Source organism: Schistocerca piceifrons, chromosome 4 (genome assembly GCF_021461385.2).
Source record: "Schistocerca piceifrons isolate TAMUIC-IGC-003096 chromosome 4, iqSchPice1.1, whole genome shotgun sequence".
Classification (NCBI taxonomy): Eukaryota; Metazoa; Arthropoda; class Insecta; order Orthoptera; family Acrididae; genus Schistocerca; species Schistocerca piceifrons.
The window spans coordinates 694,681,990-694,826,168 of NC_060141.1; positions in this window are offsets into that span (position 1 = coordinate 694,681,990).

A 144,179-nucleotide genomic window follows, 5' to 3' on the forward strand; every position below is an offset into this window, starting at 1 on the left:
TGGGGTGGGTGGACTGCTGCGGCCTGTTGTGGGGTTGTGAACCACTGTGGCCTATGACGGGACGTATCCTCCCGTCGTTTCTAGGTTCCTGGTTTAAATACACAATATAAGTACCATTTACGAAGAACAAACATAGTACGCTGATTCTCCCTTTTAATAATAGCTGGTTTTTCTTTGCGGCTGTCGTTGGAGTCTTGTGGTGGCCAGCTTCGTCGTTGATGTTATCTTAGCCGCAAGCCGCAACTCTGCAATCGACGGTGTGTAGTAAACTCGATGACTTTTGACCGGATTCTGCTGCTCAGATGTCTTCAGGCGACAACATCTACAACATTTTACAAACATACAATAAGGACACTTTTCAGACAATTCATTATACCCTCGTTTCTTTTCATAACAGCACATTTTGATAATAAGATGAGGCGACACCTACTAGTAATGCCGATTTTACGTAACACAAATTTTGGCGCATTACATAGGGCCGCTAGGAGTGGCAGTGCGGTTTGAGGCGCCATGTCACGGATTGTGCGGCCCCTCCCGCCGGAGGTTCGAGTCTTCCCTCATGCATGGGCGTGTGTGTTGTTCTTAGCATAAGTTAGTTTAAGTATTGTCTAAGTCTAGGGACCGATGACCTCAGCAGTTTGGTCGCTTGGGAATTTAGACACATTTGAACATTTTTGCATTACATATGCCAAGCGACTTGTTTTGTTCTTAGGAAGATTACAGGTGGAGGTTGCTTGGAGGCGGTTTGTGATGTGTCAGCTGTGTATGTATTCGTCAGTGGTCGGATCCAGAAATCATTCTGAAAATAGGTGGATTGCTACAGGGATTTCAGTTGTTGACTTTGGTGTAGTCAAAACTTTAATCCTGTCTTTTAAGTCAAAGCGAGGTTGACTACCATTAGCCTGATTTTACAAGTGTAGTAGTGCAGAACATTGATTCGGATCCGCCAATAAAATTTTCCGTTTAGTCTGCTTTGCAGTACATCACGTAATTTGTCACACATTGCCAAGAATGAAGGGCCCTCGTGAGAATAAAACCATTCTACTACGAGGGTAACCCCCAAAAGTAAGGTCTCCTTTTTTTATAGGTACACAGACCTGTTTATTTCTACAATGGTTTACATCAGTTTACAGCTTGAACATTTAGCTATTTTTCGACATAATCACCATTTCCGTCGATGCATTTTTGTAGACGCTGTGGCAGTTTTTGTATGTCCATGTCATACCAGCTCGTCGCCATGCTGTTCAGAATGTTATGAACCTCTTCTTTCACCTCGTTGTCGGAGCTGAATCGCTGGGACCACAATTGACGCTGACAAGTACTGTGAGACTCTGAAAAAACTCAAACGGGTAATTCAGAACCGGAGAAGAGGAATTTTGAGCAAGGAGGTTCACATTCTCCATGACAAAGCTCCCCCACACGTCGCTCGGCAAACCGTTGCTCTCCTGCAATAGTTTCAGTGGAACATAATCACCCACCCATCCCACAGTCCTGACTTGGCGCCCAGTGACTATCACCTGTTCCGTAGGTTACAAGAATATTTGGCCGGAAAGCGATTCAGCTCCGACGACGAGGTAAAAGAAGAGGTTCATAATTTTCTGAACAGCATGGCGGTGAGCTGGTATGACATGGGCATACAAAAACTGCCACAGCGTCTACAAAAATGCATCGACAGAAATGGTGAGTAGGTCGAAAAATAGCTAAATGTTCAAGCTGTAAACTGATGTAAACCATTGTAGAAATAAACAGGTCTATGTACTTATAAAAAAAAGGAGACCTTACTTTTGGGATTACCCTTGTACCTTCATCCCGTATTTCACTTAAGTACTATAAACGACTGACGGTTGAATTAATGCATGGTTCGGCCAGTCACTTTACCCGGCCTCAATCTTCACATAGACTGGTTTCCGGGTTTTAAAGACGAAAGTTACTTTCGCATGATGTTAGCGGCCAAGTAACATAGCTCAATGATACTTGGACCGTAAACAGCAAGAAATGATACGCTATAGAACAAGAAGGTATCTGAAAGAAACACACAATGACACGAACACAAATGAGACTTTTATTCAAAGCAAATATTCACACAGAGGTCACTGCGATTCATGATGATCCCATGGACGTTTCAAAAGGCAAGACAGGGATCTGGGGGGCAATGTATGCTCTGCAACGCGCTCCCAAGTTGACCACAAGGGTGGTAAGGAGTTCTTGTGGATGAGTGTACCGTTTCTCCACCAGCGCGGTTGACCGTTGCTCCACGGTCGTTGCTATTTGTGGACGAGCGGCAATACGCCTCCCCAGAGCGTTCCAGACATCCTCGATGGGATTTAAATCGAGGAAACGGGCAAGTGAGTGAGTTGGCTGAATATCCTCTAGCTCCGAGAGCTCCCACCTGCGCTGTTCGATGCAATCACGCATTTTTATGCATAAAAATGAAGTCAGGGCCAAATCGACCGCTGAAAAGGCGCACATCGGGAGGGAGTATCGTGTTAGAATTGTGTGATTGTACCGTGTTCAAAGATTTCAGGGTCAATACGTCCGGGCAACAATATGCGTCCCCACATCATAACACCTGGGCTACCAAATCGATCACTCTCGTCAACGCCCGACGTATCCCCATTATAGCGAATGGTGGGACGACGTAATGCTCCCAGCAGCATCGCCGAACACTATCGTTGGAGATCACCAACGACTACCCAGCGATTGTCAAACTGTCACCCTCGCTGGTTGACGAATGGAAAGCCCAACCACAAGAACTCGTAACCAATCTTGGGGCAGCATGGAAGCACGTTGCGTAGCATGCACTGCCGTCCGTGGTGACACACCCTATTAAGATCCATGTTCCGCCTTCTGTAGCGTCCGGAGGACCATCATGAGCGCGGTGACTTCAGTGTAATTATTGTCTATGAATAAGTTATTTCTGTTCGCCTCACTACGTATTTCTGTGGGTTACTTTCTTAATATAGTGTAGCAGTCATTACTACACTGTAGGCCATTAATATTGCTACACCACGAAGATGACGTGCTACAGACGCGAAATTTAACCGATAGGAAGAAGATGCTGTGATATGCAAAAGATTAGCTTTTCAGAGCATTCACACAAGGTTGGCGCTGGTGGAGACACCTACAACGTGCTGACATGAGGAAAGTTTCTTAACCGATTTCTCATACACAAACAGTAGTTGACCGGCGTTGCCTGCTGAAATGTTGTTGTGATGCCTCGTGTAAGGAGGAGAAATGCGTACCATCACGTTTCCGATTTTGATAAAGGTCGGATTGTAGCCTATGGCGATTGCGGTTTATCGTATCGCGACATTGCTGCTCGCGTTGGTCGAGATCCAATGACTGTTAGTAGAATATGGAATCGATGGGTTCTGGAGGGTAATACGGAACGCCGTGCTGGATCCCAACGGCCTCATATCGCTAGCAGTCGAGATGACAGGCACCTAATCCGCATGGCTGTAACGGATCGTGCAGCCACGTCTCCATCCCTGAGTCAACAGATGGGGACGTTTGCAAGACAACAACCATCTGCACGAACAGTTCGACTACGTTATCAGCAGCATGGACTGTCAGCTCGGAGACCGTCGCTGCGGTTACCCGTGACGCTGCATCACAGACAGGAGGGCCTGCGATACTGTACTCACCGACGAACCTGGGTGCACGAATGGCGAAACGTCATTTTTTCGGATGGATCCACGTTCTGTTTACAGCATCATGATGGTCGCATCCGTGTTTGGCGACATCGCTGTGAACGCACATTGGAAGCGTGTATTCGTCATCGCCATACTGGCGTATCACCCGGCGTCATGGTATGGGGTGCCACTGGTTACACGTCTCGGTCACCTCTTGTTCGCATTGACGGCACTTTGAACAATGGACGTTACATTTCAGATGTATTACAACCCGTGGCTCTACCCTTCATTCGATCCCTACGAAACCCTACATTTCAGCAGGGTAATGCACGACCGCATGTTGCAGGTCCTGTACGGGCCTTTCTGGATACAGAAAATGTTCGACTGCTGCCCTGGCCAGCACATTCTCCAGATCTGTCACCAACTGAAAACGTCTAGTCAATGGTGGCGGAGCAACTGGCTCGTCACAATACGCCAGTCACTACTCTTGATGAACTGTGGTATCGTTTTGAAGTTGCATGGGAGCTGTACCTGTACACGCCATCCAAGCTCTGTTTGACTCAGTGCCCAGGCGTATCAAGGACGTTATTACGGCCAGAGGTGGTTGTTCTGGGTACTGATTTCTCAGGATCTATGCACCCAAATTGCGTGAAAATGTAATCCCATGTCAGTTCTAGTATATTTGTCCAACGAATACCCGTTTATCATCTGCATTTCATCTTGGTGTAGCAATTTTAATGGCCAGTAGTGTATATACGGTCCGAGTTTCTTCGAGCTATGTGTCCAGTCACTTTAATTCACGACCATCTGTTAAAGACCTCATGCAGCGTAAACCGCTGCGAGACGTGTAGGGATGTGAAGGCATGCCACCTCCAGTGCCACAGGAATCTGGGACAGGTCTCTTGATTGAGGCTACACGCTGCAGGTAGTTAGATCGAGGTGAACCCACAGGTTCTCGAGTGTGGTTAAATCTGGTGAGTTTGGTGTCAGGGGCAGTATGGTAAACTCATCCTGGTGCTCTTCGAAACACGCATGTACATTGTGTGACATGTGGCATTGTCATGCTGATAGATGCCATCGTGCTGAGGAACTAAAGACTGTTGTCATCCGGTGTGTCTTCCAAAATAAAATCTCCCAGGGAATGCCATGAAAACATTCCCAAGACCCTACCGCGCCTCCTTCAGTCGTTTCAGGGCATACACGCCAACGGCCATATGTCGGTGGAGTATAAAACGTGTTTAATCTGAAAAGTAAACGTCCATTTACGGTATTGGCGTGCAAATTCCAGCCTTCGTTGCCGATTAACAGCACTCAGAATGGGCACATGAACTTGGCGCCTACAGCCGGAGGCCCAGATGCAGCAACGTTCGCTGAAAAAGTCGTTGAGGAGATACAGTTGGTAGCCCCTTGCTTCATCTGAGCGGTCAGTTGCTCAGTTGTTGCACGTCTATTCCTCCGTACACATCTCCGCAGCCGTCGTTCATCCCTGTGTTCTATGGTTCGTGTTGCACTACAGGTACCCTAGCGCCGGATTTGGATAGCGCCATTTTGCCATGTACTGATGTACTGTATACTTTAACCATTCCGGCGCGCGAACAGTTTATAGACTTAGCCGTTTCGGAAAGCACCCACTGGGCCCGAAAGCCAATGAATGATCAAGCCCTTTTGGATGTCACATAAATCGCTCCGCTCCCGCATTATGACAACGACTGCACTGTTGTTCCGCATACCCCCCCCCCCCCCCCCGAGATGCCAACCATTGCTAATGCCGCCACCTGACGTCTGTCAATAGTAATTGCACATTGACGTCGAACATCGTTTCGTCCTTAAATTTTCCACACCAGTGTAGGAAGGGAAACGAAAAGACTGGTTCTGGTGTTAAGTACTTTCCGCCATTCGTAGTATAGCAAACTGCAAAATTACACAACTGGCCATTAAAATTGCTACACCAAGAAGAAATGCAGATGATAAACGGCTATTCATTGGACAAATATATTATAGTAGAACTGACATGGAATTACATTTTCACGCAATTTGGGTGGATAGATCCTGAGAAATCAATACTCAAAACAACCACCTCTGCCTGTAATAACGGCCTCGATACGTCAGAGCATTGAATCAAACAGAGCTAGGATGGCGTGTAGAGGTACAGTTGCCCATGCAGCTTCAACACGATACCACAGTTCATCAAGAGTAGTGACTGGCGTATTGTGACGAGCCAGTTGCTCGGCCACCATTGACCAGACGTTTGCAGTTGGTGAGAGATGTGCAGAATGGGCTGGACAGGGCAGCAGTCGAACATTTTCTGTATCCAGAAAGGCCCGTACAGGACCTGCAACATGCGGTCGTGCGTTATCCTGCTAAAATGCAGAGTTTCGCAGTGATCGAATGAAGGGTAGAGCCACGGGTCGTAACACATCTGAAATGTAACGTCCACTGTTCAAAGTGCCGTCATAGCGAACAAGAGGTGACCGAGACGTGTAACCGATGGCAGCCCATACCATGACGCCGGGTGATACGCCAGTATGGCGATGACGAATACACGCTTCCAATGTGCGTTCACCGTGATGTCGCCAAACACGGATGCGACCATCATGATGCTGTAAACAGAACCTTGATTCATCCGAAAAAATGGCGTTTTGCCATTCGTGCACCCAGGTTCGTTGTTGAGTACACCATCTCAGGCGCTCCTGTCTGTGATGCAGCGTCAAGGGTAACCGCAGCCACGGCCTCCGAGCTGATAGTCCATGCTGCTGCAAACGCCGTCGAACTGTTCGTGCAGATGGTTGTTGTTTTGCAAACGTCCGCATCTGTTGACTTAGGGATCGAGACGTGGCTGCACGATCTGCTACAGCTATGCGGATAAGATGCCTGTCATCTCGACTGCTAGTGATACGAGGCCGTTGGGATCCAGCACGGCGTTCTGTATTACTCTCCTGAACCCACCGATTCCATATTCTGCTAACAGTCATTGGATGTCGAGCAACGCGAGCAGCAATGTCGCGATACGATAAACCGCAATCGCGATAGGCTACAATCCGACCTTTATGAAAATCGGAAACGTGATGGTACGCATTTCTCCTCCTTACACGAGGCACCACAACAACGTTTCACTAGGCAACGCCGGTCAACTGCTGTTTGTGTATGAGAAATCGGTTCGAAACTTTCCTAATGTCAGCACGTTGTAGGTGTCACCACCGGCACCAACCTTGTGTAAATACTCTGCAAAGCTAATCATTTGCATATCACAGCATCTTCTTCCTGTCGGTTAAATTTCGCATCTGTAGCAGATCATCTTCGTGGTGTAGCAGTTTTAATGGCCAATAGAGTATTTGTGGATGCAATTCGTCTTCTCAGTAAAGTGTCAGCTAAAGAAATTCTTAGTCATATTCACACGTCCTGTAATGTAAATGCAAGTGAGATATGGAGAGTTCGTTTATAGTACACCAACAACTTAAGCTTTCTACTCTCCTTATTTGTGGAGCCTGCGATTGTGACGCTGCAGAATTTTGTCTTTTTTTTTTTTTTTGGTCCAGAGTTTGTTGTAAAACAAAGAGGCAGTATCCAGGTCCTATTTTTTCCCTTGAAGCGCTGTTTTATGTGAGAGTGGGAGCAACATAGAAAGTGCGGCCCAATTTTTCAAGAGTGCGCTGCCCGAGTGGGCACATCAGCAGGAAACTCGCCGCAGCATTACCTTAAGCGCCGACTGCAAGTAATTCACTCCTTCCGGCAAGTTGCACTGAAGTTGGGGGTGGAGCGCTCGGGGGATGCTAATTCGCGATTTTATTGCACACTCCATCACAAGTTAATCGCGGCGAAACAGAAACTTGGGCACGAGGGCGTCGGGCAAGGTCCGCGCCCCACTGGGCCACTGAACAAGCCAATCTGGCAGCCTGGCGGTCGACGCACTGATGTAGTCTGGCGCGTGCCGCGGCACGAATACAAGATCCGCCGCAAGTAATCACTCCTGTCTCACTTCCTGTGCTCTACTTGACGCTGACGTCGTACGTGCTCTACGGACAGTTCTATTTGTGCCATCTTATAAGCTAAACCCGTAATTTTTCTTTGCATGATGTAATACAACCAGTGAAATTACGGATAAATTTATTTATGGCTGTCAGATTGTGTAGACGTTATGTACAATGATAAGAGCTTCACCAGAAAATTAGAACGGCATATGTAGAAACTATAGTGGACAGTCTTTCGAACAAGCGTTTGATTTAGAAGGTGCGTACTATTCACTTGTAGAAATTTTTCTCGCTTTTTTGGCTTAGGCCTCCTCATAGTACACAGTATAAATAGTAGGAATAAGAACAATATACATAAAGATTTAAAATCACTTATTCTTACCCAGAAAGGAGTCCAGTATTCAGCAACGCGTATTTTCAATAAGTTACCAGCAACCATTAAGAGTTTAGTTTCAGACAAGGCACAATTTAAACAAAATTTAAAAGAATTTTTGGTGGCCAACTCCTTCACTTGTAGAAATTTATCAACAACGTGTTTACAACTGTTTTTCCATTCGTGGAGAGTCTACATTAATTTTTCGCGTCCGAAATGAAACAGCTCATTCGGAAAAGATTTTTTCTCGCTTTTTTGGCTTAGGCCTCCTCATAGTACACAGTATAAATAGTAGGAATAAGAACAATATACATAAAGATTTAAAATCACTTATTCTTACCCAGAAAGGAGTCCAGTATTCAGCAACGCGTATTTTCAATAAGTTACCAGCAACCATTAAGAGTTTAGTTTCAGACAAGGCACAATTTAAACAAAATTTAAAAGAATTTTTGGTGGCCAACTCCTTCTGTTCCATCCATGAGTTTCTCAACAAGTGCAGTAGACCATTTTAATGAAAGTTTATTATACCTAAATTTTTGACAATACTTGTTTGTAACAGCCATGTAACTACCTACTGAGTGAATGATGGATGTATGGAAAGCAGATGTAAGTCTTAAGTCTGTAAATAGTGGAAGTTTAATTTTAAATCTTGTGCATAATATGACTGTTCTTAACTGAGGTTCACTGAAATGAATAATTTACTTTAATTTTTGACAATACTTGGTTGTAATAGCCAAGAAACTAGCAAGTGTCTGAATGGTGGATTTAATGAAAGCAGATGTAAGCATTAAACCTGTAAATATTAGAAGTTTAAATTTAATTCATGTACATAATTTTACTGTTTATTGACTGAGGATCATTCAAATTAATGAAACTCAAGTTTTTCTAAATACATTTTTGTAATGTGTTTATCTGACATGTTCCACACCCAGGAGGATTCCCTCTTTTATGGGTCTATCGAATGAATAATTAATCTAATCGAATCATAATTGCAAAGTGTCCGCTGTGCAACACTGATGCGATAGTGACATCTGTGCTCAAACATGTACATAAATATGAACAGAATATTAGGTATAAAAATGCGGCGATTATGTATTTTTAGACGGAGACAATAGCATGTAACTAAAAGACACTGCATGCTACACACTGATAATAGGAGTCTAAGGGCATAACATACTGATGATATTCTGTTTGCAAGTATTTTTGTGTGTTCACACGACTTCAACTGAGAATCAATATTCATTCCTAGAACTTTGGTATTTGTTACGCAGTCTATGGAGGTGCCATCTACATTTACTTTAACATTGTCAATTTCTCTCTTCAAACTGAAATTCATGGCAAGTTTTCCTTATTTTCAGTGTCACTTCAACTGAGAATCAATACTCATTCCTAGTAGTTTTGCATTTGTTACACAGTCTATAGAAGTACATCTACATTTACTTTAACATTGTCAGTTTTCCTCTTCAAACTGAAAGGTCTGCAAATGACGTTCCAACGACGCTCATAACTGCTGGTATCAACGGCACTGTTGATCTGCACGTGAACAAAATACACCGATCACAACATGTACATGTACATATGGTCTGTCCGAACAGACCTCGGATGGCCCAATGGTACCGACCGATAGCCGTGTCATCCTCAGCAGATATACGTCACTGGATTCGGATATGGGGCGGCATGTGTTCAGCACGCCGCTCTCCCGGCCGTTGTCTTTTTTCGTGACTGGAGCCGCTAATTCTCATTCTAGTAGCATCTGAAATGGCCTACAAGGGCCAAGTGCACCCCGATATTTTACATATACACTCCAACGCCCGTACAGCGGAGAGCACTTCGTTCCGACGTTAGCGCTTTCCTGTCTCATTTCCGCACTGAGCGAGAGGTAAGCGTCTGCATTCCTCTTTACGTGCCCTAATACATCTACATTGTCATGATTGCTACACGGGATAATCGACGATGCCCGAATTATGGAGTGGGGCAGAAAGGATTTTGCTCTGATGGGAAAGAGTGTTCCTGCCGTGTTGTTCAGAGGCAAGAGTATAAACGTCGAGGAGGATACGAGGGATTTTATGTTGATAAGACAATATGGAAACCTGTCCGCTTGGCTGCCTGCATACGGGATATCTGTGCATATGATGGTGAAATATGAGTCGAATATCAAAGATATAACAAACACAGGCATTCATAATCTGAACCAGCAGCCGTGATCACACAGGATAACATCTCTGTAATCAATTCTTGGAAGTATAAGTGTTTGTACAACTTACTTTTTCAGGTCGAGTGGGAAGGGCTTTTTCCGTTTTTCGAGGGCGTGGAGGGATGCGAATGCCTTCCTCCACATTGCAATTACCTGCTCAATCTAATTTAAATTTACGTCTGTTATTACTCCTAGATCCTTCCTGAAGAAGATAAGTTGGTATTCTTTCCATTTAGGGTTAAATATGGTAGGATTCCCGATAATTCTGGCTAATAAACCTAGAATTATCAACCAGTAATGCTTGGGTTTCGAATGGGTTCAGCCTTAACCCTATATTCAGCAGCCATTTTGTTAGTGCACACAGCTCGCTATTGAGATTTTCGATAGCTGTTTTCAGTTTTGTTGGTTTTGCTCTTAGATAGATACAACTAGAGATCATAAGCGTACTTGCGGTATTTGCAGTAGGACACTTCTGATGACACATAATTGACATGTAATGAAAACAGTATCGGACCCACTACCGAATCCTGGTGGACGCCTGATACTACCTGTCTTATTGTGACTTTATGGTGCCCGACGTGCGCATTGCTGGCGAGGCGTCAGGTATGAGCGAAACCATTGCACTGCGCTTGGTAAGAAATTTGGGCTGCTAAGTTGGCAAATAAAATGTTGAAATCAGCAGTGTCAAATGCTTTGCAGAAGTCTAAGAAGCATGACAAGCTTCAGGTCATCTGTTATCTTTATTAAGGCAGGTGTAGTGTTATTTACGGAAACCTCATTGGTATTTGTCTCGCTATTTGTTTGTCGTTGCGCTTCTGGTTGCACTTGATGCATGATTTGAATTGTTCTTCCAAACAACGCCGTAACAAACAGCAAAATTTACAGGGTAACAAAAAAACCTGTTTTACGATTCTTGATGCAGGCTGTGTATGCGAGGTAAAACGCTGCTCTGCATATTTTTGTAACAGTTATTCCAAAATCGCTTACGTGTCTTTCAAAAATATCACTATTTTTTGTTTCGCTGGACGAACTATATTGTATGTACGCAAGTTGTGCTGCAGAAACGCACTGGTTTTTCCGTGTCTCTTACCGCGGAAATAGAAAGCTTATTTTGAGAAACTTCAAAAAGCCTGGTTCAAACAACAATGCATACTGTAATTCAAATCAACACTAGCAGCAGCAGAAGAAGAAGACACAAAAAATTTAAGATTATTCCTGTTGCAATTACACTAATTACAGTAATTCTAAAGAAAGTACATTTCTAGAATTCAATCTGCGCATACATATTATAGCATACAAAATAATGTCTGCATTACATTGGCCGTTTTGTATCGTTTCTCAGGATGGATGTTGCCCAATTTAAGATACCAAACAAGCATTATTTTATTTTCTGTTGTGTTGGAAATAAGGATGCAAATCAGAAATACAACAAGTCCTAACAAATATAGAGATCTGTTGCCTATCACTACTGTACGCGAGCAGACGATTGCGCGTCATATTATTTAAAGTCCTCTATCTCGCGTTAGAGATCTTCGACACAGCCAAGGTTTGAAACAGATCAAAATTTGATGTTTTCTTGACATTTCATTTGCATAATGGGTACACGTAACTTCAATAACAAGAAATTTTCTCGCATGTCGAAAATTTGATAACGTCGTCAGACAGTTATTTCTTAAAAACTGTCTTTTTATTGTTTACAAAACATTTAAAAAAATTAAAATTGAAACCATCACATAGTGAAACTATTCCACAGGAAACTACAGTCGGCTCCACATTTAAGGATCTAATAGTTAGCGTGTGTGAGCGAGTTGAATGAAACATGAGATTACGCGCGAGTTCCGTGCAGGACTTGGCACCTCTGTTATGCGCTCACCTGTGTACTTCTGAACTGTCAAACCTAAAGAAATTCTGAGTGCACTATAGTCGACACGAGAGGCAACCTGGTCTGCTGATACTGTCGCTATGAAAACGTCCATTCTGGTCGACACTGACTGTATTGGGTGCTTTTTGGGATGGACTGCGTAGCGAAGAAATTTGGTGGTCGTTAGCCGATACATGTTTTTTGGGGTCCTGACTCGTCACCTACCTTTCCAACTCTGTTGGACACGGACTTCAACTGACGTAATAAGGTGATACCACTGTATGTACGTCATTCGTTGGCCACACATTTTCTGCCCTCCGTGTTGCAAGTGTAATGAACCTGAGACAGATTACTGATTGTTTCTCAATCACGAAACTCTGTGTACAATTTATCTTGTGGGTCGCCGCTACTAAACTTGTTGTGCCATTTTGATTGAAGTAATTCGTATTGGCGTCTGATGGCGTTGATATTTTGGTTTATCTGTTACATCTTCGGGCTTACTCTGTTTAGTGTTTAGTCTGTTTCAGAAAGCTCTGTGTATCATTGAACAGACCGATGCACCAATGTATGGTCACTCCGCCAAATCTTTCTGCGGAATCTTGAATGTTCGGGACCATCAAGGGGGTGTAATTATTGTAACGATAATGTATTGTTTTATACCTTTCCTTAAGGTAATACTCTGTCAGCGTGATTTGAGCTGCTTGTTTTAAATGCCTAGGGTTTGAGTGTGATTCGGTGTTTAACGTGTTTTGGTGCTAATTTTATGTTGTTTTATCTAATATTGCTCTAAGTACTCTGCCTTGGATTCATTAGGATAGGATTATTTGTTTAAGGAGTTTAACTTGTAGCGCCTTCGTTATCGTATTCGGGTGCGCTATTTATTGGATCATAATTTATTACGAGTTGTTATCTCTGAGCCTGGGTTGTGGGTTTGACATACGCCTTCGGACCCTTGCGTGTGTTTCTTACTTAGTAGATTCTAACGTTCCGTTTATGCTCCAGACACGCTCTGTAACAGTTGCCCTGTTCTGAAGATAATACTGTTTGAGGGAGTAAATGTGAGACAAAGTCGGCCTGAGACTTCGTTACCTCGCAGCACTGGTTGAGCCGACTATTGGTGGTCGAGCGGAACAACTGCCGTTTTCCACGCTGCCTGTTGTGTACGGCGCTCGTGTCTATACCTTGAGCTCAGATGTATTTATAATGTAAGTGTTGTGTTGTCCAAGGTTCACAAATTTGAAAGGAATTTCTGCGTGTGTAATTACTGCCTGTCCTTTTGATTCGTTAGCTGAGTTGTCTTTCGAATGAAAGACTTGCATGTTTAAAGTTGCTTATTCTATTTATCAGTTATGAATGCATTTACCAAGCGTATCGTCTATTGTCTGTAAGTCAATTTTGTCTCATCTGAGTTTGTCTTCAGTCTAGTCCTCGAGATACTTACCATCGAAAGCGTTTTACTGTAATCGCATTTCTATAATCTCATGAAATTTGCATTAACGTAAATTGGCTTTTGCCACTTGATCTGAAACGATTGACCCCTATCATTCTACTGTTACTCATGGTACAATTACTGCACAAAAGTTGCATTACCGTAAATAGGCTGTGCAGTCTGACGTGTAACTAGTAATCACTGTAACGACAAGCTGTTCAGAGAATTGTTATTTAATCCTAGTTCGTTGCTTTACTGGTTGTATCTGTGCTAGAATTATTGTCTCAGCTTGTGCCTGTTTAAATACCTCGTAACCACTCATTTGCCAAAATTTTTCATTGTAACTGTTGCATGGGGGCTTAATTAAATATGATTGAAAATATTTTTAGTTTTTAGTAGCTGTAATGTCCGTTTACGCTGTTTCGTAAACGGTTGGCCCTGACTAGTATTATTACGCAATCTGACTGCTTAGAACAACAACAAAGAATGAAATGAAAATTTTCATTAACACAATTAATTAATTAAGTCCCCAGCAACTATAAAATCTACGAACCCAACAAAGCACAAGTGTAGCTGTTCTGTATGTGGTAGTATGACTCAACGCACATCTGGCACGGTTCTTCTTCAACAAGACAAGAATTTTAAATACCAATTATACTGACGTGATAAAAGAAAATTAGAAAAACTATAATTACGCAAGAAAACCAGAATTACACTCTAATACAAGAACACACGCCAGATGCTTTGTTGACTGAACCTGTAATGACACATTATTTAAAACATGCAATTAATGAAAAAACACGCAATATTTTACCTTCATATATATTGACGAAAAGCACTCTGATCGTTACAGTATTTCCATTAGAATAACATCTGCTATCTCTCCCATCAATAACTGCATAAAACATGGAACAACACTCTCCACTATTACATCTCACTCCGACTTCACGACAAGCAGTGCCCACTAGCACATCTCGGCACGAACTGTCTTCTACGAGCTCTCCCCACGCACTGACTACTACGAGCTCTCAACAGGCACTGACTTCTACGAGTTCTCTCCACGCACTGTGGAGGCGGCTTAATAGTACTCTTTGGCGCAATCTCTGGCGCAGTGGCTCAGTGTAGCCACCTTTCATATGCCCCTCCTCCACAGGCCAGAATTTGATGGTATTTTTGCCAGCATTGGTGGTGAAAATACCACCAAATTCGTCCAGAAAAATACAGACAAAAATAAAAGATAATATTAATACCTAAATACCACATAATTAGTTAAAATTTTGGCTTTGCACTGACCTTTCAATAACCTAATATATAAAATACAGTAGGCAATACAAATTCTTTTCATACATGTGGCTTTACATAATAGTTTACACAATACATTAAAAAATCAGTTTATACAAATGTTCACATAAAATGCTTTCAATGATTAGTTTATACAAAAAAAAAAAAAGACACCAACAGGTGACATCTTTTCAGTAGAAGCAGTCCATCAGTGGCACCCAGTAAAGTTTAGCAGGTACACCCAGCAACAAGTCACATTAGTTCAGTAGAAGCAATCCAGCAGAGGCACCCAGCAATGTTGAGCAGGTGCAGACAGCAACAAGTGACTTCATTTCAGTAGAAACAGTCCATCAGTTGCACCCAGCAATGTTGAGCAGGTGCAGACACCGACAAGTGACATCATTTCAGCAGAAGCAGTTCCATCTGTGGCAACCAGTAAAGTTGCAGAGGTACACACAGCAACAAGTCACATTAGTTCAGTAGAAGCAGTTCATCAGTGGCACCCAGCAATGTTGAGTAGGTGCAGACAGCAAGAAGTGACTTCATTTCCATACAAGTAGTCCATCAGTTGCACCTAGCAATGATGAGCAGGTCCAGAGAGCAGTCCAGGATATTCACTATCACTAATCACACTGTTCATCAGCAGAAACTAAACATGTCCTAGTGTCACACATTACGTTGAAAAGTGCAGGTAACAGTCCATAATATTCACCTTCACTAAACTGACAGTTCAGGCATGAACAATAGTTTGAAAACACACACAAATGCTTTTACAATGCTCTTACACTAAACATACAAATTCTAATAAACACACAAAAGATGTCAGATAATTGTCATATTAACTATTACAAATACTCAAATATCAGTAAACCTATAATATTTATGGGTGTCAGTGCAAGCCACTACAAACAAATAAAATAATATTTAGGAGATAGGTGGGTAGGATTAGGAAAGGAAAACACACAAAACACACTCATTCATCTTTCATCCACATTAAGTACTACTGTGTAATTGAATAGTGTTAACTGTGTAAATGTAATTCTGTCAAAATCTCATGTTCATCATGTGTATCAAGTAATAGTGGCAGCAATGTATAACAGTCAATAATAGTTAGGTCAATGTCATAGTCATCATGTCAAGACCAATGTTTGCCAAGCCAGATCAAATGTACTGTTGTTGAACAACTGTCAGTGAGCCAAGATATGCAAATACTTCCTCTCTTCAAAAAAAAGTATATACTGCTTAGTGATTTAACAAAGTGTGTGTATAGACTATCTTCCTTCTACTTTAGTGTTCTAGTCTGCTATCTTCATCCTCCTTGTTCCATAAGACCAAAAAAAAAATATGCATCTCACTTACTTTATCTCTTATACACCAAAACTCCAATAATCATCAGCATCACATAATCTCAATAATACCTCAATAATACCTCTTCAATACGTCTTATCACCAATATCATTTACCTTACCTCTTGTCCACAAAAACTCCAATAATCATCAACTTCATATAATCTCTATACCTCAATAATACCTCTTTAATACGTCGATAAATATGAACCTTATTGCCAATATCATTTCACTTCCAACACAACTCTTTCCTCTAGTCAGTCTCCTCGAACAAGTACAGATAATATCCTAATGCAAACCTCATCATCCCATACAATCCGAAGACACATTGTCAACACACAACCTCTGTGTAATCCATCTGAGCCCAATCTTCTACTCATTATGAATTATAAACAAAGAAATGCATACATGACCTCTAACAGACTTAGTTCGAATAACTCTCAGTAATTAAGTACGATTACGGAGTGTGAATAATCATAATATTTCACAGTGTGTACACCACTTCAAGAATTATGGCAGAAGCAAACATGTGGAGTATTTCTTGTATCAAGTGTCACTTCCTATTTCAATTGCTCACGAAAAATGCAGTGTAATAACTGTTAATGGTCTAAACCTAGTAATGGTATGTCATGTCGTTAGCTTCCTTCCTATTAGCATAAATTTATACAGCTTCCATAAAACCTCAGCTCATGTGACTTCAACGAAGTTCTTGTACCAATGTCGTTCGTCGAATTATAGCAGTTCATTTTCTTATCTTAAAAATATAAGGCACTGAGCGTAAGCAAAACAAGCAATAGCGAGTAAATATACCAGTAGAGAACACAATGTCAACAAGTGGATGCAGCACAATCCTTACAACGAGGCTCTGCCAAGCGAACAATCTATAATTAATACAATAATGTGACCTAAACTCTATGTTCATACACAGTATACCAGCATTTCTATATACCAAATTAAAGAGTAGTTATGACAACAAAACAGAAATGTGTAAATATGCAATCCATAAGCAAGGCAGCAAATATGTTATCTAACATAATAAACAGGTCATTAGCATCATATCAGCATAAGCAAATAAATGTTCATATGTAATCTTAATAAGTAAACATGAAGGCGCAAGCAGATAAATCACAAAGTATAACTTACATACCTAAACACATCAGCACAATAAATCAGGTTACAATTATAATTTAAATAAATAAGCACAGCAGGCACATAATTAAAAAATATGACATCAGTGAAAAGCAGTGCAGCCAAGCGATGCATAATATATACAAATAACAATCCTGTTCATTAATAAACATTGACAAAAATCAATAAATGTACGCAAGCACGTCGCTTCACAAGTAAATTCATAGAACGTGAAATTAGCACAAAGTATGAATCACGTAATCGCGAGCAGCAATTTACGTCTAAAGTACGTACCTAAGTGGAAATATGTTACCTGAAAAATGAACTCAATTAATAGTTACCCTTGTTAGTTTATTAGTTTCTTCTTCGAAATTACATTCTTCCTGGAAATTTCTCGATGGCAAGTCCTCTTAACGTCGGAGACACACAGAATTTACCTGAAGTTCTTAAATATTTTATAGAACCGTATCCTGAAAAATACTGAATGTTAATAACATAATTCATCAAGTCACTATAGCTTTATACTGAATTTAATCGGAGAAATTAAACTGTGTATTTGTTTACGGTTGTCAGTGCATCCGCACTGAGCGCTCGATCAGCTGTAGGCGCGTGACGTAGGAAGCAATTGTTCGCGGTCAACGACTGCCTTGTGCGGCGCGCAGACTTGACTGTTGCTTTGAGTATGTGCCGCCGCCAAAACACAGCGCGGTATCCTTGTACTCTCCGCATGTTTACATCTAGCTGTTGGTTTCTCAGAAGTATGTCATTCCACAAAAATTTTTCAAAAGTATATCATTCCACAAAAATTTTAGAAACTACGAACCTCACGTTTTGTGGTAGGAACAACATAATTACGAACAGCGACTAATTTTTTTTTTTTGGATCAGGAAGAATACCTTCTGTAGAAATAATGTGACCAAGAAATTTCATCTGAGAACGACCAAATTCAGATTTTTCCAAACTCACTGTAGTGCCAACTCGTGCAAAAATACGTAATAATGAATCCAAAATTTTGTTGTGCTCACTCCAAGAATGTTTAGCAATAAGAATGTCGTCAACATACGAAGTAATATTGTCACGAAGATAAACAGGTAAAATTTCATTTAAACTACGAATGAATGCTGCTGAAGATACAGTAAGTCCAAACGGTAATTTCCGAAGTCACTTTTGGGTAAAATCGTCATATCCGGTTATTGTTCATCTACTGTCTAGATAGATTGATAGTCGAAGAGTTGTTTTGACAGATGCAAAGAATAGTAAAAGAGTAGGCAGCGGTACAGAAAACTAAAAGAGAAATAGCACCACTACAGCTCGGGGCCCTATGCTCGCTACGGCACATATTCACTTAGAGTAGTGAATCCCCTGAGGACTTTAATAGCTGCACATAATTTCCAGTTTGTGACTTAGTGGCCAATTTGGTGGAAGTGCATACATAAATTGATCTAGCCATGAACATGGATGTATGTCATTCTTAGAATTGCGGAAGATCTTAAATTTCCGAACAGTCAAAAAGTGTTTATAGTCAAAACTTTCGCCTCGTGGTGACAAAGACCTACCGCGTCTGTCCCAGTCCCAATGACGATTATTGCCAAGTTCGCGCGCCTGGCGCTCTCTTGTCGCATCCCGTAAATGAAACAAATTATTTTCTTCAAACCCCTCTGCTATCTGTGATTCCAAATTTCTTTTGCTGTCTTTTCCTACAATTTCGCCTTCGATTTGCTTGACTTGCTTTCTTAAAGCCTCAAATTCCCTTTTCACGCGTTCATTAAATTTTCCCTGATTTTCAACATGTTTATTTATGTTCTGATACTCTTCGGTTTCTGCGAATGGTAATGGAGCTGTATCATCCGAATCTCTGTCCCCATGTAAACTAAGATTTGTCAATTTATCTGAAATTTCCTCAACTCTTTCCGATAAGTCACCTAATTGTTCTTTCTGTTTATTTACGTCTTCCGTAAGTGTCGTGACTCGGGTTTCAGTATTGACACATTTGGTAGTTAACTGTTCATACTGTTGTGTTAGGTTATTTAATCTGTCATTTGGCACGGATTCCTCGATTCTCTCAAATATTTCTTTCTTATCGTGTGCACGTTGTAAATTTAACTCTGAAAATTTTTGAACTATCACGCGATCTCTTTCTTCCTGTTCTTTATCCTGTTCCCTTTGTCTAATCTCTACTGCAATTAATCTATTATTGTGAGAATTCAAAATCGGTTGTACTTCTTCTCTGATTTCTTTCTTTAATTCATCTTTCATATTTTTGAAACATGTCCCTATTCGTGAATCTATCCGTGTTTCCAAAGTTCCCATCTCTGTTTTAAATTCAGATCCTAACCGGGTTTCCATTGTTCCCATCCGTGTTTCCATTGTTCCTATATCAGTTTTTAATTCAGATCGTAAAGTTCCCATCTCTGTTTTAAATTCAGATCCTAAAGTTCCCATCCGTGTTTCCAAAGTTCCCATCTCTGTTTTAATTGTTCCCATTTGTGAGTCTAACCGTGTTTTTAATTCTGATCCCAAATTTAATATTACACCCATCAACTGCTCCATATCGCCGGTTCGAAATTCTTTTCGCCCCTAACATTTCCCACAAAACTAACTTCCTTCTGCATAGCCATAAAGCTATCTGTGTTCGATACTATTTCAGAATCTTCTATCGTTGATCTCGTATTCTGTGAATTTTCTGATTGAGAAAAATTTTGAAAAGGTTCCGGACTATTTTCCCGACTTATTACATTGTTTTCCACTTCATTATCCACCATACTGTTTTCCTCTGTTGGCGAGTTCGCCATGTCAACAATTTCGTTATTCTCACTATTCATCATTTTTGCCTTTTTCATTGATCGCGTAATCATTTACAAAATATACAAAAGATTCGTCACTGTACGAAAATTACACACAATGACTCCTTATCTCCAACAATACTATTCACATGAAATGTCTCCCTCAGACACGATCAATCGAACAATTGAAATAATTGCACTAATTTGTCAAACGCGTATACAAGGCAATAGAAATTAAATTTTGAAAAATACCATTAGAAGAATGCCAATTACCAAATCTACACATGCAAAATAGACTACAATTATTAACTACAAATTACTACAACAATACTACAGTCTACTATTTTTACAATCAGAAGATTCCAAGGGACGATCCGAAGCAGCGGTCGCCACGTGCATGGGGGCTTAATTAAATATGATTGAAAATATTTTTAGTTTTTAGTAGCTGTAATGTCCGTTTACGCTGTTTCGTAAACGGTTGGCCCTGACTAGTATTATTACGCAATCTGACTGCTTAGAACAACAACAAAGAATGAAATGAAAATTTTCATTAACACAATTAATTAATTAAGTCCCCAGCAACTATAAAATCTACGAACCCAACAAAGCACAAGTGTAGCTGTTCTGTATGTGGTAGTATGACTCAACGCACATCTGGCACGGTTCTTCTTCAACAAGACAAGAATTTTAAATACCAATTATACTGACGTGATAAAAGAAAATTAGAAAAACTATAATTACGCAAGAAAACCAGAATTACACTCTAATACAAGAACACACGCCAGATGCTTTGTTGACTGAACCTGTAATGACACATTATTTAAAACATGCAATTAATGAAAAAACACGCAATATTTTACCTTCATATATATTGACGAAAAGCACTCTGATCGTTACAGTATTTCCATTAGAATAACATCTGCTATCTCTCCCATCAATAACTGCATAAAACATGGAACAACACTCTCCACTATTACATCTCACTCCGACTTCACGACAAGCAGTGCCCACTAGCACATCTCGGCACGAACTGTCTTCTACGAGCTCTCAACAGGCACTGACTTCTACGAGTTCTCTCCACGCACTGTGGAGGCGGCTTAATAGTACTCTTTGGCGCAATCTCTGGCGCAGTGGCTCAGTGTAGCCACCTTTCACTGTTATTAGAATTAATTTTGTACACGAATAAAACGTTGAGTGCATTAAAAGGTGAACAGAGTTCTCCCTCCCCAAGGTCCAGTCCTTCCATTTAATCCTTTATAAGCGTTTTATTGTGGTGTCACCGCCAGACACCACACTTGCTAGGTGGTAGCCTTTAAATCGGCCGCGGTCCGTTAGTATACGTCGGACCCGCGTGTCGCCACTATCAGTGATTGCAGACCGAGCGCCGCCACACGGCAGGTCTAGAGAGACTTCCTAGCACTCGCCCCAGTTGTACAACCGACTTTGCTAGCGATGGTTCACTGACAAAATACGCTCTCATTTGCCGAGACGATAGTTAGCATAGCCTTCAGCTACGTCATTTGCTACGACCTAGCAAGGCGCCATCATCAGTTGCTATTGATATTGTAAAGAATGTACAGACAAGAGCTACGTTCAACATTAATGGATTAAAGTTAAGTATTCCACCAGTTACATCCTTTTTTTCTAGTCTAACTACCTTGTCCTGTTCCAGACCTCACGCCAGCCTGCGTGAGCTTAAACGCGTGCCTTTCGGCTTCCTCCAAACTCCGTGGGTTGGCTCCTGCCAATCCACAACATTTATGATGCGCCGAAGCATCCCCTCGTCAGTCAGCATTGCATTTTCTGTTCTCTATCAAAAGGTTTTGCCAGACAGACGCGAAGACTTGGCAGTTCTTGACAGAAATTTCGCTTTTCAGCTGGGATACACTGGCAACGTCACCTCTTGCTTCTTTTGATTGGCAAAAGTTTACCAAACAAGATAGAGGAAACTGAAATATTATTTGGTGGCAGATTTCTTTTACCAGTACCTCTCGGCTTCTTCGAATACTTTGAAAAACACACTCTTGCAGGATGTTATGCCTTTTTCCTCCCACTGATGTAATAATGTCGTCAGATGAAATCTGAGTGAATCTATGCGTAGCCCTTGGTCTAGTGCGCTAAGATCCAACAAATCGTCTGATTCCATGTCGCAGACAGCTAATCAGTTGTAGTTGGCATTGGAAACCACTGGAATCCAGTCGTTTGGTTGATATACATGAAAGGATGCTTAGTTCTTCTGTATAATCGCAAAATCACTATTTAAATTGTAGAAACTAGGCGTTGTGACGAATTTCTGGTCTGTAACGGTGAAATATTTACAGACGATCGGATTTTTGAAAAGTGTCCTGATATTTTGAACATTTTTCACAAAATCTACGATATTTAGCATTACTTCCAAATGGAAATCATATGTTACAACAGAAACCATGGTCATCAGTACAAGCCAGGTTTGGCTAGATGTAACACTGCTGCATAAGAACCCTGCAAATATTTAACACATAGCTAACAATTTTTGGCTATATGAATCATGAGAAACGTTTTTTTCACTGCACATTGCAGTTACGATGTTGTTCTAGTTACGCCATCAGGTGGCAATTTTCCGAGAACTTCACCATATCTCTGCTAAATGCAGAGTGCACCAGAAGGAATGGTCAATATTCAGGGACATGACAGGAGTGATCACCCAAAGTAAAAATAGTCTACAGTCTGATTATAATTACTTGATTGTTGACGTTCGCCGCTTGCTGCGAAATGCTGTGTGCCCCAGAAGGAGTGGTCAGTATTCAGGGACAAGACAGGAGTGATCAGGCAAAGTAAAAATAGTCTACAGTTTGATTATAATTACTTGACAGCTGACGTTCGCCGCTTGCTTCTGCATTGTTGCAGCATGCGCTGCCGACTACAGCTCGGTTATAGGTGACACACAAACAAGGCGGGTCTCTCCAAAAATGCTGTTAGTGTGTCGCGGAGCAATGCTGGAAGCGGCCGCTGCGAGGTATGACGGAAATGAGAGATGCTCTATAGACGGCTCATTTTAAGTGACTGAAGACTAAAATACGACAGATGACGCGTTTTGTAGCCCTGAATTTAAAGTATGTCCTAACCTGACCACAACCATGTGATGTGCAATGTATCCGAGAAAACGGCGGTCAACAATAATCCTAAACTGTTCAAATGGTTCAAATGGCTTTAAGCACTAGGGGACTCAATATCTGAGGTCATCAGTCCCTTAGACTTAGAACTACTTAAACCTGACTAACCAAGGACATCACACACATCCATATCCGAGGCAGGGTTCGAAACTGCGACCGTAGCAGCAGCGCGCTTCCGGACTGAGGCGCCCAGAATCGCTCGGTCACAGCTGTCGGCTCGCAAACTGTAACTGCTGGCTATCATTCACTGATTACTTGAAAATATCCTGACAATGGCTACACCAGCTGCCGATTTACCAACCAATGAGCAGTCCTGGCTGGCACTTGGCTGTAGATTATGGACGATGCTGGCAGATTTGAAATGGAAAAAGAATGATAAGAGGAAAAACGAGGACAAATAAAAAAATTAATACGGTACTAAAAATAATGTGGCAAAGTCGTCAAAAAAATTTAAATCAATTAATTCAATAAAAATAATAATGAAAATCTTTTAATTAAATTAAGAACTGGAACAAAAATCTTTGTTTTTCACGGGTTTAGAAACTACGACCTTCTGCTCAATGCGCTAACCCCTGCACTACGTCATTACAGATGTTAACGTTGTTATGAGTCTGATATTCCAATAACAACATGAACTGCAGCATTCAACAATTTGGCTTCACATAATGTCGTGCGAAAGTTTTCTAATGGAAGCCGATGTCTGTGATTAAAGTAACTGCACATGTGACGCTGAATCGCGTCTAGCGAGGAAGCATCCAGTAGTGTTTTGTTAGCGCTGTGAAGGAAACGCGAGTGTTTCATTATCGTCGTTTTGCGTGCGTGCGTGTGTGTGTGTGTGTGTGTGTGTGTTGTTTTATGATTATCATGTGCGATTAAATACGAAATTAAAGGGCCAGATCCACGACTTGGGATCCAAATACAACATGAAAGAAAGCCGGATGGTGACGTTGAGTGCTCTGATTGGAGGAACCCAACTCCAGCCCGTGAAATGTCAACAACTTCCAAGTAATTTTAGTAGAACAATAGTAAATATAGGTTCTAAAATGCATACCTTAAGAACTACAGCACTTGTCCATCTGCGCTATTCTGAAAACTACCTCTTCTGCAGAATAAGTACTCATAGCTCTTAAGGTACGCGTTTTAGAACTCATGTTTACTAGACAATATTTTATTATTTTGGTCCATTCCGTCTCCTCTCAAAGTATGGAAAGTGAAGAACTTGCAGTAGAAGAGATTTGTTTCACAATATCAAAGAGAACTGCTCATAGCTCTTGATATATGCACTTTAGAGGCCATGTTTACTTCACTGTTTGGCTTTGAATGATCGTTCCTGTCGTATTACTCAGTACTGACAATTCGTCCAGAGACACCGTGTATAACAGCATCCATTATCCCTTAGCGCCTTGCATTTATAGTTCTTCCACACACAAATGTTAACTTTACCTTCCTTACTTCGTTCAAGCCGCGTGAAATTCGACAATGGTGACGCGACTGCCCCTGTTCTCTCTGGCCGCGCCACTCTGATGTTCCGCCATCGCCACGTTCTTTCCAGGCGTCCACGCCACGTCACTTCTGTGTGAATTGGGCCTGAGGAGAGATTTCCTTCGACACATTTGCAGCTGGTGACTAGCCACTCGACATAGCTCGTTGTTCAGAGGCGTCATGCATTTTCACGTATTTCTGTAGCTTCAAATAAAACATATGTCTACATTAATATGTAATAAACCGAATTAAAATGCGTAGCATATACATTTGGTGGGCTCCAGTGGAAAAACGAGTGCCGCGAATGAGTTTCTATATCACTTTGCTGGGCATCGAGTCAAACTGAGTTCTGATGATAAATACATGTTTATCACTCCTCGCTGTTTCAGCCCTGTGCAGAATTCCTGTATCGTAATTTTTGGCGAGTGATTCTGTGCCAGTCTCGGACACCCAATATGAAATATTTCCAGTCGTTGAGAGAATCTGAAGACACTGGCCAGAGCAACAGTCGAAGACTCTTGTGTACCGAAGTAGAGCAGAAGAGCACGGGAAACATGCGATATTGTGTTATTTTGTTAAAAGATAACGTCATAGAGGCTTCGAAGATAGGGTGCAGCCACCAGCCTTACCACGTGAGAACTATAATGGCTTTGCCCAACTTATCCGCCTATATGAGCCAGGAGTAATTGAGTTGTTTTCCAGTGGCACCCCATACCATCACGGGGGTTACTGGGTCTACGTGACAATAATGATCCAATATAGCAATCTTTGTTCTCCTAGGAATCCCCACATATCGATACATTCATCGTGATGCTGTATGCAGAAGCCTCTCCCCTGTTGAATGCTATAGTTGGGTACATCGCTGTCAGCGTGCTCCTTTGCAGCTGTGTCAAGGGAAACCACAACAATGAGCGGCTCGCTGACATTGTAGTGCTCCAGATTTCGTCACAATAGCTATGTGGTAACTTGTCTTTCTGCAAAAAAGCCCATATGTTGAATGAAGGTGCATTACATGGCTGTACTATCCAGCACGGTCGAGTGCCTGTCATCTCAGGCACTAGTCGAATGGAGCCGTTGAGACCCTGCATGCATTAGTAGTGTATCAATCGTGAAATCCCTTCCAACGCGACCAATGATATTGCTCCACAGTCTCGATACGCCATGGTCCTGACGCAGTCGAACAGACTCATGCTCATAGTAGTTTCTCGTTAGTAGAAGATGCATAGTATGATCTTCTCACAGACAACCAATATTCAAGTACGATTAATTAATTAAAAACCAGCTGCATAATCTTTCTTCGTATACAGAATATAGATGGCGATGTTCCCACCTACTTTGTGTGGTAGTGTTTAAATACTAATCATTTGCAAATGTTAGTAAGCAGTACGTTGTGCCAATCTGACGTTTGTTGCATATTGCCTTCATTACATCACAATTTAGTTGATAGTAGTGTATGTTCAGAATGTTAAAGGGACTATTAAATTTCATAAGATGCTGCTCATAAGCCTCGATGTAACTTGTCGATCTAATGCCTGATACTAACTAGATGATTCTACTGCCACCAAAATACATTTTGCTTTTGGACCACAAAGATAAGATACGAGAAATTAGGGCACATACGGAAGCATATAAAGAGTCGCTTTTCCCTTGCTCTGTTTGCGAGTGGAATAAGAAAGGAAATAACTAGTAGTGGTATAGGGTACACTCCGCCATGCAGTGTACGGTAGCTTGTGGAGTATATATGGAGATGACGATAGAGAGATTCCGTCAGAAAGAGTTCAGTCTTCACCCTTTTGACTGACACTAAGGGCCACACACATAATAAACTGAATATAAATAGTATTTATGTATGAAAAAACGACCCATATAGATACAAACATATTATGTTATATCTTCATCATCCATTATAGTGTATTGCTGGAACACAGCTGCATACAGTAACAGCAATATTAAAATAGCCTCAAGCTGCAGTTTGCGAGTCCGGCGCGCACTCAGCCTCATGATTCCAACTGAGGAGCAGCTTCACTGAGAAGTAATGGAGCCACGATCCGCAAAGTCGTCAAGACAGCCAGGAGAACAGTGTGCTGACTCTGTGCCCTTAATACAACATCTGAATGATGCTGTGTGGCAGAGAATGACATGGCAGCTGCTCTGCATTCCTTGGACCCTCAGGACCTCGTGAACGAGCTTATTATACGCTGTAACTAGTAAGAGAGAGATTTAGCGTGTATCTCTTTGCAAAAAATACGATGGCTATTCGAAAAGTAAGTTCCGATTGGTCACGGATTGGAAACCACTGTGAAATCAGATGAAGCGTTGCGCATATGTGTTGGACAGTGGCTCTAGTATGCCTGTCGATGGCGTCACATCCCTATTTCCAGTTCTGAACTCACGGTGAGCACGTATAGACACATAGAAAATACTGTCTGTCGCCAAGTCGCAGGCCTAGTGAAAGATTCCGCCTGTTATTATGCAACCCACGTAACATAACTGTCAGACGCTTCCTTCTTCGTGACCATTCTCGGCCGCACTCTGCAGGGTCAATGAAGATGCTCCTGCAGCGTTTTCGATGGGGAGTGTTTGATCACCCACAATACAACCCGTAATTGGCGCCCTCTGCTCGCATGAACTGGTGGCTTTGAAGATAACGCTTTGGCACAGACAAAGAGCTGTAGATCAGCGCAGAGAATTGGCGGACAGCACAGGCAGCTCCCTGCTGTGACGAAGATATTGGAAAGTTGGTACAACGGTTTGGAAAATGTGTTAACTCGGAGCAGTGACTATGTGGAGAAGTGGCTGGAAGGTGAAGCTAACTGCTGCAAATAAAACATTTTTGATTTTAACAATGGTTTCCATTTCACAACGATCGGAATTTACTTTCCGAATAGCTCTCGTATATTATATTGTTTTCTTAATAACATAGTATATCCCTCCAGATGTTAGTGTTCGTGAAATTGTACACTGTACTTGAATTATTTATTCAGATGGTAAATTTATCTTTTGCACTCATCACAACAGTTAAACCTTAAGTTATGCACAAAAAGTGTAAAAGAGTAAAGCTTACAAGCTGATGATGTTTGGCTTTGTTGTGAATTCCTAATATAGTTGGTTACATCTGAGATTTGAAAAAAAAATGGTTACGTGGCCATGGTTATTACTGACGTATGTCAAATAGTTTAACAGAAGTGGTTATTAAGTAACAAAAAACTGCAAGAAAATAATTCCCAGGTAATAAGTAAAGAATTGTATGTAAATTATGTGTGGTAAGACAAGTAGTCAACAGTATCGTCAAAGAGGCGTAATAGGTGATCTGTAATTAGTTAACACCTCTGACCAGTCCACCTAAAACGAATATCTTTTATTTCAAATGTTTACCTATCAGGTGTACGATGGGGATAAACCAGACTTACACTCACGAACAAGTTCAGCCTGAGCGTGTAACGTCTATAATCACAATTAAACATCATAGACTTATTCCGGTAAAAGTAAAGTACTGGAGATGGTTCAAATGGCTCTGAGCACTTTGGGACTTAACATATAAGGTCATCAGTCCCCTAGAACTTAGAACTACGTAAACCTTACTAACATAAGGACTTCACACAGATCCATGCCCAAGACAGGATTCGAACCTGCGACCGTAGCAGTCGCGCGGTTTCAGACTGAAGCGCCTAGAACCGCTCGACCACACCGGCCGGCAAAGTACTGGAGACTATGATAATTTTATTAGAAGGTATAAACTAATGAGACAGTAATGCAATATTTTGAGTGAGGTGGCACAGACGCCTAGCTGTGTGCTGTATGTTAGATTATCGTGAATATCTGTTATGGATTCAGTTAAGATGAACTGTTTATGTTATATACTGTGTGTAAAAGAATTAAGGTATTAAGATGTAAAAAGATAGTTAATTAATGTTTGAAAAAAGAAATTACATTAAAACATGTATAGTTTAACTGTAGTCCATTACTCATGGAAATCTGTAATTCGGAAACATGCATACGCAAATAGTTAAAGATATAGGTATGTAGTGACGATATTGTCACTACTGTCACCTGTGTCGCTAGGATGGCGAGAGGGAAATGTGTAACAGAACATCAGAAGCTGTCAACCGCTGTTATTACTGCCTTTGCGAGTACAGGTGGGAAGGCAATGTAATTAAAAAGTGTGCATCCCAAGACAACTGAGATAAATTTAAACACTTTAGTTGGATCATATTACAACTATGGTTGCAAGAATGTGTTTTCTTTTGTTTCATCTCCATACAAAGAAGACGCAATATGGCGACGGTTCAGCCTTTGTTGCTGCGGCCAGAGATGCTGTACTGCTCACTGACATGACTGAAGCAACGGACAATGAGAGTGAAAAGATCCTACTGGTGACTGTTGCGAAACTCTGGTTTTCAATTCGAATTAATCGATGCCATTGTAATTTAAAGAAAAAAATATGTGCAAAATGTATCTGTAATGACATTCTAATGATGTAAGAGTCAGTCCGCTGTTGTCTGGTACTAAGGTAGTACGTATTGTCTACATAAGTGCTCTGAGCTGAAAGTTACTTTTACGTTATGTTTAATTGAAGGGAAGAAATCATTTATATTCAGAAGAAGCTTTTACAATGCCTCGTATGCTGTATATATAAATGTGTATATGTATTCCTATTCAGCCAACAGAAGAAAAATTGCAGCTTTTCATATAATTGCAGTTCGCTGTCATGGTCAGAGATTATTGGATGCAGGACTAATTTCACCAACATACAGTCTTTGACTGATTATCTTCGGCTTTGAAATTTTCGAGAGAACAACTGAATGAATTTTTCTCCAGACAAATCTCTTTCTGATGCAAGGACTTGCACTTTATCAAAGAAATAATTCACTACTACATTACAATAATTTGATGTGGCTAAAGCCATAGTTACATGAAATCCGAGCACGGTTAAAGAGATTAATTAAAAGTCAATTCCCTTAAATTCACTTCTTCGGACTAGAAGAGTAGTGCCACAATATCTCTGTCGAGAAGACAAAGTACATGACAAATGGGCTACAATAGGAGGGAAAATTCAGATGGTAGAGAGGTTTTAATAGCTAGGATAATGGATAGAAACTGATCTGACAGAAAAGGCAGTAGTGAGAAAAAACAAACTAACTATGACCGTCTGCAATAAGAAGAATATTTATATGAACGGAAAAGTGAGATTTTGTTAGACATCGATGCATCCTGAAGCCTTATCCGCAGAAAGCAGTAAGGCTGAATCTCGTAAGAGACAGAGAACTTAGGAGAGTAAAACTTCTGGAACGAAGGAACTCAGGAGGATATTGGGACCTCGAAGAACAAGAGACGGTCAAAGGATATACGCAAACAGAGAGAATCTCGTACATCATCTGGAAAAGAGAGTTTGTTCTTAAGACACATCCAGGGATGTTAGCGCATCACATAACAGTTTCTTGTGAACAAGAGAACCAAAGTGCGCTGGATCAAGAAGATACAAACTGATCTCAACAAATTAGAATACGGGAAACCCAGATTTACAACGGGGTGATTTTCAGATAAAAAAATTCAGGCTGTCAGAGGTTTCCAGGACAGAAATAGACACAGGATAAATCATCCTGGGCAGAAGAACGAATAAAACTGCAAGGTATGAGAATAAAGAGTGATGGACAAGGATAAAGGCCAGAAGAAACGAAGCTGACCCGAATTAACATGGTCCTCAGATGGCCAAAACGAAAAGAAGGAAAAGGAGCTGACTGTAGTGTGTTCAGTTGTTTGAAGTACACCCATGTTGTGTTGCTCTAAAACACATTGGCTTAGCTGGCTCTCTTTTGTCTTAATGAACTGCACTACCATGTTAATAATTAAAAGCATTGGTCAACATTATTTATATGATTGCACATGTCTACGAATGTGCTGTGCAATTTCTGATATGAACGAGTGCGTGAATGTGTATGTAATCAAATTAATGCTTTCAAGTAACGAACTTCAGCTGCATTATGACATCCAATTTTGATTTATTATAACGTCGATAGTGCTGTGTTATTTGTTTTGTACTTGTTCTTTCCGTGTATCTAATACTTCCTTGGCACATTTTACTGTTAGACACAATTAATCTAGGACGTGTAAAAATTATTAGCGCTAAATAAATGAGATAAGGGTACTACGTCTAAAACATCGAAGTGTTGTGCATTAATAACATCTGATGTACGACCATAACGCTTGTTAAATACATAAAGAAATGAAGCTATTAAAATGAAAGTACTGCTGAACACACAATTAAAATATAACAGTTACTATTCATTCTTACACAGTAGCAAGTAATACAACGACAGACCTAAGCACATTGTACATATTAAATTTGGCAGCTGCTGATTTCCGCTAATTTCTCGAGAGCAACTGCACTGCTGGTCAATACTGCAGTGGTTCAATTGCAGGCAGACAAACAGCGTGAATCGAAAACTCTGAAGACATGTTTAAACTACGTGTGTAGCCACAAATTCCTGCAACAAAACGGAAGATAACTTTCAAACTAATAGAAGCCGCCGCTCTTAACTCAAGTAATCGCTCTTTAGATTAGTTCCATGTCATCCTCTGTTACGTGATAATAATTTCATCTCCTCATATCTTTTACATTTAACATTCTCTCTATTTTCATCTTCGTCTGTCTCTGAAAAAGTTCCTTTTTATTATTCCTTGCAGATCCAAGTTAAGAATAGACTGCGTTAACAAGTGTCCAACTTATCTGTTACTTCCTCTGATATTAATTTTCCATATAATTCTTGTTTGTGTTTGTTATGAGTAGTTTATATTAGTGTACTAAATAGATTTCTTCATTTTTCTGTGACCCGAAAATGTCTTGTTCATACAGCAGGATTAATAAAGCATTATTGTAGTTTTTTCTTTTACAGTAATAGGGACGCGCTGCTATTAACAGGTAATGACACTGACTTTGCTATAAAGCCTCCGTGAAAATCAATACATAAGCTACACGAACATGGTTTTTGTACTGCATTGAGCGTATATTAATTTAGAAAAAGATGAGCCACCAAGATAACACTGAAAAGTTACCGAGGGAGATTTACGTCCGGAAAGAAAAATTCTGACATTTCTCAAATTATTTAGCCAGTTCTTGAAAGATGAGGTCGGTTATAGGTGGTTTTCGTGCTTTGATACAGACTGGAATGTAAATGTGTCAGCAGATAACGATTTATCATCTTCTTCTGTGCAATCTACTTGAGCAGCACTGCATCGCATGGAAGATGAGACTGTTGAATAATACATTCGCATACCGGCATTACAGATTGATCACCATATAACTGACACAAGACTGCGATGTTCTGATTTTATGTCACGCAATATTTGCACTGCTGAGGATCATCTATTCTCCCAGGGAAAAAGCAACAGAATTATGCGAACATGTCGTACATTTGAAATGGAACAAAACGAGAGAGAGACAGGAACACAATGATCAATACTTTACAATATAATGATCACATGTCAGCTCTACGTTTAAATGGACATTAAAAATCTGCAATGGCAACTTACATTTACGACATGAAACACGCCTTGCAGATACTAACAAAGGTTTCACAATCTGCCATATACAATTCTCAGGCACTGAACCTAACGTACAAGGGGCACTAGAAATACACAGACAGCAGATTTTCCAACCCATTGACATCCTAGAGGAGGAGGAGATTAGAGTTTAACGTCCCATCGACTGCGACTTCATTAGAGACGGAGCACAAGCTCGGATTATGGAAGGACGAAGAAGGAAATCGGGTGTGCTCTTTTCAACGGAACCATCCCGGCATTTGCCTGGAGTGATTTAGAGAAATAGGGAAATCGTAAAACTGGATGGCCGTACGAGGATATAACCGTCGTCCTCCCGAATGCAAGTCAGTGTGCTAACCACAGCGCCACCTCGCTCAGTCATTGACATGCTGAACGAACAGTCAGATATGGAATACAACAGATTTCTTTCTGTGCTCAGTTATAACCGTCTCTTAATATAACAGTCTCAGAGGAAGTAATGAACACAATTACCTTACCACTGTCCTATACATAATTACTTCTTCGCAACTCCATCTCATTCCACAAAACGTGGTCGGTCTCTCTCTCTCTGTCTGTCTGCCTTCCTCTCACTCACGAACCCCAGATTGTACTTACTGTCACTTTCCACCAGGCTGTTCCATTTCATTTATGTGCCTAACTAAAATAATTTGCTACATTTTCAACAAGTAAAAATTACGCCGTGACGGATTCCTAGTGCGTCCGTCAACATCGACTCTAAATCCTCTGAAATATTATAAGCACAGGAGTTTTGGCAACCACCACTGCTCAGCGGAAAAGCTTGCTTTGAGCGAGGAAATTTATTTCTGCTAATTTATGGATGACTATTTTACAGAAGTTACAAATAGAAAAAGTCTCACTGTATCCCGATGTACTGGTCTACAGTACCTGGTAACGAGATGGGCGAACAATGACGGTAGGGCACAAGCCCGACCGTAAAGGAGTTCCACAACGGTATACCTGAAGAATGAACAAAAATCAGAAAACATATGTTAATATGTTCAGTTCCTTGTTGAACTGCATGCTGGAAAGATCTATGCACCAAGCCAGTACTGTAACTGAATGAACATTGTATTTACCTATACTGAAAATACACGACGTTGCCAGGGGCTAAAGACCTGCAATATTTCTGTGGAATTACGAAGAATTCGTGATTCTGTCAATTGTAGACTGGTGTTTGTTTAATTGGTATTATTTGGCGGTGACTGTTTATTCGAATTTAATTTTGAACAGTTTATTCAGCTTTTATTGAGATTAATTACTTGACTTTTGCAGTGCCGTAATTATTCTTAGGAATTTATAAAATTTTAAAAGTTGATAAACGCAAAAAAGTAAATTTTATGAGGAAACGCATTTTTTAAACATCTTATCGAAACAGTAACTATATAAACGAGATAATTTAACATTTTACTGCCTTTGTAGGTACCATTCCGACTGTGTGTTTGACTTTTCTAAAATTTTCATTTTTTGTGTCAGGGAATGGTAAAGATTCCGTATTTTTTCAATAGTCGATAAATGCAAAGATGGAAGTTAAAGAGTTTTGTTAATATACGCGTTCAAAGTTATTTTTTTCTGTTTTCGTATCTTTAACGTTAGTTTCAAAGAAAACAACTTTATTTTTCATTACCATAGAAATAGAATCATATTCTTCAATGTAACACAGTATCTTTCAGTTCCATAAACGTTTGACAAGTAGAGGAGTTAAATAACAAGCGTTATTGAATTAACAACACCAAATACTGGCTAAAACAGTATTAAACCGGAAATCTATTGATCACTTTAACAATGTCCTTATAAAATTCTTTCGCTTCTTCTGGTACGTTAAAATGCCTCATAGGTTTTAAGGAATCGTTTTCCTTTTCCTAGCTGACGATGCCGTTCATTTCCAAGGTGACCATTTCCTCATTTTCTGGCTGCAGTTTTTGAATTTCCGTACCTAGACCTCTACGAGTCTTCCATTATAAGTGTCCGATACCGACAATATCTTCGTCTTACACTTTTCATAAGCCAGCACTCGCCGGGCAGTTATTTTGAAAGGTTTCTTACACTGAATTTGAGATCCTTCGCTTCTCAGTCTTTATTTAATATCTTAACGATGCCCTGATGTTCCAGCACTTGATTAGTATTCGGTCAGTGAAAGAGTATCTTCCTTTTTTCCTGTAGTCTGTTTCCACTCTGGATGGCATGTATTTGCGATTGTGAGTAGGGAAGTAATGTTTCTGCTCACTGAATTTTCTGCTTCCTTCCACTAATGACAGTAGTGGGCACATGATCACTGTATCCTTATTTGGACTGTTACAGTAATCAGAAAATAAATTAATTTCATTTGAATCATTTTCTGGCTGGGATGCCTCGGAGTTTCTGAGAAAATCCAGTAGAGCACAGGCCCCTTGGCTGCATACTTTCGGCCCTTCTGTTTCAAGCTAAGTATTAAAGAGAATGCTTCCCTTCGTCTCTGTTCGGGAATGAACCATAATGTACAAACTGTATATCCAGCCTGTCTTGAACAAAATACTTCACCTATGGAGGGCTTTGGAACTAGATGATGCTCTCCTATATCAGAATATAGTTCAACTACATTCGGATTTGCCTCCGTTATTGCACAGAATATTTTTGAATGAGGTTTATGCAACCTGTGTTTCGTTATTAATTACCTCTTTTTCTACTGATTTTGTTCCTTTTTGATTGTAGTCAGGTCGAATAGTGAATTTTGGACGTTTTCCCTGAATAGTGGCTCTTTCTGCACCATCTTTTTTCCCTATCCTTTGCTTTATTCAAATAGTATATTTCCTTTTTTTTCTTTCTTGATATTCCTGCGTTTTGGCGACGTGATTATCATACATTTTAGTAATAATTCATCTTGTTCCGTTTTGTTTAAACTATTCACATGGCAAGCTTCCTGTTAGCTTCTATGTCCGATTCTTCAGCCGACATTTGTTTGATAATTTTTCGGACGTTTCGCAAGCACGATCGGCTGGTATTGTCAAAGCTACACCGTCAAATTTATTGTTCTTGCTGGACTTCTTGGATGCTTCCACTGAGCAACAATCAGGAGTTAATGTTGTTGCGGAAACCAACAATTTATTTCTATTGTTGGTTCTGGCGGAAAGTGCTTGCCTACAGTTTATGCTAATATATATGCAGAAAATTCTCTTCCATTATCGTTGACAGTGAGGTCCTAAGTTGTTATTGACGTTCTACCTTCTTCCCTTAATTCTCTCAGAAGCGAAGCACAGTCTGCGTTTTAGACTTTTGCCTTAACCAGTTTAGAGCAAATATCGAGTTTTGGAAAAACTCATGTTTCCAATACCCTATGACAGCAGTAAAATTTCTTTTCAACGGGTCATGCATGGCAACAAGCTTGATTTGTAGCTACAAAAATCTGAATTTCGAAAGAGTGCATATTTTAGAATTTTGAAAAAACCCTCCTGTTGTGAGTAGTTACGAATTTTAACTTGGAGTACATGCAGTTAGACGAATATTTTGTCAGGGCTACACTAACTATTAGTCCGTGCGCACTCTCAGGGGATTGATCGTAGACCCAATCCACAAAGATAGCGTGGCGCGGACTCATCGCTTCGTGGTCCGCACCAGTTCCCGCTTACCGAGCGAGGTGGCGCAGTGGTTAGCACACTGGACTCGGATTCGGGAGGACGACGGTTCAATTCGGCGTCCGGTCATTCTGATTTAGGTTTTCCAAGTGTTCCCTAAATCGCTGCAGGCAAATGCCGGGATGTTTCCTTTGAAAGGGAAGGCCGACTTCCTTCCCCATCATTCCCTAATCCGATGTGCCCGATGACCTCGCAGTTTAGTCTCCTCCCCCCAAATCAACCCAACCCAACGTCCGTTTATCGTCACGAGTGGCGCACTGAAGGGTCGCATGGCGGAGACGGCGAAGTGGCGCGCTGCTGTTCTTATTAATTTAAAGTCATCCCTTGTGCGTCAAAAAACGTAAACATGAATGATCAGAACTACATTTTCTGTTCTCAGTCAATGGGTTTTGCCAGGCAAACACGCTAATAAACTATGCAATTGGGGATTGCTCATAGGAGTCCCGTTTATCAGCTGGGTTACGCTGTCATATGTCAAGTAAGGCTTTCTTGTTAGCACTTGTTTTTAAGTGTCAGAATTTTATTACACTAGGTAGGGAAAACTGTAATGTGTCCAACGGCAGATTTCTTTTTCCAGCACCTCTTGGCCTCTTCGCAACGCTTTCAAAAATCCACGGTTGCTGGATGTTATGGCTTTTCCTTTCTCTTAGTGTAGTAGGGTTGTCAGAGGACCTGTGCAGCCACACACAGCTAGTTTGGATGAGCCTCTGTGCAACCCGTGGTCTAATGCACTAAGATCCCTGAAATCCTCAGCTTCTTTCTTCCCAGAAGGAATCCATTGTTCTTTGCACTGGCAGTGACTGGAATCCAGTGTTCTGAGCGAAAGGATGCTTCGTTACTCTCCTTGAGGACAAAATCACTATAATACGGTAGGAAAGTAAGCCCTGCAGCGAGGGATTTCTGGTCTACAGGAGCGAAATATTTACGGAATGTCTTAATTTTGTTAAAAGGAGAATCATATGAACAATAGTAATAATGATCTAAACATTCTAGTTTAGTTGTTTTTCTGCGATTGCTGTCCATTACTTTGTCTAGCTCAACATAGAAACACGTTTGAGATATTCTGTAAAAATGCTGTAAAAGTTGGAGGATATGTTCAGTTCCTTCATTATGTCGAATATGCCATATGTCTTTCCCTTCTTCAACAATTACAGATGCACCCAATAGATTCTTCGCTGCTCAACATTTACGAGGTACAAAAGATCCAATGGATCGAATGCATCGCTATCTTTGCTGGTGAAGGCATACTCTGCTCCATTCGTAGCGCGACCTTGCCCCGTCTCCCTGACAGCGCCACTACAGTATGAATTGCTCGCGTCACGTCTGCCACACGTCACTGACTCGCACCCCGGTAGGCGTCAGCGCCACGCCATTTCTGCGTGAATTGGGCCTTAGGTCCATTTAGTTGGCGCTACATCTGGATAGTCTTAGAATCGTTGTATTTCCAGGTGCGAGGGGACGGAAAACGAACAGGCTGCTAACACCGATAGGCAGACCTCCACAACTTAGAATAGAAGCACTAAGTGTAACATCCATTTTGAATCAATCTTTATGTTACTAAGCATATCAGCTCTCGCACTGAACAGGATGTACGAACGTAAAACAAAACTTGTTAACTGTCACTCCTACAAGTATATTCTTTATTCCGTCAACATACGTAAACAGAAATAATACGAAACTTTATGCTGCATCACATCACTGTAACAGACGTTAAATGGGCGTCATTTGCGTCTTGTATAAAGGGCGTTAAAAAAGAAACGAGCCGGAGGCATAATTACAGAATCCAGTACCTGTAGGTCAGAAGTATTGAACCTGGCTGTTGAAACACTTGTCCCATTGTGATGGTTCAAATGGCTCTGAGCACTATGGGACTTAACATCTGTGGTCATCAGTCCCCTAGAACTTAGAACTACTTAAACCTAACTAACATAAGGACATCACACACATCCATGCCCGAGGCAGGATTCGAACCTGCGACCGTAGCAGTCCCGCGGTTCCGGACTGAGCGCCTGAACCGCTAGACCACCGCGACCGGCGTTCCATTGTGACATAAGGCTGTGAATGGCTGCGGTGTTAACCAGTTCCGCACGAATAGAAAAGCAACTGGAATCACTCAATAGAGGAAAGTCCACTGGACCTGACGGGATACCAATTCGATTCTACACAGAGTACGCGAAAGAACTTGCCCCCCTTCTAACAGCCGTGTACCGCAAGTATCTAGAGGAACGGAGGGTTCCTAATGATTGGAAAAGAGCACAGATAGTCCCAGTCTTCAAGAAGGGTTGTCGAGCAGATGCGCAAAACTATAGACCTATATCTCTTACGTCGATCTCTTGTAGAATTTTAGAACATGGTTTTTGCTCGCGTATTATGTCATTTCTGGAAACCCAGAATCTACTATGTAGGAATCAACATGGATTCCGGAAACAGCGATCGTGTGAGACCCAACTCGCCTTATTTGTTCATGAGACCCAGAAAATATTAGATACAGGCTCCCAGGTAGATGCTATTTTTCTTGACTTCCGGAAGGCGTTCGATACAGTTCCGCACTGTCGCCTGATAAACAAAGTAAGAGCATACGGAATATCAGACCAGCTGTGTGGCTGGATAGAAGAGTTTTTAGCAAACAGAACACAGCATGTTGTTATCAATGGAGAGACGTCTACAGACGTTAAAGTAACCTCTGGCGTGCCACAGGGGAGTGTTATGGGACCATTGCTTTTCACAATATATATAAATGACCTAGTAGATAGTGTCGGAAGTTCCATGCGGCTTTTCGCGGATGATGCTGTAGTATACAGAGAAGTTGCAGCATTTGAAAATTGTAGCGAAATGCAGGAAGATCTGCAGCGGATAGGCACTTGGTGCAGGGAGTGGCAACTGACCCTTAACATAGACAAATGTAATGTATTGCGAATACATAGAAAGAAGGATCCTTTATTGTATGATTATATGATAGCGGAACAAACACTGGTAGCAGTTACGTCTGTAAAATATCTGGGAGTATGCGTGCGGAACGATTTGAAGTGGAATGATCATATAAAATTAATTGTTGGTAAGGCGGGTACCAGGTTGAGATTCATTGGGAGAGTGCTTAGAAAATGTAGTCCATCAACAAAGGAGGTGGCTTACAAAACACTCGTTCGACCTATAATTGAGTATTGCTCATCAGTGTGGGATCCGTACCAGGTCGGGTTGACGGAAGAGATAGAGAAGATCCAAAGAAGAGCGGCGCGTTTCGTTACCGGGTTATTTGGTAACCGTGATAGCGTTACGGAGATGTTTAATAAACTCAAGTGGCAGACTCTGCAAGAGAGGCGCTCTGCATCGCGGTGTAACTTGCTCGCCAGGTTTCGAGAGGGTGCGTTTCTGGATGAGGTATCGAATATATTGCTTCCCCCTACTTACACCTCCCGAGGAGATCACGAATGTAAAATTAGAGAGATTAGAGCGCGCACGGAGGCTTTCAGACAGTCGTTCTTCCCGCGAACCATACGCGACTGGAACAGGAAAGGGAGGTAATGACAGTGGCACGTAAAGTGCCCTCCGCCACACACCGTTGGGTGGCTTGCGGAGTATCAATGTAGATGTAGATGTAGATGTACAGCTGGACGTCGTCGTCCGAGGTGAATCGTTTGCCCCTCACAGCCTTTTTAAGGGAACCAAAAATGGCGTAATCACAGGGAGAGAGGTCCGGACTGTAATGAGCGTAGCCGAGAACCTCCAGAGGGCCGGTGTGGCCGAGCGGTTCTAGGCGCTTCAGTCCTGAACCGCGCTGGTGCTACAGTCGCAGGTTGGAATCCTGCCTCGGACATGGATGTGTGTGATGTCCTTAGGTTAGTTAGGTTTAAGTAGTGCTAAGTCTAGGGGACTGATGACCTCAGATGTTAAGTTCCATAGTGCTTAGAGCCATTTGAACCATTCGAGAACCTCCCACTTGAATTTCTGCAGGAGTGCCGCGACTGTGTTGGCCGCATGAGGCTTTGCATTGTCTTGGAGCAGAATGACCCCACAGGTGAGATTGCCTGGTCGTTTTGATTTGTTCGCTCGACGAAGGGTGGTAAAGGTTTGCGAGTAACGGTGGACATTCACTGTTGTTCCGTGCTGCAGGCAATGAATCAGAAGGGGGGCCATCTTGATCAAAGACGAACGTCAGCAGAACCTTTTCGGTTCACTCGGACGAGAAGCGCGGGATTGCCCGATCGGTCTAAGGACGCTGCAGTCGTGGACTGAATGGATGGTCCCGACGGAGGTTGGAGTCCTCCCTCGGGCACGGGTGTGTGTGCTTGTCCTTAGGATAATTTAGGTTAAGTAGTGTATAATCTTAAGGGCTGATGACCTTAGCAGTGAAGTCCCATAGGATTTCACACACGTTTGAACATTTGAACATGACTCGGACGACGACTTCCAGCTTTACGTGCGGGACTGGTTAACATCGCTGCCCCGAGAATTTTGTGAGACAGCCATTCACCGCCGTGTGTCACAGTGGGACAAGTGTCTCAACAGCCAGGGTCAATACTTCTAACATAAAGGTACTGGTTTCTGTAATTATGCCTCCGGCTCGTTTCTCATTTAAACGCTCCTTATAATACTGTAATAACATGAGAAATTTTTCAAAATGTAAGTGAAAATATGGAGGTGTTTCACCAACACAGAAGACAGATGTTGAGTGGTCAGACGCAGGTGACATGTTACAATACTTTATTTCTCTCACTTCACTAGCAGTTCTCTCAATAATCCCGCCTAGGTCTGTCGTTTTTGACCTCAAAGTGTGAATAAATGCCTAATGAAGTAATTCATTTTGTGGATTTCAGGTCCACTTTAAGTTACTTACCGTTACCTGGGAAACGTTACACGTTTGACTATAAAATGTGCAAAGTATGTGCAAGTCGATCTTTGAGGAGAAAAGTACGGCTTCATATGCACTACGAAGGTGTTAATGAGTCTCAAACACAATGTGTATGGGACTGCACGCAGTAACGCTACGTCATTTTCTGCGAGAAATTGCACAGTAACACATCACCAGATTGTTTCGTGTATGACTCACATAATGTTTTGCACAACTCGTTGCAGATTTAATTGAAAATAATTAACAGCAAGTCTGATATAATTTCAAAAATTGGTTTTCACTAGATTTAATTTTTTTCATATATGTTAAGGTGGCTGCGAATTTGCAATTTGTAGAGCACCTGTGTTGTAATATGGAAACATTGTTCTGTATGTTATTTATTAAGACATTTTTCCGGAGTTGTAGTAGTAATTAATTTTTTACAATAAAATCTGAAAGTGTGGCTGATTAATTCTCCTTTAGTATTGGAATACAATTCAGAAATTTAAGCACCATTTTGGCTTCAGGAATTCCTAAAGGTCCACCGATTTTTGTAACTGATCTGTAATATTTTGTAGTACGCTGAACTTTAATCGTGTTCTGTTGAAGGGGAAGTACTATGATTCAGCAGCTGTTTTATGTTATTAAGATTTGTTGAAGGAGAACGATCGTATTTCTCCTACTTCGTTGGCAAATATTCCTGTATAAAATACCTCTTTAACGAAATACCATCTGGGAAAGTTACAAATTGTCAAATGAAGAAAAAATGAAGGACTAGCGGCATTTCCTATCTACTTGTTGGGTTCTTAACACGTTCCTCTCGTCATAGTGCCATACATGCCGTGATATGTCTAAAGGGACCCTGCAAAGGGTCGACACAGTCTCTACTGTAACGCCACGACAATTATTTAACTTTTTTATTATCTTATGAATTAGCACAGAAAATTCAACACTTTAGATTGAAAACGATTTAACATTTGGCACAATAGTAAAAAAATGAAAAAATAACTTCGAGCTTTCTTTCAGTTTTCCATATACATCATCCTTGTCGGTTCGTGTACTTCGCAGCAGGACGTTCATTGTAGCTGGTTGTTCCTGGCAGCCGATTTTGCTTAGAGCAGAGATGACCAAAATTTCACCTCGCATGCCACACACGAGCCCGAGTGCCAAATCTCTGAACGTTCCTTCACATTTCCCGCATCGCCACGCTACGTTATCTGAGAGGGGGAGAATGGGAAGAGGGAAAACAGCGTGCGCGACACATTTAAATGGCAGTGCATTCGAACTGCATGTGACTTGGTTTAATACAGGGTGGCCATTGAACGTGACCGGGCCAAATATCTCACGAAATAAGTGTCAAACGAAAAAACTACAAAGACCGAAACTCATCTAGCTTGAAGGGGGAAACCAGATAGCGCTATGGTTGGCCCGCTAGATGGCGCTACCATAGGTCAAACGGATATCAACTGCGTTTTTTAAAATAGGAACCCCCATTTTTATAGAAATCCGGGGACGTCAGATCCGGTGAACGTGCGGGCCATGGTACGGCGCTTCGACGATCAATCCACCTGTCATGAAATATGCTATTCAATACCGCTTCAACCGCACGCGAGCTATTGGCCGGACATCCATCATGTTGGAAGTACATCGTCATTCTGTCATGCAGTGAAACATCTTGTAGTAACATCGGTAGAACATTACGTAGGAAATCAGCATACATTGCACCATTTAGATTGCCAACGATAAAATGGGGGCCAGTTATCCTTCCTCCCATAATGCCGCACCACACATCAACCCGCCAGGTCGCTGATGTTCCACTTGTCGCAGCCATCGTGAATTTTCCGTTGCCCAGTAGTGCATATTATGCCGGTTTACGTTACCGCTGTTGGTGAATGACGCTTCGTTGCTAAATAGGACGTGTGCAAAAAATCTGTCATCGTCCCGTAATTTCTCTTGTGCCGAGTGGCAGAACTGTACACGACGTTAAAAGTCGTCGCCATGCAATGCCTGGTGCATATAAATATGGTACGGGTGCAATTGATGTTAGTGTAGCATTCTCAACATCTCGATTCTCGCGCAATTTGTCTGCTACTGATGTGCGGATTAACCGCGACAGCAAGTGAAACACTTACTTGAGCATCAACATTTGTTTCAAGTCGTGGTTGACGTTGCACATGTGGCTGAAAACTTCCTGTTTCCTTAAATAACGTAACTGTGCGGCGAACGGTCCGGACACTTGGATGATGTCGTCCAGGATACCGAGCAGCATACATAGCACACGCCCGTTGGGCATTTTGATCACAATAGCCATACATCAACACGATATCGACCTTTTCCGCAGTTGGTAAACAGTCCATTTTAACACGGGTAATGTATCACGAAGCAAATATCGCGCGCATTGGCGGAATGATACGTGATACCACGTATTTATACGTTTGTGACTATTACAGCGCCATCTATCACAAGGCGAAAAAAGTGGTCCAACTAAAACATTCATATTTATTTACGCACTACACGAATATGTAATAAAAAATGGGGGTTCCTACTTTAAAAAACGCAGTTGCTATCAGTTTGTCCTATGGCAGCGCCATCTAGCGGGCCAACCATAGCGCCATCTGGTTTCCCCCTTCAAGCTAGACAAGTATCGTTCTTTGTAGTTTCTTCGTTTGATGCTCATTTCGTGAGTTATTAGGCCCGGTCACTATCAGTGGACCACCCTGTATATCACGTTTCTCAACGACATAGATCAAAAACGAAACAAGCCTTCTGTGGGGTCTTGCCCTCTTGCCTCATCTAGGGTGCCTAAAGAATGCTGCGTTCTCAGAGAAAATGATATTAATAGTTTAATTTCAATAATGCAGATTGACAATACCTAACTTTGTGAGTTACAAGGGTGTTGCAAGCGATGCGCGACATTCAATATAAATCAGAGTCCTTTGCTATATACAATATTCATGCAAGTTGTCACACAGTTTGTGGACTGATATCGTAGCACTCTCTGCTAGGTCCTGCTAATACTCTGCGTATGCTGTCCACTGATGTTTGGGGGAGGGTGGCAGGAGCGCCGCTTATATTCGGTTCTCGTAGAGGTCGCTCGCTGACCTTGTCAGCGGACTACTAGCTAACGTCGCCTCACTACCTTCTCTGATCTTGCGTTCTTCCTCTTCGTTCCGGCGCTTGTGGTTACGCCAGACCACCTTCAGTACTAATTAACTATCTTTGTCGCGATTAATACATAATATAATTTTTATCTGGTACAAACTGTCAGCATACAGACAGACGCAGACAATTTCAAAGGGTTTTGTACTCAAGTTGGCATGTTATCGTGACTTATTTAGTTCCATAACCGGAAAAAGGTCTTTCACACAAATTTGTAGATCGAAATATTGTAACATTTCTGCAACCTCATTATGGAGACTTAGAAAATCTGCCTGAGGAAAGTAGTTCAGTTGTTCTGGTCAGTTTTAACGTATTTGTGACTGAAACTGGAATTACCTTGCAGGTCAATTAGTCACGCCTACATATGCACTGGGCGCTTTCAACTCAAACAGGAAGCAGTCTCGAAAACAGCTCGAGAAGAGATGTGAGACTGACAGTGTCCTCAAAACCTTTATAAAACTATTTTTTTAATTCTTGCAAAGCCTCAATGAATTATTCAAACTCGCGCTTTCTTTAACGCCAGTGAGCTTAGGGAACTAGACTGTTTTTGTCAGAATGTGTTTCTAATATAACGTGATTTTCCTTTCAAATGCATCCCCGTCATATAAGAAATAAGTTGTTTTTCACCTTGTAGTGCCTTACAGTGTGCAGTAAAGTCCACTTAATATGCGAAGTCTGCAATCCATTCCACATGTTCTAAATTTCGTTCCTGCATCCCCTTTTCCTTCATCAATTCAACAATAGCGGGTTTTAAAACGAAACATCTTTCCAGGAATGCCACTAGACCTAACCAACGAACTTCGCAATAATACATAATCTCCATACTCTTCGTTCATTTCGATTGAAAACTGTCGCAGCTGGCATTGGAATAATAGGTGCAACTTCAGGAGTTTTACTATTAATACTACCCGTTGATTCAAGTGTTGAATGGCTGCAAATTTAGCACAAAGTACTTCTTGATGTACAGGACAGTGAATCCCGTCTGCCGATCGTTGTAATAATTCCAGCTCAAACAATCGTTACTTTATGCACCGGTATCGCAGGATCGCCGATTCTTGTAACGTGGCTAATCATACAATCCTGGCAGAGTTGGCACTTCTTGTATGTTTTACAAGAGGTGTAGCCTGGTAGCGAACGATGCTTCACAACCTGAGTCAGAAAACGACATTTACGACGTGCATACGCATGTGAAGTACAAGATTAATTGTTATTTAATTTAAATTTCGCACAAGCAATTACGAGTAGTACCGCATCTGAAGTGCCTATTGAACACTGAAGTGCGCGTCATATATCTTGGCGGCCGAGTTTAGGTTCGTTCTGCGCATCTGACGTCACAAAACACAGTCAGCCAATGAACAGAGAACGATGTTGCCAGATCTCGACAGCAGTGCAGAGCACGGACAATTGACTACAGTTTTAGAAACGTTCAGTCATAAATAAACTAATAGAACAAAAGCAATGTCTTGATAGCAGACTTTCTTTTACAGAAAGTTTGGAAAAAGCATTCTTTATACCAATTGCTTCATATTCTATTAATTAATTAAACCAAACAAGCAATAAGACTCCTAATTCAGGCGATAGCAAGGAAAGGTGTTTGTTTCAATCTCACGAACTGCTTTTTCGCAATAAAGAACAGCGGTAATTGTTTATTTCCTATTGTACTTCGACGAAGCGTGAGTAATTCAGTCATACCAACAGTGTTTATAAGTAGTTGCGTGTGGTGTTAGAGACCTTATGGAGGTAGACTGTTCGAGGCGCTGAGGTAGTGTAACGGTTAAGGTGTTGGACCACCAAGCGAAAGGGTATGAGTTCAAACTTTTTGCGGTGCTTAATATTTTCTTTATTTAAAAACAATATTGGAGTGCCTTACTTCACGAATTTTATTCGTTTGAATGAAATTTCTAGTGCTTTGCCTCTTCATTAACTTTTTCGCTGCTGCTGACACGTGCTCCCCACATTCCGCGCTGCGCGCGATTTTGTCATCACTGCACTTCTCGCCTGTGCAGACACATGGTGTTCCCACTGCTTTGACACACTTATCATTCGATTTCACAAAAACTATTTGGCCAAAAAATTTGATTTTTACACTTCTTCTTGCCTGGTACCTTCCCCCCATAAATGACTTAATTTTGTTTTGATGTGCAGCATTAAATGTAGTAAACCATTGCACGAAATTCTGAAGAGTTTGCGGAGGTAAAAGTCCATAGCGTATACTTTCCGTATGGTCGATTTTAGTTGCCACAATGTTGAGAATGAAATGTGGACAAGATACCTAAATTTCATATAATATTTACTGTATAACAATATCTCATTTAATTTAAGTACCACATAGGTGTCGTATGTAATATTGAGAAATATTCCGTCTTTCGCGACTGTAATAAAAGTTTTATATACACACGGCACGTTTGGCTTTATTTTAAAGCACTTCCATCGGTGAAAGGTATGGCACATACACAACGGTATTCATGTACTATTTCTTGTTTTTGTTCCACAGTCGCAGTTTTACCAATGGTATTGAAATATATCCCTCTTCTGCAACTGTAATAAGCGACTTATTTAGACCAGACGCGTTTCTCTCTTTTGAAGCATCATAAGAGGACTCTATTTTGTGTCCTCCATTGCCAAGTCACCTTTCGTAGTTTTGTGCTGCGGTAGCACAATATTCAACGTTTGTGTTGGCTCATCAGTGTTAGCAAATAAATGCTGTTTGTGTGTGCCACACACAAAATTATATTTGACATAGCTCTGAGCACTTCACTGACAGACGGTATTTTCAAGTCCTAATGTTTTTCTAAGTCCACAATTTTGTTTAATGTATTTTGTCTACTTCCTTTTGATTGATTGAAGTGCTTTAAAATAAAGCCAAACGTGCCCAATGTAAGTAAAACTTTTGTTACAGTCGCGAAAGACGGAATATTTCTCAATATTACATACGACACTTATGTGGTACTTAAATTAAATGAAATATATAGGTATATTGTCCACATTTCATTCTCAACATTGTGGCAACTAAAATCGACCATACGGAAAGTATACTCAATGGACTTTTACCTCTGCAAACTCTTCAAAATTTCGTGCAAAGGTTTACTATATTTAATGCTGCATAATAACTGCGTTGAACATCGAAACAAAAGTAAGTCATTTATGGGGGGAAGGTATCAGTCAAGAAGATAGGTAAAAATCTAATTTTTGAGCCAAATAGTTTTTGTGGAATCGAATGATAAAGAGTGTCAAAGCAGTCGGAACACAATGTGTCTGCACAGGCGAGCAGTGCAGTGACAAAATCGCCCACAGCGCGGAATGCAGGGAGCACGTCTTTGTAGCAGCAAAAGGGTTAATGCGGCCCGTGGTGGCTTTACTTCATGAACTGCGCGCTCCCTCCTACACGTAAGCTTGCGAACTATGCTATACTATGGCGCTGCTTCTATTGGCGCGTGCGTCGTGTGCAACTGGCAATGCAGCAATCTCCAGCGTCTGGGCGGGCATGCGCGAGCCGCCAAGATAAAAGAATTGAAATATAGTGCCAGATGTCGTTAGTGAACTGAATGCTCCTAGCTGTAGATAACTTTCGCTACAGTTATACGTTTTTTACAGAATGATATAATACTGCCAAACCTTTGCTTTCGTGTTCTACAAAGCAACACGCAGTGGCAAGCAGTCTGTATAGATATAATACAACATAAAATACTGACTACGTATTATCAACTAGTTCTAATCAACAAAATTATTCATGAGTGATCTCAACTCTGTTTTATCAAGACGTATCCTTACGTGATTTATTTAGAATGATAACAGATTAAAATTTATCATAATTGCTATTTACATTTTATTCGAATAAAATTATACGGAGCAGCTTAATGCACAGTTCAACAGTTGTTATATCTTTGCATTCCATGAACCTCACGTTACGTAATTATACATCTCCATAATTAAATATAAAATCCAATTTATTTAGACTGATAACAGGTTAAATTTATCGTCATTGCTGTTGATATTTTCTTTGAATGAAACTGTATAAGAAGGTACATCTCAATGAGCAGCTCAATAGTCGTTATATCCTTGCATCCGTGAAGCTCACGCTACGTAATTGTATCTCTCTCTAATTAAATATAACTCCAATAACCACCTACCATTCAAAATTAGTTCATCCTGAGCAGACCTACCGCTTAAGGAATTTCCTTTAGTTATAATACATTGTAATACATAACGGCCCAGCATCTTTTAGACTGTGAATTAACGCCGACCCAACACCGACCATTTTAAACCAATGAGATATTTGAATACTAAGTCAGCGATGCAACTTTTTGACATCCTTTATCTCTGTTTTGTTTCGGCATAAAAGAAATCTCTGGCTTTACTTCCTACATTTGCGTTTCACGAGTATTGTACTATGAAGTTCTTTAGATATTAACAACCTGTAAGGATAATGTTTCCTTCTTTAGTTATTTTAATTTTGCATGAAATTCTGCTCAAATAATATCATCAGGTAAGACATAATGCTAAATCACTATGTCTCTGAACTTGGTTTCTTTCGTTCCAGTAGCTAGTAGCAAACCAATAATATCTTTGTATTAAAACTTCTCTTACACACTTCTGATAGTTTCGTCTCTATAAATTAATTTTATTACTATTTTCCTTTCGGAACTCAGGTTACTTTGAGGGAAATTTTTCATTAATTTTCAAGTAATATTAGAGAACTGTCGTTTTTAATCGACGTACCATGGCTTTATTTCGACTTTAACTAACACATCGAAAAATCGACGGCAGTGGACGAGTGCCAGCAGTTCTCTGTACCCCAGAATAGCTACTTAAAATTCACAAAAAACACAAGCAAAAAAACTGCGTGCCACCACCACTTTGGCCCTGAAGTTATACAATTCCAACAAAATTTACGCCTATTCAAGTATTGACAAATCGTCTCCACTATCTTTACCTAATTTAATGGTCACTCGATACTTCAGAGCTGTAAGCAATGGTAATACTATGAAGTGGCTGCGTAATTGGATACAATGAGTAACTACTTAACGTTACCGGAAAGATCTTGTAGGCTAACGGGTGATCAACACCCTACGACCAATATGTAGTTTTATTCAGAAATTAGCTAGAGCCTGTTTAATCAGACACGTTGCTTAGATCCATTATCTACACAAACGACGCAGTACACTGTCCTCTCACTGAGAACATACCCTCCAAATAACACAGCTAACATTTGATTCCCTCAGAATGCGCTAAACACATATAAGGAATTATAGCGTACTCAGTTGCCTCTGAGTTTGCTAAACAGGAGCACTTGCTAGGAAATACGGGACAACCATATCAGCATTTGACCTTAAAACAAATCACGTATCAAATATCAACAGTAGGTGTTTGGTCTGAGTACAGAATTCACTATGAAATATTTCTAGTACTCTACAAACTAGTAAAGCCCGTTCTTTATCAGATCTCGCTAACTAGCCAGTGAACGATTTACAGTGGGAACCAGTAGACAGTATTTCATTGGTAGAAACTCGCATAGTTCAGCCAGTCAGCTACCTCGACCCAGTAATTACTCTTACCTTAAAGTAGTCAGACAATACTACCACTGCAAGTTCCACTACTGCAGTGCTAACATCCCTACTACAGCTTACTGTAACTGTAAGCACCTTGTAAGGGTACGTGGGTTCAAAACGATTCTGTTAGTTGACGCTCCAGGTTTGTGAATTGAATCCTGGCAGACGACGATAAAATCGTGCTAGAGTGCAGGTGTTAACAAGGTATCGTTTTTTGGCAGGTGTCGACAAGGTCATCCTCCAAAATAATCAATGGTAAAACGTATAATTATTAAATGAGAAACGAATTACAGTTACTTTGATTTATTCTTGTAAAGCGATTGACAAATAAATGCAAAATAATGACAAAATTAATATTGTATGGCCTTGGCATATCTGACAAAGATATTGGGGGGAAAGATATTAATAGTCGCGCAGCGGACTAATTGAACTGACGAAGCGCCCAGTGACTGTAGTAATGTTAATGGAAACAGAAATCATTACAGAAGAAAACGTCACACCTGTGGGCGAAGTTGAAGGCCAGCTGTGGATTGGTTTTAAAAGGCTAGTCAAGAGTGGGGCTTAGCGTAACCGAATTTGTAGAAAATGCTTTAATATTCCTGTACCTCATCTCACAGTTGCAGCTTGATAACGCGATCGTATTCCAGGCAGTGGTTGAAGTGGCTGCAGAAGCAGTCAATGGTGAACTAACGGCCTCGACAACGGCAAGTGCAGATCTGCCAGAAATATTCCTAAGTCCTCAGAACATCGTCTCAGCCGGTTCTTAGTGTGAAATCTGGTGCGGCTCAAGATCGAGACGGATGCTGAAACTGGAGATGGAGTTAGGGATGGAGACGAAGTGAAGTGATTTCTGATCGAGTGTTTTCCACAGCGAAACGTCGCAATGTAGCGTTTTGCGCCTCTTAGTGCTTTCATATTTTCATATCTTCCGAGCGTCGACCGATCACAATACTCCTTATAATACATTACTCCCTGTTCTTTACCCTTCCCTTATCGTGACAACTAAAATAAAATATCTTTCCTTTGCGCTTCACGCCTGCTACATACGATAGATCTACACCGTCAGATCCCTGTATAACAGCGTCTTTAAAGCGAATGTCTCACTGATGTTAGTCTCACATTGTACCAACTTACCAGTTAAGACGCATGGCCGGTTTTGATTATTGTACAATAGTGCCTGTTTTTAATTTATTTTTTTTACCTTTTGTTCTCAGGGCCTGTAGCGTTAACTACATCGAAATACAACATTGTATAAGAAATCATAGACTGGCAATGGCAAGGAAAGCGTTTCTCAAGAAGAGAAATTTGTTAACATCGAGTATAGATTTAAGTGTCAGGAAGTCGTTTGTGAAAGTATTTGTATGGAGTGTAGCCATGTATGGAAGTGAAACATGGACGATAACTAGTTTGGACAAGAAGAGAATAGAAGCTTTCGAAATGTGGTGCTACAGAAGAATGCTGAAGATAAGGTGGGTAGATCACGTAACTAATGAGGAGGTATTGAATAGGATTGGGGAGAAGAGAAGTTTGTGGCACAACTTGACTAGAAGAAGGGATCGGTTGGTAGGACATGTTTTGAGGCATCAAGGGATCACAAATTTAGCATTGGAGGGCACCGTGGAGGGTAAAAATCGTAGAGGGAGACCAAGAGATGAATACACTATGCAGATTCAGAAGGATGTAGGTTCCAGTAGGTACTGGGAGATGAAGAAGCTTGCACAGGATAGAGTAGCATGGAGAGCTGCATCAAACCAGTCTCAGGACTGCAGACCACAACAACAACAACAAGTAAGAAATCAGTTCCAGTAGCTGCAAAGTAATCTTTATCTGCTTGTATTTAGCGATTTCTGCACACCAAGCTTGTCTGTTTTGTCTTACAATATCATTTACAAATACACATGTGGATGCTGTGAATAGTCAGTCTTACTTGTTGTCAATAACGACGTTTTTATAAATTACATTTTACTTATTTCTTGGTGGAGTTGACGATCATACGGCATCCAGGGGCCAACTGTGAGCTTTCTGTTATGAAATAATTTATGTTTACAATCATGTACTTTTTATAAGATAAAATTTTTCGTGTAAACTATTTGACAGCAATTTGACGAGATCATTAGATGCCGTAAGTTTACTGTGTTTTTTTTTTACCCCTAGGAGTTAGGGATGATGTGTTTTTGCACAGATATTATTTGGTTAATTTTTTATATCTGTTCTCTGTGATTTCGTGTACACTGACAGAAAGAAAAACGCCACACCAAAAAATGATTAACATAGAGTAATGAAATTTCTGGAATACATTTGTATAGGTAACATAATATTTAAGTGATTAACATTGCAAGATCGCAAGTTAGTGTAAGAGCGAGAAAAGCCATTAGGAATGTGAAATGCTGGCACATTAGTAACGGGTGTAATCGCCACAATGTTGAATGCAAGCATGCAAACGTGCATGCGTTGTGTTGTTCAGGTGTGTCATGTCAGTTTGTGGGATAGCGTTATATGTCTGTTGCACTTGGTCGGTCAAGACAAGGACAGTTGATGCTGTTTGTGGATGTCGCTGGAGTTATTGTCCGATGATGTTTCGTATGTGCTCGACTGGAGACGGATCTGGTAGTGGAGCAGACCAAGGCAACATGTCGGCACACTGTTGAGCATGTTGGGTTACAATAGCGGTATGTAGGCGAGAATTATCCTATTGGGAAGCACCCCTTGGAATGCTGTTCATGAACTGCAGTACAACTGCTCGAATCACCAGACTGACTCACAGATTTGCAGGGAGGGTGCGTGGGATAACCATGAAGTCGGGATAACCATAGTGTCGGAAGTTCCATGCGGCTTTTCGCGGATGATGCTGTAGTGTACAGAGAAGTTGCAGCATTAGAAAATTGCAGCGAAGTGCAGGAAGATCTGCAGCGGATAGGCACTTGGTGCAGGGAGTGGCAACTGACCCTTAACATAGACAAATGTAATGTATTGCGAATACATAGAAAGAAGGATCCTTTATTGTATGATTATATGATAGCGGAGCAAACACTGGTAGCAGTTACTTCTGTAAAATATCTGGGAATATGCGTGCGGAACGATTTGAAGTGGAATGATCATATAAAATTAATTGTTGGTAAGGCGGGTACCAGGTTGAGATTCATTAGGAGAGTGCTTAGAAAATGTAGTCCATCAACAAAGGAGGTGGCTTACAAAACACTCGTTCGACCTATACTTGAGTATTGCTCATCAGTGTGGGATCCGTACCAGATCGGTCTGACGGAGGAGATAGAGAAGATCCAAAGAAGAGCGGCGCGTTTCGTCACAGGGTTATTTGGTAACCGTGATAGCGTTACGGAGATGTTTAATAAACTCAAGTGGCAGACTCTGCAAGAGAGGCGCTCTGCATCGCGGTGTAGCTTGCTCGCCAGGTTTCGAGAGGGTGCGTTTCTGGATGAGGTATCGAATATATTGCTTCCCCCTACTTATACCTCCCGAGGAGATCACGAATGTAAAATTAGAGAGATTAGAGCGCGCACGGAGGCTTTCAGACAGTCGTTCTTCCCGCGAACCATACGCGACTGGATCAGGAAAGGGAGGTAATGACAGTGGCACGTAAAGTGCCCTCCGCCACACACCGTTGGGTGGCTTGCGGAGTATCAATGTAGATGTAGATGTAGATATTGCTTCCCCCTACTTATACCTCCCGAGGAGCTCACGAATGTAAAATTAGAGATTCGAGCGCGCACGGAGGCTTTCCGGCAGTCGTTCTTCCCGCGAACCATACGCGACTGCAACAGGAAAGGGAGGTAATGAGAGTGGCACGTAAAGTGCCCTCCGTCAGACACCGCTGGGTGGCTTGCCGAGTATAAATGTAGATGTAGAATGGGCCTCTGCTGTCATACAAAATCGCACATCAGACCATAAGTCCAGTGCAGGCGTCTAGCACGCAGACAGTTTGGTTGCAGCCCCTCAGCTTGATTCACCTTCTAACCAAAGCAGGGCTATGACTGGCACCGAGGCAGAACCAATTTTCATCAAAAAACGCTACAGACCTCCTCACTGCCCTCCAATGAACTCTCGTTTGACACCACCGAAGTCACAAATGGCAGTGGTTTGGGGTCGGTGGAATGCTTTCTGGCTCGCTAGAGGGCTTCTGCCTCGGAGTTTTACTTGAATTAAGCGATTTGTAACAGTTCGTTGCGTCACTGCGGTGTCAGCTACTGCTCAAATGTTTGCTTCAGACACAGTAGGATGTGCCAGAGCCACACGCCGAACATGATGGTCTTCCCTCTCGATAATGCCGCATAACCGTTCGCGGCTCGGTCTTCTTGGGAATGAATATTTTCGTGAACGTCGCTGCCAGTGACTACAGTGACTACACATGACTGCCAGTATCGTTGAAGGAACATCCAGCTTAGCGTGTCGTATTACTCGACCTCGTTCAAATTCACTGAGGTGTTGGTAATGGCGTCTTCGTCGTCTTAAAGGCATTACTAACTAACATCAACTCACCACGTCCAATCTCAACGGTAGCTAATGTTCACGACCGTTACAGCGTGCATTTAAAGCAAACCTGATTTGCATACTTATAGTGGCAATACTAGCGCCACTCCTATGCGACTGGTGCTAAACTGGAATAGACATACTTTTCAATACAGAAACACGGAGATACGCCTTCGTTTATGTCGCACGAATCCTTCTTGATGTTGCTATTTTTTTCGAAGAGTGTGTTTATCCTTTGTCGTTTTAGAAAATTTCTATAAAATTTTCTTAGCGTGGCTTGTGTTTCAGGTCACTGATAAAGTACGTAGTTTGGGAAATTTCTTGTATATGTGTATATCTCTAATTCTTCCAAAGTATTCATAGTATGCCTTTAGATATTTAGCGTAAAATTTGTACCGGTTTTCAGTGTGTTCTGTTTCGTGGTTTTCATTTCTAAGATTTTGGTAGAAAGTTGTGTTACTCGACCATTTTCACGGAAACAGTTACGTAATATATGCAAATCCATAATGAAAGACCCACTTGATCTTAACATCTACGAAAATGATAAACATCAGTACTAGTGATTGTCGGTAACTTACTAATGCAGCCTTGCTCTTATTTACTGTTGATTTGAATTTGCATGTCTTGTAGAAGTGAGAAAACATTGGAAGCGTTCCGAGCACTGAGGAATACCGTGCGGCTTGTCTGTACCGGTACAGCCGGACCTGCCACCCTCAGCGGCAGAACCAGTTCACCGAAGGCCCGACGTGGGGCCGCTGGAGCAATTGTCTGATGGGCCTCTGCCATTCCTTTGTAGTAGAGCCGTATCGCGTCCAGTCTTGTTCAGAACGAACACAGATAACATTGCCTTGGCGCTTGCTCCTGGCGAAAACGTTTTACAGCAAGGAAGTGGAGTAAAGACGCTCGCCCTTCTTTGGCAGAAGGCGCTCTTGAGCTCAGTTGTAGAAAGTCGCCTGTTTTCCAGAAAGCACCTGGACACTGAAGATAAACATCTGGAAGAGGTATTGTGGTCCCTCAGTTTTGGGCCTCTGAAAACGTGAGACACTACTGAACGAAGTGATCAGAAAAAAAGTATGTAATTTTAGAGATTCCCTCATTGGCTCAGAAAAATAAACTTTTGACAGAGGCACAGGACGGTGACATTCAGAGCTGCTGATTGGTCACAGACCCACACACACACGCACACACACACACACACACACAAACACACACACACACACACACACACACACAGGGAGAGAGAGAGAGAGAGAGAGAGAGAGGGGGGGGTGGGGGGGGGGGGAAGAGAAGCGATTTCTTTCTGTGGCAGATGATCGGACATATATCATTGGTTAACCAGCTAAAGGAAGAGGACTAATGTTTTATTGGGAATATTCTGATCGGTCGATGCTCGGAAGATCTGGAACCCAGCCAGTCTAAATGTAGTTTTTTTTTTAGTCATAAGTCTTCTGACTGGTTTGATGTTGCCTGCCATGAATTTTTCACCTGTGCCAATCTCTTCGTCTCAGAGTAGCACTTGTGACCTACGTCCACAATTATTTGCTTGATGCGTTCCAGTCTGTGTCATCTTCCACAGTTTTTACCCTTACAGCTCCCTCTAGTGTCATGGAACTTTCGCTGTGGTTTCTCAAGCGATGTCTTACCATGCTGTCCTTCTTCTTGTCTGGGTTTTCCATACATTCCCTTCCTCGCCGATTCTGAGGAGAAACTCCCTCATCGTATATCTTATCAGTCCATCTAATTTTCAACATTTTTCTGTAGCACCACATCTCAACTACTTCGAGTCTCTTCTGTACGGTTTTCCCACAGTTCGTGTTTCACTGTCATACAAAATGGCTCTGAGCACTATGGGACTTAACAGAAGTTGTCATCAGTCCCCTAGAACTTAGAACTACTTAAACCTAACTAACCTAAGGACATCACACACATCCAAGCAGGAGGCAGGATACGAACCTGCGACCGTAGCAGTCGCTCTGTTCCGGACTGAAGCTCCTAGAACCGCTCGGCCACCGCGGCCGGCCACTGACATACAATGCTGTGCTCCAAACGTACATTCTCAGAAATTTCTTCCTGAAATTAAGGCCTATGTTTGACACTAGTAGCCGTCTCTTGGCCAGGAACGCCAACTTTACCTGTGCTAGTCTGCTTTTTATGTCGTTTCCTCGGTATTCTCATATCTGCTGCTACTCAACACTTTTGTCTTTCTTAAGTTTACTCTCAGTCCAGATTCTGTACTCATTAGACCATTCTATTCAGCATATCCTGTAATTCTTCTTCACCTCAACTGAGGATAGCAGTGTCATCAGCGAATCTTATCACTGAAATCCTTCCAATTTGAATACTGATTCCACTTGAAACTATCTTTTATTTCCGTCATGCTTCTTCGATGTATAGATTGAACACTAGAGGCTGAAACGTCCCCTTTGAACAATTGTACAAGACTGTGCTTAAACTGACATACAATATTTTTAGCGCAACGCAATCTGACTTTCAAAAATCCCTGCAAAAGAATGGCCCTGAGTAACATTAAACTATACCTTTCAGAAATCACTTACCTCACAAAAATCTTCATTACTCGGACTACTGCAGTACAGCGAGCGCCACTACTGCCAGCTAAATAAAAGATTCAAACTACGGAAGGCACTAACTACTGATAGGGATAGTTAGCAAATGAAAGATATTAATAGAGAACAAACAATGTATTTACCTTGATAGTCATAATATATATAGCAGTTCATGACAAATTACAAAACTCCGCCATCTCTCTCCCCACGTCCACCAGTGCTGGAGGCTCACCTCCAACTGCACAACGCTACGCGCTGTTCACATCCAGCTGCCGCTGCCCAACACTACAATGGCAGACAACAATGCAAATTATTTTTATACAGAGGTGGCGTTACCAATAAAAAAACCTAAACAGCCTACTTACATAGCCCCCATGCTCCCCACAAAAAATTTTACAAATTGTTTTGGGCAGTGGCCAATAATGATTTGATAAAATTTTTCATAATTACAATAACAAAGATATCAAATGCACACACTTATTGATACAATGTTGGTCAACAGCTAAAATTTTCTCACAGTCCATAAAAACAGTCCTGATCATTCATCACAGTAAAACTGCCCTTTCTTTTCTCAAAGTCTGAGCAGTAAAAGAAAATGCACACGGAAGTAGTGGATTTCCATGCAGTCTTGAAGAAGTAGTGTTGTCCTTCCAACGGAAAGACAGTGCTGACTCTTGACATGCAGACAGGTAATGGTCCACAACAGAGCAAACCCCAGAGTCAGTCGAAGTTTTGAAGAAGGTCATCACAGAGCAGACCCACTGTAGTCCTGGTAGAGATTGTGGTATTGGTGGGCCATCAAAGATGCAGACCCATTATAGTCCTGGTAGAGATGGCCAGCAGCCATCTGTTGTGACTGTGCAGGTGCACAATCACCATCAAAGAGTCTTGCGGAGAATATAGCAAGTCCATAAACCACCACTTGTCCACCCACAAAAAATTTGTTTGAAATGTCCTTAGAATCAGCAATGCTGTTATCCAGTCCCTTGCTGAATTATTAACACACGTGCAAACACTATCAGTCCCTACTTCTCACATATTGTCCATATACTATGACCAACAGAAACGTGTGCAGTGAAATGGAACTTACAAGTTACTTAATTTGAAGAACTGGTGTCTATACAATTTTATAACATAAGAATACAATTACAAAGATACAGAAAACATCATTAAAAACATAATAATACAGATAACATTTGCAGTAACACAGGCTTTACAAAAGAATCGAACTAACATATACATCAGTGTTACAGGAATTATGACATAAGTAAATACAAAAAAGATCAGAATAACTTTTGAAACATCAACTTTACACAGGAGCATTAAAACAAAACAGAACAAATAATGTTTAAACATCTTTACAAAGTAAATAACATATTATTAATGCCAATTATATTTGAGGATAACAGAATTCCTCATCATAGTGAATGTAGCTTAGTATTAGAAGAGAAAAAAATTCTTTGAAACAGTAGACAGAGACAGGAAGAAAACAAATACACAAGGGTACACAAACACATAGCATAATAATACAAAAGGAAAGGACAGGGTTTGTTTTACTGCAGTATTTTGCAAACAAAACCTTCCTTACTTCTTGGAGATCTCCCTTCATTCATCATTATTCCCAAAAAGGCCCTATCTATACCTGCTTTCTGTATTCTATTCATATTTCTTTCAAAATAATTATTTCTGATTGTTCAATACTCATTTTGACCGAAATCTTTTTCATATAACTTCGCAATGCATTCTTTACCTATTCTCCACAGTCAGTTTCTTATATAGTCTACCCCTCTTAAGCTAACTTAAATCTACTGAGCTCAGATGCTAAACTAAGGGACGAGGCAATGCAGCAGCACAAAACAAGTAACACAAACATCAATGACAAAAAATGCAAAAGGCAAAGCAAGCAGCATAAATTACAACTAATGTAAGGCAATGAGCAGCAAACAAGAAAAATAAATCAGTAGTAAAACTGGCTTAACAGCGTAATACAAAGTCAAATTCTGTAACATTATGCCTGGCAAACAGCAGAAGCAAAAGCATCCTCAGGGGGGTACACGCCTACTTTGTGTACCATGTGTTTGGCAAGCACAAGGAGCCCTAGCTAATATGGTATTTGCTTATACAACTTTACACATCGTTACCATATTTCTCTAACAGAGAATTACACAGCTATCTGATTATTTGACAGAGAAACAAACATTCTTTTTACTATGTCAGTGACAGATGTTTACGTAATTACACAGTTGGTTAATTTCATACTTATGAAATTGTATTTTGTCTGTACTTTGTGAACTGTTCATATTTTTTCAGAACCATTGTGATACTACGAGAGCTTTGAATGATGTATTTGGTATGAGATCATGATTTTTGAAGTACGTTTGAGGTAGATGACACTATTGCAATGAGCAGAGAATTTTTTTTTAGGTTTTGACATTATTGCAGAAAGCTACGACGTTTTCTAGATTTGACTGAGGTGTTATGATGTTATTTTTACGACGACGATGTGTATTATGCTGCTGAGGTATGTTTATGATCAATAAGGTGATGCTATATGAAGAATTTGATTATACTATGTATTTATTAAGATGAAATATTGAAAAAGTGTCGACGAATATGTATATGTGTAATAAGGTAAGGAGTAATGAAGATTTTTGTGAGGTAAGTGATTTGTGAAAGGTATAGTTTAATGTTAGTCAGGGCCCATTCTTTTGTAGGGATTATTGAAAGTCAGATTGCGTTGCGCTAAAAATATTGTATGTCAGTTTAAGCACAGTCATGTATAATTGTTCAAAGGGGACGTTTCATGGCTAAAGACTACATCGCTATCTTACACACTAGGAGGCCTAAAAACCGGAACAAGAGGGTTCCTTGTGGAAACCACTCGATCAGAAATAACTTCACGTCGTCTTTATCTCCATCTCCAGCTCCAACCTCAGCATCCGTTTCCATATTAAGCCGCCGCCAGACTTCCATAGTGAGGGTTGCCTGAGAGAATGTATTAAGGACTTAGCAACATTTCGGGCTGATCTGGACTTAACTCTTGACGAGGGTCATTGGTACCGGCAATGATTGCTTCTGCAGCCATTTCAGCCTCTGTCTGCAATACGGCGGTGAGGTCAAGCCGCAACTGCGAGGTGAGATGCAGGAACATTAAAGTTGTTTTCTAGTACTTCAGTTACGCCAAGCTTTTCTCTGAAGACATCTATTTTAAACTCAAAGCGTAGTTTGCTGTCAACTTCTCCCACAGGTGTGACGCATCGTCTCCTGTAATGTTTTCTGTTTCCATTATCATTAGGACAATCACTGGGCACTTCGTGCGTTCGATTAACCTGTTACGTAACTGTTGGTGTCTTGCCACCCAACTTCCATGTCAGATACGCCAAGGCTATATAATATTTTGTATTTATTTGTCAATCACTTAATAAGAATAAATTAATGTAATTGTGATTAATTGTGATTCGTGTCTCATTTAATAATCATAAGTTTTCCCAGTCATTATTTTGAAGAGTAACTTTACATGTTGGTCGATGCCTTCCAAGAAACGACGTCTTTTTAATCCCAATACCCCAGCACAATTTCATCAACGCCTGCCAGAATTCAGTTCACTAACCTGAAGCGTAAACAAATAGAATTTTACAATTTTAGTGAACCTGTTAGGATTCAGTTCACTGATCTGGAGTGTCAGAACCCTTTACAACCCATGTGGCCACAGATAAAAGATTGCTTTCACATGCTCATATATCTTCTTTGAATAAAGTGTTGATGTTTCTTGTTTGTCTGATTTAGAATTACTTACAGTTTTCACGAGAGATCTTGTAGACTACTGCATTAGAAAATTCTGAGATTTTGGTTTTTCCTGATCGAATTCGTTTTTCAGATTATTCCTCAAGCAAAATGCTAATTTTATGTTTTTATCATGTAAAAGTTAGTTCTTGTGTGGATCAGGCAATTTGTTTGCACTTACGTTATTTTTGTTTTAGTTGTAGGTTCTTCTTCAGTGTTATATCCTTATGTATAGTTTGCATTTTAGGTCTTGTTTGTTGGTTGTACATTCAGATCACTGTGTGTCTGCGTGGAAATTATTTTTCTGCGCTATGTATCGTAGTATTGTGATTTATTTTTGTGGTGCACGTTGCTCCTGGAGCACATTCACTGTCGATCAGTAATTTGAAAAATGCATGTTTATGTGTATTCAGATGACAAGAATTTTGCTAATAATGTTGTCTGTAGTAGTAGTATACAGGATACATCGAAAAGAATTATCTGATTTGGCATATCTGTATTTCTGAAATTAATAAGCATATAAAATGAATTATGATTTTTGATGAATGGGAAACTCAAAAAGCTTTTTTTCATACCTTTTCATAGGTGTTCAATATGTCCTCCCTTGAGATGCACGGCATATGTCCATGCGGTATTCAGATTGTTCCCACACTGCAGCGAGAATGTCTTTTACAACTTCCACAGCTGCTGTTATGCGATGTCTGAGTTCTTTCATTGTTGTTGGTAACGGAGGCACATAAACAGAGTCTTTTATAAACCCCCACAAGAGAGTCATGCTGAACAGTTATCACTGATCCTCAATGCGCAAAACGTAAAACACAAAATGCTCTGTGTTGTGCCGAGACCATTTTTACTAGAACTGAAATGGGTGTACACTGCTGCTACCTAGCGAGAACCATGTAAAACTCGAGAGTTTGCTCTTTCCAACAGTATTTTGTTACCACACATATCTCGAATAACATAATAGTTATGATTTTTTTTTTAAAATCGGTTGATCCTTTCTGATACACCCTGTATTTCGAATCATGTTTGTTGTTTATTTTACTTATTTTCTGGCCAAGAAAATTTATGGTGTTGTAGATTTCAATGTCTGTGGTGAAGTTTATTTTGGTATGTAATTTGTTAAATTCTTGACATATTTCTTGAATGACAGCATTATTACCATTTATTAGCATTAGTATTATGTACATATCTGTAGTAATATGTATTTTAAGTTAACTGACCTTTTGGAACTAAAAAAAATTTCTTCTAATATATTTATGAATATGTCCGCAATAATTTCTGCTTTACAGGTGCCCATTACAGCCCCATCTCCTTGTGTCTAAAATTTCGTATTAAATTCAAAATAAACGTGAGAGTGTGTAAGATTTAGGACAGGCATGGCCAAGATTTTTGCTCGAGGGCCATGCCCTGGCACAAGTGCCATAGTGCTCAGCTTCGCTGCACATTCACCCCCTCCTCCCCCCTCCCGTCACGCCACGCTGTCTGAATGGGAGGACAGCGGAGAGGGGGGAAACAGCGAAAGCGCCGCATTTAAATGGCAGTGCAGTCGCACTGCATAGGAATTGGTTTTCTCTTTCACATTTCTCAACAACACTGTTCACCAAAATACAAATTTCCAGTTTTATTTAGTTATTTTTGGAGTGCTCAATACATGATTTTTTATCTGGTACAAAATGTCGGAATACAGATAAACGCAGACAATTTCATAGATTTTCGCACTCAGTCTGCCACGTAATAGTGACTTATTTAGTTTCATGATGGAAGAAAGGTCTGTCACACAAGTATGTCAAAAAAATGGCTCTGAGCACTATGGGACTCAACTGCTGAGGTTATTAGTCCCCTAGAACTTAGAACTAGTTAAACCTAACTAACCTAAGGACATCACAAACATCCATGCCCGAGGCAGGATTCGAACCTGCGACCGTAGCGGTCTTACGGTTCCAGACTGCAGCGCCTTTAACCGCACGGCCACTTCGGCCGGCCAAGTATGTCAATCGAAATATTGTAATACCTGTGTAACCTCATTATGGAGACGTGGAAATTCTATTTAGGGGTAGCAAGGTAGACGTTCTGGATAACTTTAACATAAAAGGATTTGTCATTAAAACGGGAATTACCTTGTGGATGAATCAGTTACATTTGCACATGTGCAGGAGTGTTTTCAGCTGAAATGGTAAACGGTTTAGAAAACATCTCGAAAGCAGATGTATGATTGGCAATGTCCTCAAAATGTTTAGGAAAGTGTCGTTGTAATTCTTTCAAGGCCAAAATGAATTCCTTAGACCTTGTACTTGCTGTAACGGCAGTGAGCTTCGGAAAGTGGACTGTTTGTCAAAATGCCTCCCTCCTGTAACACAGTTTTCTTTTTAAATGCATCCACATCAAATCAGAATGAAGAAGTTCCTCAACTTTCAGTGTGTTGCTGTGGGCAGCATGCAATCAAGTTCACTTAAAATGCGAGGTCCCCAATCCATTCCGTATGTTCCAATTTGCGTTGCTGCACTCCTTTTTCCTTCATAAATTCAAAATTTACCATTCGTACCACGATTATCTTCACCGGCTGCATCCTGCAAAGTTAGCACAAAGTGCTTCTTGATGCACTCAACAATAGATCTTATCCGTCGATTGTTGTAATTATTTGTTCTTTCATTGTGAACTAAATATTTAAAATCTTTCTACATGGTATTGTTATGTCGTTTCATAGAAAATTTGCGGTAACCGTCGCTTATGTGATTGTGTAATATAAGTTGAGAATTCGCATCCCTCACTTCTGTCTTTCCCATTCTTTTTTAAAGGTTTGCGATGATACATTGCTAGAGTACTTCTTTCTGTGCACACAGCCACGAACAAATACTTCGTTTTGTGCAAACAGACACAGGACCTGTGAGTGTCCTTCACGCCACAAACAAATAGCGAACGGCAAACAGCGCTGACACCGCGATTCTGCCGAAGTGAAGACAGATGCGCCGACGGAAAAATGCCGCACGGCAGTACTAAATGTCGCCGGCCGCTGTGACCGAGTGGTTGTAGGCGCTTCAGGGTGTAACCGCGCGACCGCTACGGTCGCAGGTTCGAATCCTGCCTCAGGCATGGATGTGTGTGATGTCCTTAGGTTAGTTAGGTTTAAGTAGTTCTAAGTTCTAGGGGACTGATGACCTCAGATGTTAAGTCCCATAGTGCTCAGAGCCATTTGAACCATTTAGTACTAAATGTTGTGGCTCGCTGTACTGAGTACTTTCGGGAAGAAACGAGCGAAGGTGATACAGGCAGAGCTTTGCCTTGCCAGTGACCTTACACCTGGCCAGCCTGAAATTTGACGCCTGGCTTTAGGAAATTTGTGAATTTATGGGTTATTGTGACAGATGTTTTCGTATATTGAAGAATATTTTTTATTCTGGCTATTGTTTCTACGAATGGCATATTGGAGTACAGATTCATTATACTGAATGAGATTAATTTCGCTGTTTGTATTTGATGGTATTGAATAAGGTTCATGAGTTTTTTCACAGCATATTTTTATTGTATGCGCGTAAGCTGATAACAATTTATTCTTTTTCTTACTTGACTCTTAACTCACGAGGCGTGGTCTCTCAGACCGCGCGAAAATTTTCGAACTCGCTCTCCAAAGCCAGTTGTGAAATGCTTCTATACTCTCCCTACCCTCATTAAATTGCCAAGCCTACGCTGTTTCGATGTCGGTTGCGTTATCGCCTTCTGTGTTTATTGTTGACACGTGTTACTGATAGGTGTTGGAGTCTCCTAGACCGCGCCTTGTGAATCACAGACCTGTTTTCTTCAGTACGGTGCCGTATAGCCCAAAATGTGTCGGTACGAATGTGTCATTTCTAACTTTCCCGAGCTTAATGAAATTGTTAGTCGGTCTATTGAGGAAGGTGTCAGTGATATAGACCAAGAAATAAACGTAAAAGACGACGATTTTACATTAGCTAGTGATCACAGTTCTGTTATCGAACAAGACTATAATTCAGAGGAAGAACTTCAGGAAAGTTGTGATGGGGAACTTTCTATTTCTTAAATGAAATACTTAAAGTGTCTGTTAAAATCGAATTTGTTCTGAGTGGTGATAAGAAAAATGTAGTTCCCAGCAATAAATGTAAATTTCACAGACTTTCTTTTTGTACCTTTCGGGTGGAATTTTTATACGCAAATTTAAACCCTGGAATTTAGTTTTATTTGGAAATTTATTTGCTACAGAGATTGTATAATTGTTCAGAATGTAAAATTCAGCACTCAAACAGTCTATTTATGTGTACTGTTTGAAAGAACCACACAAAATTATGTGCCTTTGTTTGATAAATAATAAAATACTGTAGGCTTTGTTTAGTGCAATAAAATAAACTGGAAGCATTTAAACAACACTTAAATAGATGTGAAAATAAATGTTATATAGCATAAATTAAAAATTTCAAACAATTTTTGCCTTAAATCTCTGTTTAAACATACACTATGTGATCAAAAGTATCCGAACACCTACAAAAACATACGATTTTCATATTAGGTGAATCGTGCTTCCACCTACTTCCAGGTACTCCATATCAGCGACCTCAGTAGTCATTAGACATCGTGAGAGAGCAGAATGGGGCCCCCCGCGGAACTCACGGACTTCGAGCGTGGTCAGGTGTTTGGGTGTCGCTTGTGTCATACGTCAGTACGCGAGATTTCCACACTCCTAGACATCCCTAGGTCCACTGTTTCAGATATGACAGTGAAGTGCAAACGTAAAGGGACACGTACAGCACAAAAGCGTACAGGCCAGCCTCGTCTGTTGACTGACAGAGACCGCCGACAGTTGAAGAGGATCGTAATGTGTAATAAGCGGACATCTATCCAGACCATCACATAGGAATTCCAAACTGCACCAGGATCCACTGTAAGTACTATGGCCGTTAGGCGGGCGGTGAGAAAACTTGGATTTTATAGTCGAGCGGCTGCTCATAAGCCACACATCACGCCGGTAGATGCTCAACGACGCATCGCTTGGTATATGGAGCGTAGACATTGAATGATTGAACAGTGGAAAAACGTTATGTGAAGTGACGAATCACGGTACGCAATGTGGCGATCCGATGGCCGGGTGAGGGTATGGCGAATGCCCGGTGAACGTCATCTGCCAGCGTATGTAGCACCAACAGTAAAATTCGGAGGCAGTGGTGTTATGGCGTGATCGTGTTTTTGATGGAGGGGGCTTGCACCCCTTGTGTTGCGTGGCACTATCACAGCACAGGCCAACATTGATGTTTTAAGCCCATTCTTGTTTCGCACTGTTGAAGAGCAATTCGGGGATGGCGATTGCATCTTTCAACACTATCGAGCACCTGTTCATAATGCACGACCTGTGGTGGAATTACCTGAATCCTATACAACACCTTTGGGAAGTTTCGGACGCCGACTTCGTGCCAGACCTCACCGACCGACATCGATGCCAGTGCAGCACTCCGTGAAGAATGGGCTAATCGATGGAGGGCGCCACAAACTTGTATGTCATTTTCAACCAGGTGTCCGGATACTTTTGATCACATAGACGAGGGATCCCAGAGACTTCACCTCGTGGTTAAAGTTACAGAAAAGTCACCTCAGTAGTTAAGGGTTAAAACGAAGGTTGGACTATCTACGCAGTTTATAACTGAATGGATAACGATTTGTGATTTATATATCTTTGGCTGCGCATGTAATGTGGGGTGACGTGAATTCATGACACTCTCTGTCTTCTTCTCTTGGTGTTTGAATGTGGCAGCAAATTTGTTTTTAAGGTTATGTTGGACTTCCGTAATGTTTTTGTCTTGGAAAAAAATCATTATGTTATTTACATAGTGAATCTGATTGACAGTAACTAAACTATTTCGTTTGAAGGAGTTGACTGCTATTTCATCTTGAGTGGTTAATTTTATTTAATGCTGTTCAGAGCATATCTGTCCGTGCGTCTGTCTGTTATGAGTATTTCTGTAATGCAATTCTGTTTCTATAATTTTCGTCACTTACTGTTAGTTAATTTCCTTTTCTTACAGGGAGGTTAGCCATATCCATGGCAACTTTCGTTGTTATTGGATGTGTTTGATGTACTATGTAACTGAGGTCACAGGTTATATTTTAGGCCTTCACTGAGTAGGTCAATTTCTTCTTTCGTAAATTCTATATTTGTTAAATTTTTATGCGTGTATACAATTGGAAAGGTGATTTAATTTGTTGGTCAAGTAGTGGTCTACGGTTTTTGATGTCCATTAACTTTCCAGATTTTTTTCTCGTGTGTTTTATGTGTTTGCTGATTGGTTTGCATTACATATCTGTCTATAAATCTTATTGCACACTCAAATAACTGGACGAAGAATGGACTATACAAACAAGAGTAAGGACGAGCGTGCGCGTAGGAAGCGTAATAGCACCGCTAGAAAGTTCTCAACAGTCATTAACGATTTATGGGCTAGGGTCAGCAGTACTATAAAACTGAGAATGCTGCTATCTACGGCCTCACACCGTCGTTAGACCATCGTAAACCCGGCTTTTCCTAGGAGCAGGAATTTTGGACAGCGAGATCATTACAAGGCGTTTTGCTTCGGCGGGAACGCAAAACTTGAATGCGTAGCGCACTTGTTTTCCCAGAAAATGAAACTGTGCACGCGCTGTCTGCGAAGTACATGTACGAAAGCAGTTTTCTTACAGCTGATATGAGTAATTTTTTGTTAGTTTCAAGATATTCGGTTCAAAAATAAACGTTTTACAAGACTGTAATACACAAGAAAAAAACTCATCTATATAATACCACCACAAAATAATGACCACAGACTGCAGTGAATTTTATACGATGCACTGCAATATAACCGTCTCTCTTCATCTGCAGCATGTACGCTTTAATGGCGTTCTTACAATACTTTATTTGCCTAATGATGTTGTCTGTAACATCACATTTAATGGCGTGACATGTGTAATAAAACACTTTTTACTCACGTCTGTCTGTGTTGTACGGTTGTTTTCTGCTTCACATTCGTATTGGTAGGAATGTTTTGTAAATTAGGCTACCTCTACGTACTTACATTTTCTAGGTCTGAAGATGGTCGTTACAGACCGAAACCTGCTCACCCGTGAACATTGTGATGCAAAAGTGGAATTATAATAAATTTCATACGAATCAGTGTCTTGTTCTGTGTTATTAGTTGTGTTAGCACTGCTCATAGGTGAGATCATTTAATGAAAAATTGTATCAGTACTGCTCATGAGTAAGGTCGTTTAACGAAAAACCGAATGGTTGAGTGACGATGTCACTTGTTTAACTTCTGTGAGAGACGTTACAGGTGTGTTAGTGACTGATCTGATGCTGACGAGTGCTGCGAGGGTGAATGACTTTCTCTATAATCAACCTTCAGTGAACTGAAACCGCATTGTCACAGTTCGGTAAACTCCCATTTCTGTGACGATTGGGAACATTCCAGTCTTGGTCTGCGTGATAGGATCTGGCGGACATTTCTTCACGGTCATAGCTAGAGTTTCGAATAACATGTAGGTGATAGGCAGAATAATGTGAACACCCGTACTCAATTGGGAATGGTTTATTACACTACTGGTCATTAAAATTGCTACACCAAGAAGAAATACAGATGATAAACGGGTATTCATTGGACAAATATATTATACTACAACTGACATGTGATTACATTGTCACACAATTGGGGTGCATAGAACAACCTCCTCCGGCCGCCTGGACATTGAATCAAACAGAGCTTGGATGGCTTGTACAGGTACAGCGGATTGAAGATGTGCAGAGTAGAGAAGGTAATTGCCGCTACAATTGTTTGTTATATTTTGGTTACTCAAAGAGTACCCAGAAGATACTGGATAAAGCCGTCGCTACGAGCAAGAGCTAAGTATAGGGGCAGTAGACTATTAGAAGACTAAACAAGGATGATGTGGATACACTGTCAGGAGAATTGAGGACAGATGGGAGTTTTAAGAACTTTTTGAGAATGGCAAGCAGTAACTTCGAACATTTGATGCTTCAAATAGGACCGAAAATTGCTAAGGCTGATACCAACTGGTGATTTACCCTACCCGTGAAACAGAAACTGGCATTGACTCTACAGTTTCTAGCCAGTGGTGATTCTTATGGAAGTATTAGTTATTTATTTAAAATCTTAAAAAGTGCCATTTGTCACAGAAGTGTGTGAAGCGTTGCTAGATGTGCTCAAGGACAACATAAAAATAACTACACTAGTTTGCTTATCATGTATTTAGCTTGTAAATATTAAAGAACAACTTTGTTTTGTTAAATGACAAGATTATATAGCTGCAACATTGTATATTGTGCGTCTTGTTCCGTATTATCAATACTTTCTTGAAGTAAACTGTCCAGGACAGATACTTAATCATTCATCTAGTGCCCTTGAAGGAGTATGACTGCTTGAGATATCAGTCGGAGTTGTCTGGAACGAGGGAAAATTTGACATTTCCAGGTCAAACAGTGCCGCATTAATCTTTTGTTTTGCTAGAGCCACTTGCTGTGCATTTGTACTTTCGCGTAGCTCAGTGGCTATGAATTCACCAAAGACATCAAATGCGTCTTTTGGTTTGATGTTCTCCCCTAAGTTCCTGATGACAGTAAGAACTTCTTGGGCAACTAGGTTATGCTTATAAATTCTTTTATTTGTTTGCTGTTTGGATTGACTCGGACCAAGTCGCTTTGCTGATGTGCTTGGACGACTCACAGTTTCCATATTAATATCGCTTTTGTCAGCTGAGACATTTTGATTTACATTGCCATCTATATTCAGGTTTAGTAGCGAGCCTTCGGTTTCATTTATCGAGCCTTCAACTTCAATATCCTGTAACCAAGACGATTCAGTTAAAAACCATAGGTTAACAAAGCGTAGTTGGTAAATTAGAAAAAAAATGGCTCTGAGCACTATGCGACTTAACTTTTGAGGTCATCAGTCGCCTAGAACTTAGAACTAATTAAACCTAACTGACCTAAGGACATCACACACATTCATGCCCGAGGCAGGATTCGAACCTGCGACCGTAGCGGTCGCTCGGTTCCAGACTGTAGTGCCTAGAACCGAACGGCCACTCCAACCGACAATTAGAAAAAAGTTTTATTTTATTACCAACAGTTAAACGCATTGTAAACAGTTGTAAACAGATTTTAGAGCTAGAAATAAATAGGATTTCAATGCGTAGATTTAAAGCTATTGATGGAGTTCAAAGATACAAATGTTTTTTCCAGATACCATCATTAGATGGAGAATGGTTACACATATCAAATCCGTACAGCCAACAATGGAACTTCCCGAATTGCATTTGTAGCATAGACGGAAAACACGTCATCACACAAACTCCAATAGATTCAGGAAGTGATTATTTTAATTACAAGGGACGTTTTAGCACTGTTTCATTTGCTGTTGTGGACTCACAGTACGGTACTGTTTTACGTATGTGCCTGTTGGGTGCCAAGGACGTTTGTCTAATGGTGGAGTGTTTGAACATACCAAACACAATACACTTCTTACTGTATCGAAGTAGGGCATTCCACATCCTACTCCATTGCCTGGTAAATCAATGCCCGTTCTGTACATGCTATTAGCGGATGGCGCGTTTCCTTTGAGACCAAACATAATGAAACCATTTCCAGGGTTACACAACAAGGGCAGCCCCTAAAGAGTTGCCGTGGGCGGAGGATAGTAGAAAATGTGTTCGGTATAATATCGTTAGTGTTCAGGATACTAAGAAAGCCACGTTTGTTACAGCTAGAAAATGCCGAGAAAGCTGTGATATCATGCTCACAATTACATAATTTTTCACGAAATAGTGAGACATTTCAGAAATTCTATACTCCAGCTGGATCATTTGACCGTGAAGACACAGCGACAGGAACATTAGTACCGGAGCAATGCAGGGTTGATGGAATGCGCACTGGTACACTGCTGCGATTAAAGCAGATTCCAAAGAAGTCGTCTGACCTATCGAAAGGAATTCGTGAACAATTCACGGCTTCCTTCAACAGTGCAGAAGGTGCAGTCACATGGCAGTGATCAATGAGAAGGCCTACGCTAAAGTAATAACAAAGCCATAATATTGTGAGCCTTTTTTAATAATTTCGGTAAGTTAATGTGAAACATAATAAAAATAATCATTTTGTATATTATTTTACCTCTGGAATATTACCACAAGTAATTGGGCCTGCTCTTCCACGACAATGATGAGGAGTTGTAGTATTCTTCAAAAACATAAAAGGATAGAGAGCAAACCATTTCTTTCTATACGGATCAGCTCCAGAGCTACTCTTTGGCTTCATCACTCGCGTAAATTGAATTGTCAAATTATAAATCTTGTTCGTAACTTCAAGTTCACCAGCTATCTCTTGCGGAGCATAATGTTTTTTATTCTTATCATTATACAAAAAACTAGTGGCGTCCTAGAGAGCTGGCCTTTCCCTGTACAAATCTATTAGTTCCACTAAGCTGTCCTTCGATCAGACAACTTCATCACTTCCGCCTTCCATCACACCACAACACTACACACACAACGCACACACGTGGAGACGACAACGCGTAGACACAACACTAACACGTCGATGCTGCAGACAGACTGAGAGACTAGATGATGCGTGAGTAGTTCAAACAGCTGACTACAACACCAGCTTGAATGCTGAGCGCGAACGCGCAGCGATGGAGCAAGCTTGCAACTTTATTTTGCATAATTTTGGTTTCAAACAAAGGTCAAAAGAAGTTTCAGTAATATACTGACAACTAGTGGAAACATGAAACATGGTTTGAAACATGAGCATTTTGTTTGAAATTCTTTATGTTTGCAACGAATGTACAAGTCATGTTTTTAAAAATTTCAAACTTTCTTCAATAGTTGCCAAATTTCTGGTTGCAAACTGCAGTGTAAACACGCCTTAACCTGCGTTGTTGACCGTCAAACACAACCATCCCGATACCATCTATCGCCTGTATCTGTCTGATACTCTTGTGGTGGTGGTTTCGACAGCTCTCCCCGACAATTTTTAATGTGGAGTCTGTCTTCTTCGCCTCATTTTAATATTTGAGAAGCACATCTCTTCATTCCTCGTTTTGGCGGAAGAACGTTTGGCAAGTGGCTGAAGGAGGTGGATCCGACGATGGCTGAGACTCAGGGGAAAGTGGTTCACACTCAATTGTTTCTAGACATCATCAGTGTTGGTGCAGACGTCATTATTGGGTTTCGCCAACATGTCTGGGCAATTTTCCATGTTCTCAGCATTTAGTATAACGTATGAAAAAATGTTCCTTTCATTTTCCACACATTCTAGAAGTTCAGCGTGTCCCAGTTGCTGATTATCTTCTCTTTTTCAGCAGAGCCTGTGATACCTCTTTCTTCTTATCTCTGTGTTCTATAATGATGGTGGATACTCTTGCACCACCTTTGGCACTCTTATGCTAGAACGCAGGGTGCAACTCATTAGACTAGTCCAGAAGTACAGTAGTTGACCTGAGAGGCCTGACATACAGCGCTGGTGCATAACGCGTTGCGCTCAGTTGGAAAACACATTCACTCTGGATCGGGCACATTGCGTACTGAGCGGTGCAAAATTCTTGCTGCTAGAAAAGTCCGGTTTAAAGCAGCGTCCACACTGGACACGCCGCGCCGCGCCGCGCCAAGCACAAACGCGTACAGCGCAGAGCGCCGTAGACCAGGACAGGACTGCGCAGGATGAGTAGAGTGTTCGACGTGCGCAGCAATGTTCCAAAGGCCGCGCGTGCTCGCCAATAAAAACGAAAAACGAGAAACACCGCCTAAACAGACCGCGCACAAACGAACCATGTCGACTGACGTACCGAAACTGCATGGAACTTTGTTCGTTGTTGCACAGCGCGGTGCAGAGAAGGCGCCTACAGCTAACAGAAATGGAGACGCTCAAGTACCGATCAGTCCGACAGATGTCTCTACAGTCACGCTACCGTGATCCCTTGCGAGTCCAGGGAGACCATTTCTGCTGCTTAGCTCGGGAGAAGCCAATTACAGGCCACGGGGGTGAAAGCTATATGGGTGAAGAGGCAACAAGCCACGTAGTTCCATTCCAGACCACTAGAGGCGCTAGGTGTCAAACGAAGCTGGAATTGACCAATGAGAGCTGTCTAACTCCAATGGTGGTTGTTTTTATATATTCTATCGTCTTGCTCTGCACTGAAGTCTGTCGTCCCTTGTTACAATCATATTTGTATTTGTTTCATATTTATATACTACTCATTTTCATTATAAACAGATTTTTTACTTTAAATTCATAAAGCTCACCGTGGAACTGAAGAAATTTCCTGCTGAAAAATGTCCACAATTAATTGTAAGGTAAGACATTTAATTTTTCATTAAATAATCTTGTAGCTTATAAATGAAATGTATTCTCTTCTATCGTGAATTAAGCAGTGTGGTTTCCGTTTGGTTATTTAAATAACTTTGATATGTCTGTAGTAGTTTTATTTAATGAAGATGTTTATGTTTTTTTCATAATATTCTACACAAAAGATTTACGTTGAAATACTCCTGCAAGTTCCCCGGCTGTTCATCTGGCTATTACGTGGGCTCAACAGAAGAAATATGCAACAAGCATTTTTACAGGATTCCAAAACAACCTCAAGAGTTGCTTCTAAAGTGGAAGAGTGTTTGTAAACTGTCACCAGATGTGAACTGTACTTATTATTTTGTTTGTGAAGATCATTTTTTCAAAGAAGATTTTATGAATAAAAGTAGGCATAGGCTAAACGGGGGTGTGTTTCCAAAACATGTGACAGGTGTTCCTTGTGAAATTGCCAAAATCGGTAGTGAATCACGTGACACTGTTGTTAATAGTGAATTGGGCCTACCAAGCACTAGTGGTGCTATGGCAACTGTTCATTTTACGGCTGCTAATACCAGAAGTGAAACTGGTGTTAATGAACTACAAAGCCTTAGTTGTGCTGTGGCAAGTAGTTCTCATGTAGGTGTTTGTACAAGACGTGGTGTTAATGTGAATTAGACTTACCAAGCACTAGTGGTACCATGGAAAATCTTCATTATACAGGTGCGAATACTAGAGGTGAAACTGGTGTTAGAGAATTTCTAGCACTAGTTGTGCTGAGCAAGTAATTCATTGAGTGATGCATCTCTTAAATTTTTTACCTCCCTTCAAAATGGACCTGCAGATAGTGAGTACACATTCTTATCAGAAACATTTTGTAGTGAGGAAAGTGGGGTTTTAGGTATAGGGGTTTCAAAAGCAGACTTAACTCCAACAAAGTCAAAAATGTACAAGATTCATGGGACTACTCTAACAAGGCTATCAAAACTAAAAGCAAAACTACATCATGAAAAATCAGAATTGAAAACACTTAAAGATTTATATGACAGCAATACTTTCTCTGTCATAGAATCTAATTTAAACTCTGTTGCCAAAGATTTCATAAACAGCCAATTACGAAACGCTCATCGATCAGCAAATGCAAGGCAATGGACACCCGAGAACAAAGTATTTGCTTTCTCCTTTTACAAACGAAGTCCCCGCCTATACAAATAATCGTCAGTTCATTTTTATCTTCCTTCTGTGAGGTATCTCAACTGTCTGTTGTCTTCTATACCTTTTGAACCAGGATTGAATACTTCAGTCATGAATGTGATGAAAGCAGAAGTTGAAGTAATGAACAACAGTGACAAATATTGTGCTTTGTTGTTCAATGAAATGTCTTTAGAAAGAGGGTTGTATTATAATGCAAGCAAACAAGAAATTTCAGGGTTTCAAGATTTAGGGCATTTAGGGAGGACAAATGTTCATGCAAATCATGCATTAGTTTTCATGGTTAGAGACATACATAAAAGCTGGAAGCAGGTTGTTGCTTATTATTTCACTCATAACTCAGTTTCAAGTATCACTTTAAAAAGTCTTATTACCTATGTCATAAGGCAATTGCAAGAAATAGGGCTAAAGTAGTTTGTACAGTTTGTGACCAGGGTGCAACCAACCAGAGAGCACTGAAGGAACTCTGCTGTGAGAAATCTACTGAGTCCAGTCCATTTCATTTTGTAGTCAGAGATGAACCTATTGCAGTCATTTATGATGTCCCACATCTATAAAAAATACTAGAAATGCTCAGCTAGGAAATAAAATTCAGTTTGGGTTTAAAAAAGAGGCCAGTTTTGAATATATTCACAGGCTTTTCTTTTGGATCAGCAGAAGATGTTTAAGACATTGCCAAAACTACATAGGAATCATTTTTGAATTAAAGGATTCTTTTACTAAAATGAAAGCCAAGGTAGCTGCGGCCCAGCTTAGTCATACAGTTGCTGCAGTTACTGAAACTTATGTGGCATTTAATATCTTACCTGCTGAGGCAACATACACTGCAGAATTTGTTGAAAAGATGGATTGTTTATTTGATTCATGAACAGTTCCTATTGTTATCCTCAAGATGGGAAGTTTTATAAGTGTGCCCTCTCTGCAGAGTCCTCACATATTGAAATGTGGTACAGTCTGTTAAAGGAAATGGAAAATTGGAAAGTGTTGGAGCTAGGCACAGGGAGAGATAAGACAAATATGTTCAGTTTCATTAATGGGTGGCAAACTACAATAAGATCACTGATGTCCATTTAGAACAGATTAAAAAAAATGGATTTAATTTTTTAAGCCTGAGGGCTTTCAATCAAGACTGAGTGGAGAATGTATTTTGTTGTGTGACGCAGCATGGTGTTGCAAACACCAACCCAACTTGCTTTTAGTTCAAAGCAGCATTGAAAACAGTTATAGTCAATAACATGTCCTTACCTACAAAGTCACTAGGTACTTGTGAGGATGATAGATGCATGCCATTAAGCAATTTAAGGCAATTTTTGGGAGCTAGTGATGAAAACTTTCTTGACTCCACAACAGACAATTCCATTATAGATCAAAGTGCTTTATATTGTTCCCTTGCTGATAATGAAGCTGCTGCTAGTAGTGGTGGGGCTGATGTAAGAAATGACAGACAAGCACTAGCATTTGTAGCTGTTTACGTTCTACAAAAGATGGGTGTAACGCCTGAAACCAACTGTAGTGACTGTAAAACAACTCCGTTCTCACCAACACCCACAGAGCATCATTTATTTACAAGTTTCAAAGAATATGATGCTTTAAGCCCAAAATTATTGTATGCTAGTGACAGCTTAATGTCCTTTGTAGCGTATGTTCATAGTCAGTTGTATGCATTCTTAGATAAATCTGGACACCAGGAACAATTGGAGAATACATTCTATTCACTGTTTAAGTTTTCAGAGGAAATAACATTTTGCAAGGCCCATTTTTCTGAACAGTATATTTTAAGACAATGTGTGCCTCTATTGATTTACAAGTATGTGCAAGATTGGGAACACACCATCAGTAATAAAAGACTTGATATTGTTAAAGACAACTTCAGTAAACGGTTTAAAGCTTTATAACAGTCAAAAGAAAATTTTTCTTGTATGCTTGAGAAATAAAAAGTAAATTTTGTTTTCATTTCACTGTTTTCATTTCACTGTTTTTATCCACCTTTCCTGCTTTTGGTACTTGGTATTGATGTTTTCTTTTTTGTGTTGAAGCATTTACAGTAGTAAGATGTAGGAACCTTTTTAAGAAATTAATGGTCAGTAGTGCAAGTTTGCTGGGCAGTTACTCAGAACTTATAGTCCTGTAACATATTTGTAACAAATTTTAGAATTCTTCATTAATTAATATTGTGATAAATATTTCTTAATTGAACCTCTTTAAATGCTGCTTATTCTCTTAATAATAGGCTTTTTTTCTCCATTGATCCAGCAGTTTGTATGACGTAAAAATTATCACCTTATTCAGGAATATTTGTAGTCCAGTTTAGCTGCTACAATATTATTTTTCTTTTGCTTCAATTATTTACACTACAAGCTTGCTTCGACTTACTCTCAGTTTCAAGTGTTGCATCTAGTTCTTATGAACCATAAAACATGCTGGAGCTTTTACATGTTAATAGATAACAATATAAGCATGCCAGTTTAAAAGTCTATTTTTGACGTTTGCACCTGACAGTCGCTGCTCCTATCATGTTTTCTTGTCTGTCAGACGCAAAAGTCAAAAATAGACTGAAAATATTAGTGAATAAGTCTCTCTCTGCTGTAGTACAGTGTGCTATAGCTGTGTTTCAGTTATTTTATTATGATGCCAGCCAAAATAATAACATAGCATTCCCAGAAAAATACGGTAATCGAATTAAAATAAAAATAAAAACCTACAACGAAAGTAAACTAGGGGGTGATGCAACCCGCAATGTTTTCATATTTTAGTTCATCTCCATACCACTTGAGGCACTGCTGTCAGTCTGTGTTTCCCACTTTTAACATGGGAGTTGCGTTTCTCTTTTTTCTTGTTCTGTGTTCCAGGCAATGGCGTTCTGTGAGGAGTGGCTTTGTTACTATTGTGATGTCAGTGTGAACAAAAAACCAAAGATTTCATGTTGTGAAGGAGACGAGCAGCAGTGAGACTTATTTTCTTCCTTGTCACAAATATTGACTATTTATTTCCGGATACGCCACGATTAAATTCAGAGAACCTATATTACGTAATGGGCAAGTCCAAGGCGAGAGCTCAGATGCATATTGTGTACATATACACACGCGTAAGTCGCAACATATTCAGCAAGTATTTGTGGCAAGGAAGAATTTAAGTATCTTTGCTGCTCAATCACTCACAACAATGGAATCTTTCAGTCAGTCTGATGTCACAGAAATTATCAAAGCCACTCTTGTATGTAAACAACATCGAATACTGCGGGACACATCTATATTAAATTAATACAAAAGTCCGAAAACGTGACGTTGAAGAAAAATAGCACATTGTCGAGCGCAATCATCTGAGTTGCCTGTCTCTTTGCACTACACTATGTTCCAGTTACACGTCATTAGACTTTAATCTTAACAATTGTCTGAGGGCATTTTAACACAAGTATGTTATTAACTGACGTTTAATTAAAACAAATCGTAAGAATGAATGAAGTGTTCGTAATAAATGTTCAATGCACCGTTGCCTTGAATTGTTTTCTTCCGGGCTAAACAGCAGAAAAGAGCAGCCTGCACGCGCAAAGGATCATGGTTGCATGACTGTAGAGACATCTATCGGATTGTTCGGAAGTCGAGTGTCCCCGTTTCGATTAGCTATATCAGTAGACGCCTGTGGCACAGATCAGCGTGGTTTGGCGTGGACGAAGGTCGAAAGGCCTCCCCCTTCTGTGCCGAACCTTGCGCGACTTGGTACGGCGCGGCCGGTATGGACACGGCTTAAGGAAATGCAGAAAAACTTGGATAAAATTTCCAGTTGGTTCAAATTAATTCTTTAAATGTGGATAACTGCAAGATAAAGCCTCTAACAAAAGAGAAAGAAATCTATAGTGTCTGATTACACTATTAGTGGCAAACATGGTATATGTATTCAAGGGCTAACACTAACAAAGGAAACTCTCCATCACACCCCCCTCAGATTTTTTTGGTAGGCTGGCTCAGTGGATAGTAAAAACCGAATAGAGATCAAGCATGAAAAGAGGAAGAAGGTGTATCTGAGCTGTGAAAAAATAAGTAAAATAGAAACCAAGATGGTTCAAATGGCTCTGAGCACTATGGCACTTAACATCTAAGGTCATCAGTCCCATAGACTTAGAACTACTTAAGCCAACTAAGGACATCACACACATCCATGCCCGAGGCAGGATTCGAACCTGCGACCGTAGCAGTCGCGCGGTTCCAGACTGAAGCGCCTAGAACCGTTCGGCCACAACGGCCGGCAAGACCAAGAAATGCATCGAAGAGCAGCTCGGCACGGCATGGGGTTGTGTGTGAGTGGTCGTGGCGTTGGACTTCCAAGCGGCAGAGCCATATTCAAAACTTCCACGTTTCATTTATTTCTTTTTTCACAACATTATGAACTGTCCATCCGGTCATTGAAATGTTTGTTCTCTTTCTGTAGTCCTGGCAGTTACCGTCGCAGGTAAATGTGACGAATAGTGAGAGCAGGCGAGATACGACATAGAAGTCTCGCAGAAACCAAAACAAAAAATAAGCAGGTGTGAACTTTGTTACAACAAAGGAATTCAAGAGTCAGGACTTCCAACACAGAACGGAACTTGAAAAACGTTAAAAACGTATGTTTTGACAGAGAAGAGAGAAACTGTGATAGTGAAACTGTTGCGTTCATTTATTGCAGCTTATGTGACTTATGTTTTCATCATTTCCCTGAGAGTAATCACATTCACGTTCATACGAGCATCTTAATTGGGCGAAGAGTCATATCTCATGCTGTGTTGGCAGAAGAGCCAACACCGTGTTGCTAGAGGAGGCCGAAATGCACGCGTTTAAACTCACGCGGACTGACGTGAGGTCTGGAACAAGGTAAAGTAATTATAGTAGCCAAAAATAGTGCATAGCTTCTGGAATACTTAACTTTAATCCACAAATGGAGAACATCGCTCTTGTTGATACATGAATTATAATCTCAATATAAACTGGTAATGGCGCCTTGCTAGGTCGTAGCAAATGACGTAGCTGAAGGCTATGCTAACTATCGTCTCGGCAAATGAGAGCGTATTTGTCAGTGTAGCATCGCTAGCAAACTCGTCTGTACAACTGGGGCGAGTGCTAGGACGTCTCTCTAGACCTGCCGTGTGGCGGCGCTCTGTCTGCAATCACTGACAGTGGCGACACGCGGGTACGACGTATACTACCGGACCGCGGCCGATTTAAAGGCTACCACCTACCAAGTGTGGTGTCTGGCGGTGACACCACATCTCACTCACTTACCATACGAACAAATTAGGTGCGTCGGTATGAGTTTCGTATCATATGACATGCACTGTCAGTAATGGCGCGTACGGCGCACCAGACGTGTTTTCCGTGGAGAATTCGGTTCACTTGTCACCTTGTCGTCAAAAGTTTGCAATTCCCGTTCGAAAGCGACTTTCTTTCGGCTGCTAATAGAGTAATTGTGCAGTCAACTGTTATTATAGGTTCCTGCATTACACCTCGCCGTTGCAAACGGACGTTACACCACGACACAGGCACAGATCTGAATAAAGCGAAAAGCGAAAAAAAAAAAAGTTGCTACGAGAGAAGTCTGAACATGGCTCACCTTCGCAGGGCTACACTGTGATCACTCATCCTCGACGCCATTTCTCTGCGCGACTGCTCTATATTGCACTTCTTGTTCCTGGACAGTTCACTCTATTTTTCTTTTTTGTCACAGTCCAGTACACGTTCTTCCTGTGTTAGTGCTTGATCTGTGTTCAGTTTTTAGTGGGCTGTCCATTGGGCCCTCTTATCACTTAGTCTGGGGGGGGGGGGGGGGGATGGAGGGTGCAATGGTAGGGAGTTCCCCTTGTAAGAAGCGTACCAAATAGGACTGGCTCTTAAAATCACTGTTAGGAAAGGTGAATGGAAGACTCAGACTAGTTACGAGGGTTCTGGAACATGTAATAATCCGTAATGGATATTACATACAAGACACTAGGACGACCAGCGCTAATGTGACACTACCTGGTGTATTTCCAAGTAGGTATGACAACAGATATCGCAGCTAGGATCGTTACTGGTTTGCATAACGCTTAGGAACATGTAACACAAATGCTAGGAGAATGTAATTGAAATCTTTGGAAGAAAGACGAAATGGTTGTCGCGAACAGTGTCGGGTAAATTTAGAGAATGTGAATCAGGAATTATTCAGGCACAAACCACGAGAATAAGATGAGAGCGCGTAGGCACGCACACAGATTTCCTCTCGCGCAATGCGTGAACTGAATAGGGCAGACAGTCGGTAACATGTGTACGAACTATAGTCCCGCTGCACACTCACACAGTGGCTTGCGGAGTATATGAGTCACTGTGTGTACGCAGATAAGTTTATTTGCATAAATCCTGTATGCCCTGTTACTTTTTTTTTTGGCCCATGTCGAACATATGGCCGGTTTCTATTGTCATATATCCTCGAATGCTTCTCCCAAGGGAAATGTTTCAGACACAGACAGCCGATTCGGCTTATATTGGGCAGGTCGCCTGTGTACTCGTACTGCCTGAAATGAAAGACTGTAAGACATTTTGCCTCAACAACCCCCTCTCCCTTTGTTGAGGAAACCACCCTTACCGTTAAAGACGCATAATCGACGCAAAGTTGACGGCATCCATAGATAGCTGAAAACTGAACATCTTTCGTCGTCGGGTATGCAAACGCATATTTTCTTAAGTCAGAAACTTTCTGATAAGCACGCAACTTCTGTTCGATTCAAAGATGAATTCTGCCTTTACTTCCATTTGTATATGTTTCGCATCGAAACTGGTAAGAACTGAGGACATATAAGGTAAGTGTGGTGTCACCGCCAGACACCAGACTTGCTAGGTGGTAGCTTTAAATCAGCCGCGGTCCATTAGTACATGTCGGACCCTTGTGTCGCCACTGTCAGTGATCGCAGACCGAGCGCCACCACACGGCAGGTCTCGAGAGACTTACTAGCACACGCCCCAGTTGTACTAACGACTTAGCTAGCGATGCAACACTGACGAAGCCTCGTTTACTTGTAGAGAAGATAGTTAGAATAGCCTTCAGCTAAGTCAATGGCTACGACCTAGCAAGGCGCCATAGCAAGTGATAGTTATCGTATGAAGCATGTTTCATCAAGAACGGTGTATACAAATGATGGATTAAAGTTAAGTATTCCAGCAGCTACGTACTTTTCTTTATAGCATTCATTCCGATTCCTGTTTCAGACCTCACGCCATCCTGCGTGAGCTTATAGCGTGCATTTCGGCCTCCGCTAGCAATATAACAGTAAGTAAATCAACAGAGAATAATAACAAGAGAGGCAAATAATTTTTTCCGGTTACTTATCCTAGTGAGGAACTAAAATTTTAAGCTTCGTTGTATGAACACAATTCCGGGTAAGATTGCTGCGAAGATGAACATTTTATGCACGTTATCGCATAAAGGAGAAAAACGGATCCTTGACGCAGTTGGTACTTTACATAAAGCTACGCATTCTAACACGGCGCAGTAGTCCACCACAGCGTCTGCAAAACTGTTGCCTAAAGATTTTCTGTGCTTTTGAGAAACAAATGATTAATTTAGGTCCTCGGCGTATAGAAAAGGTCAATCATATAACCGACTCGTTAAAAAATGTTTACGTCAATTGCTCCAATTCGCCGGCCGAAGTCGCCGTGCGGTTGAAGGCGCTGCAGTCTGGAACCGCAAGACCGCTACGGTCGCAGGTTCGAATCCTGCCTCGGGCATGGATGTTTGTGATGTCCTTAGGTTAGTTAGGTTTAACTAGTTCTAAGTTCTAGGGGACTAATGACCTCAGCAGTTAAGTCCCATAGTGCTCAGAGCCATTTGAACCATTTTTTGCTCCAATTCAGGAAAATGGCAAATTCAATTTAAAAAACTTATTCTGAGACCATTGTAAAAATTACACTTTGCTAGTAACAAGTTTTGTCTGATGATGGATGCTTGGAAAGAAAAGCAAATACTGTTATACGGGGTGATTTTTTTCCACCTTGTAGAAACTCTGCAGATTCATCGATGAGAGGATACGCAACAAAAAAGGTCTAGTGAACTTATGTCTGGAAATGCATCGTTTCCATGCTAGAGACAATTTATTCAGTCATACATTGTTACAGAGACAGCAGTCTGATACGCGTTGTACCATGCAGCCACTGTTACAGTATCTGCGAAAATCATTTCCATGTGCCTCAACGCATGTGTGTACGCGCCGTAGCATGTTCTGTCTCACACACGCTCACATCGGCCAGGCTGCATCTGAACAGCACGAATACGCTGCTTCATTGTCTCCACATATGGAATGGGTTCTGCGTACACGATACGTTTGAGGTGGGCGTATAACCAGAAATTGCACAGGCTGAGATTTCGTGAACGAGCAGGCCATGCAACTGGACCTCCTCGATCCATTGACCAGGGAAGACACGATTGAGATGCGTCCGGACGTTAACGGCGAAGTGGGCAGAAGCACCGTCATGTAGCAGACACATAACCCTTCGAATCATAAATGGCACTTCTACTAGCAGGAGAGGCAAAGTCAACTTCAAGAAACGAAGATAGCTGCGGGCTGTTAGGTGATCTGGAAGGAGGTCTGGTCCAAAATACGGTCGCCAATTATCCCGGCCCACTCAATCAGGGTGCACCGATGCTGATTGGCTGTCCCCATACCATGGGAGTTCTGCGTGCTATCCCATATATGAATGTTGTGAAAGCTGAAGATACCACTTACGAAAGTTGAAGATACCACTCCACGTAAAGTTGGCCTCTTCTGTGAATAGGATGGATGACACGAATCCCGGAATCGCGGCTGCTTGGTGAAGAAACCAGTGACAAGACGGCTCCCGATGTGGAAAGTCTGTCGCCTATAAGCCCTGCACACGCTGTAAGTGATAAGGCTAGTAACAACTGTCATGGAGAATGTTCCACACGGACATCTATCTGGCTTACCCTGTACTGGCGGGATAACTGCCTGTTTCTAACACGGCGGTCGCCTTTCCCGGCGTTAGTCACATTTTCCTCCAAATCTGATGTCCGAACATTTCGGGTACATCCTTTATGATTTCCTGCTTCCTGAAATGACCCTGTCTTAGATAAACGGTAAAACGCTGTTTCGAAATTGATTGCTGTGGTTGTTGTCGACGGGAATATGTCTCCTGATACAACCTTGCTGCCCTCCGCCCGTAGACATTTGCCTTTCCGTAAGTAAACACCATGTTGGCAAGCTCTCGATTTAAGTACGGAACCATTGAGTACATCAATATATCACGTCCATTACAAGTTGAGCCAGCAAGAGAAGAGAATCGGACACAACATTACCTATTACTATGGCAGGAGAGGGCGCTAGGGCATGACGTACGAGGAGCAGTAGCGCCCTCTAAGAGGAAATCATGCGCACTGTAACTATAGCTGCATGGTACAGCGCATATTAGACCGCAGCCTCTGTAACTGAGCATGATGGAATAAATGGTCTCTAGCATGGAAATCATGCATTTCCGGATATAAGTTCATTAGACCTCTTTCGTTCTGTATCCTCTCATCGATGAATCCCTACACGGTGGAAAAAATCTCTCTGTATATGACAATGACGAGGGTCAACCTGAAGAGGGCCTACCGACTTGCACAGTGGAGGTAATACCTCCAAACTGTACAACTGTTTGTCAGTCATTATAGCATAGCCTCCGGTAAAAAAAGGACTATAAATAGGTTATCGACACGCAACAATAAAGAAGTGTGATGTGCGCTCTCCGAATCGAAATAATTATGATGTTTGTCCATTTGCATAAAAAGAATGAGCGTTTTTTGTTTCATTGTCTTCTCGATTCTGATGTTCTAGCTGACGGACGCTTATTGTTCACGGTCTGTAATTCATCCAATTATCTGTAGCAATATTAGAATTTGTTTGAATACATACGAAACTACTGGTTATAAAATGTGTTTTTGTCAGTAGCGAGTACCTTTCCTGAATATGATTTAGTTACGTACTAATTAAATGTTGCCCTGGCCATTTTTGTGTAGGCTCATTGTTGTAGCGACGCCATTAATGATAAAAATGATATAAGCTCTTTTAATAGTCATTTCGTGCTAAAAGTATTAAAAAGATTAATCTCAATAAATGGAAAACGGCGTCTTGTAGTATTTTCCATTTCATATTAGGCCAGAGGTACAGATTTTTTATTAACAGGAATTTCTATAAATGCGTACGCTGCCATTCCACATAGGCAGCTATCTTGGAGCATCAAGCCTCACACAGAAAAAAAATTAAGCATTGTGTTTAATGGATTATCGCGTAATGTTAAAGAAAGATTTTTAATCCATCGTGAGTAAGACGGATGTCTTCACGTTGGGATACGTATATTTCTGGCGATAGAGCCTTGAGAAAATTTAGTCGTGGCTTTTAACACACATTAAAGAGTCTTTTCAAAACCGTTTCATAGAATAGGAATAACGGCACGGTTATCGTTGTATGAATTAACAGCATTTTCAAAAAGCTACGCGATACCATGTGATGTTTATTTTTATAAGCAAATTAAAAACTTTATTTCGAAGCTTCAGAATTTCAGTCTGCTTCTGGAACTCTAACAACTGCCCAGATGCAATAACGATTAACAACATAATCCATGATAAACTTTCAGAAGCGACTTTTCAATTAATGCTATCCTACGTGTCTTATGGATCAAGATTACTTCTCGGAAAATAAATATTTTTGAACCAAGTCTGCTTCTCGCCAAATTTTTGGAAGGAACAATGTAACTGCGCGAATGTGACATTCATTAGATGTTATTGGTACCCTGTGCACATTTGCTTCCAATGTTTGTATGACAAGTACCATCTTTCTGGTCTTCGAAGGTAGTTGAGGACATGTAATAGAGCGAGTGAAACAGCCATTGTAAACCGATTAGGATCAAATTATAATTCTATATTAATCCAAGGCGTTTGAGAAATTTATTTGCCCACCTTTCTTTTATTCTTTATTGATTTACTCATCTTCTTAATACTCCTATACCTACCGATTTCGAAACAGAAAACAAATACAAGTGAAAAGAAAACCTCCAGAATGCATTTGGGAATCGAATAGATATTCTCTGCTCCGCTGCAAGATATCTTAGTCGTTACGCCACAGGTGCTTTCGCCAAACAGCTTTTATTTTACGCGTACGTAAGGGACATTCGTAAAAGTTTCTTTTCCCGATTTCTGGCGCAGAAAGTGTTTGCGGACCCTTATATGATGTTGAAAAAAGCTTCAGTTTTCAATAATCTATCGATCTCAACAATTCTGAGTCGATTACAGATCATGAATTTTAAGGTTGGTTTTCTCAAGGAACGGTAGAGAGGGAAGGAGGAGTATTGAACCAAAATATCTTAAGGTTTTAAGGATGTCAAATCAGTCACCTTTCAGCCGTCTAATTCCCAAACTTATTTTATTTGGCTGCCAGTTTCGGCAATTTACTACGTCATCTTGAGGTACCTGACCGACATATAGGGAGATTCCACCTCGGTTCCGGTCAAAACAGGGGCCAGCATTCAAATATTGGTACCTGTAGATTTCTGCTGGCTATAGCGATCACTTCAACCGTCATCTGCCGACAGCTAGCTCAGCTCTGACTTTTCCGCTAAGCATGCAGCGCTACTGAGTCGCTGCTAGAGTGCTGTTCATTCTTCGAGTTTTACTGTCCCTGTTAATACGTACCCATAAAACGAATATCGGACTAGACCAGTTTGTGAGAGCTGTATCCAAAGGGCACCTAAAATACTACTACTACTACGTAATCAGGCCCCGTGGGCCGCACGCTTCTACAAGTTTCCCCCTCCACTGTATTCTGTCCACTGCTGCTATCCGCCATCTGTCCACATCTACTGACACTTGGTTTAAATCTTCATGGAGGCCATTCCTCCAACGCTTCTTGGGTCTCCCTGGGGGTCTCTTTCCTGTAGGTATGAAATCCAGGAGCTTCCGAGGCCATCTGTGATCCTCCACCCGGGCCACATGGCCGGCCCACTGCATTCGTTTGGCTTTGACATTTCCTGCTATGTTAGGCTGCTGGTATAGTTCCTCAAGCTCTTGGTTGAATCGGATCCTCCATTCCCCTGTATCCGCATCCAGAACCGGACCGAAGATCTTCCGAAGCACTTTTCTCTCAAAACCGAGGAGCTCGTGGAAGTCCTGTTTCCGGATACTCCATGTCTCACAGCCATATAGAACAATAGGCTGATTCAGGGTTTTGTACAGTCGAATCTTGAACTGTCTGGAGAGATATATGGACTGAAGCAGTTGTGCTAGGCTGTGGTAAGATCGGTTTCCTGCTTGTAGTCTGGCATTGATCTCTGCTTCACATGAATTCTCAGTGAAAAGTGCCCCTAGGTATTTGAATTCATGCACTCTCTTGTAGGACTGGTCCCCAACCTGCAATGATTGTAGATGACCAGCAGTCTGACAATGACCACGCGTCATAAGGAGGTACTCTGTATTGGGTTCGTTTATGTTTAGCCCAATTTTGCTGGTAGCCTTCTTTAGTGCTTTGGTCATTTGCTCCAACTCCTCTTCCGACCTATAGAGTAAACAGATGTCGTCTGCATAGGCTAAGTACGCCAGTCTCTTTCCTTCGATCTCAATCCCTTCGTTCTCTTGGAAGGTCTCGCGTACGATCTTCTCGAGGGCAAAGTTGAACAGGACAGGGGACAACCCATCTCCTTGCCTGAGTCCTGTCACAATTTCAAATTCCTCGGTTACGTGATTTCCCATCTTCATCTTTGCGCGTGTTTCGCTCAGACAGTTCTTTATCAGATTGATGAGTTTCTCTGCCATGCCAATCTCCCTTGTTAGCAGGCTCTTGCAATATATGGAATCATAGGCCTTCTTAAAATCAACCGATTTAAAAATAATTTTGTACGTAATGGTAAACAAACCATCGCTTTCTGTTGACACTAGGCGTTGCATGAAAGGCTTGATGAACAGTATTTGCTTGGGCTGACGCCAGCCATACAGTGCAAAAACGAAATTGCTAATATCTGCCGAAACAACGGAGAAAATGCGCCCGACGGCTCTTAGGAGAGAGACCCAGTTTTTGTGTGGGGCAATTGACAATTCTGTCGCAGAGATAAATTAAACCGGCCGAGGTTTGTGGGGGATTTTCCTTGGTCATCAGCCGTTAAAACTGGTTAAACAGATGCTGCTTGGTCATTGGTTCAGGCGTGTGCTAGCGACCCTCGGAAGCTAGGCAGAAGTGACATTAATTATACACGACTGTTCGACTTGTCTGAGGTAGAAGTAGTAAATTATACACACAAGCTTTCATAGTGAATCAGTCTATATTTTAGTGACAACCGTGTCGAAATTTCTATGGTAATTCGTGAGATTAGCCTTCTGATGCGTTCAGAAAAATCCAGCGAGGGACTGCAATTCATGTAGATGAACCAATTTGCACTTAATATTTTATAAATTACTGGTCACCCGCTTCGGCTTCGCACGGTTGGCAGTAAGCGTATGGGACGGAGGATTTATCTGGAACAGTGACAGCAGATTATGTTCACAAACCTAGCTCGTGAATTGGTCTGTCTACTATAGTCCGATCCGCGAACGATGGCAGTTCGCGCAGGTCTAGAAACGGACGGAGATTGCATTGTTTCCGGTTTCAAGTGACAGTTGCGGTACACGCACACCCGTGTTTTGCACTTGGTGAAAGCATGTATCGTGGAAACTAAGTCTCTCACTCGCTTGTTTAGAATTTGTCGCTTACCACCACCATCAGCCATGACAACTCGCAATATACAGAATAAAATTTCACTAAGTAACTTGCTACGATCACGTTTAACGCTCACATTGGCTGCCACCTTCAGAACAGACCGCTCAGAACACTACTGAAAGCTCATTGGCTGTCGCAGAATGCGTGACGTAGATGCGCAGACGCAGCCTAAAATCTGCCGCCATCGTTGGTGACTCCAGCTATAGTGAAAACAGTTTCAAAATTTCCATGGCAGCTCCAGAGGTTAGCCTTCACATACGAGGTTTGTTCCGAAAATTCCAAAACATTCGTTAATTTCGCGCCACTAGTGTACTGGAGCGAAATGCGGTTGGCATCCCTGCATACGCCTGTGTTTATTGTGTAACTGCCGAATATTTCAATATTGTGCGTCTGTTACTTATTGTTTAGTGCTGTATTGAATAGAACGTTGTGTACCACGTATTGCGAATTACGAGACAGCAGAGTTAGAGGAGCAACGCATCTGCATTAAACTTTCCGTGAAACTCAAGAACACCTTTACAGATACACATAAAATTATGCAGGAAACCTACGGTGATGACTGCTTAAATCGTACTCGCTGTTGGTTCACACTGTTTAAAAATGGCCTGACGGAAGTAAAAGATGATCCTCAATCAGGACGCCCATCGAAATCTACCAACGACGCTCATGTCAGCAACGTCAACGAAATTATGCGCTCCATTCGGAGACCGACTGTCCGAGAGATTGCAGAAGAATGTAATATTTCAGTTGGATCATGTGAGAAGGTAACGGTCTGAAATGTGGCGAGACAGTGCATGGCTCTTGTATAACGATAACGCACCCGCACTTTTATCCTTTTTGGTGTGTGACTACTGCCCAAAAAACGAAATCACTGTGCTGCCCCATCCTCCGTACTCTCCAGACCTGGCCCCTGCGGACTTTTTTTCTTAATTTTTTTAAATTTTTCTTATTTTTTAAAATTTTTCTTAATTTCCAAATTTGAAAGCCCCGATGAAAGAACAAACTTTGCAACAACATCCGAGAGAAACGAAAATTCGCAGACGGCGCGATCTATCAGGAGGTGTTCCAAGACAGCTTCCGGAAGTGGAAACGGCGTTAGAAGTGGTGTATCAATCGTGGAGGAGAGTATTTCGAAGGAGCGAAGAAAATTTTTGTGGACGAAGTTCCCTAATTTTCTGAATAGACGTCGTACAGACAGAAACACGTGTTGGGGACTTTAAGTCATAGTATTTGAGCCACTTTGGACGAAATATTTATAAATTATAAACACAAACCTTCTTCGTAAATTAGTCTTTTGATCAGTGAAAGCCGTATCAAAATCTTTACAGTAGTTCCTGAGAGGCACGCAAGAAAAACGTGGCAAAGGACTTTAATTTATAGTATGTACTGATTCTACAAAGAAAATAAATTTAATTATTTCCTGGGTAAATCGTTCGTCTTGTTGATGATAGGCGGATATCTGGATCCTTATATGTGCCCCAGTCAGGAAGTATTCAGTTTTTGTTTATCAAACGTAATATGCTACTAATGTGCTACCGTCTTGGACACGCTCTTCCTACCAGAAATTCGCGCGATGGCCTCTGATTGGCTAGGACTTTAATTTCGACCAGAACACGCCGGAACAGCATTCCTCCACCTCCCAGATATTTTTTTAACTCACTGGAACAAGTCGGCACCAGAGATTTAATATAGTACACGTGTATTAAATCGCAACGTAACTATAATTTGCAGCTCCGTCGGTACCAGTGAACATCACAGTGGGTGAATAACATGTTGCAATGAGCAAGGGCGTTGGAAGAGGTAGTGTGGTGTGTGTGTGTGTGTGTGTGTGTGTGTGTGTGTGTGTGTGTATTTTGTGTTCATATACAGTGAACCAAAATTTTTATGGTACACTGCGGCGGTGGCCGAGGAGGCGGGAGAGAGATAGGGGAGGTGATGGTTGAAGAGGTGCATTCTGACTGTGGTGTCACCGCCAGACACCACACTTGCTAGGTGGTAGCCTTTAAATCGACCGCGGTCCGTTAGTGTACGTCGGACCCGCGTGTCGCCACTATCGGTGACTGCAGACCGAGCGCCACCACACGGCAGGTCTAGAGAGCCTTCCTAGCACTCGCCCCAGTTGTACAGCCGACTTTGCTAGCGATGGTTCACTGTCTACATACGCTCTTATTTGCAGAGACGACAGTTCAGCACAGCCTTCAACTACGTCATTTGCTACGACCTAGCAAGGCGCCATATTCAGTTACTATAATCTGAAGAGATAAAATTGTGAATCATGTACCTTCAAGAGCGACGTTCATCATTAATGGATTAAAGTTAAGTATCACACTAATTACGTCCGCTTTCTGAATTCCTTGTCATGTTCCAGACCTCACGTCAGTATAGTCCTCCCTTCCTCACGCCAGCCTGCGTTAGCTAAAACGCGTGCATTTCGGTCTCCTCTAGTAACACGGTGTTGGCTCTCCTGTCAACGCAACACTGACACCTAAAATTTTAGAAATTAAGTACTATATTGGTTCACGAAAGGGTAAGTTCAAAAATGTTCAAATGTGTGTGAAATCTTATGGGGCTTAACTGCTAAGGTCATCAGTCCCTAAGCTTACACAATACTTAACCTAAATTATCCTAAGGACAAACACACACACCCATGCCCGAGGGAGGACTCGAACCTCCGCCGGGACCAGCCGCGCAGTCCCTGACTGCAGCGCCCTAGACCTCTCGGCTAATCCCACGTGGCCAAGGTTAAGTGGCTTGGTTCAAATGGCTCTGAGCACTATGTGATTTAACTTCTGAGGTCATCAGTCACCTAGAACTTAGAACTAATTAAACCTAACTAACCTAAGGACATCACACACATCCATGTCCGAGGCAGGATTCGAACCTGCGACCGTAGCGGTTTCTCGGCTCCAGACTGTAGCGCCTAGAACTGCACGGCCACTCCGGCTGGGCCAAGGTTAAGTCCTTGATCTCCACGAGACATAGCACATGTGGCTACGCAGCAGTCCTGTTGCAGGCATCCGATCTCTTGATTTAACATGCTTGTCTTCCAAGAAGTACTGTTACTCAACTCAAGTCTCACATGGGGTAATTTCTCGTGTCGTGTGCTGCTTTAAATTATAATGGAACACAGCATTCCTCACAATTTTTAATGTTACTTTGGCTCTAAGTAACAAAAAAAGAAAAAAAGGTATGCAAGGCGCTCTACTGCTGCTTATGCTACTAGTCACAGCAGAGTTCCCGTTATGCCTCTCCACAGGTCGACACCATAAAAGTCGGCCGCGCCACGCACGACGATGAACCGCGGAAACTACGCGTGTCCCCCCATGCTCCTTCCCGAAAGGACGCCGTATTTCAGCGGCGGCGCTTTTTAGGACTGAGTTCCCATTTCCAGAATGCTCTTCGAAAATACTGCGCGTTCCGGCGCGTGAAATTCAGACTGCGCGCCCGCGCGCGCGACCGCCTTCCCGCGTCGCGCCGTATATTTTGCGTTATGGATTCCCCTTGTTTAGCTAATGGTGTAAAGTTTTGTGCGGAGCCGAAGACGGCGGCGGCGGGGCGAGCTGTTTTACGAATGCGGAGGCGCGGCGCCGCGCCCAAGTTTTTATCGTTTTCCGGAGTTCCCGCGGGAGTCATCGCTAACCCTGCCGCCACCACCGCAGGGTCAGGGGTGGGGGCTGCGGGGATGTTCGCCCTTTAAAGCCGACTTCCGTATCCTCTGGCTCCCGGCGAGTCGTGGCCGTGGTTTCTGTTATACGGCGGCCTCACGCACTGTCTACCAACCTACTTGGCTAATCTGGCTACTTACTAGAACCGAGTTTTTCATTCTTCTTCTTGTCTCTCCGTCGTGTTAGACTCAAGCTTGAAAATTGTTGGTGTGTGTGTGTGTGTGTGTATGTGTATGTATGAGCTGCAGACGAACACAACCTGCAGGGTACGGTCAAAGGGTGGAAGAAAAAAATCTCCATCAGTCCATAATAATAAAGGAGGAAGGTATTTAATATTTGCAGAGTTACTAGTTTTATTTCCTTAATTTATTTAATCATTCTCAATAATATTTTCGTCGACGTACTAACTTATTAATCCTAATGGGTATATTAAAAAGGACTTTATAACTTTGGGAACTTAATGAACACAGCGCTTTCAAACACAAAATTTATTTACATAACTTTATTGGCTTTATAGATGAAGGTTGAGAGCGATTGAGTGGTTATATATGCCAACGATGTCTAAAGACATCGTGATATCTGATCAAAGTCTGTTCTCGCGTAAATGTGAAGCATCTTTGGTGTCAACTGTTATAAATTACGCCGGCCGGTGTGGCCAAGCGGTTAAAGGCGCTATAGTCTGGAACCGCGTGGCCGCTACGGTCGCTGGTTCGAATCCTGCCTCGGGCATGGATGTGTGTGATGTCCTTAGGTTAGTTAGGTTTAAGTAGTTCTAAGTTTTAGGGGACTGATGACCTTAGAAGTTAAGTCCCATAGTGCTCAGTGCCATTTGAACCATTTTTATAAATTACGCTTACTGTCTTACGATTTAACACTAAAATGTCACGTCCTGCTGTATGAAGCTTAACAGCAAAAAATCAACATGATACCAAAAGTTCTTTATTTCACGTGAAATGTAGCAAGAACAGTCACACCAGATACTATTTGTACGTCAGAACAACGTTGATATAAGTTGAGAGCCACAGATGGGATACACATACTTGTGGTCATCGAGGTAAAAAAAGAAGGGATGTGGTATTACAGACTTACGCCGTACGTTGTTTTGAAAGCAGAATGGGCGGAACCTGTCGCCATTTTAAGTAGCCCAAAACATTCAATATAATATAATAATATAACAGACTACTGTTTACGAGTGCTTCTTGGTCATTATTTCTGCCTCGTGCGCGCAATAACCGTTTTAACACTAAAAATTATAGAGCTTAAATGAATGACACAATGCCAGGAAGGCAATTTCGAACGGCTTCCTGTTCTTGAATGCGTATTGCCTCCAGTAATACGACACAGAGTGATGTCACGGGGAAGTATTACCACGATGAACTATGGGAGGCCGTCTGCGGTGGCCGATATGTTCTAGGCGCTTCAGTCCGGAACCGCGCTGCTGCTACGGTCGGTGGTTCGAATCCTGCCTCGGGCATGGATGTATGTGAGGTCCTTAGGTTAGTTAGGTTTAAGTAGTTCTGAGTCTAGGGGACTGATGACCTCAGATGTTAAGTCCCATAGTACTCAGAGCCATTTGAACCATTTTGAACAATGGGGGCACGAATGCGATGGACCTAACGTTTTGGGCTAGTTAAGATGCCGTACATCGGCTTCAAGTTTGTGACGTAATGCCACCTCCTTTCTTTTTTTACCTCCATGCTTGAGATTCCTAAAGATATAATCACTTCTGCCCACAGTCTGTTACTATGTTATTACAAAACATATTTAATGTGGACCGTCAAAAAATTACAGGTAACATCTACGGTATTATACCAAAATATTACGCCACAGAGTACAAAACGCCACGAAATCGACGTGAAATCGATATTTTAGGATTTCACCTGAAATATAACAAGAACAGATACCAGATACAGTCACAACAGATGTTGTATATACGTCAGGACAACGTAGATGTAACTCTACCTCTTACTTATAAATTTGGAAATATATAAAAATTAACTACAACATAGTAGTTTGTGTAATTCGTGATAATAATTGCAGTTGTACTTCAATAACTTATTAATAGTTAACTTATAAAAAATTAAGTCTAAAATCCCTATAGAACTACAGCACATTAGAATTCTCAAACTTTGTGTACGTAGGCGCTTGAAAATGGAAATCTTTCGATACAACTGTGGTAATAATGAATAAATGTTGTAAGCAGTGATGCTGGAACCTTACTTACAATGTCCTTTCAAGTCATATATTTCACTGCAGCCCAATCATCAACAAACTAATTATTCATTTATCTTACAGTTGTGGCTTACTGCCATTTTGTAGCAAAACACATCAAGTCTTTAACTTTACGCCTAAACATGTTCATTGTGACTTCCATTGGTTATGCGGCGCGGAACCTAGCGGAAGCTGATTTCTTGCCACAATCGCTGCAGCATGTCACGCATAAATTGTTCAGTTGTGATGCACATTCTAGCACTGAGCTCTGGAGGAGAAGCCCGTAAGGGTGCGACAAACACGGTATCCTTGATGAAAGAAAAAGTCAAGGGGTATCAAGTCTTGGTGAACGCGTGAGCCATGCAATTAGCATAACTCGGCCCATCGACTTACCAGGAAGGTGACCTTTAGGAAATTCCAGATGTTGCAGTGATAATGTGTTGGTGGTTCCCTTGCACTGATAGTTTTGTCTTGGAAAAAAAGGTTGTGAACTTTGGTCCTGTTCAATGCACAAAACACGTTCAGTCTTGGTCTATCATTTCATGTTCAGAGAGTTTCGAGGATTTTCCCTTCCCCAAAACCCACAGCTGTGTTTATTAACTTCACTCCTCAAGTGATAATCTTTCCAATGAAACCTTCATCTTTACCCAGTCGATGTAACATTTTCACACAGAATTCCTTACGAGCAATCCTCTGAATGCCGTTTAGGTCCTGCACCATTGTGAACTTGTATGGTTTGTGATGCAAACATTTTCTTAACAAACGCCAGGTAATCGTATGTGGGGCACCCAGGTCTCGAGAAGCACACCGGATCCATTTTATAGGCCTCTTCACAAAGCTTTCTCTCACTAGCTCTGCGATGTCGTCTGACGCACAGCTACGATATCTGTATTTTTCACGCCTTACCGAACTTGGGAGTGTCAGTAAAACACTTATGCCACTCTTAAATTAGCAATCTTACTGGGATGATATTTACTATACTCTATACGAAAACTACGTTGCACAGCTGTCGCAAACTTCAACTCTTCAAACCATTACACAGGGCTATCACGGTCGGATCCAGTAAAGGCAGCCATGTTTGCTGCCACTGCCTCTACCACTTGCGGTGCCACGATTCTGTGCTAGCATATTACGTAATTCAAAAACTGATGTTTTCTCCTTCAATATGACACCAAGACTAACAAGGGAATAGTTCAGTCCGACATGTGGAAACCTACCTTGAAATTTTCGCTCAGGTGGAATGTACCGAGAGAAATGCAATGTCAGATTTTAGCTGCTAAAGCGCACTGCAGGTATTTCAGAATGTTACAGTTCTTCATTTCTGCCGCGCGAAGAAACGGTTACAACACCAGTTTGTAGCCTTCCCTGCCTAGCGCGTGTATCGGCGAATAAGCAGACGCAGCCCCGACCAGAGAAAGTGGCGCCAGGTAGCGCAAGTCTGAAATGGACACACATGCATTTTAAGCACTTGAACTATATCAGAAATGTCTTACTTCATTTTTTTAATAACTTGAAGTTCATATCGGCAGCTAAACTGGTGCAGATGCAATTGTTACACAAGTGACTAGAAGAGGAAAGAAAATCAAGGCAGTGTATCATGTTTCATTACAGACAAGTTCCATCAGTCGGGACATCCACTTGATGACATTAAATATTTTATAACAATTCCTGTAGCACAGTGCTTATAATGATTTTAGAATAATGTATATTTCGGTAACAATGTAACACAAACAATTCTGTTGGAAGAACATCCGCAACTGAGCATTATAGCAGAGGCTGAAAATACCGCTTCAGTTGTAAATTACTTTATTTTCACACGACCACTTTCGGACTGTTGTAAGCCCATCCTCAGGGGTCGTAGCTGTTCTGCGGTCCCCGAGCACCGCGTGTACCTGGCGCGGTGTGCTGCCTATGAGCGCAGAATAGAACTCCCGGTCGTGTGAAAATAACGTAATTTACAACTGAAGCGCTATTTTCAACCTCTGCAACAGTGTAACAGTTCTATGATTGTTCCCTGTAGTCGTCACAAAAATACGAACTGTCTACTGGATGACGAAACCAGACATTTTCCTTACTTCTGGTACGCCTGATAAAAGAAAGATTAATGCATTCACGCACTTCACAGTAATCGCTAGTCTTATTTGGAGGGAATTGGGATGGAGGAAGAAATGGTCGTGGACGTTTTCTATATACTGCTCTGCATTCCAGACGTACTTGAGCAAACTCGTAAAAAATGGTGATGCAAACTGCACTGCGAAACTGACTGAAGTTCAACAATACTGTTCCACTGATAAGCCTGAAATAATAAAGAACTGCCGGAAATTACATTGTGGGACAGTTATCTGAAAATCGCTTTACACTGCTGAAAATTTTTTTATCGAGAGGTTGAATCGCACTAAATTCCAAGTGGAATCCAAATTATGTTAAAAGTCTTTCTTCGTCGTCCTCCTAAAGAGAGCGGTGTCGTTACGTCCAGGCCAAGAGTCCAACAAAAGCAACGAATTATTGTCTGCAATTGGTAAGAAGACGTTTCCAATGTAATGAGCTCTCCCATTTAGCTTCGTTGATTGCAAGTAAGCCGTGTTGTGTTCCCAACTACAGTTAACCACATTCGTGTGTTGTTGTTGTTGTTGTTGTCTTCAGTCCACGCTGCTACACTCCTGGAAATGGAAAAAAGAACACATTGACACCGGTGTGTCAGACCCACCATACTTGCTCCGGACACTGCGAGAGGGCTGTACAAGCAATGACCACACGCACGGCACAGCGGACACACCAGGAAACGCGGTGTTGGCCGTCGAATGGCGCTAGCTGCGCAGCATTTGTGCACCGCCGCCGTCAGTGTCAGCCAGTTTGCCGTGGCATACGGAGCTCCATCGCAGTCTTTAACACTGGTAGCATGCCGCGACAGCGTGGACGTGAACCGTATGTGCAGTTGACGGACTTTGAGCGAGGGCGTATAGTGGGCATGCGGGAGGCCGGGTGGACGTACCGCCGAATTGCTCAACACGTGGGGCGTGAGGTCTCCACAGTACATCGATGTTGTCGCCAGTGGTCGGTGGAAGGTGCACGTGCCTGTCGACCTGGGACCGGACCGCAGCGACGCACGGATGCACGCCAAGACCGTAGGATCCTACGCAGTGCCGTAGGGGACCGCACCGCCACTTCCCAGCAAATTAGGGACACTGTTGCTCCTGAGGTATCGGCGAGGACCATTCGCAACCGTCTCCATGAAGCTGGGCTACGGTCCCGCACACCGTTAGGCCGTCTTCCGCTCACGCCCCAACATCGTGCAGCCCGCCTCCAGTGGTGTCGCGACAGGCGTGAATGGAGGGACGAATGGAGACGTGTCGTCTTCAGCGATGAGAGTCGCTTCTGCCTTGGTGCCAATGATGGTCGTATGCGTGTTTGGCGCCGTGCAGGTGAGCGCCACAATCAGGACTGCATACGACCGAGGCACACAGGGCCAACACCCGGCATCATGGTGTGGGGAGCGATCTCCTACACTGGCCGTACACCACTGGTGATCGTCGAGGGGACACTGAATAGTGCACGGTACATCCAAACCGTCATCGAACCCATCGTTCTACCATTCCTAGACCGGCAAGGGAACTTGCTGTTCCAACAGGACAATGCACGTCCTCATGTATCCCGTGCCACCCAACGTGCTCTAGAAGGTGTAAGTCAACTACCCTGGCCAGCAAGATCTCCGGATCTGTCCCCCATTGAGCATGTTTGGGACTGGATGAAGCGTCGTCTCACGCGGTCTGCACGTCCAGCACGAACGCTGGTCCAACTGAGGCGCCAGGTGGAAATGGCATGGCAAGCCGTTCCGCAGGACTACATCCAGCATCTCTACGATCGTCTGCATGGGAGAATAGCAGCCTGCATTGCTGCGAAAGGTGGATATACACTGTACTAGTGCCGACATTGTGCATGCTCTGTTGCCTGTGTCTATGTGCCTGTGGTTCTGTCAGTGTGATCATGTGATTTATCTGACCCCAGGAATGTGTCAATAAAGTTTCCCCTTCCTGGGACAATGAATTCACGGTGTTCTTATTTCAATTTCCAGGAGTGTATATCCTGCGCAAGTCTCTTCACATCCGACTAACTACTACACCCTGCAACCATTTGCAAGTAAACAGTCCTTTCTTTAAAATTTGTGGTTCTAATTTGCCTTGATGTTCCTGAAGTCGGAGATGAAGTTGCAGAAACAATAATCCATTGATAGTTATCACTGACATTATTGTATACGAATGTGTCATAGCATTCGTCGACTGCACACGCGGTTCTGTATCTTTTCACTCAAAGTGAAGAAATGCAGTTCGACTGTTTGACTTTATGCTAAGATTTTAGGGGATAACAAGAAGCTTCGTCTTAACGTCGCCTACGGATTTCTCTCTAGTAGTATCTATTGGCGCCACCTCCTCTACACATTTACTTGAGGTAATCTTCGTAATTTTGCGACTTCCTTTCCCGCATAGTTTCCTGAATCTGTATAAGCAGGTCGGAGAAGCCTGACAATCACCGATGTTCATCTCGCTTCCAATTTAGAGCGCCCAGTCTTGTACATCTCCTTTGGTAATCGTGAATTGAGTGTCAAGAGCAGTTCTAGATTTTTCGAATGGTTTTTCTTTCATGTTTTTGTGAGTTCCGTTTTGATCCATATTGTGTATCTGTGTAAATCTTTCTTCATTTTATAAAAATTACCTCCAGATTTTACGAAACGAAACAGGCTTTGCACACTGCTTATGTTTAAGCGTTTTCTCCCTCCTTCTTTTAATCAAAAAATTTACAGATTTTTCTTTGTTACTGAAAGCTATTACTGTGCATGTTTTCTTTGGATTTGCAAGGTACTCTGTTTTTGTTCTAGACTTTTATCAGCAGAACAATCATCGTTCGAACCACAAATCACGAAATTGTTCGAATCATTTCCTGTTCATTCTAATGTTACCACAGTTTCTAACGAAATGTCGAAATCACTGAAATAAATGTCTGAGAAATTAACTAACAAATAATACATACGTAGGACTTCGGGAGAAGTAGACGAGTTCGGTTGTATATCACGTTCTTCATATTTTCGTCGGAAACTTCATCTGGAGTCCAAATTACAGCGAAACTCAGTAACCTGCACAGAGATAGAAGCTATTAGCAAGCATATGCCAAGAAAGTGCAAAGAAATTTAATTCAACGTTACATCTATTGTTAAAACTTAAAGATATCGCAAAGGCAACTGCTAATTATTATGGATATTAAAAGGGCTACAAATTCGAGCGAATAGTAACTGTGAACAACTATGCTAGAGAAACTATCAACGGAAGTGTGTGGGATAAAAGTAGTAAAGGCTGACCAAGGGATCAGTAGAGTAACCAATTTCAAATGGTTGTAGGTTGCAGTAGTTAGTCGGATGTGAAGAGACTTGCGCAGGATCTAGCAGCGTGGACTAAAGACAACAACAACACATGAATTTGCTTAACTGTAGTTGGGTACACAACACGGCTGGTTGTTGAAAGACAGCCAAGTAAAAAATAGCACGTTTATTAATAGTCGATCTCTACATGCCCACTGATCGAGGTGGTTGTGTGCACAGTGAATTCGCTTTCGGGAGAATGGTGGTTCACGTACCCATGAGACCAACAAGATTTAGATGTTCCATGGTTTCCCTATATCACATAGAGCAAATGCCTAGATGTCCTCTTCGATAAACACACAACTATTTTCCTTACTCAGCAGTTAGATTATGTGCTACATCTTTGTTGACCTCATCGTCAACAAGATGCTAAAACCTAATCATCCATCTTATCTTCTGCACGTCCTGTGTTCCCCCAAAAATGAAGAAAACAGTGCCATTTCTTACTTAAACAGATTCGACGATTAGAGTTGCAATAGATGTGTTTTACACACTCATTTGTTGTTGTTCAAAATGGCTCTGAGCACTATGGGACTCAACTGCTGAGGTCATTAGTCCCCTAGAACTTAGAACTAGTTAAACCTAACTAACCTAAGGAGATCACAAACATCCATGCCCGAGGCAGGATTCGAACCTGCGACCGTAGCGGTCTTGCGGTTCCAGACTGCAGCGCCTTTAACCGCACGGCCACTTCGGCCGGCATTTGTTGTTGTACGACGTTTATGGAACAACTTAATAATTAACTAAATTTTTATAAATTCTTTATTCAGATGAAACAAGAAGACTTAAAAAAGGGTGAAAGTAGAAATTTTACCGAAATTTTTAAAAGGAGCCGCGCTGATCAGATCACAAGACAACTGTGAGAATAATTTAGACGATTAGTGGAAGAGCAAGGAAAATAATTTAGATGATTATTGGAGGAGTAAGAGGATCCCAAAAGATTGGAAGATCCCTAGAATGATATGAATTTTTAGTAAAGTAGATAAAAGTGTGTGCAGTAACTACAGAGGAATAATATGACTGGATCAGCATACAAGATATATGCTAAGATTTTAAACACAACATTAAAAAATTGTCAGATGTTGTGCTGCATGAGGAATAAATGAGTTTTAGGAAGGGGCACTCTACGACAGATTCAGTTAACATTGAACAATATAAAAATAAGTGATAAATCACAGCGCTATAACTTTATTGTAAGCAGATTGTTTAAATATGTTGCCTGTGATTGCTAATGTCTCCTAACAAAACATGTTGGTTTCATTTTACGTTACCGACCGCTAATGATGTAATATAAATAGATGAAACATGTATAGTGAAAAAATAAACATTCAGTTGCCACAGACAGATAACATTACTTCTTAGCTACATAAGACCCATAATTGAAGTAGCAACTGAGGAAGAAATGCCTTTAAATATGAAGAATGTTATATAAATATGATGTGTACTGTGTAAGAACTTACTAATATGAGTGGAATAGTTAGTCTATAAAGAAACTGAAACAACTTTGTCATGTTCCGGGAGAGTTTCGTAATATTAAAACGTAGAAGTTGGTAACAAGATTCTCTGGGCGAGCAGTAGTGGAGACATTATTACAGTTTCGAAGCAGACAGTTACAGACGAAGTTCTGTAGCGTGCGCTTCGCTTGAGTTGCAGCGAGCATTGAAACTGTAGCCTAAGTAGTGCAGTGCTGCATCATAATTTTTATACTGGAAGACAGACGAGATGTGTTTTAAGCCCTATTGTGCGATACAGTTCGCAGTGTAATTCATAGCTGTGCGGTGAAAGCGACTGCAGTTATACCATTCATATCAACATTTGGTTTGTGAACGACATTGCCGTCGAATATTGCAGCTTCAGTTATGCCGAAAAACACATGTAATTTTCTACATGTTATATCGGAACCTCTCTCTCTGTCCCCAGTTATCGAATGCGTGCAATAAATTGAGTTAATTATCTGCAATATATCAATAACCGTTTTGGAATTTCAAAACAATGAAACTTCGATGATACCTGTTTGATCGCTACTCTGTTCTTTAAGTGCAGTTTAACTGGCTCCTCTGATGACCATCAATATTTTTGCTCTTGTGGGAAATGAGTGTGATTGCTGCTTGTGACTGGTATGAACATAGACGAAATAATGAAGTGAAGCGGACTCCTAATTAAGTGTCCTCCGGCATTCAAATGTAATAACGACTATACGTTTTTCGAAACAGCTGATACTTTTCAAATCTGTATACAGTTTCAAAATTAATTATTTTTCACTATTTAACTACAACAAAGATAACGTACTTTATCTAATTGCATGTTGAGATATATACAGGGTTATTACAAATGATTGAAGCGATTTCACAGCTCTACAATAACTTTATTATTTGAGATATTTTCACAATGCTTTGCACACACATACAAAAACTGAAAAAGTTTTTTTAGGCGTTCACAAATGTTCGATATGTACCCCTTTAGTGATTCGGCAGATATCAAGCCGATAATCAAGTTCCTCCCACACTCGGCGCAGGATGTCCCCATCAATGAGTTCGAAAGCATCGTTGATGCGAGCTCGCAGTTCTGGCACGTTTCTTGGTAGAGGAGATTTAAACACTGAATCTTTCACATAACCCCACAGAAAGAAATCGCATGGGGTAAAGTCGGGAGAGCGTGGAGGCCATGACACGAATTGCTGATCATGATCTCCACCACGACCGATCCATCGGTTTTCCAATCTCCTGTTTAAGAAATGCGGAACATCATGATGGAAGTGCGGTGGAGCACCATCCTGTTGAAAGATGAAGTCGGCGCTGTTGGTCTCCAGTTGTGGCATGGGCCAATTTTCCAGCATGTCCAGATACACGTGTCCTGTAACGTTTTTTTCGCAGAAGAAAAAGGAGCCGTAAACTTTAAACCGTGAGATTGCACAAAACACATTAACTTTTGGTGAATTGCGAATTTGCTGCACGAATGCGTGAGGATTCTCTACCGCCCAGATTCGCACATTGTGTCTGTTCACTTCACCATTAAGAAAAAATGTTGCTTCATCACTGAAAACAAGTTTCGCACTGAACGCATCCTCTTCCATGAGCTGTTGCAAACCGCGCCGAAAATTCAAAGCGTTTGACTTTGTCATCGGGTGTCAGGGCTTGTAGCAATTGTAAACGGTAAGGCTTCTGCTTTAGCCTTTTCCATAAGATTTTCCAAGCCGTCGGCTGTGGTACGTTTAGCTCCCTGCTTGCTTTATTCGTCGACTTCCGCTGGCTACGCGTGAAACTTGCCCGCACGCGTTCAACCGTTTCTTCGCTCACTGCAGGCCGACTCGTTGATTTCCCCTTACAGAGGCATCCAGAAGCATTAAACTGCGCATACCATCGCCGAATGGAGTTAGCAGTTGGTCGATCTTTGTTGAACTTCGTCCTGAAGTGTCGTTGCACTGTTATGACTGACTGATGTGAGTGCATTTCAAGCACGACATACGCTCTCTCGGCTCCTGTCGCCATTTTGTCTCACTGTGCTCTCGAGCGCTCTGGCGGCAGAAACCTGAAGTGCGGCTTCAGCCGAACAAAACTTTATGAGGTTTTCTACGTATCTGTAGTGTGTCGTGACCATATGTCAATGAATGGAGCTACAGTGAATTTATGAAATCACTTCAATCATTTGTAATAGCCCTGTATTGGATAATAATGTATTGGCAGCGTGATCATGGTGTGCTAGTTTTTTATTTTACCAGTCTTCTCACTGCTTTGTTGCAGCCCACCACGAATTCCTCTACTGCGTCAATCTCTTTATTTCAGAATAATACTTGCACCCTGCGACCTCAGCTATTTGCTGGATGTGTTGCCATTTCTCTCTTCATCTCTCTTCCTCTAAAGCTCCCACTAACCATGGAGGTTAACTCCTGATCACTTAAACGCATATCTTATCGTCGTATCCCTCCTTAATACCAGTGTTTCCCACATGTTCCTTTCTTCATAGAACTTCCTCACTCCTGGTGTTATCAGTCCACCTGATTGTCAACGTTATTCCGTAGCACCACTGCTCAAACGTTTCGATTGTTTTCTGTTCCGGTTTTCTCACTGTTCATGATCTACTACCATACAATGCTGTGCTCCAGACGTACATTATCAGAAATTTCCTCCTCGAATTAAGGTCTGTGTTCGTCAGTAGTGGACTTTTTTGGTCATCTTGGTCAGGAATTCCCTCTTTGACTGCATCAGTTTGATTATAAGTCCTCCTTGGTTCGTCTGCCATGGGTTCATCTGCTTCCAAGGTAGCACAATTCCTTAACTTGGTCTGCTTCGTGACCACAGATTTTTATTAAGTTTCTCGCTGGTCTCATTTCTGCTTCATCTTATCATTTTTGTCTTTTTTTCTGTTTACTCTCAATCCATATTCTGTACACATTACAGTTCATACAGTTCAACAGATTCTCCAATTCTTCTTCACTTTCACTGAGGACAGCAATGTCATCAGCGAATCTTATCGTTGATATCCTTTACCCTTGAATTTCCATCCCACTGTTGAAACTTTCTTTTGTTACTGATGTACAGATTGAGTAGTACAGGCGAATTACTGCATCCCTGTCTTACACTATTTTTAAAATGAGAACTTCGTACTTGGTCATCCATTCTCGCTGCTCCCTCTTGGTTCTTGTAAATAGTGTACATCACCCTTCTTTCCCTGTTTCTTACTCCTATTTTCCGAGAATTTGAAACATCTTGCACCATTTAACATATTGGAATGCTTTTTTTAGATCGCCAGATCTTATGAGCACGTCTTGGTTGCTTTCATTATCAAGCTCAAAGTCTGAGTTTAGATCATATCAAATTTCTTATCTTGAACGAGAGAAGCACAACATTAACACATAATTGCCGATTAACAGACTTCTACGTTAGATTTTTTGCCTACTTCCATTATTCTGATAATTTTTCTCGTCACTCAAAATTCTGAGTCACTTTACAACAGGAGTAACTGTACGCCGGTCATGAGTGGAGTTTCTCCTACAGAGAGTTTTATTTTGTGTCTATGTCACACAGTGGTATGGCTGGTTGTGCTGGGTGTAGTTTCAAAGTTTCCGTTTTATATGAAGAGAAGTGCAGTCTGACAGATTTGAGTTCACTACACTGAGCAGATGCATTATTGAGAACTGATTCGTAGGGTTGTCCGGTGTTCTAATTACCTTATTAGGAATTTTCAAATAAAATGGCATGCGATCGCATTACAAGCTCAAGAGGAGAAATGTATTCAAGAAATGTACAATCATAGTTAAGTACGCACAAAATGCAGTAATAGACAATGTATTCAAAATCTGTTAAGGTCTCTGAGACGCAGAGGAAAAACTTACAGGAGAGAATAGTTTCACAGACTGATCTTAGTAACTTGCGAATGACAATCCACATATTACGCCTAAGACTGGAAATGGGATAAAGAGCGCAAATTAAACACTAACGGATATGCAATCAGAAAAGCACATCGCATGCAAAAAAAAAAAAATAAAAAAAAAAATCACAACCAAAATTCTGCCACCATGAAAGAAAGGAAGCAGTTCTGTATGTCGTTGTATTTGATGATGTTCCTTAACTTTATAACATTGTACGAGGAGCGTTCAATAAGTTATACAGCACATTTTTTTTCTAATAGCAGGTTGAGGTTATTCATGATTCCAGCACTCCATATTCTTCTCCACGTTTCTGGTTACAAAACCCAGTTTTTCAACATAATTTCTGTTCAATGCGACGGCCTTACGCCACTGTTTCCTGCGCATGTTCCCCGACATCAATATGCGATATGATCACCATGCACACGTACACAGGCCGCATAACGGGTTGGCGTACTCTGGATTAGGTGGTCGAGCAGCTGCTGGGGTACAGCCTCCCATTCTTGCACCAGTGCCGTGTCCTAGGGGTTAGAAGACGTGCAGCGATGCGTCGACCGAGAGCATCCCAGACGTGCTCGATGGGGTTTAGGTCTGGAGAACAGGCAGGCCACTCCATTCGCCTGATATCTTCTGTTTCAAAGTACTACTCCACGATGGCAGCTCGGTGGGCCCGTGCGTTATCATCCGTCAGGAGGAAGGTGGGACCCACTGCACCCCTGAAAAGGCGGTGCAAAATGACGTCCCGATACACCTGACCTGTTACAGTTTCTCTGCCAAAGACATGCACGGGTGTACGTGTACCAATCATTATCCTACGCCACACCATCAAACCACGACCTCCATACAGGTACCTTTCAAGGATATTAAGGGGTTGGTATCTGGTTCCTGGTTCACGCCCGATGAAAACCCGGCAGGAAACACTGTTCACACTATACGTGGACTCGTCCGTGAACATAAACTGGGACCACTGTTCAAATGACCATGTACTGTGTTCTTGATACTAGGCTTTACGGGCTCTCCTGTGACCAGGGGTCAGTGGAATGTACCTTGCAGGTCTCCGGGCGAATAAACCATGTCTGTTCAGTCGTCTGTAGACGGTGTGTCTGGAGAGAACTGTTCCAGTGGCTGCAGTAAGGTCCCGAGCAAGGCTACCTGCGTTAGCCCGTGGCCGTCTGCGGGTACTGATGGTGAGACATCGGTCTTCTTGTGGTGTTGTACGCTGTGGAAGTCCTGTACTGTAGCGCCTGGGCACGTTTCCTGTCTGCTGGAATCGTTGCCATAGTTTCGAGATCACACTTTGTGGCACACGGAGGGCCTGTGCTACGACTTGCTGTGTTTGACCAGCCTCCAGTCGCCCTAGTATTGTACCCCTCATAACGCCATCAATATGTGTTCTTTGAGCCATTTTCAACACACAGTCACCATTAGCACGTCTGAAAACATCTGTACACTTGAAACTTCCTGGCAGATTAAAACTGTGTGCCCGACCGAGACTCGAACTCGGGACCTTTGCCTTTCGCGGGCAAGTGCTCTACCAACTGAGCTACCGAAGCACGACTCACGCCCGGTACTCACAGCTTTACTTCTGCCAGTACCTCGTCTCCTACCTTCCAAACTTTACAGAAGCTCTCCTGCGAACCTTGCAGAACTAGCACTCCTGAAAGAAAGGATAACATCCCCCAGGCTGTGGCTAAGCCATGTCTCCGCAATATCCTTTCTTTCAGGAGTGCTAGTTCTGCAAGGTTCGCAGGAGAGCTTCTGTAAAGTTTGGAAGGTAGGAGACGAGGTACTGGCAGAAGTAAAGCTGTGAGTACCGGCCGTGAGTCGTGCTTCGGTAGCTCAGTTGGTAGAGCACTTGCCTGCGAAAGGCAAAGGTCCCGAGTTCGAGTCTCGGTCGGGCTCACAGTTTTAATCTGCCAGGAAGTTTCATATCAGCGCACACTCCGCTGCAGAGTGAAAATCTCATTCTGGATCTGTACACTTACTCGCTGCACCGTACTCTGACATGCAGCCAGCGCCACCTCTGTGTATGTGGACTGTTGCCAGCACCACCGTGCGACGACGGCAGGTCAAATGCACAGCATGGTCATACCCCGAGGTGATTTAAACCTGCAAACCGCCCACCAGAGCGTTGTTTCGCCATGTATCAACATTATCCTTAATTTATGAGCATGAGTGTAGTAGGCTGTGAGGAACCCAGCGGGCGCACACTTTTGAGTACCCTGAGTATGTCAGCATTTCCAACAGAGATGTCCAGTCGAGCAGAGAGGCGTTTGAATGTGATCCTTCGATCACCTCGACTGAGAGTGTCCACACGTTCCACCATTGGAGGAGTCACATCAGTGTGCGGCCGGCCAGCTAAAGGGAGATCGGACAATTACGCGCGACCGTGATGTGATGATGACTGACGCCTCGCTCAACGATGCACCGTGCTTTTGGTCACCGCTAGGTCTCTGTAGACATTCAAAATATCTGCGTTGCTCTGGTTTTTCGTAAAAAAGAAGCACTTGGAACTTCAAGAAGCTATGGCTGCAGACGCGGGAAAATTCACGATGTCTCACAAAAAATTTCGCATTTTGTGTTCCGAAATCGGCCGAAAAAAATAAAGTGTTACGTTACGTGTTGAACGCCCCTCACTTTCCTGGATGTAGGGACCCTGGATCTCTGTATGCTCCCTGTCATAAGTGTCACCGTCATGTAGTTTAGTCAAAACCCATTATTAGGGAAAAGTAAAAAACCCTGAAATTATTATGGATTCAGACAAGAAGATAGGTTCTAAAAATTCCTATTCGGCAGCCTGACTTAGGAAGAAATAGTATTCATCACAAGCGATCAGTGGAAAAATACTTTAATATAATAATAGAGCCCTAAAAGTTAATTCATTCAGAAACAGACCTCTAAGGATCCAAAATATGACAGAGGTTTAGAGGAGTATATCAGGAACACTGATGTAGGACATAACGGCCCTATCCAGAGATCACTAAAGTCGACATACTGTCTTGACAGATTTAGCAACTGTATAGATATTTAAGATAATTCTCATTTATTGTTTCGTCTCAGTTGCACATTTTTAATTAGGTTACATGTTTCGGCCTCTCTGGATCATCTTCATATCTACGTAGTTGCGTCAGCAACTTGTCTTGAATACTGAGAACCACATATTAGACTACTGTATTCTGTAATTCTGAGTAGTCAAGACGGGTTGCTGACGCAACTACTTAGATATGAAGACGAGCAGAGAGATCGAAACACATAATCTAATTAAAAATATGCAACGGAGACGAAACAATAAATGAGAATTATCTTAAAAACCATCCAGAAATATTCATTGAAATAAATTTACATTAGTCACTGGTAAGTTGAAGTACGAGTATCATTCAATAATTAAAGAGACAAGTTAGTCTGGGGAAACAACTGTTAGTAGGGCAAGTTTTGTACTTTTACGGCTTGAAGTTGGCGTCACTGGGATGAGCCCTGATCAGCTCATATGTCTACATTGTTTTGTTTATAACCTCAAAAATACAGTTCAAGATGGCGAGTCGGCCTGAAACTTTCACATTAGTGGAACAACGTTCTGTTATTCACTTTTTATTTGCTGAAGGCAAGAAACCAGTGAATATATTCTGTAGAATGTCTAAAGTTTATGGTGAAGGTTGTATGAATCGTGCTAATTTTTACAAGTGGGTACAGTAGTTCAAAAATGGTTACGACTCAGTGACTGACAAACGCCGTTCTGGCCGACCAGTTGCAGTTTCAACTCCCTCACTTGAAAGTCGAATTGATGACATTATTCGTGTCGACCACCATGTGACTGTGGAAACGATAGTTGATAAGGTTCAATTTAGTGCTGGTACAGGTAATACTTTATAACATTATCTGTAACAAACTGAAGTACCGCAAAACATATGCAGATCGGTCCCAAATGAGTTGATGCGGCTACACAAGGAAACAAGGTTGAGAGTGAACACAGAGCTAAACGAACGTTATGAAAGAGAAGGTGAGAACTTCCTCAACAAAATTTTGACTTGTGATAAAACTTGGCTTCACTATTATGAACCAGAATCAAAAAGACAAAGCGTGGATTGCAAGCACACGAACTCATCTGGCAAGAAAAATTCAAAACCCAAGCATCGGCAGGAAAAGTCATGTTGCCGGTGTTTTGGGATGCTGAAGGTCGAATTTTTTCTGATTATCTCTTAGAGCAGCGTGAGAGAGACGTCGTGGAACTCACAGGAGAGGTGTGATTCTCCAGGAACACAACGCACGTCCTCATATTGCTCAACTAACCCATGAAGCCATCGACAAAATGGGCTGGGAAGTACTGCCTCATCCTCCTTACAGTCATGATTTAACCCCTAGTGATTTCCATTTGTTTGGTGCACTGAAGGAGGCATTACGTGGGAAGAGGTTCCCAGACAACGAGGACGTGAAAAAGTTTGTGGGAAATTGGATCAAACATCAAGATAAAGCGTTCTTTGCAGCCGGAATAAAAAAGCTTGTAGCCCGTTGGAACAAGTGCATAAATCTTCAAGGGAATCATGTTGAAAAGTAGAAAAAGTATTGCTTTGTAAAAATAAACGTTTTTTTCTCCAGACCAATTTGTCTCTTTAATTATTGAATGACGCTCCTAATATAGAGACACCGAAAGTTTTTTACATAAAGGAAACATCGTAGTTAAAATAGAAACCAGAGACCGAGAGAGAAATATTGTGTGAGAGATTATAATTTCCGAATCATAAATGAAGAAAACTACAACAAATCGAACAGGGAACGATATCCAAAAGAAGAATGTACAACTGATTTCATTATCAAGAGACGAATCAGTTTTTACAGATATCATGAAGGATCGTGAGATCAAGATAAAACAACACCGTGCACAGTGCTATCTTGAATAAGGAAACAACGTCCATTGCGTACAATGAGATGCAACAATAGCTTAAAAACATTTGACATCGCCGAAACATAAACACAACAAATAAAATTTTTCGAAAAAGTGTTTCAAAGTGCACTTCAAATGAAGCTTATTGAAACGGAACGGTAAGACCCGTTTCAAAAATTTCGTCAGTATGGAATTTCCAAGTGTGTTCACAACACACAATTAATATAGAATGTTGCTTATTTGACGTAATAAGTGGCCTCTGGAGAAAATATGAGCTGAAATATATGCTTATTTGCTGTATAAAGATGCACCCATCAGTTCTCTATCCTCTCCTACGAAAGATTTTTTAATAAATAAGTGCGCAAATGAGTTTCCTAAGAAAGTTCCACTGGGAACCAGAATTAACATTATTGTGTATCAGTTTTGTCAACCGATCCGTAAAGTTGTAGTCAAGTATAGCAGAGATCTAAAATCAGACTCATGCCACTGGGTGTGGGTTTGCTGCTCTCTAAGGGTAATGGGTCACTTCCTCCCCCCCCCCCCCCCCCGCCTTCTCTCCACCTTTCGAACATCATGGGCGAATATGGTCAGCGGCTATGTTCACGCCTAGTTTCCGGCTGTCTGAGGGACTGCTCTGTTGAGTTTCCATGGCATTTTTGAATTCAGATATTTGATCGAGTAATTTCAATACGTAATGGTACCTACTCTTTTTCTTTCAGCGGTGTTATGTTACAGAAAGTGCAGCGCGATTTGGTTTTTGATGTCACCTATCTATTTTAGTATACAGAGTGCCGTTGAGGATGAACCATAACCACATGTATTAATAACTCATTGTACTTCGACTATTATCAGTTATTTAGTCACTAATTTGCAAATGTAAATGCTCGCGAGGTCTAAGGATATTATTCTGTCGAAATTACTGTCAGTCTTAACCTATGTAACACTCCGGTTTAATCTTACTGACTTATCCCGTTCGATCGGGATCTGATAGCACCCCAAAATAGATACTAATTAATGTGACCGTGTACCTAATGGGGCTGGCAATCGGATTGGACTGCTATGGAGTTGTTACATTCCATTTTGTCCTTCTCGAATGCTGTAATAATGAATGACTGGTGCCAAGAAGAACAACAACACAGCTTCATTAATCAATGAACTATATTCATCAAAAAAACACCAAAAGTAAGGAGACAGCCACTGCCTTCGTCGTACAGAATTAATAACGGCTAATCTCAGCACAGGCCTCTTCGTTGTTCATTATCGTCACACGCAAATTTTAATCACTGTAAACCAACACTGCAATCCAACACTGCAATCCAAATAATGCCGGCGCGGTAGACGCGAAAATACAAATATCGGCACTGAAATATCACTGAATCACACTAGTAATTGTACGTGTTCACTTTCCCGATATATTTCTAACACAAAGGGGTTAAACCACGGCGATGGCCACTCCCTTTGTCGGTACGGCCTTGCATTCCAGCAACAGACCTCCACCCGGCTCGGACCCCAGCGCGTACCACACACTACTGTCTCAACACTCGCTCTCGCTCTCGCCACCCGACGCACACTATCGATTGTTTGTCCTGTCGACCTGTGCTGTCGCAAAACTTATAGCAAGGGCCTACGGACCCCTTACACCAAGTAGCCGGTATGTAGGAACTTCGATCCTTTTTCCATGAGGTTAACCACTTACTGCAATAGTCGAATTAAATTCACAACGAAATTCTTAAATGGGACAAGCAAGTGCCTTCAGCAAACCATCTCTACCACTTCCCGATCCCTTTTTTTGGTATACTTCAGACGAGTTACGATTTTTTCTCTATACTTGAACTCAGTCTTAGTATGCAGACCATATCCACGTGGCCCTTATTTAGTGCCTATCAGTTAGCACTTTAATCCTTCTCGTAATACGCGAAATTACCTGTGGAATGACTACCTTTAGTTGTAGAGAATTTCTTTTCGTAGATTTAACACACTTTCACTCACGAAACAGGATTTGAGATTTACGTGTGTTCCTTCTGCTTATGCTCCGATGTATATTGTAATGGATTATGGGAACAAATACCACCAACAGCGCCACAGAGTGCTTGTTGACATGAAAATGTGCGTCATCAACAACATCTTCATCCCATTCTATCTACCCCAACTCCGTCTCAAACTTGAGATGCCACTGACAGCATTATTTCTTGTCCTGCTATGCATTTTAAGAGTCTCTCTGTTTAATTAACTGCCATGAGAGAGAAACTAAGATTAAATTACTGTCACCTGTGAATTGTACGAGTGTCCTTTGCGTTTCTTTTTCTTTCTGTGAATACGACTAGCAATTCAACGTTTTTGTTCGTAAGTAACCGCCATTCTTTGTGATAATGAACCGCTTCTCTTCTTGATTGCAATGTACGATTCCAATCCAGATCCGTTTCCAAACGTTAATCTCAAATCATCGACATGACTTACACATGTGTACCCGGAAAAAGGAAAATACCTTCTTCAAATGGCCTTCAGTTCGAAAACCGCGATGTCACATTCCACTGCAATTGCTCATTAATATATTAAAGTACCCGTTGCACTAATCATGACTGCTAATACTTTTACTGGGCCTGTTCCATAGAAATTTAAGAAACCACAAGCACTTAAACGCCCGCCGGGCAGAGGAGATCATGGATAGTGTTCGATCACTACTGTATAAAGAATTCTATCCGATTTCAGTTCGCAGGTGCTCAGAGCTCTTTCCATATTCTTGCAAGAAAGTAACACGCTCATCAAATAATGGATAATAGAGGTGAGAAATGGGCTCCGTGTGCTCGCTTTAAACTCGCCTGCGAGCCCTATGACTCCATCTCTGAACTCGCCGTCTCAGTGTGCTCGGAAACTCGACTCGTGAGTATATGAAGTATATATATACTCGTGAGTATATGTCCGAAAGAACAGATATCATCTTCATATATAGTTAAGGCTAACCGGCCATTGACCTGCTTCTCCTGTACTGGATGCACACGCATTGCCAGAACTCTTACGGGACTCGGTAAGATTGTCTGCCTCGAGTGATGAGTGTAATGGGCGGGGACGCTACGAATGTAGTGTGTGGACATTAAGTTGGGAATGTGGGTCTCACGGGGAGCGTACAAGGGATAAATCCCTGTAGTCGCACTATCCTCTGTGCCCTCGATGGCTCAGATGGATAGAGCGTCTGCATTGTAAGCAGAAGATCCCGTGTTCGAGTCCCGGTCGGAGCACAAATTTTCGACTGTCCCCGTTGATGTACATCAATGCCTGTCGACAGCTTAGGGTCTTGATTTAATTTTCATTTTATTCGACTCTTGAGTCTCCTCCGTTGCCCATTTAACTAAAACCTTTTCACTTGCATTTGTTTTCTGGTACAAGTGGGAAGGATAGCACATGAGTTAGAAAGTACAACCGCGGACCCGTGGCATTTCCACTGCGTAACCAGCCGTTGAGAATGACAGTTATGATACACCTATACAATGAATGTTTGGTTAGCAGTGAATATTGTTCTGTTTATACATACATTCATGTAGCTGTATGTACATATTATATACAGGGTTATTACAAATGATTGAAGCGATTTCACAGCTCTACAATAACTTTATTATTTGAGATATTTTCACAACGCTTTGCACACACATACAAAAACTCAAAAAGTTTTTTTAGGCATTCACAAATATTCGATATGTGCCCCTTTAGTGATTCGGCAGACATCAAGCCGATAATCAAGTTCCTCCCACACTCGGCGCAGCATGTCCCCATCAATGAGTTCGAAAGCATCGTTGATGCGAGCTCGCAGTTCTGGCACGTTTCTTGGTAGAGGAGGTTTAAACACTGAATCTTTCACATAACCCCACAGAAAGAAATCGCATGGGGTTAACTCGGGAGAGCGTGGAGGCCATGACATGAATTGCTGATCATGATCATGATCTCCACCACGACCGATCCATCGGTTTTCCAGTCTCCTGTTTAAGAAATGCCGAACATCATGATGGAAGTGCGATGGAGCACCATCCTGTTGAAAGATGAAGTCGGCGCTGTCTGTCTCCAGTTGTGGCATGAGCCAATTTTTCCAGCATGTACGCGTGAAACTTGCCCGCACGCGTCCAGCCGTTTCTTCGCTCACTGCAGGCCGACCCGTTGATTTTCCCTTACAGAGGCATCCAGAAGCTTTAAACTGCGCATACCATCGCCGAATGGAATTAGCATTTGGTGGATCTTTGTTGAACTTCGTCCTGAAGTGTCGTTGCGCTCTTATGACTGACTGATGTGAGTGAATTTCAAGCCCGACATACGCTTTCTCGGCTCCTGTCGCCATTTTGTCTCACTGCGCTCTCGAGTGCTCTGGCGGCAGAAACCTGAAGTGTGTCGTGACCATATGTCAATGAATGGAGCAACAGTGAATTTATGAAATCGCTTCAATCATTTTTAATAGCCCTGTATGTACGGGGTGAACATTAATAAAACCGACAAACTGCAGGGACGTGTTCCTGCCTGGAAATTGGAAATTTGTGGTAAGATTCTATGGGACCAAACTGATTAGGTCATCGGTCCCTATGCTTACACTTTACTTAATCTAACATAAACTTACTTACGCTAAGAACAACACATGCACCCATGCCCAAGGGAGGACTCGAACCTCCGACGGGGGGAGTCGCGCGAACCGTGACAGGGCGCCTAGATCGCACGGCTACCGCGCGCGGCTCCTGCCTGGAAATGGAAAAAAAAGGTCCTATGAACACGTGTCCGGAAAAGCATTGTTGCCACGATAGATAGCGCTGACGAATGTATATTCCTCTGACCACGTGTGTTTCAGTCTGTATGATTCATACAACGTTTTGTATGCAGCAGAATGGTCTAGTATTTATGTCAGGAGCAAGCTAAGATGGTTTTTGTGCACGGTCAGGCAGATGGAAACGGTCGAGAGGCATCACGACTATACCAAGACAAGTACCCCCGTAGACACCAACTATATCACACAACAATGGAAGCCGTCTTTGGGCGTTTGTGTGATCATGGGTGCAGGGAGGCGGTGGACTGTGCGCACATCAGAGCTGGAGGACCGGGTTCTGCAGCATACTGAGACGAACCCTACTACAAGCTCCAGGCAAGTGGCCCGCCGACATAGTGTAAGCCAAATTACGATCATGTGTATCCTGCATCACAGACGCTACTGTCCCTATTACGCGCAACGTGTGTAAGGATTATAAGTAGCGAATTCCCCATGACGGAGCATCGCTCCACTTCCGCTTTATTCACCAACACATCGACATCATCTTCCACGGCCGTTGAATAGGACGCGGAGACCCTGTAGCTTCGTCTGTTAAAATCACCGGTCTTAAACCCTCTGGACTTTTACCTCTGGGGGCATCTGAAAAGCGTTTGTATACTGAACCAGTTCATGATGTGCAGAGTCTTCAACGACGTGTTCACCCGTGACGCTGTTCGGAGAGAGGCAGGAACGTGCGAAAGATTGCAGCAGTCTATGTCGCAACTTGTGAACGCATGTACTGCATACCATGGAGGCCACTTTGAACATCTGTTGTTACGTGGATGCGTTGCAGGTCTGTACAGTGCTCCAGAACGATTTGTTGTCGTTGAATGCACACTGTCCATTTCAGGACCCATGTTCTAGGACACGTTTTCTTCCATTTAAAGTTAGGAAATATATATATATTTGTATATCTGCATGTGAATATGAAACTACAGTGGTGTCTAAAATTAAAGAAACAAACCACTGTTTCCAGTCTTGTGTCTATTTCACGGGCTATTCGTACAAAATGTCAACAAATGCCCTTACAGTCGTGTTCTGCACGGAAGATAGCATTCCAGTTAACGGATAACCAAGTCAACGATGACGTCAGGGCACCTGTCAAATGTAGCGTTTGCTGCGTAGTCCCACGTCCATAAATGCTGTGTATACAGTCACAATGTAGGCGCCTACTAGACTCTGCGGTGGAGGGCCATAAGAATAATGGAAACAGGACAGTTGCAAACCGATGTGGCCCCAACGCTTAATGTGAATCGTTGGGTTGTTTCTTGGATGTGGGGACAATTTATAGACACCGAAAGAGTACCCCGAAGACCAGAGCGGGGCCGACCACGTGTGGTATTAAAAAGAGAGGACCGTTATTTGGCTGTTAGCCAGAACATTTTGACCACCTGCTTAATAGCCGGTATGTCTACCTTTGACACGGATAACAGTGGCGACGCGTCGTGACACGGAAGCGTCATGTTTAGATCTGGGTAGTTGGGGGGGGGGGGGGGGGGGGGGGAAGGCCATCAATTTGAACTCGCCATATGCGACTCTTTCTCACAGGAGATGTTCAATATACCGTCCGTGGGCACGCATCAACCAAACGAAGAACACGTCCGTAGAGGATGAAGGCCAGGCAATTGGTCCATATCTGCCTATCCATTTATTGCCTAATCTGGTATTTAGAAGCCGACGGACATCAACACTAAAATGAGAAGGTGCTCCATCGTTCATGAAGTGTTTTGTCCCACAGCTAAAGGCACATCTGCCAACAGATCAGGTAGAACATTCTACACCAAATTATGACAATTTTGTCCGGTGAGCCTGGATGGAAGAAAGTGAGACCCTGCCACATAGTCACGAAAAATGGCCACCCAGACATTGACAGAAAATTTTTGTTGATGACTTGCTTCGACATTTGCGTGACGATTGGGGTCTGCCCTTACATGCCATTTGCAAAAATTTACAATCTGTCATCGCTGAAAGAAGGCCTCATCTGTGAACAGCACCGTTGCACTAAAATTATGGTTGACTCTTTATTGAATAAGCCATTCTCAGAAGAGTAACTGTGTAGGAGAATCAGCTGCTGATAGTGCCTGCACACGCTGTAAATGGCGCGGACACAGCTGGTCCTCGTGTAACAGTCGCCAGACAGTCATGTGGTCAACGTTCAATATTGCAGCTACATGTCTTGTACTGACACTAGGGTCGTCAACAGCAAGGAGAACTGCCTCCTCCTATTGTGGTGTCCTCGCCTTTTTAGGCCTCCCCCGGGAACGACTATCAAAGTTTAAGTGCCCCAGGTTCCCTATGTTGACGGTCAATGGCTTCAAACTTTTTCCTGTCGGGCACCTTCGTCTTGGAAGTCTCTCCCGGTACAAACGCTGAGCTCGAGCGCCATTACTATCACCTAATCCAAACATCAAATGGGCATTTGTTATCTCTGTATTTGTGTTCACTGCCACTGAACGAGCCACGTCTGTGATTAACTCAACGTAGCAATCCGTGTGCGTGACATGCAAAACAAAACACTGGAGGTGGACAACATAACCGACGTCAGCACCAAGAGTGCATGTCCCCCATGATTCTAACGTTCTGTTCTTGTGCATTTTCCGTGATTAAAGAGTTGGAGAAAATGAGTTGTAACAAGGGAACAAAGCGTTTCCAGACCCATGTTTTCGTTTAACATAATTTCTTCGTCTGCGTGTGAGGAATGTGTCCTGCAATGGATTCGCAACAAAAGCAATGAATCTCTGAATATGACACATTCCGAGATTCATTGTTTTTGTTGCAAGTTTCTTTTTTGATGGCAGCATATGCATTATATAAGATTCACTTCTTTTTAAATGCATAGAAACATTACGTATTATCCTCGCAGCTCTGCCTATATCCTTACCTTCATTTAGCAGCAACTCTGTGTAGTTCAAGATTTTAAACATGGCTGAAACAGCAACTGTTGAAATTCTTCACGATAAAGGATGACAGCCAAAACAGTTGCAGGATAAAAATTTCTCGGCGAAACCATCTGCCCTAGTGCTTTCACACTGTTGTCTTGGAAGTTCATAGGCGAAGTACTGCTGCTAAACTGTTCGTATTGACCCTGTGCTTATAGTCATGTGGTACAAATGGAGATATTGTCTTAATTATTAACGACGCCTTTGGCACAACTGTTTTATTAATCTCCATTGCATGATGTAATTTTAGTAAGTAACTAAAAGATTTCGTGCCTGTATTACTAATTTCACTGTTACTTAAGCTTCAGTGTTTCTCATTTCCGATGCTAAGGTTTTGCTAATGAAAGTGTCTTCCTGTTCACGATTTTTTACTTCTGATGAAGGTATATTTATATATACCGAAACCTTGGTCAAGAATTTTAATAAAAAATTTTATCCTGCTACTATTTTGGCTGTCATCCTTTATCGTGAACTCTGTGTAGGTTTCAGGAATTACTGTAACCAGTCACCGTTTCTTCTTCAATTTTTATTTATTTATGATCGGTTTCGAATCGCCTGGCGATTCATCATCAGATGATACAATTTAGTTTGGAGTATTGTGGGGGTCGTGCATCTGTGGCAAACATAGAGACGAAAAAGTGAGCACTGTATGTGGGAGGAATATTAAGATTGTAAGATTAATTTGATGGTATTACTCACTGCTTTTATTCTTGTCGCACGCACTGGTCTGGAAAACATAATGTATGCTTTCCAGTATCGTTAAATATCAAGCGAAACAGGCACTTTTCCACCGATGGCGACTACCACATACTTTGCAAACTATAAACAAACCAAAGAGTGTGGCAGTAGACAGAGGAATAAAAATGGATCTCTTCGAAGAACTAGAAATTTTCATGCATAACAATAAAACAACCCACACCATCTTAAATGAACAAACTGATTTAGCAAATAACCCATTCTTCCAAAATTTTAAAGAGTCCTTAAATTTGAAAAAAATTATAAATACTGTACTCATCCACTCCCATACCCATTTCCCACCTCGCTCATACCACACCTAAACACCATCCTCTCTACTTCTTTTTTTACACATACACACACACTCACTCTCTCTCTCACACACACACACACACACACAGACATACACACACACACACACACACACACACACACACACACACACACACACAATCTTCCTCTCTCTCTCTCTCTCTCTCTCTCTCTCCCTCTCTTCTGCCCTCCCATCCCTCCCTCCCTCTTCCTCACCCCCTCTCCCCTCCTCTCCCTATATGTACACTATACTCTTTATTGAGCAATCAGATACATGCCAAACATAACTTCACTACCAGAAATATTGTCCTAAACACTTTGTTGTAAATTTTGTAAATGGCATAAGAAAATTTTGCAATGTAAAAATATAACACTAATTTTTGTAAAGGAAGTAATGTAAGAAATATATATTTTGTTACGAATGCCACACAAAACAATAAATGAACAGAGAGAAAATACTGCCTCCACAAAAACTCTTTGGTGACAACAACAGCCACACTGTTTTGTTTGTTTATATTTTCTTAAGTATATGGGAGTCGCCATCGGTGGAAAAGTACCTGTTTCACTTGATATTTAATGATACTGGAAAGCATACATTATGTTTTCCAGACCAGTGCCTACCACAAGAATAAAAGCAGGGAGTAATACCATCAAATTAATCTTACAGTCTTAATATTCTTCCCACATACAGTGCTCACTTTTTCGTCTCTATATTTGCCACAGATGCACGACCCCCACAATACTCCAAACTAAATTGTATCATCTGATGATGAATCACTAGGCGATTCAAAACCGGTAATGAATAAACAGAAATTGAAGAAAAAACGGCGATTGTTTGCAGTAATTCCTGGAACCTTCAACAAGACAGTCGCAGTGTTCCAAATCCAGAGTGGATAAAAGTTTTACAACTCTGTGTTTTCTCTGGCCTTGTTCTTTGCTACTCCTCTTCCCTGCTTTCAGCTTACCATTTAAAATCGCGCCGCTCATGAAAATCATTTTACTTCATTCGGAGCAGATGTTAGTGCTTGCAATCACAGCGGTGTCCAAACAACATCCACATCCACTGACTATCGACAGCAGCAGCAACAAGAATCAAACGTCACTTATTGCACCAGTATTATCATCTCCTAGATCAGGCTAGGGAAGATCTGGACAAGTTAAGGAGGGAGAAGGGCAAAGAGAGGTGGGAAGTGGCAACAGGTAACAGAAGGAACAGGCCCAAAACTAAGTCTGACAGTTTTGTGGTGAATGTCAAAAATAAGTTTGACCCGTTGCTTCAGTTAGAAACTGATGAGCCTCAAGTAGAGGTAGGTGTAGACACGACACAACAAACTTTCAATAGGAGATTGAAAAAGAATGTAGGAAAGTCATCGAAAAGGAAGAAAGTTTTGTAGTTAGGCAGTTCTCATGCCAGAGGTGTAGGCCAACTTCTGCAGGAGGAATTAGGACCAGAATACCAGGTCACACATTTTTTCAAACCAGGTGCTAGTCTGGATCAGGTGACAGAGGATTTAGGTTCACTCTGTAAAGGATTTACCAGGGAAGACACCGTGGTTATTGTGGGAGGGCCAGGGAACAGCATCGACAGAGATCCTGGGTACAGTATAGAGTGTGACCTGGTAAAGATTGCGTCGGCATCGAGACACACCAATGTTGAGTTTGTATCTGTCCTGAGACACCATGACCGGCCTCATTTGAACTCTTCTGTTGGGGGAGTTAATTTGGAGTTGGAACGACTGCTTGGGTTGGGTGCGGGGGCTCATATTGGTGTGGTTCCTGTTGATTCTGTCAGTAGGTGGGACTATACCAGGCACGGCCTACATCTCAATAGGAAAGGGAAGGGGAAACTGGCTGGGGTAATAGCAGGAAATTTAAAGGGGAGAGGCACTGCCATGAATGGTAAAATACCAGTGGTTACAGGTGTTGGAGCAGCACCTGTTTTAGGATAGGTTAGACAGAAAGATGTCAAGTTCTACGAGAGGTCAGGATTGAAACAAATCTTCTGTTTAGGAAAGAAATTAAACAGCACAATTCTAGCACATTGGATCACCAATCACAGCTGTCAATTATAAATTTTCACAAATCACCAGAAATTTTATCTCCACCAAGTTGTATCTCAGTCCTAGGTAATTGCATTGATGAATTAAAGTCACTCAACCCAGTTGACATAATCTGCCTCTCTGAACACCATGTGACCACTGGTATAGGAACTAGGCCTAAGCACAATGAGAAACTCAGACAGGAGAGTACTGCAAATGTTAGAATAAGGAAAGGTTCTCATAAAAGTATAATTAAAAATAATGTAAGTATATTTCATCAAAATATTGGGAGTTTAAAGAATAAAATAGATGACCTTCTAGTTTGTTTAGAAGATTTAGAAGCTGAGGATGAAATAGATATACTATGCCTGTATGAGCATCACATTGTTACTGATATGGATAGGGTAAATGTAAGTGGATATAAGCTCTCTGCACATGTAATGAGAGAAAATATGGAGAAAGGAGGAGTTGCCATATATGTCAAAAGTTATCATTGTGCAAAAAGTATAGAAACAAAAAAGTTTTGTGTAGAGAAACATACAGAAGCATGTGCCTGTGAGCTTAAGTTAAATAAAGGCACATTTATAATTGTAACTGTATATAGGTCCCCATCAGGAAATTTTCATCTACTTCTGAAAAATTTGGACTCCTTGTTGTGCTATCTGTCAGACAGGGGGAAGCAGTATAGAAACAAAAAAGTTTTGTGTAGAGAAACATATAGAAGCATGTGCCTGTGAGCTTAAGTTAAATAAAGGCACATTTATAATTGTAACTGTATATAGGTCCCCATCAGGAAATTTTCATCTACTTCTGAAAAATTTGGACTCCTTGTTGTGCTGTCTGTCAGACAGGGGGAAGCAAATTATTATTTGTGGGGACTTCAATGTAGATTCTCTGAAAGAGGGTCATAGGAAAAATGACCTTGAATTATTACTCGGTTCTTTCAATTTGACACCCGTTATTGATTTTCCTAGTCGGGTGGTAAAGGATAGCAGCTCACTGATAGATAACTTCTTTATAGACCAAGATAAGTTTAACCAGCTAAATGCTCAGCCTGTTGAGAATGGTCTTTCTGATCATGGTGCACAGCTAGTTACAATATATGACATAGCTCCATTCAGCAATAGTAAACAGTCCTCCAAAGTAGTATGTTCAGTCAACAATTTAACAACTGCAAATTTCAGGGAAAGCCTACAGCAGTTAGACGGGATGAGGTGTACCGTGAACTTGATGCCAATTTAAAATATAATTTATTTCATGACATTTTTGTAAATGCATTTGAAAACTGCTTCCCCAGGAAAATAGTTAAATATACTCGTAAGAAACCTTGTAACAAACCATGGCTTACTAAGGGTATAAAAATACCTTGTAACCGGAAAAGGGAAATGTATCTGACAGCAAGAAAGAGTAGTGACCCAGAAACTATAAAAAATTATAAAAACTACTGTGTTATATTAAGAAAAGTTATTAAAAAATCCAGAAGTATGTGTATCATGTCCGAAATCAGCAACTCTGATAATGAAATTAAAACAATTTGGAATATTATTAAAAGAGAAACAGGTCAACCAAGAGCACAGGAAGACATAATTACCATCAAATTGAATGAAAACTTTATGAACAAAAAGTCAGAAGTTGAAAATATTTTTAATAAACATTTTCTAAATGTTGTGGATATAGTAGGATCCAGGTGTTCATTAGAAGATGCTAGGCTGTTAATGGAAGAGGCCATACCTATGCAATTTGATACAATTGAAATCTCACCCATTTCTCCCTCTGAAATTAGGAAAATAATAAACTTGCTTAAAAGCAAAAACTCATATGGAATTGATGGCATTTCCAGCAAAATAATAAAAGCTTGTTCTCAACAGATAAGTAAGATTCTCAGCCACCTGTGTAATAACTCTCTGGAACAGGGCATTTTCCCTGATAGACTGAAATATGCTATTGTTATACCTTTGCATAAAAAGGGGGATAGATCTGATGTCAACAATTACTGTCCAATCTCCCTTCTAACAGCTTTATCCAAAATTTTTGAGAAAGTAATGTATTCAAGAGTAGCTTCACATATCTGTAAAAATGAAGTACTAACAAAATGTCAGTTTGGTTTTCAGAAAGGTTTTTCAACAGAAAATGCCATATATGCTTTCACCAATCAAATTTTGAATGATCTGAATAACCGAACACCACCCATTGGGGAACAGGGCATTTTCCCTGATAGACTGAAATATGCTATTGTTATACCTTTGCATAAAAAGGGGGATAGATCTGATGTCAACAATTACTGTCCAATCTCCCTTCTAACAGCTTTATCCAAAATTTTTGAGAAAGTAATGTATTCAAGAGTAGCTTCACATATCTGTAAAAATGGAGTACTAACAAAATGTCAGTTTGGTTTTCAGAAAGGTTTTTCAACAGAAAATGCCATATATGCTTTCACCAGTCAAATTTTGAATGATCTGAATAACCGAACACCACCCATTGGGGAACAGGGCATTTTCCCTGATAGACTGAAATATGCTATTGTTATACCTTTGCATAAAAAGGGGGATAGATCTGATGTCAACAATTACTGTCCAATCTCCCTTCTAACAGCTTTATCCAAAATTTTTGAGAAAGTAATGTATTCAAGAGTAGCTTCACATATCTGTAAAAATGAAGTACTAACAAAATGTCAGTTTGGTTTTCAGAAAGGTTTTTCAACAGAAAATGCCATATATGCTTTCACCAATCAAATTTTGAGTGATCTGAATAACCGAACACCACCCATTGGGATTTTTTGTGATCTCTCAAAGGCTTTTGATTGTGTAAATCATGAAATTCTGCTGGACAAGCTCAAGTATTGTGGCATGAGTGGGAAAGTGCACAAATGGTTTAATTTGTACCTAACTGGAAGAGTGCAGAAAGTTGAAATAAGCAGTTCTCATAATATGCAAAGATCAGCACACAAGGGTCAGTCTTGGGTCCTTTGTTGTTCTTAATATATGTTAATGACTTGCCATTCTATATTCATGAAGAGGCAAAGTTAGTTCTCTTTGCTGATGATACAAGTATAGTAATTACACCTGACAAACAAGAATTAACTGATGAAATTGTCAATACTGTCTTTCAGAAAATTACTAAGTGGTTCCTTGTAAACGGACTCTCACTGAATTTTGATAAGACACAGTACATACAGTCCCGTACAGTGAATGGTATGATGCCATTAATAAATATAGACCTTAATCAGAAGCATATAGCTAAGGTAGAATATTTCAAATTTTTAGGTGTGTCCATTGATGAGAGATTAAATTGGATGAAACACATTGATGATCTGCTGAAACGTTTGAGTTCAGCTACTTATGCAATAAGGGCCATTGCAAATTTTGGTGATAAACATCTTAGTAAATTAGCTTACTACGCCTATTTTCACTCATTGCTTTCATATGGCATCATATTTTGGGGTAAAAAATTCATCACCGAGGGATAAAGTATTTATTGCACAAAAGCGTGTAATCAGAATAATAGCTGGAGTCCACTCAAGATCATCCTGCAGATATTTATTTAAGGATCTAGGGATATTCACAGTAGCTTCTCAGTATATATACTCTCTTATGAAATTTGTTATTAACAACCAAACTCAATTCAAAAGTAATAGCAGTGTGCATAACTACAATACTAGGAGAAAGGATGATCTTCACTATTCAAGATTAAATCTAACTTTGGCACAGAAGGGGCTGAATTATACTGCAACTAAAGTCTTTGGTAACTTACCAAATAGTATCAAAAGTCTGACAGATAACCAACAAGTATTTAAGAAGAAATTAAAAGAATTTCTGAATGACAACTCCTTCTACTCCATAGAGGAATTTTTAGATATAAATTAAGAAAAAAAGAAAAAAACAAACAAAAAATTATAAAAAAATAAAAAATAAAAAAATTAAAAAACACAAAAATGTTGTTATATTAATTTCAGTACGTTGTTAAATTAACTTAATTATGTCATGTATTGGAAAATTTGACTCGTTCCACATCATTACGAAATATCGTATTCATGATCCATGGAACTAGTATTAATCTAATCTAATTTAATCTACCAGAATAAGGTACAGCCTCACAACCAGCATCTGCAGTTTATAGAATTAATGGTTATGACAAAAAATTATGTATCAAATTGCATGTAACAAACACCACTTTTGTTAGAAAATCATTGTTTGTTACTTATAAAATACACTCTATGAAAGAAAAGAAAGACGCATCACGACGGAATTATCTGCACGAAACGGAAATCGGAATATGTGATGTTCATGTGCAGACAAATAAATGATTACAATTTCAGTAAAATTGGATGATTTAGTCAAGAGAAAAAGCTTCACAAAATTGAGCAACTCAAGAACGCGATAGTTCACCTGTGGCCCTTATGCAAGCAATTATTCTTCATGACACTGATCGATAGAGAAGTAGAATGTCCTCCAAAGGGATATCGTGCCAAATACTGACGGACTGGTGCGTTAGATCGTCAGAGTCCCGATCTGGTTGGAGGGTCCACCCATAATGTCCCAAGCATTCTCAGCTGGGCAGAGATCCGGCGATATTGCTGGCCAACGTAGGGTTTGTCAAGCACGAACACAAGCTGTCTGGTGCGTCTACAGACACGTCTTCGACCTGAGATCTCATTGGACTGTAACTGCCTTCAGTGCTTGGAACTCAGCCCCAAGACGCCGTCAAAGATGTGTCTAGAGACGGCCCAGGTAGCGATGGAATACCAACATGTCGATCGCCGTACGGACCGACAACCTGCAGTGATAGCCTGCTGTGCCTTTTCATTTCATAGTAGGACCCTTTGGCTACCAGTGGTGTGTCGACTATATTTTACGTCCCCTTTTGTTGCCTTTAATCGCAAGCCATCCTGAACATACTTTTCAGCAACCTAATGCCTTCCAGAACACGGAGAGAGTTTGTAAGGTAGGTATTCGTGCTTACCAAAAACTGCCTTGGCCAGCATGATCGCCCGATCTCTGCCCAGACAGGGACGTCTGGAGAATTGTGGGCACGGTTTTCCAATCAGTTTGGGACTTTAACAATCCAATGCTCCAGTTGCACAGAATTTCTCAGAAGGTCATCCCAAAACTCTAGCAGTCACTGCCAAGCAGAATAAATGATTGCATCGGGGTCAGAGGTGGACTAACGTTTTATTAACCCACTTAATTTGTGAAGCTCTTTCTCTTGAATAAATCACCCACTTTTTCCAAAATTGTAATCATTTATTTGTCTGCACATGTACATCTGCCGATTTCCGTTCCATTCGGATAACTGATTCATGGTGCGTCGTTTTCTGTCTTAGTGTGTATTTTAATGTCTTCATAAAGAAAAGGACAAGCACCAGTTACTCCGAGGAATTAAGAAAAATGAAGTGGAGAGAAATGCTCATCAAAAGTTGGGCCAAATGAAAAATAACAGGAAATTGGGAAGAACAGTTTACCATTGTGAACTCCATGCACAGTCTCAGAATCAAGGAAATTACCATTCTGTAAGAGCAGCAACCAACACTAGTTCACATACAGCTTTGAAGCCTACAGTTACACTTCAGAGTAGTGTTGTGCAGACGACTTTCCCTATGTTTACAGAGTTCAACTCAGATTAGATTTCTACTCTGTATTTCGCTTACTGCGAGTCTGCTGTCATCCACAGGTAGTTCGATTATCACTTTCCATCGTCTAGTAACTTGCCGCCAAATCCGGGCCTGCACTGTTTTTGAACGTTATGACAGTTTTGCTGTACTCAACTTTCACCAAAGTGTCAGCCATAGTTTGTGGATTCGGGAATCTGAACTCGACGTTCTCGTTGAGTGACACCGTCTACTCAGGTAACGAACGATTTGTGCTACTGTGTTGGGTGACATTAAATGGGAGATACTGTTCTGAATTTTCAGAAGTATGTAGAATTAACAAAAATAAAGATAGATATGTAGATGTGATGTGATGGAAACGAAACTGCAAAGTTTCATGGTTGGCACGTGCTACAAACGCTAATATACACTCCTGGAAATGGAAAAAAGAACACATTGACACCGGTGTGTCAGACCCACCATACTTGCTCCGGACACTGCGAGAGGGCTGTACAAGCAATGATCACACGCACGGCACAGCGGACACACCAGGAACCGCGGTGTTGGCCGTCGAATAGCGCTAGCTGCGCAGCATTTGTGCACCGCCGCCATCAGTGTCAGCCAGTTTGCCGTGGCATACGGAGCTCCATCGCAGTCTTTAACACTGGTAGCATGCCGCGACAGCGTGGACGTGAACCGTATGTGCAGTTGACGGACTTTGAGCGAGGGCGTATAGAGGGCATGCGGGAGGCCGGGTGGACGTACCGCCGAATTGCTCAACACGTGGGGCGTGAGGTCTCCACAGTACATCGATGTTGTCGCCAGTGGTCGGCGGAAGGTGCACGTGCCCGTCGACCTGGGACCGGACCGCAGCGACGCACAGATGCACGCCAAGACCGTAGGATCCTACGCAGTGCCGTAGGGGACCGCACCGCCACTTCCCAGCAAATTAGGGACACTGTTGCTCCTGGAGTATCGGCGAGGACCATTCGCAACCGTCTCCATGAAGCTGGGCTACAGTCCCGCACACCGTTAGGCCGTCTTCCGCTCACGCCCCAACATCGTGCAGCCCGCCTCCAGTGGTGTCGCGACAGGCGTGAATGGAAGGACGAATGGAGACGTGTCGTCTTCAGCGATGAGAGTCGCTTCTGCCTTGGTGCCAATGATGGTCGTATGCGTGTTTGGCGCCGTGCAGGTGAGCGTCACAATCAGGACTGCATACGACCGAGACACACAGGGCCAACACCCGGCATCATGGTGTGGGGAGCGATCTCCTACACTGGCCGTACACCACTGGTGATCGTCGATGGGACACTGAATAGTGCACGGTACAACCAAACCGTCATCGAAACCATCGTTCTACCATTCCTAGACCGGAAAGGGAACTTGCAGTTCCAACAGGACAATGCACGTCCGCATGTATCCCGTGCCACCCAACGTGCTCTAGAAGGTGTAAGTCAACTACCCTGGCCAGCAAGATCTCCGGATCTGTCCCCCATTGAGCATGTTTGGGACTGGATGAAGCGTCGTCTCACGCGGTCTGCACGTCCAGCACGAACGCTGGTCCAACTGAGGCGCCAGGTGGAAATGGCATGGCAAGCCGTTCCACAGGACTACATCCAGCATCTCTACGATCGTCTCCATGGGAGAATAGCAGCCTGCATTGCTGCGAAAGGTGGATATACACTGTACTAGTGCCGACATTGTGCATGCTCTGTTGCCTGTGTCTATGTGCCTGTGGTTCTGTCAGTGTGATCATGTGATGTATCTGACCCCAGGAATGTGTCAATAAAGTTTCCCCTTCCTGGGACAATGAATTCACGGTGTTCTTATTTCAATTTCCAGGAGTGTATAAGATGGAACAAAGGCGGTGCGTGTTATCCTAGACAGAGTAAAAAAAAGAAGGTGCCCCGGTACGTAAGTGGCTGTGCAAAATATGGAGTTAGAAGCCCACAGTAAAGAGATGGAGCACATCTGATAAGAATACGAGAACAAGCAGTACAAGAAGCATTGAACATGTAGCAGATGAGGACGAGGTCAAGGACGACAAACAATGGTTTGCGGAAGATGCGACGTCCGGCGATAGCTGTAAACACTCAGTTTACAAATGGGTGCGTAGCTTTATTAGTACTTCTGCGCATCAGTTAACAGAGCACGCTAATTTGTTAATGCATTATGTTCCTCACACTGTCTGGCCATCCTCGCTAGTTACATCTCTAAACAGAACAGTATTCAGGTCAGTTTGAATGTGCATGTCATAATCGACCTATACCGTAGCAAAGTACAGTGTGTTGTACTGCTCACAAAACATTAATTGCCTTGCATCTGTACTGAATGAAATGGTTTAGTGTTTCCTCCGGGTCATTTGATCGATACACGAAATTACATTTCATTGTTAACGCAGTAACAGAACAAAACATAATTTCGTAATTACCCATTCTCTGCGTTATTAGCGAAGTTGATGACTTGCACAGCTGGTAACTTATGCTACGTACATAAGAAGCGTGACAGGGCGCCTAAAACTTACACAGTTCTCATTCATCTTATACAACGCAGATTCACCCCTTAGAATGACAGCAACGTAGTAACTTCAGGAATATAATTACCATAACATGAGCGGGAAATTGTCTGCATCACTCTTCCAGCCATAATGCTGCATAGACAACGAAGATGCACCCGTTACAATGAATAAAACTAAATATTTTGACAATTGTGTGCAGGAACAGAATTAGAACCACATTAGTGGAAAATTGTCTGCATTTGTCTTACAGCCATAATGCTGCATGAACATTTTATAATTTATGGCAGACTATTTTACCAAGAATCCATCACATCAAGGAAAAGCGTTCCGCATAATCACATAATCTGCTGTTTATAATAATCGAAAAGAATTTCTGTATGTTGTACGTCATCTTGGCGACCTCCTCGCCATGGTACGTCGGGCACTGCTAGGGTAGACAGTGAGAGCAGTCTGCCAATCGTTCATCTTTGTTTTCTTAATTACTTTAAGTACTTCAGCCGTGCTGCTGTTCCTTTTGATGACTCCGCTAAGTTGGTCGAAGGTAACCTCGGCTGTAAAGAAGCAGCTAAATTGGGAAAAAGGATAAAGGATGGCCACTAACCAAAAACCGAAGGAATTAAACCTAAAAACAAATTATCAGCAGCAAATAACTACTACAATAATACACTGGGTGGGCAAAATAAAACTGTCTTGGAAAATATTTCATGGATATTAAAGTAGGCAACCAACTTAATCTTCTGCATTTGGAGTGGATGGTGTTACGTGGGTTGCCTATCCGCAGGTGTTTGAAATATTTTACGGCCCAGTTGTGTGAGGAGCAGTCAAATGAAAACAAGCCAGACGGAAAAATGTAAGTAAACTGTTTATCGTTTGAAAAGTAATCACCGTAACTGTTAATACCTTTACCCCACTAGTGAGACCAGACAATCAATGCCTTCACGGAAAGGTATTTGCGGTTGCCTGAGAAACCATTATCGTTAGCAGCCGTGCCCGCTTCGTGCAATGGTCCACATGTTGCTAATGTTGTTACGAGTACGCTGCAGAAGTTTCGCTGGGAAGCCGCTACACATCCTCCATACAGTCCCGATCTCCCTCCAAGCGATACCATGTTTTCGAAGCCCGGAAGCACATTCCTGCCCTTTGATTTGCTTCGAATGAAGAGGTTCACGTCTGGGTACAATCATGGTTCCAAAGGCAACAGCAAACTTTTTTCGATGAAGACTTTGACAACCTTGTCTCACAATGGGATAAAGGCATTAACTGTTATGGCGATTTCTGTTGAAATAATAAATAGTTTACTAACTTTTTTTATTTGTTTCGTTTTCATTGGGCTGCCCCTTACATTTTGATCACCCAGTGTATTGGCTTGAACATAAATCTTTCTAATGTTTCAAAATGTACAGAAGAGAGGAGACTAAATCATTAAAAAAGAGGAAAGTATACAAAAAGAGGTATTGAAATGAAAATTAAAAGCCGCGCGGAGTGGCTGTGCGGTTTGAGGCGCCATTTCACGGATGCGCGGCCCCTCCCGCCGGAGGTTCGAGCCCTCCCAGGGGCACGGGTGTGTGTGTTGTTCTTGGCATAAGTTAGTTTAAGTAGTCTGTAAGTCTAGGGACCGATGATCTCAGCAGTTTGGTCCCTTAGGAATTCACACAAATCTGAACATTTTTTTGAAAATTATAACACCTGCAGCCATCTCTCTTGCACTTAGTTTATTTATGCAACCAATTTCGGTGTTTCATTACACCATCTTCAGAATAACAGTAGTCGTTTGATGGACGAAATGATGGTGTCGTGTAAACCAGAGATCTACGGGCACTGACTATTTAATGTTGGCTACTGTCATGACTGCTTTGGTTTTCTCGCAATTTACATTTGTCAAAGGGCGTGAAGAGGATGTAATGGAGCACATAAACTGTTTGCGTAAACAAATTAAATGCGAAAGAGACGACTGCAGGTGCTTTAATTTTCGTTTCATACTGAACAGCCAAAGTCCTTGACACAATCTATTACAGGAACATATGAAAAGAGCTATTATTTGGATGAGTGTTGCTTATCAGTGATTTGCCGAATCTTCCATAGCCTACTCGCCAGTGATGTTTGTTTACATATATATCTGTCTTCGCCAGCTGATTAACTGCAATCGTTAAAAAAATGGTTCAAATGGACCTGTCTGAGGTCATCAGTCCCCTACAACTTAGAACTACTTAAACCTGACTAATCTAAGGACATCACACACATCTATGACCGAGGCACGATTCGAACCTGCGACCGTAGCGGTTCCGGACTGAAGCGCCTAGAATCACTGGGCACCGCGGCCGGCTGGAATCGTTAGACAGCTGGCATAATCTGCCGACATTTGCCACAGTGGAATGCTGAGCAGACAGTGTCTCAAATATTTATGATTTAATAGCTTCCCTCTGTCTTCAAACCAGCAGATAGCGGAAGCGACCACCAAGAACGACTGTATACCTTTCCATATGACTCGGTGACGTAACTCCTCTTTGGAAATTGGAGCAACATTGTGACTTCTATATCACAACGTGCGACGGCTTGTGGAATAATCAATGTTCAGTTAATCTTTCACCAGGGCCAAGTTCGCTGGGTTGTAACAGCAGACCTGAATATTCTTCATTCATTAAAATTATAAACATCGACCCGCCAGGTAAGCCGAGGGCGCTAATGCGCTGCCTCCTGGACTCGGGTAGGCGATCCGGCCCTGGATCGAATCCGCCTGGCCTGGATGTGGTTTTTAGGCCGTTTTCCATATCCCACTAGGTGAATACTGGGCTGGTCCCCAAGTCCCGCCTCAGTTCCACGACTCGCAGACATCTGAAAAATTGTTAGCACTATTTCATGGCTTACACTAGATGCAGACAGCTGGGGTACAATAATTCCGTGCCGGGCGGGGGGTGGGGGGGGGTTGGGGGTACAGGGTCGTGACAGGATGAGCATCTGGCCACTCTGTGACACCAACATCGCCAAATCCATAGTAACAAGGTCAGCCCCGCATTGCCATGGGACAAAGAAATAGATGATGATTAAAATTATAAATATGCTCTAAAATCATAATGGCGCATAGAAAATGGATCTGGACGTAACCAGACTACAGAAAAATTTGCCAAACTGTTTAGGCTCCAACGGGAGCACTGGCGTCCCTAGCATGGCGTACATTGCAATGACGTGGCTTCATACATTGAAACCTGATAATCATGTGAAACAATCACAGCAGCAGTTATAACAGTCAGTTGGACTATCTACATCTACATCTACATGATTACTCTGCAATTGACATTTAAGTGCTTGGCAAAGGGTTCATCGAACCACAAAAATACTATCTCCCCACCATTCCACTCCCGAACAGCGCGCGGGAAAAACGAATACTTAAACCTTTCTGTTCGAGCTCTGATTTCTCTTATTTTATTTTGATGATCATTCCTACCTATGTTGGTTGGGCTCAACAAAATATTTTCGCATTCGGAAGAGAAAGTTGGTGACTGAAATTTCGTAAATAGATCTCGCCGCGACGAAAAACGTCTTTGCTTTAATGGCTTCCATCCCAACTCGCGTATCATATCTGCCACACTCTCTCCCCTATTACGTGATAATACAAAACGAGCTGCCCTTTTTTGCACCCTTTCGATGTCCTCCGTCAATCCCACCTGTTAAGGTTCCCACACCGCGCAGCAATATTCTAACAGAGGACGAACGAGTGTAGTGTAAGCTGTGTCTTTAGTGGATTTGTTGCATCTTCTAAGTGTCCTGCCAATGAAACGCAACCTTTGGCTCGCCTTCCCCACAATATTATCTATGTGGTCTTTCCAATTGAAGCTGTTCGTAATTTTTACACCCATGTACTTAGTTGAATTGACAGCCTCGAAAATTGTACTATTTATCGAGTAATCGAATTCCAACGGATTTCTTTTGGAACTCATGTGGATCACCTCACACTTTTCGTTATTTAGCGTCAACTGCTACCTGCCACACCATACAGAAATCTTTTCTAATTCGCTTTGCAGCTGATACTGGTCTTCGGATGACCTTACTAGACGGTAAATTACAGCATCATCTGCGAACAACCTAAGAGAACTGCTCAGATTGTCAGCCAGGTCTTTTATATAGATCAGGAACAAGTGACTATCGTGAAAAGTTCGAAATTTTACTCTAATCTGAGAATGTTTCGTACAGGTTACGAAAGAAATTTTTGACACTATGCCTGCGTAGAGGCTGTGGGGACCACTTTGAACAACTGTAGTGATTATACGGTGCAGTCACATTGATGTGACCGCCTGTCGAAACCCCGAATGACAACTTTTGCAGCTCGGACAGTTGCGAGACGCGCATGAAGAATATCAATGAGATTGTGCAAGGAGCCAACAGGGATGTGGAGTCACTCCGACTTCAGTGCCGTGCGCAGTTGCGCTTGGTTCCTCGGTTGAGGGTACATGACGTGAACAGCCGACTCGAGATGTTCCCAGAGATTCTCGCTTGGGTTTAAATCCGGGGAGTTTGGTGGCCAGTAGAGTACGGTAAACTCATCCTGGTGATCCTCGAAACACGCATGTACATTGCGAGCTGTGTGACACGTTGCGCTCTCCTGCTGGTAGATGCCTACGTGCCGAGGGAAAACTGATTGCATGTAGGGGTGGGTATGGTCCTCAAGGATAGATTCATACTTACGTTGATCCACTGTGCCTTCCAGGATGATGAGATCACCACAACGTTCCCTCCTTGTTTGTTTTCAGGTGTTTCATGCCATACACGCCAACAGGTGTCTGTTAGATGGAAAATAAAACGTGACTTATCTGGAAATTCCAAGTGTCGCCATTTGTGGTATTGGCGTGCAAATTCCAGCTTTTGTTGCTGATGAACACAGTGAGTATGGGTGCATGAACCTGACGCCTGCTGCAGCTGCCCATACTCAGCAACGTTCGCTCAATGATCGTTGAGGAGACATTGTTGGTAGTCCCTTGCTTCATCTGGGTTATCTGTTACTAAAAAGTCGCACGTATATTCGCGTGCACACATCTCTGCAGACATCATTACCCCTGCCACGTATGGCCCGTGGTGCACCTCAGTTGCCTCGACGCCAGCTTTGGGTATCGCCATTTTCTAATGCATGATGTACACTCCTGGAAATTGAAATAAGAACACCGTGAATTCATTGTCCCAGGAAGGGGAAACTTTATTGACACATTCCTGGGGTCAGATACATCACATGATCACACTGACAGAACCACAGGCACATAGACACAGGCAACAGAGCATGCACAATGTCGGCACTAGTACAGTGTATATCCACCTTTCGCAGCAATGCAGGCTGCTATTCTCCCATGGAGACGATCGTAGAGATGCTGGATGTAGCCCTGTGGAATGGCTTGCCATGCCATTTCCACCTGGCGCCTCAGTTGGACCAGCGTTCGTGCTGGACGTGCAGACCGCGTGAGACGACGCTTCATCCAGTCCCAAACATGCTCAATGGGGGACAGGTCCGGAGATCTTGCTGGCCAGGGTAGTTGACTTACACCTTCTAGAGTACGTTGGGTGGCACGGGATACATGCGGACGTGCATTGTCCTGTTGGAACAGCAAGTTCCCTTGCCGGTCTAGGAATGGTAGAACGATGGGTTCGATGACGGTTTGGATGTACCGTGCACTATTCAGTGTCCCCTCGACGATCACCAGTGGTGTACGGCCAGTGTAGGAGATCGCTCCCCACACCATGATGCCGGGTGTTGGCCCTGTGTGCCTCGGTCGTATGCAGTCCTGATTGTGGCGCTCACCTGCACGGCGCCAAACACGCATACGACCATCATTGGCACCAAGGCAGAAGCGACTCTCATCGCTGAAGACGACACGTCTCCATTCGTCCCTCCATTCACGCCTGTCGCGACACCACTGGAGGCGGGCTGCACGATGTTGGGGCGTGAGCGGAAGACGGCCTAACGGTGTGCGGGACCGTAGCCCAGCTTCATGGAGACGGTTGCGAATGGTCCTCGCCGATACCCCAGGAGCAACAGTGTCCCTAATTTGCTGGGAAGTGGCGGTGCGGTCCCCTACGGCACTGCGTAGGATCCTACGGTCTTGGCGTGCATCCGTGCGTCGCTGCGGTCCGGTCCCAGGTCGACAGGCACGTGCACCTTCCGCCGACCACTGGCGACAACATCGATGTACTGTGGAGACCTCACGCCCCACGTGTTGAGCAATTCGGCGGTACGTCCACCCGGCCTCCCGCATGCCCTCTATACGCCCTCGCTCAAAGTCCGTCAACTGCACATACGGTTCACGTCCACGCTGTCGCGGCATGCTACCAGTGTTAAAGACAGCGATGGAGCTCCGTATGCCACGGCAAACCGGCTGACACTGACGGCGGCGGTGCACAAATGCTGCGCAGCTAGCACCATTCGACTGCCAACACCGCGGTTCCTGGTGTGCCCGCTGTGCCGTGCGTGTGGTCATTGCTTGTACAGCCCTCTCGCAGTGTCCGGAGCAAGTATGGTGGGTCTGACACACCGGTGTCAATGTGTTCTTTTTTCCATTTCCAGGAGTGTACTTTAACCACTTCGGCACGTGAACAGTTTACAGACTTGCCGTTTCGGAAATACTTCCACCCTTGGCCCGAAAACCACTGATCATGCCCTTTTGGACGGCAGATAAATCTCTTCGTTTCCTCATTATGAAAACGACTGCATTGTCTTCCGCGTCCTCCGACACATTTTATATACTCTCCACTGCTAGTGCTGCCATCTGTCGTCGGTGAATGGTTGTTGCACGTTCACGGCGAATATAGGCGGTGGTCACAATAATGTGGCTGGACCATGTAGCATCTTGCGCTACTAGTGCGCATAAATACAACTATTTCCAAAATGTGATACAATGGAACACCTACAGCCACGATGTTATCTATTATATGGCTACCAGTTTTGGTGCTTCAGTACACCACCTTCAGGCCTTAACTGAGGCTGAGGGGGTTAACTCGTATCTTATACGAGATTATATCAGTTTATTATTATTATTTCGTGTCAGAAGCAAACTAAAACATTTTTGCATACATTACTACAGACATTACGGTTTATAAATTAAACCAGTCAAAGAATAAAATAGCTCTATATACATATAGAATATATTAACAAACATTGCTTAATTTAACTGTACAGTAGATGCTCAAAAATTAGCAACATCCAGTGCACTTTGTGTAGCATTTACAAGCTCTTCTATAGTGCACACAGCTGGAGGTAATGTGCATTGTAGCGGATGTGATGATGTCTGCTCGGCAGATGCACAGTCACACTCGAGAAAGACCACCTGGAAGCCCCACCTCTACAGGTTGCTCTTCGATATTGTGACACAGGAGCGCAGCGGATTAAATGATTTCCATGTGGACCATTTATCTGTGTGGCATGACGGAAGAGCTTCTTGTGGAATCAGCCACTCCTCCAGATGGCATCTGGCCTGCCATATCTTCTCCCGATGTTGGTGTGGAGTGTCAGCAAGTGCTTCTGTGCTGTGAAGAAAGCTCTTTCTAGACAGAAATCGATGCTACGCCGGTTGATGGCCATGTAGTGGGTGGGCTTTGGATGTTAATTCCTTTTTCATTTCAGTTTTTGCTGCTGTAACCGTCGGATGTCCGGAGGGGCTATGCGGGATAAGTGGTGCAGTTTTCCCACGGGTGTGGCTCTCAGACAACCCGTGCTGATACGACATGTCTCGCTCAGAGCAACATCAACTTTCTTGGTATGTGTAGATCTGCACCATACTGGGCAAGCGTACTCAGCTGCAGAGTAGCATAGTGCTAATGCGTATGTCCACACTGTATTTGGTTGTTCTCCCCATGTTCTTCCTGTCAGCTTTCTAACATCATTCTTCCTGGCAGCCACCTTTTGCTTTGTTTTAAGCAGTGCTCGTTGTATGTAAGAGCACGGTCCAGAGTGACCACAACGTATTTTGGTGTCTTGCAATGTTCTAGAGATGTTCCTTCCCAATCTATCTGTAACGTTTTGCTAGCTTGTTTGTTTCTAAGGTGGAAGCGCAGGTCTTGTTTTTAGATGGATTTGGTTTCAGCTGATTGTCCCCGTAATAGATACACAATTTTTTCAAAGCATCAGTGAGCTTCTGCTCCACACTCTCAAAGCGATATCCTTGAGCTGTGATAACACAATCATCTGCATATATGAAGCTTTGTGTTCCTTCTGGTAACGGCTGGTCGTTAGTGTATACAGGGTGGTCCATTGATCGTGACCGGGCCAAATATCTCACGAAATAAGCATCAAACGAAAAAACTACAAAGAACGAAACTCGTCTAGCTTGAAGGGGGAAACGAGATGGCGGTATGGTTGGCCCGCTAGATGGCGCTGCCATAGGTCAAACGGATATCAACTGCGTTTTTTAAAATAGGAACCCCCATTTTTTATTACATATTCGTTTAGTACGTAAACAAATATGAATGTTTTAGTTGGACCACTTCTTTCGCTTTGTGATAGATGGCGCTGTAATAGTCACATACGTATAAGTACGTGGTATCACGTAACATTCCGCCAGTATTTTCTTCGTGATACATTACCCGTGTTAAAATTGACCGTTTACCAATTGCGGAAAAGGTCGATATCGTGTTGATGTATGGCTATTGTGATCAAAATGCCCAACGGGCGTGTGCTATGTAAGCTGCTCGGTATCCTTATCCAAGTGTCAGGAGCGTTCACCGGATAGTTACGTTATTTAAGCAAACAGGAAGTGTCCAGCCACATGCGAAACGTCAACCACGACCTGCAGCAAATGATGATGCCCAAATAGGTGTTTTAGCTGCTGTCGCAGCTAATCCGCACATACGTGCCAGACAAATTGCGCGAGAATTGGGAATCTCGAAAACGTCGGTGTTGAGAATGCTACATCAACGTCGACTGCACCCGTACCATATTTCTATGCACCAGGGATTGCATGGCGATTACTTTGAACGTCGTGTACAGTTCTACCACTGGGCACAAGAGAAATTACGGGACGATGACAGACTTTTTGCAAGCGTTCTATTTAGCGACGAAGCGTCATTCACCAACAGCGGTAACGTAAACCGGCATAATATGCATTATTGGGCAACGGAAAATCCACGATGGCTGCGATAAGTGGAACATCAGCGACCTTGGCGGGTTAATGTATGGTGCGACATTATGGGAGGAAGGATTATTGGCCCCCATTTTATCGATGGCAATCTAAATGGTGCAATGTATGCTGATTACCTACGTAATGTTCTACCGATGTTACTACAAGATGTTTCACTGCATGACAGAATGGCGATGTACTTCCAACATGATGGATTTCCGGCACATAGCTCGCGTGCGGTTGAAGCGGTGTTGAATAGCATGTTTCATGACAGGTGGATTGGTCGTCGAAGCACCATACCATGGCCCGCACGTTCACCGGATCTGATGTCCCCGGATTTTTTTCTATGGGGAAAGTTGAAGGATATTTGCCATCGTGATCCACCGACAAAGCCTGACAACATGCGTCAGAGCATTGTCACTGCATGTGCGAGCATTACGAAAGGCGAACTACTCGCTGTTGAGAGGAATGTCGTTACACGTATTGCGAAATGCATTGAGGTTGACGGACATCATTTTGAACATTTGTTGCATTAATGTAATATTTACAGGTAATCAAGCTGTAACAGCATGCGTTCTCAGAAATGGTAAATTCACAAAGGTACATGTATCAGATTGGAACAACCGAAATAAAATGTTCAAACGTACCTACGTTATGTATTTTAATTTAAAAAAACCTACCTGTTACCAAATGTTCGTCAAAAATTGTGAGCCATGTGTTTGTGACTATTACAGCACCACCTATCACAAAGCGAAAAAAGTGGTCCAACTAAAACATTCATATTTCTTTACGTACTACACGAATATGTAATAAAAATGGGGGTTCCTATTCCAAAAAACGCAGTTGATATCCGTTTGACCTATGGCAGCGCCATCTAGCGGGCCATCCATACTCCATAGCGCCATCTGGTTTCCCCCTTCAAGCTAGGCAAGTTTCGTTCTTTGTAGTTTTTTCGTTTGACGCTTATTTCGTGAGATATTTGGCCCGATCACGATCAATGGACCACCTTGTATATTAACCAGAGTGGGTGCCAGCACACTGCCCTGTGGTAACCCGTTTTCTGCTGCCTCCATCTGTTTCTTTGTCCTTGATATTCCACAAAATATCTTAGATTCTGCAGTAGATTTCTAGTCATACGTGTTAGTTGGTAATCCTTGCTGACGTTGTATAACTTCAGCAACAAGAGTCTATGTTTGACAGTGTCGTAGGCTGCTGAGACATCTATAAACACAGCTCCTGTGATCTGTTGTCTTTCGAAACCGTTCTCTATATGCTGTGTCAGATACAACACCTGTGCTGTGCAGCTCTTCCCTTGTCTGAATCCTGCTTGTTGAGGGATCAGTAATGGGTCTATCATCTGTTACTCTTTCGAAGAACACCTTTTACAATACCTTATACAGGTGGCATAGAAGGGAGATAGGACTATAGCTTTTGGGATGATACCGGTCTTTTCCTGGCTTATGTATAACTAAGAATTTAGCTTTCCTCAAGGATTTAGATATCTTGTAGCTCTTGATACAATTATTCATTAGTTCGAGTAGCCAGCACTTTACGCCTGGACCAAAGTTCTTGATCTGTTCAGTTCTTATACCACCTACCTTTGCTGCTCTTCCGACTTTGCACTTGTTTAGAGCCGAGTCGATGTCGTTCAGACTGAAAGATCGAGACAGAAAGTTTCCCTCTTGCTCATGCTCCCTTTCCAGGGTTCGTCTCCCAATTTTACTGGTACTGTCAGATTTACCATTTTTCAAGAGTTGGTATGCAATGTGGTCTGCCTTCACATTTGTATGTGTATTTGATTGGGAGAAATCGTTGTTGAGACATCGTAACACTCTCCACGCTTTTTGGCTGCTTCTACTCATTTCACATTCTGTCATCAGTGTAATCCACTGTTCTCTCCTCGCCTCAGAGGTTGGGGAGAGAATATTCTGTGCAGCGAGATAAGTTTCCTCGCTATAAGGATTTTCTTCATATAGCCGATAATATTCGTCCAGCAGACCAAGTATTTCAGGTGTCACGACGTGCAGGTACATTGGCCTACACCCTCTCGGATTGATGCATGGGAGCAGTATTTTACAGTTTGAAGAAAGCTCTCATACTCTTCGGGTAAGGGTGACAGACTTAATCTCCTTGTCCAGCATGTTAGAAAATTTCGTCCAATTAGCTTTCTTGAAGTTGTATCTCCGTTTGAAACTCACCTCCTTTGGCCTTATTTCTGGGAGAACTCGACATAGCAGTGGCCTGTGTTGCGTCTCTGGTATGGGCAAGCCCGTTGATTTGGAGCATAGCTGTGCGATTTTTTCACTCACAAAGAGGAAGTCAGGGTTAGATCCACGCTGCCACCTGCCCCTGTTGAAGGAAGGGGGCAGCTTGCTGTCATGTATAAGAGACAACTGGCAGGAATCATCCCAGGAGAGGACTGCCATGTTCTTTATCTTAATATCCGCACACGTGACTATGGCTGTTAAAATCACCGATCACTATAGACGTCTAGCTGTTGTGGAAGTTACTAGGTGGTCTGAAGGAAAATGCAGCAGAAGGGGTCTTATATACAGAGGTAACAACACAGTTACTCAGCTCCACTGAAATAACTTCGATATTATTTTCTACAGTGCAGTGGGCACTGATTATCTGGTCTTACAAATATGGCGCTTCCGTACTGAGAGCGCGGTATCTCTGCAGTTAATTTCATGTCCGGTATTTCTGGTCGTCTCGGTTGCTCTTCTCTTTGGGTCTCTTGTATGCACAGGACGACGCATTTCTTGTCACGGCATAGGCTGGATAGCAGATGTTCTTTGGCTGATGATACGCCTTCAATATCTATAGAATACACAGTTAAAGTTGGCTTTGATAAGGACCGTTTGTTCGTTCGCATCTTTGCTTCTGGTGTGAGAGAATTAGACGTCTAGGTAATACCTATACGTCCAGGGGACGTCCGAATGTGTGGAGATTAACAGTCGGTACCGCACCTTCGCGGAGGCTTCTGTCATGTCCCAGTGACATGTCTGTCAAAACTGGTGTTTGCAGACTACCTACAACAACGATGTTGTTCTTCCAACCATCAACTACCATCTACCAACTGAGTGGTTGGAGATACAACATCGTTGTTACAGGTAGTCTGCGAAAACCTGTTCATAGATGTTGGCCACTGATGGAATCATGTATACGATTGGGTTAACCCCTCAGCGATGATTAAGGTCTGAAGATAGTGTACTGAAGCACCGAAACTGCTGCCCGTATAATAAATAACACTGTAAGGTCGGCTGTAAGTGTTCCATTTTATTACGTAAATGAACGACCGAAGTCCCTCAAACCACTAATCAGAAGAACAAACATACAAAAAAAAAAAATTCCAAAATGTGTGTACTTGTATTTTTAGCATAGTCAGCAAGTCGACGGAAAAACTGAAATTTTCTCTTTGTCGTTTATAGCTTTCTACTCGATCGTATCTGCAACAAGCTTTCCTATTTCAAATTCATTAAACTGTATCTGTCATGTAATATCTGGAACATCGTCAGGGAGGCAGTTTATAATGTCATTTTGTGTTCGTGATGGCATATTGCAAATAACTTCAAACTGAGTAGCGCTGCTTATATACGACTATTCGCCTGTGATAACCCTAGTTCTGTCACTGCTATGGAGAGGAGACTAGGGTGGGTTGACAACTTTATCGGTTAACCCGTTAAGAAATCATGTTTTTTTTCAGCGTTTTAACAGACTGACCTTTTATTATATTTTACATAGGTACATAAGTTTTTATTTGAATTATTTTAACACATTATGGACGGAACCCGAGTAAGACTCGGGCAGCGGCAATTAGTCGAGCGGACGGCGCCCGAGTCTTTCTCCAGTTCTTGGACCTATCAGACTTTGTTGGCAACATTTTATTGAATAGATAGAAACATTCGCATGCAACACGTGTCTGCAAAGTGTGCTCCGATGTCAGTTACAGCCACATGGGAGAAACGAGGCGAAAAGAAATGTCAGGTGGTGTTCAAATTGTAATGTTGCTCTGTGTACTCCTGAACGTTTCAAAATACGCCACACTCAGGCAAATTATGTCTAAAACGGTGTGTACGAGTTCCTTAAGAATAAAAACCTGATCCATTAAAACATTTCCTATATGTGCTAATTTCAACATTTCATAATACGATTTTGGAGAATACATAAACCAGCTTTTACAGTTTCAAATGAATCATCCAATTGATTTATTGCATTCATAGCCCGCAAAACTATGATCTTTGAAAAATGTGTTAAAAACAGCAGTGGAGCTGCCCCATCTATGGTGGCAGAGGTCTGTTTAGAACATGTTAAATATTGGAGGATGATGACTTCGATCACAGGAAAGGACGGCAATACTCACAAAAGTAAAATATTATTAGTAAATATAACAGATCACACTAATTAATTAAATATTGATACGTATTACTTATCGAATAAAGTGTAATGAAATGTTTTTTGAAAATTTACTAACTCAAAATCAGTGCTTCTGTTGAATAAAAATCACATATAAATTTTTACCTTTCACAGTCTGATGAGCAATCCCGAGAAACATCCTATTGAGGCTTCTGTTGCTGGCGTACCATTACATTTTCATTTTTTCGTATATAATGACTGTCTTTAGGAAATTGTATAAATTGAAACAAAAAGGCTTCAGTACTATTTTGGTTTGATGGGAGAATCATTTGTTGAATGTACTGGTTCTTCATTTTCCTCTGCCTGATGTTTATCTGGGGGTTCATTTGCAGTTCCTATGTTGGCCTTTGGGTACAGGACCTTGAATAGGAGCATATTGAATTCCATTATGGTCCGTAAGAAGAAGACGGTCTATGGGATTCACTGCAGAAAAACCGTGCATGTTAAGTGTAATGAGATCATAAGATTCCAGCCTACAATCTTTGAACACAATATCTGCATTGCTGACTACAGCTACTTTGAAATAAGCAGTGATCATTTGATTACGAAGTCGTCAACTTGCCCCAGATAATTTGCTCCAGTCGACTATGTTGAAACACTCTGATTTTTTTCAAACAGGATTGACAGCAATAAAATATGAGTTAAAAGTGACTGTGAAATGAAGATTGTCTAAGACAGTAACCATAGCAAAGAATAACCATGTATCATACCATTCTATAAAGTTGATGGTTCATAGGCTGTCTCAAAATATATCGTCCTTCCACGACCGCTTTCGATCTCAGATCATCATCGCGGTGTTATGTACACACAAACAAGGCAGGTTCAAAATGGTTCAAATGGCTCTGAGCACTATGCGACTTAACTTCTGAGGTCATCAGTCACCTTGAACTTAGAACTAATTAAACCTAGCTAACCTAAGGACAGCACACACATCCATGCCCGAGGCAGGATTCGAACCTGCGACCGTAGCGGTCGCTCGGTTCCAGACTGTAGCGCCTAGAACCGCACGGCCACTCCGGCCGGCAACAAGGCAGGAAAGTGAGTACCTACATATACGAAAATTACACTTAGAGATCAATCTACACAATGGATCAAGAGCTTCAGTACATACTAAACTTTCAACTTTGATAGTGTTTCAAAATTTCATAAAGTAAGGCTGTAAATCAGGTCATAAACTAGGAAAAGGGCATAAAATATAAATTTTACGAAGCGGGACCACGCAAAAGTGGTATACCTTTGTCACATTGACGTTACAAGAACATTAATTACGTCACATACACCATAAGCTTACTATTTATAGTACCTTGTACAATCAATGATGCCTATCACAAAAAACAGAATATTTTATGACGGAAGGACACTCAAAACAGAACAAAACGTGTTTATGCACGTGAGCACGATAACATATATGATAGTTCAATGATATAGCGTACTGCATATAAATCAGGGATGCCAGATGTGACGCTTTGTTCGAAAATTATCTTTTCTTGTTAATCTACCGTCAAAAACTCACAATAAAAAAGTAATGTGACTAGCACCACTAATCCGAAGTACTGACAAAATTTATAACTGATAGACAAAGCAGCTTAAAGTTTACAGAATCTTTAAGAAAAAATGTTTATAAATCGATATCAGGCTTCATTATTTCTTGGTGATTACAGATTTATATTAAAAGTATGTTTATTTCTTCATTTTATGATGAAGTGTTTTGATTGAAGCAGTATATGAACACAAATTTACTTAAATGTTCATTTCAGGTCGTGTTAACTTTTCTTCTCTTTCTTTGCTATACACTGATAATGAATGAAGAAAATTATAGCTACAATATATTGTACAATAGCATATTGAGATATATGAAAAATAAATCTGAATGCCAAGAACAACGAAGAAAAATAGTGACACAGCCACTTGTCACGTAATATGGACAAGCATTTTATATTGTTGAGCACAGGCGTTGCTTTTTAGTATGGAGGAGTAACAACATACACTGATCAGTCAGAACATTATGACCACCGACCTGCTATCGATATAAACCAATCCAGGCGATAGCAGCGTTACCTGGCGAGGAATGACTGCTAGTCAGACACACGCACTGTGCATATACACCGAAGCGCCAAAGAAACTAGTATGGGCACGCTTATGTAAACAGGCAGAATGCGGCGCTGCGGTCGGCAACGCCTATACAGAGTGTTACAAAAAGGTACGGCCAAACTTTCAGGAAACATTCCTCACACACAAAGAAAGAAAAGATGTTATGTGGACACGTGTCCAAAAACGCTTAATTTCCATGTTAGAGCTCATTTTAGTTTCGTCAGTATGTACTGTACTTCCTCGATTCACCGCCAGTTGGCCCAATTGAAGGAAGGTAATGTTGACTTCGGTGCTTGTGTTGACATGCGACTCATTGCTCTACAGTACTAGCATCAAGCACATCAGTACGTAGCATCAACAGGTTAATGTCCATCACGAACGTGGTTTTGCAGTCAGTGCAATGTTTACAAATGCGGAGTTGGCAGATGGCCATTTGATGTATCGATTAGCACGGGGAAATAGCCGTGGCGCGGTACGTTTGTATCGAGACAGATTTCCAGAACGAAGGTGTCCCGACAGGAAGACGTTCGAAGCAATTGATCGGCGTCTTAGGGAGCACGGAACATTCCAGCCTATGACTCGCGACTGGGGAAGACCTAGAACGACGAGGACACCTGCAATGGACGAGGCAATTCTTCGTGCAGTTGACGATAATCCTAATGTCAGCGTCAGAGAAGTTGCTGCTGTACAAGGTAACGTTGACCAC